At 46.3% G+C, this 128,158-nt stretch overlaps 2 protein-coding genes across 3 annotated transcripts; one reads left to right on the forward strand and one right to left on the reverse strand.

The window, feature by feature from the left end:
• Positions 1-2,176: 2,176 nt before the first annotated feature.
• On the reverse strand, positions 2,177-60,330 carry MAPKAPK3 (MAPK activated protein kinase 3). 2 transcript variants are annotated; one of them, XM_084269581.1, is made up of 11 exons: positions 60,195-60,330; positions 50,048-50,398; positions 16,272-16,411; positions 15,387-15,451; positions 13,221-13,300; positions 11,500-11,626; positions 9,967-10,042; positions 9,659-9,783; positions 7,581-7,666; positions 4,662-4,742; positions 2,177-3,188 (listed from the first exon to the last, which is right to left on the reverse strand). In XM_084269581.1, exons 2-11 carry the CDS (start codon positions 50,270-50,272, stop codon positions 3,030-3,032), a joined length of 1,164 nt encoding a protein of 387 aa, XP_084125707.1. In that variant the 5' UTR covers positions 50,273-50,398; positions 60,195-60,330; the 3' UTR covers positions 2,177-3,029. The 2 variants fall into 2 exon arrangements, with proteins under 2 accessions (XP_084125707.1, XP_084125708.1); XM_084269582.1 differs by lacking the exon at positions 60,195-60,330 and having other exon boundaries at positions 50,048-50,510.
• On the forward strand, positions 60,123-68,848 carry CISH (cytokine inducible SH2 containing protein). The gene is made up of 4 exons (XM_084269583.1): positions 60,123-60,278; positions 60,366-60,652; positions 65,054-65,280; positions 65,764-68,848. Exons 2-4 carry the CDS (start codon positions 60,606-60,608, stop codon positions 66,264-66,266), a joined length of 777 nt encoding a protein of 258 aa, XP_084125709.1. The 5' UTR covers positions 60,123-60,278; positions 60,366-60,605; the 3' UTR covers positions 66,267-68,848.
• The last annotated feature ends 59,310 nt before the right edge of the window (positions 68,849-128,158 follow it).

Raw genomic sequence — 128,158 nt, forward strand, 5'->3', positions numbered from 1 at the left:
GCTGCGGGAGCTGTCGGGAAAGCCGGCGGACGCGGGCCGATGGAGCCCGAGGGGGCCGGGCCCAGCGCCCCGGGCGCCCCCAGCGCCCCGCGGCTGCAGACGGGCGCCGCGGGCAGCAGGTGGCGGAGCGGAGCCGGGGCGGGGATGCGGCGCTGCCCGCGCAGGTGCCGGGCTGCGTGTGCGGGGGCGTTGGCAGGGCCGGACACAGGCCGCGGCCACCCTCAGGGTCTGCAGCCCCAGGCAGGGCCGGGGAGCAGCACCGCCCCGCAGCCTGTCCCTGCAGCCTCTCAGGGCAGGGTTAGAGCGGGAGCAGGCTCGGAGGCCCTGCTCCCATCACTACAGCAGACACCTGTCTTACAAGCACGGCAGCAGTTGGAGGGTCCGCACACCACACGTCAGATGCTTCCCAGCTCCCAAGGAGCTGTCTCCTTTCTTCTGTAAAACAAGCACAAACGCTCGAGTACTCGCACGGTTCTGTGCCTGCCATTTTGAGGCCCCCTCAGGTCCCCACCGGGCCCTACAGCACATCTGAACGTTGTCACTGCAGGGTAGAATGCAAGAACCGTTATTAGTCCAAACATAACGAGTTGGCATTGTCCTACAATACAGGGCCTGAAAGCTGAAGGTGCTGTGCCCATCACTCCAGCTTCTGAACAGGCGTGCGGTAAAGACTGGAACCCCATGGGAAAGGATGGGGCCCAGACATGCTTTCCCCAGGGAAACCTACTCCGGAACAGAGACATGACTTCAAGCTCCAGACTGAGCTGACATGCAAAAGAAGGCACCAGCTGGAAACCAAGAGCACCTGATCCAAACTCTGGGCCAGAGACAAGCAAGAAAGCGGGTTGCGACAGCTTCCATCCTGCCCGACCCAAGGCCGCGAGGACACGGCCACGTTTCACAAGGCCGCACTGTTAACTGGGGTAGCAGGAGCACCTATCACCCTGATGAGGCACAGAGATGAGAAGGCAGGAGTGATGTACACAGCACCCTCAGAAAATGTAGATAAAGGGACAGAAACTTTGATCTGGCTCTAATCCCAACAGTTGCACCCTGTACATCTCACAACTCTTCATTTGCTGTATTATCATTTACAGTGAGTGAACACTATTTGCATAATTCATAGGGGTTGTAGGATAAACATGAAATGCTGTAATCATAGAAATTCCTAAACAGGCACAACAGAATTTTAAAATACACTTTTGCAGATGCTGATAATTAAAACCAAACCTTTGTAAGGGTAAAACACTGCTCAAGGCTGGGGAGCCTTTGAATGTGAGCATCAGTGAACACTTTCCTTCTCCCATCACCTTCCACAAAGATGTACCTCACAAAGCAATACAAACTCTGCAACATCTCAACAAAACCAGGGATGACAGGAGGAAGGAATGTTGTAACATGATTTATTAAAATCTGTTTATAAAACCCCAGGACCAGCTCACAAAGAAGAATGGAAGTCTCATCCAACACTTTGAAGATGGGAACAGGGGTCCCCAGACAAGGTCCAAAGCCTCGAGTTGATCTTTGTTGGAGGTAACAAGATCTATGTGGCAGCCCAATTTGAGAGTTCAGATCCTCTCCAGAGCCTTGTTTTCCTCTTTGTCTTTAACATTCTTCTGAGCCTATTAACACACCAGTACTCTGTGCCTACCACAAAGTAGTTTTTGCCTGCATCACTGGAAGCACATCATTTTCACCCTAGACTCTGATAATACTTTCACAAATATTTGCTTCATCTCAACTAAAAAAAACCCCAAAACCAACCCAAAATCCAGCCAGAGGTAATATTTTGATCACAAAGTAAAAGAAACTAACAAACCAAGGCTAAGATCCCATAAAACAAGAATCAGAATATAAAAAAGAAAAAAAAAAAAAAGGCATGTACAGGGAATCTCCCTTAGGTGGCAAAAATCTTTGGATCCTGAAACACTGACAAAACACTGCAAATAAAGTAGCATCCTCCTCCTCCCTGACCTCAGGAAACAAACCACCCCCAGCACCCCAACATTTGCTATGATCAGCACATCTTAGGCATGGGTTCTGGAGATAATTACCAGAAGGGATGCTGGCAGACACCAGGGTCCATTCAGAGAACGTGCACTTGCCACTTCTTTCCCAATTTCAGAAGTCTCTCTCCTGGAGCAGTCTCTGGTACACAGCTGTGTGTCCAGTTGCATGCCCCAGAGGTTGTGGATCTAAGAGGAACAGCAATATTCTCTGCAGGATACTTTCAACTCTAAATCCTTATTAAAACTCTTTACAGAAAGTGTCATTTAAATGAAAAACATCACAAGAGAGGGATCTGACAGTGTCCTAGACATGACATAATGGTTAGTTTAGAAAACTTACATGTTACCAAATGAGAATCCATAACAAACTCAAATCTTCATGAGATGACATGAAGATTTTATGAAAATGGAAATGTATGGATGCTTCTTCTCACAGCAGGAATAATGGTTCTCTGCTTAGGTGATATTCTGTAACTATAGGAGGTAAGTTGGGAAATACTCTAACATGAGATGCTGTCCAGATGCACCTGTAACAGAATTGCACCTGCACAACTCGTGTAAGAGCAGCAACATTTTTCTCCTTTCTCAGTACTCACGTTTCAGCTACTAAAACACTCCTAGATGAACACTTGGCCTTTTTTCTGTTCCCAAGTTTAAAACAGTAGCAGAAGCCACTCTTGTAGATGGCTGGTAGAGCCTCAGTGCATTAGTATGCTGGGACTGCCTCCTGTTCTCTCCTCTCGTCTGATGCTGTTGAAGTCAAAACAAAAACCTGTAACATTTCTGGTATTACTGTACCTCCCCTAGCAATATGCAACAGAACTGTGTCTCATAATTAGCCTTTAAAAGCAAAGCCTTGATTCAAGTTACAAAAATGTGATCTTTCACACTGCTCCCTCTTTGCAGGATAGCTTCTTCACAGTCTCATTGCCTTTGTGGTACGGACTGAGTCAATCATACTGATTTTAAAATGTTCCTTTTAGCTTTTACCCTCCACCCACAGGTCCTTGGCTTCTCTTCTCATTGGTTATTGCAGCCTGGGGCTGCAGAAGAGGTGCCTGCCTGCTTCTGCTTCTTGCGGCGCTTGTTCAGGAGGCGGTTGTTCGACGTTTTCAAGTCTTTGATTTTCACCTGGTCATAGTCCACCCTCATGGTAGCCAAAGCGCTGGTCATCTCCTCCTGAAACCAAGGAAGTAATTTACTGAAAACCCTGAGGCAGAGAGTGCACAGCCACCCCACACCACTGCCAGGAGATGAGAGTACAGAAAGGAACCTCTGTTACACTACAACCAGAAATAGCTGAGCCCTTTCTGCTGCACTGGACTATGACTAAAGGCTTCACTCTCCTCATGGACTCATTCAGGAGGAACTATTCACACAGCGTTTCAGACATGAGCACGCAGGACCACACTCCACTGGCCTAAATTCCACCACGTCCCCATGCCCAGCATGTCTGCCTGGCTGGCTCTGGGCCTTCACCAGCCCCTATGCCTGGGCTCCTCAGACCAGACTCGGAGCGCAGCTTTCCTCGCTCTGTGACCAAACCAGGTTAGCAGGAGCTAGAAGAGCGAGCTCACACAAAGTTGTTTAAAAGTATGTGCTCCAAATGTACCAGCTTTCACAGTCTGAATTAATATTTAAGTGCAGGCAAATTTTAAACTCTTTAATAAGGCAGTGAGTAACAATCTGCTTAAGTGAATGAATGTCGAGGCATTTAGTTCAGGAAAGGAAAAATGATTAAATATTACAAGAATGCAGGTAGCCTGAGGAAATACCTCTGGAACCTATACAAAGCACAAGCATAAAAAGTTCTCAGAAACATGGAAATGAAGAATGCTAAGTGAAAATATCTGTTTCATGTCTAACTTGGGAGCCAAATGTTGCCTAGGTTCTACGAATTTTTCCTGATGCATAGTTCAACAACTGAGACTATACATCAGTCATTTAAATAAAGCTAGTAATCAGCAATGTTGCAATTATCAAAATGCCAAGCACTGTAAATGCAAAATAATCAGAATTAATTGTAAAAGCATGCCAACCTGATAAAGGCCAGCAGGAAAGAGTTAAAGCTTGCAAACAACTTTTAGTCTGCCCTATAGTTTCTCTTTGCAGGAAGCATTCAACTGCCATCTGTACAAAGAGTAGGTGAGGTACCTGGTTAGATTAAGGGAAAGACAGATATATTTTTATCTCCCCCCACCAAATGTCACAACAAGACAAGGCTAAGGTTATTTAATGCTGTTTTACATTAGAGGAATGGAGTAGAAAACCAGAATGCAGCTCAAGCCTCCCACCCTGTCCCCCTACATTTTCATCATACTCTTCACTTCACTACAATGAATGTCAAGCTCCCTCAGGCCTGTCCCTTTCTCCTCTGTGGTTACATACAGTGGCTCAGCATGGAGCATCATTAACAGCTTTCATCACAAGCACCATCTTTGTGGATATCTGGCACAGCTGTAAGGCTGCTGGATGAAGCTCAAGTACCATTCTTTTTTTTAAACAGTAATCATACACACCACTGTTCTAACTAGGACTGTTTATGCTTCATCTGTTTAACATGGATGTATTCAGAACAGCCATAATCCCCAAGGGAATAAGCATAAGCAGAGAAGACATGACTTCAAGAAATCTGAACTATGATTGACTCACTTTAACTTCATCCCAGTGGTCTTTATCCTCTTGCAGGACCCGTGCAGTGTGAAGTGGAGTTGGTGGCACTGCCATAGATTGCTAAGAAAAGGGAAAAAGGCCAAAATAAGTATTCTGCAAAATCACACTTGGGAAGTGCCTGCTTGCTCTTCTATGTGTATGGAGGGCATAACACTTTATCTAACGTCCTTTGGTGGCCCTCATTATTCATGTTTCCAATCACTAATTCAAGCTAATTCATGGGTGAGGTAGGAAAGGACTCACAGAACAGCATGTTTAAGGAAAAAAAGGAGAGAGAAATCAGTGCTGTTTCATTCACTCTGCTCTCTTCCAGTCCAATCAATAAGCCTACGTTGGCTAAATCTTTATGTACATTTTCGATTTGAACTCTCATTTCACTATTTGTTAGCCAAGGTTTCAAAGTGGTTAATCTGAGCTTTACCTGCAAGGATTTGCTGTAGGAGAAATGTTCTTGTACATATACATTGGCTGAGATTACTGGTTTATTGGATGGTAAGTGTGCCCCACAGAGGGAGCGATGCTGCTATTCAGAGTAAGCACAGTTCAGAAGACAGTGCATTGCTGGAGATGCTCTTCCACATAAAACTGAGATCTATGCTCACCTGTCATGAAATATCAGTAGGTGCTATAAATTCAAATAAGGTACAATTTCTAAGGCAGGAAGCACAAGTTCCCTAGCTAAATGCAACAAGAATAATGATATTTCTTGCCAGTCCATAACCCAAGCTAGACTTTCATTTGGATATCCTATTTTCCTTATGCTTTCTACCCAAACCTGCTATTGCTGTGGTGTCCCACACCAGATGCAGCTGCATTTCAACATCTAAGGAGATGCCTGTTCATGTCTTTGTAAAACAAGGATTACTTTGAAAGCAGTGCTTATACTGCACCGAGCTAACAGCAGCACTGCAGTACTTACAGAAGTGGAAATCATGTCTCATGCATCCTCTGGAAAAGGACCCTACCTGGCCAGTGTATAATTTCATCAAGTACAGTTGGGAGGTGGGAAATGGAAAACCAGCACACTGGCCTTAGTGCTGTCCCTGAGCAGGTGTTGAAGGGGCCTTCCTACCTGCTGTCAGCTACTTGAATAAATCTTATCTACAAGCTAACTAGCCAACTATGTGTTCCACCTAAACTCATGCTGTTCCCAGTCCACAGTAATATTTCTGCCATACATCTAACTAAAAAAAGAAAAAAAAAGAAAAAAAGAGGAGACCACCCTCCTCCTCTGCTATTTGAGCAAGGCAGCTCCCCAATACACATTCCCATTTAGGGATTTGGGAAAACAAAAGGAAGAACACAGGCATTCACTGTGTCGGTCTTTCCCTCTCTCTGCCTCATGGTAACAATAGGTTCAGCAGAAAAAAAAAATGACAAATCTGCAGCTCCATGAGCATTCTTGCAGGAAGGGTATTCTAGCACAGCTCCTTGGTGCAGCAGAGTCTATAGACCTTGTCTCTAATCTCCTCCTTATTAATTGGTTATATGCATATTCCAAGTAACATGTGTCGCTGTAGGTGGTAGCTTCCTTAGCTATTAGGCACTCATTCTGTGAAATTCATCGCCTGCTGACTTCTGGAACACCTCCTTCTTTGGTCTTCAAACACTTAAAGCTGGAGGTATTTATTCTGAACAGTGGTTACATTTTCATTTGGTTAAAAAAGAGGTAGAAACATTGTCTAGGTTCTGTTGAGTTCTACATTCTTTGTAACCTTATTTTCTCAGCTTTCACCACTCTCAATGGAGATACCTACTTCATCAGGATGTTATACAGCTACATTTCTGGAAGATCCTCAGGGCTTTGAGATCTTCAAATAGGCATTATGGAAATGCTGACTATTAGTCATATCTCTGTTCCTGCCCCTGTCTCTGAGGATCAGCACTGTGGGGAGAAGGGCAATCTATAGTACCAGGGATTCTGGTTGGGGAGGAGGGTTTTTTTGGGCAGCAAGACCACTGACCTAACAGCAATGCACAAATGTGAGAAGTATAATCTACTATTCTGAGTGACACCTACAGAGCAGACAGGATAACCTGAAATTCAGCTCTTGGGGATCTTGTCTCTTGTTTGAAATAGCTTTGCATTGTCAGAGTCTTTTTTCTTTATTTATTTTTTTTTCCCAAAAAAATACTTTTAAAGGAAAAGTAAACTGAACCAAGTCACAGAACGAAACCTGAACTGGGACCATTAATAGCTCTGTGTCCCACCCTAGCTGGCAGTCTCTTGCAGGCACCATCCGAGACCCTTGCTCCTCCCCCATGCCTTTCCAAACGCTGCCAAGGATGAGAATTCCCACTAAGCACAGGACTGTGTTCGCACTGACACAGCTATGCACAGTGGTGCCTGAGACCACTAATAATAGCTTGCTAAATCCTGCACTGATGAAGTCAGTACATACAGTTTATTTTTATACTTTTAAAGAGAGTAACACATGCATATGCTGCAGAGTCAACAGTGGCTGCCTGCTCACAGAAGATATAGATACATTCGGCTTTTGCTTCCAAGGACACTGCTGTGGGTGTCTCTGTGTCCTCTGGTAACACCAAGAAGAATCATGGTTTGCCCAGAGAGGGGGTGGATGCCCCATCCCTGGAGGTGTTTTCAAGGCCAAGTTGGATGGGGCCCTGGGCAACCTTGTGTAGCTCCAGGCCTGGAGGTTGATGGTCCTGCCTGTGGCAGGGGGGTTGGAGCTCTGTGATCCTTGGGCTCCCTTCCAACCCAGACCAGTCTGGGATTCTATGGTTCTACAGGAAAATGTCCCTCTGTGGAAGGACACAGTAGGTTAAGTGATTGATTGTAACCATCATTCTTTTGCTGTGCTATGTGGAGCTACATCTAAGGCCTGTGTGTAAGAATTCCCCCTGTTCCCTTGCAAGAAGAGATGGGAAACTCACGTTAATCCAAGGGTGGTTCATAAACTGAGACACTGTCATCCTCTCTGTCGGGTCAGTCTTCAGTAAGTGGCGAATCAGTTGTTTGGCTGAAAAACAAGACCAACAGAGCAGGCTGTAGTTTACTACTGTGTTTCCAGATAACCTTGAGAACACAAATACTTGAAAAATTATCTTTCTTCATTCAGCAGAACTCAAAATGCCTTCCTATTGCTGTTACCATGTTAAGAAACCATGTACAGTGTGATAGGTTATTATGGTTAAAAAGACAGAACAATAAAACATCCAGAACAATGGGTAGGAAGGAAAGACAAAGGACTGGGGATTCCATCTATGCTATCTGCACCACCAAACCACCTGCTTTGAGAGTAAGAACTTGAGAAAAAGAGAAACATAGAAACAGAAAGCTGCCAAGGTGCCTGTATGAAAGATGGTGAGCTTGGCACCATGGGCTGACTGAAGGTATAAGCTTAGAGAAATGACAAAAACCAGTACAGGTTGTGGGAAAAAAAGAAGATAATAAACTTCCCTTTGAAACTGAGAGGCCACTAAAAGGACAGAAATTCAAAGAAACGGATTGCATAAACAGGCTTTGCAGCAGCTTTCTGTGAACATGGTATCTGCCACAGCAAGAGTACTAAGTAACTGCAATTCATGATTATGAGACAACAGTCTCATTAATGCAGGCAGACAGACCGGGAACACTGCATCCAAGGGACAGTAGTTAGAAACACTTACACATAACTTCCTTGGGGGAAACTAGAAAAACTTCTGAATAAGAGTTCTCTTTCAGAAACATCAAATGCAAGATGACTACATGCTTGTAAGAAGCTGCCAGAGCCACAAGTTGAGATTTAAGTTTGTCAAGCGAGGGTGCAAAGGAGTTTTACAGAAGAGATTAACTCACAAGGAAGCAAAAGGAGGGAACCACAAACACAGCCTGTTAAGATGATTACAGGAAGCTAGAGAGGAATTTAGATGATGCAGTGACAGAATGATTAGATAAAGAAAACCATGACAAGAACAGTACAAAGGAGGGCAAAGAAAAGCAGTCTGCTGAAGGTGCCTATCAGCCTGAAAGAATACATGAATTAGCTGATCCTAATGGGCTGAAAGGTAGAGGGCACTTTCATTCAGGCCAGCATACAGAAACCCAACAAATTTTCCAAGCTTGTGTTCTCTCACCAGGCTCCCCATGCATTTTAATAACTGCTGTAATATGAACAAGACCCAAGGCAGACAAAACATTGAGAAAACCATCAGTAAAACCTCATTAATGTCCAGTAGTCTGTGCTGCACATGCAGCCATGAGATCCAACAAGGGGTTAAACTGCCACAGATCACAGTATCATCCAGTGATGATCTGTTACTGCTACACAGCAGATGACAACAGGATGCTAACACAGCAACAGAAAGGGAAAAAAAAAAAAAGAGATGTGCCAGAGGTTGCTGACCTTTCTCTCTAATACGATGGGCAGGTGAGACTTCCTGCTTATGAGACTGTCAGAATGAGAGGGAATAAAAACCATCTACTTTCAAGCCACTGGTTTGAGCCCATCCAGGTCACAGCTGAACAGCAGCAGCTTTTGGTCAACAACTTATTAAAAAAAAAAATTGTTGACCTTGATTTAAGTGGTGGCTGGCAAGTTTCCAGATCAGAAAAAGCTAGCATGAAAAGCTGCCATCCTTGCTGGCTCTATCACCAAGGAAGGCAAAGACTGAATGAGTTCTTAAGACAGAGTTTGCCTTTCTTCCAACTCAGCTTGCATTGCAGCTGCCCTGGCAGTCTGCTTTCTCAGGATTAAAGACTTTTGTTTTCAGCAGGTTTAATCTCAGCATTCACTAGCACTAGCTAGGATTTTACAGAAAGTTTTCAGTAGTCATTTACTTTCTGTAGCACTTAGGTTGCTGGCTTCTATCCATGTTCCCACTTGTTTTCTGTATCACCTTACAAAAAATTAAATTCTACAAAAAAGGGGGGAAAATACCCTAAGACAGGCTTTTAGAAATAGTCTCTTGTAAGCACTCCACCACTGCACAGCACCAAGCACACAGTCATTAGTAGTAGTGAGCACTGTTACCTTCCTCTGACACTTCAGCCCACTCTGGATTGGGAAACCCATACTGCCCCATCCGAATCCTTCTCTTCATCCCTGGAGAAATAGCTTGACCAGTGTTTGAGTAGAATGGAGGGAACCCACACAGGCTATAAAAGAGTGGAGAAAAAGAATGCTTACAACTAGGAAAGTCATGTAATCTCTTCAAAAGTCCCATACAAGCTTACACTCCTCGTGCAGCTTGCACGATCCTAGTGACTAATTACTTGGAAGTGCAGATTTAATAAGATGTGTCATTTTGCTGTTCATCAAGTCTCTTTCCAAATACTTACAGAATATATGTGATGACACCCAATGACCACATGTCACACGATTTGTCATACTTCTCAGGGCCGAGGACTTCTGGGGCTGGAGAAGATTAAAACCAGAAATTAACAGAGTACCAGATACTGCCTTTCATCTCCATCACCTTTTAAGAAGCAGCACGCTTGAACAACAAATATTGGAGTCATTAACAAAACAATGAAGCAGGATCTGGGCAGTGAAATTTATTGACAACTTCCTTAAGACATCTAATGTAGCTTTAAAAAGGAGGAATGGAGCTGGCAAAATGCCCTAGTCTTCACCTTAGTGTCTCTGCTCTAAGATTACAGAAAAGCAGAAGGAGCTAGAGCTAAATGTGTGCAGGGAGACACTGCATGGAGAGAGGCAGGAGCATATGTTCCCAAAATCAGAACAGAAAGGACCTACTTGAGCTGTGACAAGTTTCTGAACCGTACCCGGTCAGAGCAAGTTTAACTCCAGCAACTAGAGAGCAAAGGATTTTCCTTTGGCCTCCAGAGCATGATACTTTTTTTCCTAAGTAACAAAATTATAGAGATACACATTTACAGGGGATTTTCTTTTCCCCTGGGGCAGATAAACTGGCAGGGAGCTTGATTTTGTAAGGAAAATTGTTCCCTAAACATGTGAGCAATCATGCTGGTTTATAAAAAGTTGTTGAGAAGGGAAATGGCAGCTTGTTTATATACAAATATAAAGGCATAGAAATATAGCACACAAATTCCTTAACACTTTATCCCTAATCCCAATTTACAAAAATATAAAAGGAAGCATCAGAAAAAATATTGCTATTGCAATTCTCTGCTAACAATGAATAACAATACCTTTCAATGCAAAAAACTTATAAAAACTTACATCATAGAACTAATTCTTCCAAAAAATTAAGCCCTTCTTCCTGTGAAGAAATTGAAGTGCAGATGCCTCAGTCATACCACCCTGTGAATGGCCATTAGTTATTAGACCAGGAGGGATGTAGTCTAAAATGAGTGCGTAAAGGACAGACTACTATGGTGTTCGTCACACAGTGCTCTGTCTTTGGACAAAATGCAGCCAAAACTCAGCTGTGATTAAGTCACTTTGGTCTTTTATTACTAATTTCTCTCTTTGCCAGCCTTAAGAAGCTCTACAGCTGAGGAAATACTCTCCCTGGTCTCTTTTATTGCAGTACTTAAGCTAAGGGAAGTTTTGCAAGGAAATTTCCAAATAATCATCAAGTTGAGTTCAAATGACAGCGTTTATTGCATGATTCAGAGGAAACATTGGGATTACTTCAAGTGTAATCAGAAGCAACATGTTCTCTCTCCTTCATCCTCCTTTTCATTCCATGTTAAGGCTGTTTCCTTTGCCACCAAGGAAGAAAGCAGGAGCACTGAACTGTACTGGAACCAGACTAGGTTTGGGTTGGATGCCAGTCTTTGCATTAGACCCACAAGATTTCCCATCCATTCCTACAGTTCACAGGCTCTCCATAAGGGGAGGGATGACAGACTGTAACACAAAAGAAATGCATCTGGATAACTTACCCACATAATAAGGAGTGTAACAGGGGGTCTGCAGTGCATTTTGTACAGTGGTTTCTTTGGCAAAGCCGAAGTCTGTTAGCTTGAGTACAGTGTCCTTCTCTTTAGAGGTGTAAAGCAAGTTTTCAGGCTGAAAGGACACCAAGAGAAAGGATAAATTGGACAATGAAAGGATGTCTCTGAGGAGCTGAAAGGTCAAACCATTCCTGCTTGCCTGGATCACCACCAGCATCTGGGTCTTCTTACTTCCTTCACATCCCCACCATACCATGCAGTAAGTTCCCTCCCAGCCTGTAGCATTTTTACTCGGGCTAAGGGTCAACATCCTTCTCAACATGGTATTCAGGAGAACAAATCACAAGACTCAAGTAGCTGAGGTGGAAGACAAGGCAAACTCTAAGAACAACTGACATAACTGCATCAGAATTAACTGATACAGGCACAGTCCCCTTCCTGCTCCCCCCATCCTGTCTTCTGAAACCTCTGTTACTTCCACTCTCACTCCACACTCTACAAAGGCCCTCCAAAACCACAAGTGGCATGGGGGAAGTACAAGCTCTCGTGCACAAGAACAGGGAGAGCAGCACATATCCAGAATCTGCAACTGCCTGAACTTGTTTTCCAGTTTCTCATCCACAAGGAATGTCCTCTGTTGTGCTAGTATTTAGGAACATACAAAAGAACCAAGGGCTTGAAAGAAAATAGGATTTAAGATCTATTAAGTAATTTGAACCATTTTATATTATTTCACTGAGTGTGTAGGGATTGTGTAGGGCAAAGCACTTCAGTTTCTGTGCTGGTGACAAGCGATGGCACACAGCTCCACAGATCCGTAGTGTCCCAACTGTTAAGTCATTCTGAAGAACCCTCAAACATACCCCCAGTGACACCAAGCAACGGCTGTTCTCCCTCCAGCTTAACATACTGAAGCATCTGTAGAAAGTTCATAAAGATCATCTAGTTCACAAACTCCAAACTGCAGGGTCAGGTGCTTCAGTGCAGCGTTACGTGACCTTCTGCACATCCCATCACCTCACTGCACCGCTGTGCTGGCAACGTCTTGGTGCAGCTATCTTGTCTTTGCTTGTGCTGTCTGCTTTGCAGAATGAAAAGAAACTGCAACACTACAAACCCTACAGTCAAATCTCTACTACAGGGTCTGGGTACCAACTTTAGCTAGTAAACAGACTGTTCCACATGGCAGGAACTGAGATTTTTTCATTTTTCCAAATATTTACATATAAATTTACAGTGGGTTGGATGCATGGAATTGGTGTTATTCCTCCCAGATATGCAGTTTCTCCTGTTCCTGAAGGAGGGGGGGGTTGGGTTTTGTTTGGGGGTTCTGTTTGGTTTGTGGTAGCTTTTTTGTGGGGTTTTTTTTTAGGCAAGTATGAATGTGAAAACAACTAATAACTGGCAAAAACTGTGCACAGAGGTATCTAGTATAAATTAACTCCTGGCAGTGCTATTTCCTTGTTAATTAACTGGATTCCAAGCTGGGAGTACCACTTTGACTATCACCAGATTCCTCTGCATTCCTTACACAATATTCTGACCTTTGACTAGTTGCAAACTAGTTGTGAGCAACTTGTCACACTGGCAGAGGATTAGGAGCACTCTGACCACCTGATGGTACTCCTAGTTCTATGTAAACCACCACAGCCCATTTATTTTTCTGCCTTGTGCTCTTTTCTCCCTACCCACACACCTTCAGGCCTCACCTTGACGTCTCTGTGGGCAATGTTCATTGAATGCAGGTACTGGATGGCTGTTCCGATGTCTCTCATTATCTCAGAGGCCTCTATAAACAGAGTTTTAGAGAAAGGTCACATTAACATTCCCACTGTAACTCAGGGACATGCTTGGGAATGCTTATGACTTACAAACAGCTTGCTGGAATACAGGGCTAGCATCAAGACTGGAAAACCTAAAATTAGTCCTACCAGCTGTGTTTTGGTTTTGCAGGCAGCCATAGCCCCCAATTCCCTGGCTGCTCAGCCCTCCTCCTGAGCAGGCACAGAACTGAACTGCTGAGACTCCTGGGGGGGATTTTTTTTTAATTTGTGCTTTAATTTGCCCACCAGAAAAGCAGCAAAAGCAGAGCAGATACACAAGTACCACATAAGACTGGAGAAAGGGCCCCCAGCCAGGACATATCCCTGAATGTCCAGGACATGGCCTTGGTTGTCTGAGACAGAAGTTTAACTTTCAGCTTCTAACTCAGGGGTAACATGAGGATCTAACAGATTTCTAAAAATAGAGCAACATAATGTAGTAATTTTAAGACAGATCACATCTTCATTCCTCACTGTCTTTAGAAGCTTTTTCCTCAGAAGAAACAAAATCTATTCTGCAAAGCCCAAACTGCCACCTCTGAAATAATGTGTTCCTAAAATTTAACATAACCACAAGTGGGAAAGTCTAGTGGCTGGTGAGCTGCCTTGCAGCAGTGGGACCCCTAAGTCAGTTACACATGGGGAGGTTTCAGAGCAGGGAGCAGGAATGTTCCCACTGAACCAAGCAAGCAGCATATTACATCTCCATTCACAGGGAAACAGAATTAGCAGCTTCAACCTGATCCTCTGTTGTTTCTGGTTTTTCACAGGTAGAAACCTCAGCTGAGAAGGAAGGGAGAAATTCTGGTACTGTAACCTGGAATCCTTTGTCACATGGCTTGAGGTTGAAATTACACAATCTCAGTTGATGATAATCAAAAGGCAGAAACACTCAGTTGTCTTTGGGGAAAACCTTGCACAACCTCCTCCTTCCCAGCCCAGGCCAAACCCCTTGGCTCCTCATGGGATAGGTAAACAGCCTGGGAACCTGGGGAGTCCAGTGGGACACAGCTCATTTATCTCAGGAAAGAATGACGGTGGGGTTTTTGTTTAACACCTCCAGATGATTTCTAAGTATTTAGAATGTTGTAACAGTACTTAATTTAGAAAAAAAACATGGTTTTAGCAGAGTGGAGTCACTAATTATCACAGAACCAGTTGTCCTCCCCTGGAATCTTGTATTTTAGATGAAGTTCCTGAAAACATTTGTTTTCCCTTCATGAGTCTCATACAACTTACAGGATTCATCTAAGAGGATCAACAAAGGCCTGACCTCTATACCAGACTGGCAACACAGTCACAGTCATTTACAAGCTCAGGCATAAATTTTCAGTCTTCTAGTCACATTGTCACAATGCTAGTTCCAAACACCAACATTTTCACTCCCAAGCAGACACAAGCTCTTGTCTGCTGTGAATGGGCAAAGAGAACTGACTCAAGCACACCTGTGGTACTCTGCAAATAATAAACAGCAGAGACAGTCACAACAGCAAGACTACTGCAAGCTCTGTCACTGACTCATAGCAGGTCCCTATTATAGATAAGCAGGCTTGTTTACGGTGTGGCTAATAACACTTCCTTAGAAGTAGTACTTTAAAACCCTTGAATAAGAGATGTTTCATCAAATGTGATTTGCTTGTTATATTCATCACCTAACAGAATAGCTGTGCAGTGATACTGCTTGAGGGATGGCCAGAAGAGAAATCACAGTAGGAGCTGTGTTGTTGATCCTGGTCTGGCAGGAGACCAGGGACTAGAGTAAAAGAGGCTGCAGCGCTTCAAAAATTAAGCTGAGCAGGTTTGTATGAAGAATTTCCCTATAAACCTTCCACACTGTGCCTGAATTTGGCCAATTTGGTAATTCCTGATTTTCAGGAACTCTTAAAAATAACTGCTTCATACAGAGCTGGATAGAAACTTTTGAAAATCATTAAAAATTAGAAACAAAAACAAAATCAAAGAAAAAAATCCTGTAAGGGAACTAAGCAAGGGGACAGAGAAAGGGAGCAGATATCTTTCATAAACTTTAACTTTAAACTTGTGGTTTTTCACCTCTCTCAGTGAAAGCTTGGTCTCCTCTCTCCTGGATCCTGCTGAACAGCTCTCCTCCCTCCATGCTGAAACACAGAACACAAAAACCCCCCACCTTACATGAGCAGAAAAGATCAAATCAACACCTGACTGTGCATCCATATAGTTGCACATATTCATGGCAGGAACAGATCAGAAGGTATTACAGGCCTCCTAAACAGCAGACTCACTTAAATCAATGCACAAAGCCATTCTGATACGGAATTAACAGAACACAAAACAAGACCCAGGAGTTTTGACACTTTAAATGTCATGTTTCCTGTCATAAGGAACATGACACACATAGTTGGGAGTCAGATACACTGGCACTGGGAGGCTGACAGTAGCCTTGGTTTATGTATGGCCCAGAGATGAAATAAAAAAAGGAGGAAGCAAAATTATTGAAAAAGATAATTAATTTGTCCCCAGTGAACAAAACAGTAACTCTGGTATTACAGATCAAGGAGAGAACAGGAAAAGTCAGAGTCAAAACAGCAGGAACATGAGTCACGTCAGATGATAGGATTTACATCTGAGGTTGGAACCCAGTCACAATCAAAGTACATAATATTTGTAGAGACATGTCTTTCAAGATGGTATTAATTAGTCAGTGCTTTAAGGAGGGCAACTGTCATGAAGTACAAGAAAATTTATTTTCTGGTTAAGGTTCCTCATTCTTCCATCAGACAGGATGGCTGGAGCAGTTCTGCATTTCCCTACCAGCTCCCTAAAGACCACAAAAGGTTTGCAAGTTAAAATTGTGCTGGTGAGAAAGCTCACTGAACCCTCATCTAACCCAACAGATTCTCCCATTCCCTCCACCCCCCAAAGAGCACTGCTGGGTGAGGGGCTGCTGCTGGTCCATACCATTCCATGACAATGAGGAGGCATCTCTTTCCATGGTGTATATTCTCATAAACATCCAGGACATGGACAATGTGGGGACACCCTGATGCTCGCCAGTGATACTCTACCTCCTGACGGGCTTTTGGGTTGTCATAGAGGAGCTGTAAAGAAACAGGAGAGAGCAATGTCAGTGAGCCAGCAGCATTCTGCTTTAACCTGGTACCTACGTGCATTTGAGCCCAAAGATGGGGGCAAAGGCCACTCTTTGCATTTTCTCCAGGCAGAGGTCACCAACCCATCACAAGACTTTCACCATCTCTGGGCTGTCCACCTTCCTAGGTTGAGGTATATTAGAAACAACTGGTCCTTTGGAACTGGAAGGACCATGAGTGGTAGTGAGAGGAGAGATTTTGGGATGGGAAACAGCCTTTTTTTTTCCTATCTGCTGAAGACAATAACCCTCCCACTTGCTCCCCAGCTGCTGGGAGAAGTGACTCCTAGGTGCAATGCAAATCACTCAGATTTAAAACAACGAATTTCACACTGACTCTGAAAGTGTTTCTTACACACTACACAAATTCCTGACCCCAACAGGGTCACAAAGGGACCTCTGCCTATCTAGATGCCTAACCTTCCTTTGGTGTCACGTGCAAGGCCAGTTATTTTGAATGTGGTAATCTCTAGAAGGGACCTAAGAGAGCTCATCTTTCCTGATCCTGATTCTGCAGCCTCATACACAAATGTGTCCATGTGAAGACCTGCTCTGTACCAGACCCTGCAACTGAGCTTTTCTGCAATGGGGGCACACTGTGAATCAGGCCTTTTCTTCCCTCTCTAGACACCCCTCACACTTTGTGACAGAGACTCTCTCTACTGAATGGTTATACGACTCCTACACAACACAGCCATGATCTGAGTCTAGGACTCCATGCCCTACAGTAATAATCACTGTAAGGATGGAGCAGCAACAAAACTGATGCTATAAAAAGCAATGTTAAATGATTGAAAGAGAATAAAAAACAAGCAAAGAACAACCACTTCTGATCTATTTGCTTTAGAAAAGGTCTAACAACATCCTCTGGACAACTGTTTTCAAACAGGCAAGCAAAAGAGTATCGCTGCTGCACTCTCAGGCCTCAGCCTGATGCTCTCCTCACTCATGCTTTGCTATCAGGTCCCAGTCAAAACACAACTGCAGAGTAATTGGTGAAAACAAGTATTAACATGTGACCTGTCATCAGGGACCTATGAATCAGCCCAGGAAAGTGACATTGCTTTTCCATCCAGTTGCCAAGCTAAGGCACAAATGGTGTCACAGGCACCCCCCAATACTGGGAAACACATGATTTAAAGGTCACAGGAACTTGCAAATTCTGGTTGCTTTATTTACTCCAACACAGACCATTTGCATCACTGGGGAAAAAAAAAAAGCTTACTTCTTTACTGCTTCAGCATCCCTTTCAGCAAAGCAGGTGCAGTAACATGACAGGAGAGGCCTGCAACACTTCATGAAACACTGAGAAGCACTTGGGAACCACAGGGCAGAAGGTAAAAGGCTTCTCTTCCAGGCTGGAACAGGAACAGGGTGACGAGGCCTCTGCTGCTGAGGGCATGTTTTTGTATCTTTGTGAAGCACAGAGAGGTTGCAGGAAGGGATGAGTGGCCTCAGGAGGGCTGATGGCTCCTTAGATGGACAGGCAGGGAGCTTCACCTCCATGAACACCCTGCAGGCTCCCTCAGCTGCAGCATGACACGAGACTCCCAGCAGCGCAAGGAGCTGAAGAAGCTTTCTTGCCAAGCTCAGTGCCCCCGCAGCCAACCTACTTCCACCACAGCTGTCGTTCTGCACCCAGAGCACACCCCTTTGAGATCACTGGCTATCCGCCTCTTCCTTCCTGCTCCAGCCTGGCTGTGGCCTGATTTCCAACACAAAAACCTTCCTAAAGAAAGAGATGGCTCCAATTTGGACAAAAAGCCCATTAGTGAGTCCAAGTACAGTTGCTTTGCTCCTTTCAGCCATCAGCCCATTCAGCAGCTTTTCCTTCACAGCCACTGTGTTCTAGCTCAGCAGTACTGTCTATCAGCATTTTCCCCTCTGCCCTTCTGAGTTTGGGCTGTTGCCTAGAGGTCTCTTTAAAAGTTCATTAAATTATGTGTGCAAGCATAAAGCCCAAACACCCTCAGGACGAACCAGGCCCTTCAGAAAAGCTTTACAGGGTTTGCTGCTTGGATATTACTGGATTAGTGCCACTTCTGAGCAGGATGCTTCAAAAAACTTCTCACCTTTCTGTGCTACTAATTAGCCATAACCATCCTCTTTGCTAATGTTAAGTGCATGTTAATGTGTGTGTCTTGTGCTTGCACAGTGTGCAGTGATGTTGGTTTTATGTTTGTACCAAGTGGTTATGAAAACTGTTTCACAGAATTGAATTCTCACTCTCTAAAGAGCTTTTACAAGGCATTTTGATACACACAAGGATGCTGCAGTTTCTTTTCTCCACCCCTCCAAGCTAGTTTCATATACTCCTTAGTGCCAGGCTTGAATGTACTCATGTCAAGATGACACCTGGAGAAGCAGAGAAAAGGAAATACAAAAATAAAGAGCAGATATGCATAGCAAGCACAATCTCATATATCAACCAACTGTTAACCTTTGCATTTCTCCTTCTGAGCCTTAAAAACAAATTAAATCTTTTCCTTATGCCTAAAACTGGAAACCCTAACCATCCCTTTGAGGACATTTTAGAAATGCAAACACCTGTAAAATGAAAGCTAGGCAGGGTTGAAAGCACCAATTTCTACAAAATGTAGGTGATAATTTAGAAACACAGCCTGAAATTCCAGCCATCTGGCTGAATTTAACAAACTTGCAAGAGAAAAAAAAAAAATGGACAGTCTGCCATCTTCCTGAGACTGAAGGGAGACTCTGCCTCTCCTGCTGCAAGAGCTCTGGTAAGACTACAGCTGGGTTCCCCCCACCCCAACTCCAGAAAAGTTCAGTTTCAGAACAAGTTCAGAAACTTACTCCTGAGGTAAGTTTCCCAGCACTGCTGGTTCATGTTGGTCTGAGGAAAACACAGCTCTGTCAGCATCAGCTCAAGGAGCCCCCAGTCACCCCCGCAGAATTCCCACTCAGTTCAGCTGAGTCACAGCTCCTCACGATGGGCTGTGGGCAGGATCATGAACCAACCTAACTTGAAAACAAGACAAACCCAAGAAACATGCCCCATCTCCTCATTTGACATGAAGCCAGCTCAGCAGTCCAATGTACAATGCACAGCAGCCTCTGCAGAATGGCAAGGGGATGCCTGTCTGTGTGGTCAGGCTTTGGTTTGGAACAGGAGATGCAGAGTAGAAAACTGTACTGCTGCTGGAGCTCAGCAATACCCAACCACTGCCTAAAAGAAGCAGATGAAGCAAGTATTAACAGCTATTCACAGGACATCACCAAAAACAGAGGCGATGCAACACAAGCTCTAACCCCCTAGTGATGTACACAAACCTGGAAGAGCTGGAGAGGGAAGAGAGCTGCACCATGGGCTGGGCTCACACTGTTTCTGATGCCTGCAGACTCTCCAGGATGCTCTGATAATTCAGGGCCTGGGCAGTGGAGGGAGGCCTGAACTCCTTCAGTTCTGGGGTAATGGCCTAAATCAGGTTAGAGACCGCCTGCCAAACGAAGCCTAGGAGGACAGCTCTGTGAAACTCCTCCCTCTGCAGAATTTCTTGATTAAAAAAGGAAAAAAAAACAAAAGAGGAAAGAAAAAAAAAAAGACTAAAAAGTGACACTATCTTCTAATTGCTTTTCCATCGATTCAGAGCTATGGAAGCAAGGAAGGATAGCAGGAACCCTCATACCTTAATGGTCTGATCTATACATGAAATAACCTTTTAAGGACTCCAGGGAGCAGCACATGATTTTGTGGACTCTGAAATTCTAACAACAGGGAGAGAAGACATCCATGGGCAGAGTATGAACCAGGCTGAGGACTGGAAGCAATGGCTTTCTCTTTAATATGTGCTAGCAGATTACACTGATTACTGATGCACCTGCTGTCTGTTCCCTACACATGGGATTAACACCCCCACATACACTCTTTTATTTACGTTCAACTGCAGCAGCTCCAAACAAGTGAGGTGCTTGGATCAGACTTGGTACAGGCTCGGCTCTCATCTACTGCACATGCCATGTTAAAGCACCATCTGACACCACAAGCATCTTTTACTTACTTGCATCAACAGAAAACGAACTCTCCTTCAACAGACAACCAGACTTATAACCTCTCTGCTATTTTCACAGATATTTCACACACATTTTCCTCACAGGAGGGTTCCCATGATAAAAACAGAAATGGGACCAGCAGACACTTCCAGTGCTAGGGGTCCTCAACATGTACTATCAATGTATAGGCACTTAAAAACAGCTTTATTTTTCTAGCTGGGGAAAAAAAAAAAGTCTCTTCTCAGGCATAAGTGGGTAAATGTCTAACTTCTTTTGCTTTCTTTCCTCTTTGCATATAGCTGTTACAAAAATGTTAAATCATAGAAATATAAATATGCCTTGGGATCTAAATTCACGCTGAAGCAGAGAAACTAACACTATTTGCTGCAGAGCAGCTCTTCCAGTCGTTCTTTATTCAAGAGGGGTTGATGGCAAAAGAAGGTTTGGATAATGTTTCTTTCATCTCCTCCCTCCCCTACACTACAAAAAGGGGGGAAAAAAGAACTAGAATCATGGCTTTGGACATTTTGTCTTATAACATCCTGATTATTTGCACTACATCTATTAATTCCATGCTAACAATCTTTATCTGTTTCCAGATCTCCCATAGGGACAAAGCCATCCTTTGTGTTGGAACGCTAAAGGAATTGAAATTATCAAGGTTTTCTTCACGCATCAGCACTGCCAGTCAGTCAAGCTGCAGCAATAAGCATGTGTCTTTTTGCAATGGCAGCCCAGCAGGCAGGGAAATCCATGCATGCAAATCTCAAAGAAAGCATTGAATTTTTTCTTAAAATAAATAATAGAACACGCTTCTGCTGAAATTATTTAGCATTAAAGCATCACTCTATAGACAAGGGATAAAGCCAGGGTAGGCACAGGTAGTAAATCATCACTAAATCTTACATTTTTCCACTTCCATTTCAAATCCAGCTTAGGTTCTTAGAAATTAAATCTGCTTGGAGGCTTCATTGAAACAAATTGTCATCCTGATTCCTGCAGAGCTGTCCAAGCTGCTACCACAGTTGGCATTAACTGCCATCTCCACCAGTGCTCAGGTAGACAGCAGGTACCAGAGGTGGGCTTCTACAGGCTAATAATAGAGCACAGCCAGGTAGCACCATTTTGCAGCACTCCTGCCTCTGACACCTAATCCTTTCACTCGGCCCACTGGGTACCAGGGTTTTACTGTCCACACTGAGGGACCCTTCTCTATCCACCTCTTCTCTCCAGTCTTCCAAGATCTATTCAGCTTGTGCTTTGAAATGGCAAAAGCTACAGCAGATCTTTGGTACCCTGCCAGCATAGGCAAGAATGAAGAGGACTCAGAGAGGACTGTTTCCATGTGGTGTCAGAGTCACACTGGAAACCAATTTCCTGCTGACATGCAAGGCTTCAGATTTCTTCAGCAAACATTTTAAGGGGAAAACATAGGAATGGACAGTAGTAGAATGGACAAAGATAAAAAGAATAGGTAAACAGAGCAATGTGCTCTCTGTTTGTGTGCTAGGTGTGCAGCTGAAGTATTTAGCTCCCCCAGCACCCCTGCTTCTCCCTCCACAGGGAGCACACACCAACCACATCACTATTCCTTTGCTCTAAGCCTCACTCCTGCAGTGAATCAATGGGGGCTTTCAAAAACAACTTTGGTGTGGTTCTGTACTGTATTTATTGTAGCAGTAGTCAAATCACCACCAGGCACTCAATATGACTCCACAACCTGAGGTAAGTAAATGAGACATACCGCTATTAATTCTCTAATTACACATGCATCTGGCCATTCACTCTGCAAAGGTCAGCTGTCTTTATTCATAAATGTTAGTGGAGATAGGGCAAATACAACTGAAATGGCAAAGCCCTGGGCCACTACGCATTTCAAAGGTATCCCCTTGCACACACAAGGTTAGCTCAAAAGGCAGGCACAGAACCCAGCAAAAAAACCCCCTGGAGAAAAGCTACTGTCCTGGTAAATACTCTGATACTGCTACATGAATCTCTTCAAACTGCAGTGCCAGAAGTCTGTGCCTGTACATTCAACACTGTGGGGTCTATACAGATTTAAATTAAAAGCATGCTATTCATTTTGCTGCATCCCTAAGATTACTCTTCATTTTAATACTGTGCTTGCTCTGCTGTGTGGATGGAAAAATAATTCTTCCTGGCACCTTAAGATTCCAGCTACACTCAGCTGTGACAGCCCACAAACCATCTCCATGCGGCTTCTATTTTATTCAAAACTCTGCAACTGTATTTTAAAAGAAAAATAAATCACCACCTGCTACTAGCACGCTGTTACCAGACAGCAACATCCTCAAGTGCTTGTTGATACAAGAAGGCCTGGAGATCAGCTCTCCTCTCTATCTTATGCTTATCCCTATCAAAAACTGCTGCTGTTAGCCAGCACTGACAGCAGCATTCAGTACCTGTGGTCAGCAGTCAGCATCAGGGGAGACCTGCTGCAAAGCTCTTCTCAAAACCCAGGCACACTACGAAACATCCTTTCTTGCCTTGATTCCTTAATATACAAAATCACACAATCATTAAGGTTGGAAAAGGCCTCCAAGATCATCTAGTCCAACTGCCCCCTACCACCTATATTACTCACTAAACCATGTCCCTAAGCACCTCAGCCAACCTTTCCTTGAGCACCCTGAGGGATGGTGACTCCACCACCTCCCTGGGCAGCCTGTTCCAATGCCCAACTGCTCTTTTGGAGAAGAAATTTCTCCTCATTTCTAACCTGAACCTCCTCTGGTGCAACTTGCAGCCATTCCCTCTCATCCTATCACTACTTCTGTGAGAAGAGGCTGAGCCCCAGCTCATCACAACCTCCTTTCAGGTAGTTGTAGAGAGCAGTAAGGTCTCCCCTGAGCCTCCTCTTCTCTAGACTGAACAGTCCCAGCTCCCTCAGCCTCTCCTCCTCAGACTTGTGTTCCAGATACTTCAGCTTTATTGTCCTTCTCTGGACACGCTCCAGGGGCTTGATGTCTGTCTTATAGCGTGGGGCCCAAAACTGAACCCAGTAACATACATACTATGAGCATCTGTGATGAAACTGGGAAGTGCTCTAGAGGTGTTTCCACCCTCCTCTTTCTCCAGAAACAGCCAGAAAAGCAGGACAAACAGGCAAGCCACAGAATTTGTGTTTGCATGTAGGACCTTTGCTATGGCTTTGCTCAATGCTGAGATGCTCTGCATCACCAAAACCATGGTCTCCTTCCTCAGAGCAGGACCCTCACTGCAGCGCCCACAGCCATGCCACACAGGACACTGGAAAGCTGCAGCACCTGAAACACAGGATGCTCAGCCTGATGTGCCAACATTGCTCTGCCTGTAGCATGTTCAGGTTACCAGTGTAACACCAAATCTTTCAAAACCTCATATGGCATACACACACCTACAATAAACTGGGATTGTGATGAAAGTAGAACATTCTGTAGCTTTACCAGTATTTTTACTCTTCCTAAATCTCTGAGTTGAGGAAAAAGGAAATCTAAAATCCCAGCTGAAAAATATGACACTTTTTACTTTATAGTTTCAGTCTAGTGTCTGTTACAACATTTGCCTTTGAAATGGAAAAGAAAAAAAGAGGAAAAATCCCTCAACAAAAACTTCACTCCTGCCAGCTATGAGTTCATAAATTCTGATAACAAGGATTCAGGTGACTTAGCTGCAGTAATTCATATATCTCAACCCTTGGCTGATCAAAAGTAACAGAGCTTGCTTGTGAAACTTTGCTGTTTAAGAAAATTTGAGCAGTACAAAATACTGTGGCACTTCCTTAGATCATGAGCCCATCAAACTTCATTTCTGCTTTGACTTTAGCTACTTGTAGAACACTAAACCAAATTCAAGACTATAATCTTGATCTTCTATGTGACTAACATCTTTATATACTGGAATCAAAGAACATAAGTGATCACTTAAAACTCTGAGACATGCTACGGACAACAGTTTTGCTACCCTGACAGTGAAATTTGCCTGTACAGGAGCTGGAGATGTCTCGGGGGCCAAGACAGATTTCTGCAAGAACCATGGCCATCACAAAAAAATGCCCATTTGTTTTTTTAAGTGCCAGCTGTACTTCCTTACCTGTGCCTTTCTCCTGTGCAATGACTATGAAGCAGCAATACCTCCAAAAAACACACTAGCGCTTTTCACGGTTGTGAAGTGGGATGGAATGTGTGTCTGTCGGGGTGTGACCCTCCCATACACTTCACAGTATTGACAACCACAGTTACATTTACATTTTAACCACCCCTAACATCCTCCCTCCCAATAATGTGACGTTTTTGTTTATATATAGTCTAACACTTTTGTCTTTCTTAAAAGTAAACCCAAAAATACCCCAAAAAACACACACACACAAAACCCTACCAAAACCACACCTCATGACTCTAGTAGTAATAGCCAGTGCACTCTATGCATATTTTCCACAGGAAGAAGGGGCAAAAGCAAACATCACAAGTGTTGTTCAGAGCACTTAATGCTTATTTTCAGCAGTAACCACCATGAAACCTACCTGCATAGCTGTGTGGGACAGCAGGACAATGATAGCATGTTTACTGAGGCATGGCACAGCTCTGTTGGAGGAGGATGTGGCTGAAGGCACAGACCAGCAAACAGAACTATTGAGAAGTCTGGGGTTCCCTTTCCCAGTCTTCATGCTAACAAGTGGTATCAAAATTAACACAGAACTGATAACACTGAACAAGGTAGAAGCAAAAATTAGCAATATGTTTACTCTCACCACAGCTAACAGTAGCTCCAAGAGGAACCTGTGCTGCCCCCCAGTCTTTCTCTGCATTTCTTGCCTGTGTGACTACAGTCATGAAGATTAAATCACTCCTGCACTCCCAGGAACCATCTGACATCCTTCCTCAGTGCACAGCGGCGCTTTGGGGTGTATGCTGGCTTCATGCTGCAGGCACTCTCCATGCTCTCTTCTCACTCTGCTCTGCACCCAGCTCCAGCTTTTGACAGTTAAAACCTTCATGACCTAACCCCTGCATCTGCAGCTGGGTTCTCCTCTACGTTCCACCATACCAGAGCCCACACACCTAAACTCCCCTCTAGCTGACTTCCCCTCCCCTTCCACATGAATTTAAGACTGTCATCCACGCATGCAAAGCTTGGCAATACACTACCCCAGGCCAGTTCTTTCTTATGTATTGCTCCTCTTTCTCTTCTTTCACATTTCCTCTCTCTATACCCACATTTGTGCTTTCTGACACATAACCTTCCAGCCCAAGCAGTGTCTTCTCTCTTCTGCTGCACCATCTCAAGCATCCTAAATTATCCAAACACAAGAAGCCAGAAATAAAAACAGAACTTCCAAATCTTCCCTCTCCTGTTACACAGGGCTCATCTACTTATTTTATGCACTAGCTTAAAGGGAGACGTGCTAAATCCCAGACATCAGTGGCACTGCCAGCAACTGTACCTCATGTAGAAGAGATACTGAGATTTCAGCCAGTTCTTGGGAACCTAACTGGAGTGACTTTGGCTTGTGGAACGTCACTCACTCCTGAAAGCTGTCACTTGTGGGAACTGTCCTTGTCTCCAGAAATAAAACAAAGCCCTAAAACCCTCAGCAAGGACATCAGTAGGATTTCTCTAGTGTTTCACATCACTCCTATGCATGCTTTCCCAATCACATTGGTGCAAGCTCTGCTGTTGGCATTTAGCAAAGATCAGTATCTCTAAGTCACAACTCGCTAGATAGCTGAGTGGTTGATGGCTTAAAGGTCCATCAGGCATGAAGATCCCTGGAACTGCTTATTGTCTACAGCAAAGATATGAGGGAGAATGGTGTGACTGGGAATGGAAACAAAACTGTGCAGTATTCAGCAGAGGCTAGAAATGCAAAGGAAGCCATTAAGAGAAAGAGGAAAGCAAACTGCTCTCCCAAGACTTCTTGTGCTTATTTTGTCTGAATATATATTCTAAAGCCAAGTAAACTAAGAAAGGAAAGAAAGAAATAAACTGGGGGAAGAGGGAATTCAACAGATGGAGTCAACATAAGCAAGTGACAGTGCAGTAAAACTGTTATTTATGTTGCAGTTCTCATTGATTCATTTTGCTGGGTGCACTAGCTTAGCCACCCAGGGTTACAGTGCTGCTCTGTCAGAGCAGCAGAATCCAGCAATCAAAAACATTACTTTTCTCCTGAGCCCCAGAGCACACTCCTGGAGCAGCTAATGCCTTACAGCACTCATAACTTGATAAAGTGCTTCTGAATATCCAGGATGCTGAAAAACACACTTCCTAGAACACAACTGGGAGCTGCCAGTTCATACACAGTCTAATAGCCCATTCCAGTTCCATTCAGAAACCTTCAAGAAACACCATGCAAGCTGCCTTTAAGGAAGATCCCTTCACCACTTAAGTGCCCCATCCTTCTGAACACAACACATTCTGAGGCACAGCTCCCCTTCTCCATCCAAACCTGCTCAGCTACTTGTCCAGCCCATCCAGACTCCCACTCTGCCAGGTTGAGCACCAAACCCCAGGAGACAGCTGAGGACAGCTAGCCCCCAACAAGTTACTAGCCCCTACCAGCTACTCCGTGCAAGCAGGTTTTATTTCCCCTGAGCTCCAGAGGACAGGGAACATCTGCCCACTTGATTTCTGATTGTAGCCATTGAGCCTCCATGTTCCATTTCTTTGACAGATGTTAGAGAACTGCTTCACATTCCCTGCAACCAGCTGAGAGAAAGCAGTCAGACACCACAAAGGTAGGACAGAACAGCTAAAATGGAATAGGAGGGATTTTGCCAAAATCAAGAGTGTTTCCTTCAGTTTCCTGAATAGATTTCCTCCCTGCTCCCATGTTGTGTTGGATGCCTCATGACGACACAGGCAAAAGGAAGAAGAGGAGGATCCCAAGAATACCTGAAGTCTAATGTTTTGAGGTCTTGGCTAAAATGGCATCATGCTGAGGACTGCACAGTGGTCAGAAAGAAATGACATGTAGCAGAAGCACTGCTGAGCATAAATCATTCCAGGAATTTAAATCTTTTTTATCTTTTCAAGCAGAAACACACATCTGTTTCCCTTTCAAGACACTGTCCTTTCCCCCCTCCTCCCTCCCTGCAGCACTATCTGCTTGTGGTACACTGCAATGTTGGCACATTTCCACAAGTCAGCATGTCTGAGAGAGAGAAGTCTGGGCTTGAGGGAGGGGAGGAGGGAGTGAGAAAGCTGGGGCAGTGGAGAGAAGGGACACAAAAGATCTTTCTGGCTTAAAGTCACCTGCCTGATTCCATCTAGCATTAGTACCATAGAAGCAGCTGGCCCACGAAAGTGTTAATGACTTCTGAGGTGGTGATTTCACAGAAGCCACATGCCATCTGGTATCATTCTCCTAGACATGACACATCAGGGAATCAGGAAAAAATACCCGCACTAAAGCCATGTTAACAGAGAAACAGATTGTCTGAGCTGTGCAGCTGCGGGTCTCTCAACAGAGCTGATTCAACACTTCACAGCAGGCAGTGGCAAGGGGAGAAGGCACTCAGCCGTGATGCTCTTCCCATCACTCGGGAAGGCAGATCCCCAGAGTGGGGACAGGAAGGTTAAGGAAAATGTGCATGTTTTGAGCATCATGCAGCACTCCCAGATAATACCTGCTCCATACGTGGGACTTTGTCCAAGACCTGTCAGGTGGTGGCAATTTCAAGTTTCATGGGTCAATCCTTCTCCAAACACCAATGGTGCCTGTGTATTTACTTCTATACAGCCACATAAAAACCCCTTCCAAGCACTGAAAGCCTTCAGAAACCACCTTAGTTTATTGTTGCCATTTGATAACCACCTGTCATATGATGGAGGAGGTCATTTGTCCAAATACACAGGCACGCTTGTGACCCTCCTAAACCTGATGAGTTACTAATGGGAGTTACAAGGGCTGCTCACAACCAGCACGAGACCAGCTCTGGTGCCCCTCAGCACCCCTGCCTCTGCAAGCTTCTTGACTCTTGTTGCTGGTTTTGCTGAGGGTGGAGAATCCCTGAAGGTCCAGTGAAAGAACATCAAGACAGTGATACATTGCTCTCATCATACAACCATGCAGTACAAGCTCAGCCAGGTCAAACAGGATCACTTTCAAAACACTTCTTCATACTAAATTGTGATACCAACTATACCTGGAGACATTTTTCAAACCTTAGTGCATTAAAACTTAAGATTCCTGAAGTCCCAGTTTCTTCTTAGCAGCTGATTCTTCTAAACTAAGAGCTGTGATATTTTGAACATGGGGCAGTGCTTGGCCAGAATTCATAATTATCTATCACTAGCTGTATCTCCAACTGCAAGATTAGAACTATTTTAGCCAAAACTAAAAGTTTCCACATGAAAATACACAACAGGTTGGAAGAAAAGCATTCTTAGGTCCTGGAAAGAATTGCCTTTCAAAACCACCCAAAGACCCTGCATTTACATAGCAGATAATCAACAGCTAATTTCCCTATTTGCCTGAATTAGATCAGAGTCTTGCACTTCACTACCCAAGTCCTTACAGATCCTACACAGAACTCTTTGCTTGTGTACAGTATGCTGTATCTCCCAGTGCCCACCACTGAAACACGGGTTAGCAAAGCAGGGACACAGCCCTGAGCTTCTCATATCCCAGCTGAGTGGGAACCACCATCTACTTTGTGTTGGGTGTAGCTACTCTCGGTCCTCATGAGGAGTTCCTGGGTGTTTCTAAATATGGGGAATACAAAGGTTTGTATTTGGTAATATTTTCATGCAGTCAAAATACCACTTTCTGTTCAGATTTAAGGGAGAGATTTCTACAAACAGTTACCACAAAAGGTGAGTCTCAGCAAGAAAACCTCCGTGGGGTACACGTACTCCTTACGTGTGACTTGGGGGGGGTTCAGAACAAAGCCTGAGCAAACAAGACACCCTTAAGACAAGTTTGATGAAGGCTGGCAGAACTGGAGAGCTGCACACCAGGACGTGCAGGGGTCTCTGGGGGATGCTGTCTGACAGCTACGCTTAGTTTCTAGAACATACACTGACACAGCAAGCACTACTGGAAAAAATATCATTGTTCATTTCCCAAAGGGCTCTTACATAAATACCTATGCCTGCTTGGCTCATTTATCCCTCTGAGCCTTAAGTGAAAAGACCACAAGAACTGGGGACCTGGAATATGAAAGTGAAGCTTTTTCATAACTCTGCAACGTGCTTGCCACGGCAATTTCTAATAAAGGGTGTTTCAGCCTCTCTATCAGAAGAAAAATTCTCTTGTCTTTTGAGAAAGATGGAATAATGCTTAGCTGCAGAAACAACACTGAAGTCTGGGTGCTTACTCATGTGAGTAAGTATGCACTTTTCTCGACCCCAATTCTGGCTACACCATAACAGCACCAAAAAAACAACCCAACCAAAAAAACAACCCCACCCCCTAAAAAAACCCACCCAACCCAAAACCAAGCAACCAACCTTACTGACTGGTTTGGTATACCTGAAGAGAGAGACCCATGCTCACCCACAGCTTAGAAGTCTTTGGAAGCTTGTAAATAAATGGTACCCACTTTTGAGCTCTGTTCCCCTCGACAACCCTGCAGACCTTGGCCATGAATGCCCTGCTGTTTTACCATACATCAATAGCTTTGTTCTCTCATAGATACAGCCACCCAGTTGTCTTACATACTTTGCAAAAGGTATGAAAAGCTACAAATATCTAGTAGAAGCCAAAGAGAGAAAGCTATTAACATTCCAGCATGCAGCAGTGCTCTCTGGCACTTCAAAGGTGAACCTTAAAGGTCCCATTCTGCAAAGGCACTATCAGATTTAAAGATTACAGATTTACAGATTACAAATACTGTACAGTGGTGTAGATTCCTGCAGTACTCCTCAGCCCAGATTTCATCTGGGCCACATTTGATAACATCGTCTCCTTTGAACACACATAAAACACCCATTTGTTGTTGCCTGTCCCAAAATTCAGGACGCCCTGTCAATAATCACATTCCTCTATCTCTGCCCATCTCCATGCTGTTAGCCTGTAAATACCCTTGCCATAGATTTCCTTATCATCAGTGATCTGTTATGTTCAGTGCGTGTTTATTATTTACCGTACCTCAGACACCACCTCTCCAAGCTTTGCTTACTTGGGCAAAGCCAGCACAGCAGCTCACTGTGGTAGTTCTACCAGCTGAACACACAAAAGAAAGCAGACACCATGTGTGCAATCCTGAGTCTTCCCTCCCTCTGTCCTATCCCACGTGGAGCCTCTTGTCTCTCCTACAACACACAGGACTGTGGGTTCAAAAATTCCAAGTGACATTTGGATTTTTCAGATGCCTTAATATTCTTTCACACAGCCAATCTGTCAAAGCTGTATCACTAAAAATCAAAAGGGAAAACACAATCTAGATGGCTTATTTTCCCATGAGGACTGTTTACAGTGCTTGTTGTACCCACTACACACACTAGAAGCAACTGTTAAAGAAACTACTTGACAGTTCAAAAAACTGAGGGTCTGTTCTAGTCTAGGCAAGTGAGGCAACTTTTGTAAAGCAAAGCAAAGCAAAGGAAATGAAATGAAAGCTGAATCTTCTTTGCATATTCCTGACCAAAAAAAAAAAAATTAAAAATCTTAGCAGAAAAGCAGGCATGGGCCAGGTTGCAGTTTTCTTTGATAAGGCTTCAGTGAGGAGAGGAAGAACAGTGATGCTTTGTTGGACGTGATGGATAGCAGAAGTGAAAATAACCCTACCAGCTGAAACACTGAGAAGGGGTTATTGAGAGCTGCTGTGTGATACAGTCCTTGCATGTTGCATGGACTGCAAGTTTTCTGCAGCACGTGGCCCTGGAAAGTGCCTGTAAGGTTACACTGTGGATCCTTCTGGCAGAGCAGAGCAGCGCTGCCTGTATGTGCCGCTACGGCCGGCTAAGAGGCTGCGCTCTTGCCAGTAGGAGACTGGACTCAGGACTCTCAGATCCTTTCCTAGATCACAGACTTCTGGGACAAAAACTCTCTCTGGATATCACTTCCCTCATGTTTTACTGCAATGGGGTGCTTTTAGCAGAAATTGTTTGAGAAACCCCAACACTGAGCTGACAGAGGCTGTAATGAATCCTGGTAATACACAGTGTGTGCATGCAGTATAACTTAGCAATTTCAACATTCTGTTGTTTCTCCAAATTGTTTTCTCTGAACCATTTAATACCTCCTCAATAAATACATAATATTAAGACAATGAAGGTGAAAAAGCAAACATTAGTTTATATTGTTCTTGCCATCAACAGGCCTCTGTGATAATTAACAAAACCAAAATGCAGATTTCATAATATGATTAAAATTGCCCTTTTAAACCTTCTAACACTAATGGAGCCCAGGATTAAGGTGCCTGAGTACCCTGAACACTGCTCCCTTTGTATATATGTATTAAACACCATATTACATACACAATCCTTCCCTCTTCAGCTTCATCCTTACAACAGAGTACAACCTGAACCTGATGGGGATGCAAGTCAGGATGCAGAGCGACAGGAACTTCTGTCTGTAGCCTCTCCCACCTTCTCTTCATTTGACATGAAAACTGAAAAGCATCATATAAGAAAGAAAGGTCTTGTGGTTACCATAGCTGAACACTACTCTCAGAAATATGGATTGTACTTCTGTCACTTCTTGATGTCTTATGCAGTGCTCAGGAAGTCAACTGAGCCAAACAGGTAGTTACTTATTGCCTGTGCCTCACCTCTTACAAGCCTCTCATTTGCTAAAGTCCTGGGCAGTCCCATCAGTAAACAGAGCTCGGGTCTAAGCAGCTTGGCTTGAGTTAAAGTGCCATCTTTGAAGTACATCAAGGAGGATCCATCCAAAAAAACCAAGCCACCCTCATCCCAGATATTTCAAATGGAGCTCCTAAAATTCAGTGGATGCTTTTACTCTGAGAAGTCCAGGCTATTTTTCTCTCCCTGTATGTGAAGAAGGGACAATACAAACTTATCTTAATATTGTGAAAAGAACAGTAATCCAGGCATTATAGTGAGAACACCCCAAAGCACAACCAGGAGGAAATGGAAAGAAACCCCAAGGACAAAAACCAAACTGTTTTCAGAGAAGGTCCAGAATAACCTGAAGTAAAGAGGCCCCATGTGCTGAAAGATGACAATGAAAACAGCTATTGAAACCAACCATTTAACAATCTAATAATTTCATCTGTGTACTGAAAAAGGCCTAAGTGTGGTAGAAACTACAGCGTGCAAGATAGTGAAAGCATACACCTAGCATGGATCCTGGCATTTACTACATCTGAATGCTCAGCTTCCCAACCCAAATCTGCTAGGTTAGAAAGAAGGTTTGTGGGTATGTCAGAGATTGTCTAGTTACTGTGGAGTGGTCTGGCTTTTCAGCAACAGCAAAACAACCCTGAAAATAACAAATCCCCTTATGCATCTTCATACTGGTATTCCTCAGGAGTTAGCTGCAGGGCTAAAGCTCACATATGTACTGTACAGACCTCTGCCAGTCAGCTAAAACGTTAGCTAATAACAACAACATAGAATATAACAACTGTGGATAAACAGGAGAGTGTAAAACATTTTACACTATTGAGTTTTCCAGCTACTCAGTGACTGGAGAGAAACCTGGAAACAAGGAGGTTCTGGGATGCAGTCCTGCCTGCAGAGGTAATCAATTTGCTAGGAAGCTTTCTATTTATCTTCTGCAAAAAACCAATGCTGGTCCCATCTGCATCTCTGACCCCTTGCCTTAGTCCCATTACCCTTTCCTGCCAAGCCTCATCACCCAACGAGTGCTTTTCACACCCCTTGGAACTACTGCCAGAGCCCTTACTCAGTTCTTCCTTCGTTCCTACAGCCTGTTGCTCTACCTCCAAATCCCAAACTCCAGTTACTTCCCACTCCCCATTTTCCACCTCTCAGCCTCTTGTTGAGTGTCCACATCCAAACTCAGGTCTGACCATCCATCACTGTAATGCTCCTGTCTCTGTGTCCAGTCCACCCTGGCTGCTCCTTCAGCAATGCCTCCTCAACAGATTTCTACCACACCAAGGTCCCTCTTACCCTGCTGCCCATTCCCTCTGCCAGTACCCAGCAGATTGTTGTTCCTCTCTGCTTTTGGGGACAGTGGGACAGTCAAAGGCCAGACTAGAGACTGCTTCTCTTAGTACCTGTGTCCAGAGCCAGGACAGACTGCAGGAGCACAGGGATTCAATCCCTGGAAAATCCCACTGCAGCCTGCAGCATGCCCAGTGCAAATGACTTTAAGGGTGACAGGGCAAGACACTCCTAGGACCAAATTCACCCCTCAATAAACTTCAAATCCAAGTAACAGACCCATCACTAGGAACTTAATTTGTATTTTATGTAGGCAATTTGTATTTTACCTAGTCTTATTAGCAAAAATGGTTGAAAAATTTCTGCCAACACAACTCTTGCAAAACTATTTCTGTTCAGCACAGGAAATACCTGTCAGAGTATTATATGAGAGAAGCTATGGAGATCAAATCAGTCCCACCAGCAAGCTAAGCTATGAGCCCTGCTTACAGGCAATAGCTTTGTCCAGCCCAATTGTGTGTCTTTCCAGAGGCACAGCAGAGTTCCCTCATAAGAACACTCAGCATTGACCTCACAATATCATCATTTCCCCTGACCTCTATTTTTCTCTCTTTACATGAGATTTATCACATCAGTCATAGTCTTCATCAAGATAAAATGCTCTCTTAAGTTAGATATTCTGCCTGAGCAAGGACAGTGACTTTGGTGGTTATTTTTGTTTCTATCCACAATTAACTCTGATACTGGCTGAGAAGCTAATTACATCAGAAGAGTAGTCAGTATTTTATCTGAGATACCTTTGCTTGACACCATCTTCAAACCAAACATATTCAGCTTTCATCATTGCTCACCTTACAAACACCCATTACCCAGAGCAACCTCTCTTGGAACAATGCAGCCAGTTCCCCTTTCCCTGCCTTCCTTTGACACACAGGATCTGTCACTTGATGCTGTTTTGCAGGATGTGGATGGTAGTTCTGACCACACAGTAGTTCCAACACCAGCACTACTGGTAGCAAAGCCAATGAACCCTGATACACCAAATATAACTGAGGGTCTCCAGTGGCACTTGCATAGAAAGTTCTTTAACTTTTTAAATGCTGCTGTGCTGTCACTACTTAATCCCCCAAAGGAATAAATTTGTACTCATGTCTCAGTCTGTATTGGTCTCAATATTTTACTTCTGCCTGTTGCTCCCATCTTGAGGAGAGCTACCTATCTTCCACTTTGTCTTGATTTTGTAACATCATATTCGTTACTTAACTCTAGACTTTTTACTTCTACTTGAAAATCATTTACAAAAACAGAGGAACTGAAAACTTAAGACAACTCTCTGCATCTTTTACTGTAACTTTATATATGGCTTGTTCAAATTCAGCCTCATTTTTCTAGGAAGACTCTGTGCAGTAAAGAACAATAGATCTGAATAAAAGACTAATGCCTGCTCAATTAAATGATCAAAACTAGGCATTATCTTTATTTCATCCTTATAAAATTGTGCCACTCCATTGCTTTTAGAAAAGTAGTTTTCTACCACTGTGATTTTGGTTTATTTTAATTAAAATCATAAAATCAATAATTCTTAGAGTCATTTATAGGATTCCTCTCCTCTTTCAGCAACGCTCATTATCTCTAGGTCTTTCAATCCCAGTATACTGATGCAGTTGTTTCTATTTTCCTCAGTTCCACTGGGCACCCCTAGATCATTTGCATGCCTTATTTCTCTGTTGCACAAAGTCTGTGGATAAGTAATTTGCTGCCTCCTGCTCTCCCATTTCAAACTAAGGATAAAACGGGTGAAGTTACAAGATATTTATTTCACGCTTCCTTACTTTTGGGGCAATTAACAACAAATTACATTTGAAGAATAGAAGAGAATTTTAAATAAGCAGAGTCAAGCTAAGGAAGCCTGAGGGTCTGGCAAATTCTGCACTGGGCTTTTTCTAGTACTTAACGTGCCTTGCTCCAGCAGAGACACCCCAGTTCAACAGCAACAGCAAGAAAGGGGAAACAGGCTGATGTAGGATGCATAACAGCAGCTCTCAGACAAGCCAAGCTTGCTGGAAGGCAGCACTCACAGCTGGCTCCAGTTTTGGATCAGCTAGTGACAGCACTGAATCAGTTGTTACTGCCAGCACAGAATGGGATGCTGTAACTTCAGGTTACAGGAGACTACAGACCCAAGCACACCACCTTGGGTTACAGCCCTCATGCTAAGAGCCCGAGTTGGGCGCATCCTCCTGCAGCCCCGAGCAGCTCTGCAGAGAGCCAGCCACGCTGCACAGTGCGGCACACAAGCTCCTGACACAGCCTGGCGAGAAGCAGGCACAGGGGACACTTCCCTGGTACTCTCCCAGCTGTTTAAAGCCACATGTAACAGTGGCATGTAAAAAGGAGCCCGGCCAACAAGTAGAGCATGGGGTAAACAAGCATCATGGCTCCTCCAAGCCTGCCCCAGGAGCACTCAGAACACAGCAACCAGCTGAAGTTTGCTGTGTTCTGCTGAGGAAAATCCTCATGTAGTCAAATTCCTCTCCTTGGACTTCTGGCAGATTTTAAGATGTAAATTATAATTCTGTGTGGATAAATACAGGGAAATGTAAATGTTGAAGCTGGAACACTGACCTCATTGGCCCAGTGTTAAATCCCAGAAGCTTGGGTTACGGTGGGGTCACCAGGAGCACAACCACAGTACAGTTCTGTGGAGCTGCAGAAGTACCATGCCAGCATTTCTGGGGCTCCTTTTCCTAGATCCATGATTTTTTAACTGGCAATATTTACTGACTTACATTTTCAGAGACAGTGAGAAAACAAATAAAAGGCCAAAACTGAGTTCCTAATTCAAACCAAACTCCAACAGACTTTTCTGGGGAAAAAAAAAGCAGAAAGGAATCTAACATTTTTGGTTTAGTTACTCATCCTACAGGTTTGATTTTGTTATATATTTGTGGTTACTAACAAGCCTCTGGTGGGCTATAGTTCCCAGCAATTAATGTTTATTTGTTCCCCTTTTTCTAAACAATATAAATTTCAGCTCCTGTTCTCACACAAAGATATATTCAAATATGCAAAAAGGGCAAAACAATGTATTTTATTATGAGCTAAGAAGCTCTATGATTTCAGAAAACATGAGACATAGAAGTGTAAGCTCTAATAATCTGTATATAACTATTAAAAGATAAATATTAGTAATCCTTAAAAACTACTTAGAGACCAAAAAGTAGAGACACTTCTACCTGGCATCAGAAAAACTTAAAATGCATGTTTGTTTTATTTTAAAGCAATTTTACTTCTTGTCTTCTTCAGTGTATGCCTTATTAAATGAAAAATTAAGATACCAAACCGACAAAGTTTAGTAGCCTGTACAAAGATTAACAACCAATTTAATCAAACTTGGGAAGCACATTTTCTATTTATTGAATGCTAAATGGGTCTGAGAGAACAAGGGGAAAAACTGCAGAGTGATGTGTCTCAGATTACTTTCCCCTCATACAATTTTTAATAATAAAATGGAAGTTTTGAGGTGGAAGTAAAAAAATGACATTTACTGACATTTAGCAGTTAAAATGTATTCCTTCCAGAGAATGAATAGCAGAGAAAGGTGGGGGTGGAAGAAGGGAATCAACTTCTGCCCCGATTACACAGAAGAAAAAAGTTAAAAAGCGTGGAATAAGCTGAATGAAAGCACAGAACCATGAGTGTATGCAAATAACGCTCTCCCAAGCATGGAGGAGGATGTCAGAGGTCTCAGGAATACTGATTTTGGACTCCCTAGAAATACTGACTACAGAACAAGCTGTCAGCTACACACCATTAATGGCAATCAGTCACACTGAACTGGGAAAGAGAGCATTGCTCCTGATGTCTCAGTGGCAGGAATTAGTGACCGATACACACTAACACACAGCTCAGAATCTGCTTGTTTGTTAAAGAACATGATTTAGCAATTTAATTGACCCATTTAAAAGAAACAAATAGAAAAGAAGAAAATCCCCAGGAGGTTTGCAGTGGGGACACCAATCGCTCTATGTAGATACCAGCTGAAATGTGAAACATCAGCCATGATCTCTGTATGATGATGCAACAAAATGTGCATAGGAATCTAAAGACTGACTGCACTCCAAAGGTATATTTAGATGAGTAACTTGCAGGCTTAGATTAAATGTGGTATGAAAGTGTAAATTATCTCCATTAAAGTTAATTTATTTTTTAATTAAAGTTTAAGTATTATTTGAAGGCTTGAACAGACACCTTTAAGACAACTCAATGCAGCCTGATTTCTCAGTAGAGTCATCACATTACAGAAGTCATTCCTTCTTTGAATAGTTTCAAGTTAAACAGCTGAAATTAAGGGAGCTCTACTCTGGTGAACTCTTTTTTTATATAGAAACTGATACACTGGTGAGCTTTGAAAGATACTGTCCTTCAGAGAAGGTACAGAACCTTTGGGTAATAAGAAACCATCATAAAATAGAACTTTGACACATATGAATAATATTTTAACAGTGATAAAGTCAACACTTAATGAGGTGCAGTTGTCTACCAGTAATCCCCTATGCTGCAGGAAACCAAGTGAAGATGAAACCCAGTGCAACATTGCTCCCTGATGTAGGTGGTGTGCTGTGCACATGAGAAGTTGGTGACTGGCAGTGGTACTAACACCACCTTCCCCTACCAAGTCACCCCTATTTTAATTTGCTCAAATGCAGGTTAGTAGATCAGTTTTAAAAGACAGAACCGACCGTTTTGGCAGGCAGAGTCAGAGCATCCTCAAGATACAGGGATGAGGAAGTTGTGTCTGGAGCACACATCACTTGTGTTAGAAAAACCCATGTTCAGCACCCAGGACAAAGCCACAGCACACTGAATGGGCTCGGGTATTTGAGTTTAGAAGGTTTACAATAACAAAACCACACAACACCAGACTCCTTGTGACCTTTGATGTTTGGGATAGATGGGAAAGACGACATGCAAGAAACTCCACATTCACAGGTATCACACATGCTTCCCCATCCTGACTGTGACAGCTGCCATGCAGCCCTTTCTCACACTGACTCTCCCAAGGCTCCACGCTCAAACCTGTCTCCTCTTCCAGCACTGTCCTTCTGTAAAACATGCTCCTTTGCAGCAGGAGCCAAAAATCATTGCCAAAAATCAAGAGTGTCACAGATACCAAGAAGCAGTTTGGGGTATTTTGATTTAACAAAAAAATTATTATTGCTGTGTTGGATGTTTTATTGAACCAACACTTGTGAGAAGTTTCTCTGTTTCCCCCATGAGACTTTGCTTTTGTGCACAAACACACAACACTGCAGTCACTCACCCTCCCTCACACCTCCACAACAGTGATTCAGACAGCAGAGAGGTGGTAAAGACTCAGCATTAATTGCTTTTGTATAAAGTAGTTTATCAATAATGTATATTGCTGTTGTCTCCTCCTCCCTACCACATTATGAGGTTAGTTTTCATACATATTGAGTGTCATGTCCTACTTTTAATGGTAAGAGGCATGTAGCCCCAGTCTGAGTCAAGGCAGTCATGCTCACCTGCTGAGAGGTGTGCCTGGCAATCAGGGTTGCCAAAACACGACTGGAACTGGAAGTCACTCTCACACTCCCTCCACCTTCAAGAGGCCTTTAATCACAGCATCTCAGCAACAGGAAAAAGTTATTACAGAGCTGAGAGACTGGAGGAAAATTCCACTTGATACCAATCCACCAGAACTGAGACTCTCAATTAATTGACCTTTCCTCATCCACCACTCTCACTTTGTCAGTCTACTTCTCACTCCAGTGCCCGAAATCCTCTGAGATGTTACTTTGTAGGTTTCCAAACAAAGAAAGTAAACTGAAAAAGCACCCAGCTAAATCTGATAAACCTGACAAAATACCTAATTCCAGTAGACAAGACAGAGTTATCTAGAGACTTTGCTTGCATGCCACAATCTCCAGTGCAGAGCCAGATACTTGTAAAGGAAGTGACAGAAAAGAACAGTAAGAATACAACCAGCTACCAAAAGCAGGCTGCAAATCTATTCTCAATTGCAGATACAAAGCTTAGTTCTTAAAACCCACTAATAGGCATCCAAAAATTGAAATAAAACCAAATCTGCATTTGAGTACATGATTTCATCATGTATTTGAGCCAGTTTAAAGTATTAACTTCCCATTTCCCTCATGTTTCAGCTTCCTCTGTCTTCGGCAGTTGCTTTTTACCAGAACTTCTATTAAAGGTGAAAAAAGAGCCTGAAAAGAAGTTTTAACAACATGATATTGTTTGGATATCCAGGAGCCAAGCCTGGTAAGAGTGCTTTCCTGCCCTGCCCTTCGTAAGAGGGGAAAAAAAAAACCCAAAAAAGGATCTAAACATGAACAGCTATTGTGAAAAATCTATTTCACTTTATGTTTACACCCTAGTTTAGACAAGAACAACTTGCCCAGGAAGACACACCCTTACACGAAACTATTATGCAAGTGATGGGCATTACCCAGAGCTACAGCCCTCTGCAAAGCTGAGGCTGAAGCTCCACCTCCCTTTCCTTGGACAGGAGGGTATTTTACACCTGCAGCAGCAATACACTTAGGACAAGCAGTAAGATGCCTTCTGAAGCGCAGAGTTTCACTACTTATCCTGCCCATTTTGCAATTATAACTTGTAACAGCTGGATTCAGAAGAGCACAGCCAAAGTTGTACAGTATGTTGAAACCATGGGTGTTTTCCTCACCATTTGCAAAACTCACAGAGGCACTTTTTCCTCTCAAGATCTTCACAGCATCACTACCACTCTGCTCCTGAGGCAATGGATTTCACAGGTTAACCATGTATTAGAAAATACTTCTAAACAATGCAGTTTCCCAAGGTCAATATGAACAAGGGTTAGTTCCCAGCCTACGGGGATGGGAGCCTCAGAAAACCCATCCAAGCAGGTTTCATTGGAGCAGGTTTCACATTACTAGGCAAGGTAAAAAAAGACTGATCATTTTTCACGTGATCCTCAAGCAGACACTGAACACGGGTGGAAAAGAATAATGCTCTACTCTCCTTTATCACCCACTTACTGCTACAGGTTTTGCATGTATGCCAGTGCTGTTTCGTTCACAGGAAAACCTCTTTAAAAAGCAGACAACAGAACAGCGCCCTTCAGAGCAGAGGGCCTGAAAGAACAGGAAGCTTCAAAGCATCAAGGCACCATCAAGCCTCATCACCCTCCCAGTGTCAAATTTTGACTGTAAATTGATTGGAAAGGGAAGAGTAGAAGAAAATGAAAGGCTTTTACTCTTCACAAAGACAACGGAGACGTTGTACTGTAGCGTGGCTGCAGCAAGGGCCTGTACCGTGGCGAGGCAGCTGAGCCAGAAAATGCAGCCCCCTCCCCTCCCTACCTTGGAGCGCTGACATCTTTGGTGTTAACAACTCCGTTGCTGTGGAAACCAGAACTGCTTTTGACAAAGCCACATTGACTCAAAGCAACATGTGGGGAAATGGAATAAGGCCCCGAGAGAAATTAATCCTTTACAAGGAAAATAAATACTTTTTTTGGTTAAAAATGAAGCCAGCAAAGGGCAGTATTCCTTGCTGTTAGAACGCCTCTTGCAGCTATGGCAGTACCAAATGCCAGGCCTCATAGTGCTGGGAATGGGGTTTTATGGACTTTCCATCCCAGAAATACATGGCAGACTGGATGCTAAGGAGCCCCAGGAGAACACAGAACACAGGTGTGCGAGGCAGCTGCTCCCCACCCAGTTTGTAACCACTCTCCTTTGAAAGCAAAACCCACATCCACTCCACAGTAAACCAGAAACCAACTGCAGTTACAAATCATTACCCTGGTACTTCAGCAAGGGCTGACAGCTGATTCACACCTGGGCCAGCTCCTCACCCCAGCCAGAATTGCACCACACAAGAAAGTTCAGTGGATGAAGAGCATGAGTCACCCCACACCCTGTGGTTTCCAAAACAGTTTATGTTTTTTAAAACTGCTGTCCAAAAAAACAAACAAGAAGAAAGTCTGAGCTCTGCCTCTACAGTGGGCTTAATAAATCTATCCTCAGCCCTAGCTGACTCAGATCCCCGGAGCTGCCTTCAGGCCTGTTACTTGGAATGCCAACTTAAGGGAGGATTCAAGAAAAAAAAAAAAAAAAAGAGAAAGAAAGAAAAAAAAGCTGGGAAAATGCCCATGGAGAAGAGCCAGAGTTTGAACTGGCAAGACTTAAGATGTGTGAACAGTGCAACTTTAATAAGATTGGCTCCTTAGCCAGAACATCTGAAATTATTCTTAAAGATGGCACATTCAGGGTGGTTTGTTTGGGTTTTTTTTTTCTTTAATAAGTTCAGCAAGCAAACTTTTCTGGGGGGAAAATTAAGTTTAAAAAAATTTAATATCTGTTTTTCCTCTTAAAACAAGGAAGCTTCAATGCAAAATACCATATTTTACAAAGGTTCAGGAACTAGAAGGCCACACGTGATTTACATGCTGAGCAAGACTTCTCTCCCCCTCCACTCCTGAGGTATTAAAATTCTGGAGCGTTGTAGCTTAATCTCATTTACGGAGCTTTGAATCATCTTAAGTACTTAGGAAGCCTGTGTATAATACCAGGATCCATGCAGTTTATAAACTCTGATCCAGACAGACTGCACCACCAGCTCTCACTGGTGGCAGTGGAAGAAGTTCTCACGGTTCTCTGATTAAGTAAACAGGGCATCTTCTCTCCACCTCCAACACTGGTCACATCTTTGCCACTTTCCCTTTCACTGATACTGACACGTCCTCTTAGGGTATAACAGCCACAGTGCAAAGAGTTCAAACAATTCCACTGGACCCAGAGAAGTGAGGGCGGTGATGCAGACAGCTGTACTGTTGCTATATTACACATGATTGTCAAGCCTGGTGTTCTAAAGACACACTGAACATGGAAAAACTCTGTAATAAGGAAGCACAGTGCACATCACATGAGAAATGGGAACTTCTTCAGGGTCAAGCAGAGAGTAACTGCAAAACATCTGGGGAAGCAAAAAGTTGCATGTGAAATAAATCAATTATCATTTTCTTAAGGAAAAATAATCACTGTAGACAGAGTAACACAGTCTTTTCATGCAAAAGATTCATCTGTTAACCTTCTAAAGTTCACACTTGCTCCCAGTGACAGTGACATCTTCCTTCTCTACTGCTTTCCATGAATTTATCACAGATAATAGTTCGGGTTTTTTTCTGTTGAGACTTAACTAGCAATAAGCTATCACAAGAAGTCATTTATTCTCAGACCAGGCTGCTCCAAGACAAGGCGCTACCACAGGCAGAGAAAAATATACTAAGGAAAGAAAAATAAATAAAAAAACATATATATAAAGAGATGCATATGAGTTGTGACATTCAGGTGTGGCCCTGATGCTTCCCAAATTATATAAGATGTTATCAGGTTTTTCCAGTCTAGGCATCTCCCTAGATCATATTACTGTAGGTGAATGAGGCTCAAGCACACTTGTCTAATAAATGAACTTTAAAATTCTTGCTTATTGTTCCCTTCCACTAAAGCTGATTTGCAAAATCCAGTTATCTGTAATAAGACTTCCAGCTAGCATGAATCAGAGAGGGTTTGCTTCAGTTAAAAGGAATAGAAGGATTTCGATTCTAAAGGGAGGGGTGAGAAACAGAGAAGGGTCTTCCAGTCTAAGAAAGTAGCCGTGCCTGGCCAATACACAGGGGTGCTCTACCTTTGGCACCTTCCTCACAGCTGAAACAAGATCTGTAATATTCTTTCAGACCTTTGAACCTGGTGAAGGCAGGGCAACACAGCCTGACCTCCCCAAGCTTTGCTGCCACACAAGTTACACCCTAACTTCTGCCAGCCTGCGAGCAGATGGGAAGAGAACTCAGAAGGTCCAAACTACCACCACCAGAGTTTAGTTTTTTCAAGATTACTTAGTGTTTTTTATCATTTGCCTTTCTGATGGCACTTTTTAGGCTTAATGGACTGTCACTTGAACCTAGTAAGAATATGTGGTTTTATTATATCAGACCAAGCCCATCTTTTCTTTTTATTATTTATTATTTGCTGTATTTCACACAAGGAGGTGACCAGCCAAAAAATGTTGGATCTTCAAAGCAAATTGATAGAGAGTCCAACTGTTTTAAACTAGCTATCCCAAACTGACTCCCAGTAAGGTGCCATTCTGGCCCAAATGCACACAAAGTGCTCAAAGACTCGGGTCTTGAATGACTCACTAAAAACAATTCTTGTAGCAGTAGAAATGACCCACTTTTTAATCGACTGAATGTTATTTTAGGTATTTTATGCATCTTTATGTAATACTTCCCAAGATTGGCACTGAAGGATACAATTCAAGGACCAGTCTCAAGCTATCCATATTTTCAGTACTCCTCCATACACTGGGGGCTGCCATTTAAGCAGAACTTAGCTGAACTCTTATTCATTCTACACTATATCTGGTTTTGATCTACAACACATTGGTCCTGGAGTTTATTACTCATACTCAGCTGTGTTACTGACACAGGATTTACCACAGTGTGAGATAAACCAGTATAAACAGGCTGCAGGAAACATGGTAGGTGAGAGGGAACTACAGAATACTTCACTAAAAAGTGCTAATTTCTTCCAGAAACACACAATCACTCCTTCACCCTGCACAAAACCTACCCGACACTCTCCCTTGGCTGCCCTGAATTCCCCACCACAGTTCTAGCTCAGCACAACATTATTCTCCTGCATTCTAAAAATGTTGAAGTGTTTCATTCCTAATCTGGCATAATTTTCTCCTCTTCTGAAAATGCAATCTGTAGCATCTAAGATGATTGTTAACATTTCCTATTCTACAATCAGTCATCAGCCTAAAATAACCTTTACTTTCACTGCACACACCTCCTTCTCCACTGCTGCATTCTTCTCCTTGATCTTATTTCAGGCAATAAACAGGGTATTTTACAGGTACCAGCTATTTAGATAACATGCAAAACAAATACTTTGGACCCTACAGTCTCACCTTTGTGAGCAATCATGACCTGACTGAAAACAGACTATCCAGCAATTAGCTTACTACTTGATGTAGTATTATTTAAGGTAATCAGAAACATGAAAATTGAATGAGAGGCAGAAACACAGCTCAAGACTAAATGGAATTAAGGTGACACAGAATTACTATCTTTCTCCACAGCAACTCCACACTAGAAGCCAAACAACCTTCTCTCTATAGTCGTGTGTGGTTTCCCAGAATCCTCTTGAGAATCACTCTTCCTGCATGATTTCTCTCAGTGTTATCTGCTTTCCTTCCTCCTGAGCACAAAGCTATGCTAATACCTTTACAAATAACAAGTATAGCCTCCTGATTGTTATTCACACCATTCACCAAACATTCCTTTGACCAGAAAGACAAGGAGCCTGTTCATTTTTGTATTTGCTCTTTTGCTTTATTTAACATTTGGGCTTCACCTATTTGTCTTCAAACCTGCAAGTCATGTATACTGTATTGTTGGCACTTGCCAACAGAGAGTATTTTCCATGAGGCAGGCCATGGCTTAACTCACTATTTATTCTAGAGGATAAGGCCCATGTATGGATGTGGCACTTTGGAACACAGCTTAGAGGTGGACCTAGCACTTTGAACAGCGTTGGGTTAACAGCTGGACTCAATTTTAAAGGCCTTTTCCAACAAATGATTCTATGGACTGGCAGGGCCATTCATGTCTACTCCCTGCCTTAAGCTAGAACTCTCACATGACCGAAGGCAGCTGCAGCACAGGACACACATACACAGTGCTCAAAAGACCAGCACTTTCCAACTGCTATACTATTACCAAGGAGTTTTCATACCAGAAGTACCAGTACACTGAGAACCAGTGTATTTTGTTTGCCTGAAGTTCCAAGGGTCTTTTTTTGCTGCTATGGCTGTACTGTCCTTCTTTCACTTGGAACCACAGAATCATCAAGGTTAAAAAGACCTTCAAAAGATCATCAAGCCCAACCATTAGCCCTGCACCACCATAACTACTAAACCATCTCCCAAAGCACCTGGTCTACCCATTTTTTAAACAACCCCAGTGATGGTGACACAACCACTTCCCTGGGCAGCCTGTTCCAGTGCTTGACAATCCTTTCAGTGAAGAAATTTTTCCTAATATCCAATCTGAACCTCTCCTGGCACAACTTGAGCCCATTTCCTCCTGTCTTATCACTAGTCACTAGGGAGAAGAAGCCAACACCCACCTCACTACAACCTCCTTTCAAGTAGCTGTAGAGCACTATAAGGTCTCCCCTGAGCCTCCTCTTCTCCAGGCTGAACAGCCCCCTCAGTCTCTCCTCACAAGACCTGCTCTCCAGACCCCTAATCAGCCTAGCTGCCTTTCTCTGCACCCTCTCCATCACCTTGACATCCTTTCTGTACTGCAGCACCCAAAACTGCACACAGTATTTGAGGTGTGGCCTCACCAAGTCTGAGAACAGAGGCAAGGTCACTTCTCCTAGAAGAAGCAGCATCTGTTTACTGAAGGTGAACAGCATGCCAACAACATAGCACTGTTTTTATATCCTGAAATATCCACCAAAATCCTGAAAATGCAAAGAAATCCCAACATCCCAGCAGGACATTCTTTACTCTTGACCCCAAGTCTCTCTGAGCCCTTTCTACCTTCTTTCACAAAAACAAAGTAGGTCATAAAATGCATTGAAATATTATTTTGTCACCACTTACCAGGAATTTGTTCACTAAAACAATGAAGGAAAAAGAAACAAAGAACAGGGAACTGTAGGTTGGGTTTTGGTTCAGGTTTTTTTTTTTTTTTTTGAGGATACAGGTTCCAGGAGTTCACATTTATCTGCACAGGTAGTCTGCTATTTTGCTCTTCTCAAAAACAGGAACAAGTATGAAAGGCAGCAGAGAATACTCAGGTTGATGGCAGTGCTGAAGGAGTTGAGATTAAATTTTTAGGTAAAGTCAACAGAAGGGGGCAGGCTAGCAAGAAGATAAAAATAGTAGAGTGACTAGACTTCACTTGACTGCTATTCCTGGATCCACTATGGAAAGAGAGCTGGGAAGGTTTGCTATTTGAAGGGGGGGGGGGAGGGGGAAGAGAGAGAGAGCAAAACATAGTTGCCTTCTAGAAGGCCACAGCCCTGCACAGCAGTTTTGTTTATGCTTCTACTTTTCTAAATCCCTGTGTTCTCACTATTTGGAAACAGTGCTGTTCAGCCAAAATGCCATTATGTGCCTAAATCAGTAACCAGATTAGGTTTTCTGGAGCAGGACAGCAATGTGTGTGGCATTTCAATCTAACAGAAACAAAGCTGACAGCACACTGTAAATGTGCAAATCACAATGCCAAGCAGAGTAAACTAAGCCCCATAATACTTCAGGAAAACAACCAAAGTCCTGCAGTATCTCTGAGAGGGCATCTCATACTTTCCCACTCTGAAGTGATTTGTGACATGCAAACTAGTTCCAACTCTGGACACAGAGTAACCCCCAGCTACAGCATGTAGAGCTGGACTGACACATGGCTCTAGGGATGAATGTTTCTGCCCGTTTCAGTCCTTTCCTCTTGAGTACCTCAGTTAAAATTCCTTCCATTGAGTAATTTCTAGCCAGAACCTGGCTGTGCTGGCTTTGTTCCCATATAAAAGAAAACCTGCAGGAAGAAAGCAGTGCCATCTGCCAAGCCAGAAGCTGCTTTAACGGGCAAGTTTGGTGTGCAGGGGAACAGGCCACTGCGCTTTCTCTTCAGCAGCAGGAGCGATGTTTTTCCTTTCCCAGGAGCAGGTTACAGTGAGCACACTCATGCCTGAAGTATTTGTCCATAAATATACATAGACCTCAATGGATATTGCACAAGCAACCTCCAGGGGGGAAAAAAAATGTAAAAAAAAAAATGATCCAGCATCTCTCTTTCCCTGTTCAACCTGCAATTCAGTCTTGACATTTCTCTTTACCTGCCAGACCAGTTGGGGGTTGTTTCTGCGACAGATTCAGCAGCCTCCACTTTCTATTCCTGTCAGTAAGTGATAACCCCGCCACCACACCTAGGAAGTACAAACAGTGGCAAGGCAGAAACACGAAGGCCCTGTTGTCCCTACACAGAGAATTCTGCTCTGAAGCTGTTCCTGAACATTTTTTCCCCAACAAGTTTCTCGTCCCTTTTCCATAACAGTTTTGACTGATGGGTTTGCTCTGAAGTCTCATCTGAAGCAGGTTTGGGACTTGCGTGTCCCAGTTCAGGTTTCACATGAAACAATGGAAAAATTTCCTCTGGATAGTTTTCATCCTTGCAAATATCTGCAGGGCTAGAAAAGTCTCTATTCTTGCAAATTAACCAAGCAGAGTTTTTATCCTTCCTTGTTGGGTAATCTTCTCATTAGACCTTCTTTGGAGAGAATAGTGGATTCTCTCTGGGCTGCTGGCAGTTTTACTTAATTGCATATTTAACTTTTTATCCAGCACTTAAACTCATAATGATGAGAAATACATACACACAAGAAGCAAACTATTATCTGCCATTTAAAGTCCCCAGAGAACTCATAAACATTTTAATATTTCTGTCCCTTTGAGAAAAGTGCACATATCCCACAGCTGGGGGACGAGGAGAGGATGACAAGGATGACAGACACACACACACACACACACCAGTTTCAGTGATCCTAGAATCACAGAACATTGGGAGTTGGAAGGGACCTTGAAAGATCATCTAGTCCACCCCTCCTGCCGGAGCAGGATCACCCAGACTAGATCACACAGGAACGCATCCAGGTGGGTTTGAATGTCTCCAGAGAAGGAGATTCCACAACCTCTCTGGGCAGCCTGTAATTATATTAGCCATTACTGACAAAACTCCAGTTTGGTAAGTGGGGTGGTGCTTTGGTCCTTATTTTAAAAGTTCTGGGGAAAAAAAAAAAAGTCAGCCAAGCCAACCAGTGCTAAACAGAAACTGGTGTTAGAGGATCTGCTCTGTGTTCCTCCTCCCCATTAGGCAGAGATCATTCTCTCAGGGCACAGCAACTTCACCTCTCTTCTCCCCTTCCTCAACTCTTGAGTGATGAATTTTAAAAGTTAACACAATTTACAGTTGTTGGTATCCATAGGCATGTATTTCCTCTTTGATTCCAGTCCTATGGAATTTGCCCTGGAACACACTTGTTGCCACTGAGTGGTGCTCTGCAATGGCAACTTCTATTTTAAAATGCTTCCAGCCCTTTTGAATGCAAGAGCTTTCAAGTATGAATGGTATACAATCGGCAACAAAGCCACCAAACTCTTCAGAAACAGCAGGGCAGCTTCGGTATTAATTATTACCCTTCATAACAGTCTGCTAAGCATATAAATTAGTGTTGATAGCACTTCAGAAGGATCTGATTAATGGATCACCTTAGAATTGTAAAAACCTGACACGCCCCTGTGCAGGCACAAAACCCCAGTGCTTCCATCCATTTGCCAAAGCCTCCAGTTTCCAGATGATAAACTTCTGTGAGTCAGCTATGTGAAACCAGTACAAGAAACAGCGCGCTGGGGAAGATGAAAGTGTTGGAAACACATGGATTAATCAGTGTGTTATCGTACTGTAAGCTTTTCTAGTTCCTCTATTAAAAAAAAAGTCTTTTCAAAACACAAAGTCTGCTCTACCAAAGTACAAAGGCTTTGCTGGGGATAGCTCCAGCTTGGTAAGACCACAACCAGACCTTGGCTGACCCCACTAGCAGGTCTGCCCTGCTGTCAGCAAACACAGAGCGTGAGGTTTGAGTAGAGGAAGGGTACCTGAAAGCTTTCTAGACATTCCAACTCACCAGCAAGGATTCAGTAACATTCTTAAGCAATTCTCAGGACAATTACTTCAGCTGGTTTTTGGTCTTACCAGACAGAACTATCTTGGTTCTCATTTGAGCTGCTTTTCTCTAATGATGTGGTTTAAAAGCATCTGGGAATCCTCAAGTTTAAATGCTGCAGAGCAAAAGGCAGGTAAGCTTTATGTTCTTCAATGAATGGTTATTGCTCCACTTAAATAAGTGGTACTTAACACCGTAAATATCTACTAAACTTCCTTGCCAGTACCAGCATAATCAGTGCTTTTCCAGGTAATATCCTTCTCTAAGTGGATCGCAAAAATAAAGAGGAGAATAGCTGAACAAACATTTGTAATTAGAAATGCCCCTTCAGAGAAGGCCTTACTTCACTGCACAAGATCCAAAATAGTTTCCTTCTCAAGTATTGCATAATATGTTCATTCAAAATCTAGCAAGCTTTCCCAAAGAATGCATCAAGACACTGTTCTCTCCCCCGCTTTTTGTCTGTTAAATATGAACATGAGAATTTCACAGCTGATAACATTCCTCTGGAAACTCATGCAGAATATTCTGGAGAAGACTCAAGTCTGGACTACAATGTTGTAAGCAATAGTAAATGCCTCCACATACTCAAATTCTTCACGCAGCACTCTGTGAAGCGTAAGCAACAGAACAAGTAGCTTTTACAGAGCTTTGGAAGTGAACTCTGACCTCCAAACCATAAATAAGGAAAGAAAAAGCAAAAGCCTACATACCTTCAAAGCACACTTCTGGCCTGTCTCCTTGTTGAAACACTCCAGTACTTTGCCATTGATTCCTAACCCTAGCACCCGTTTGGAGAGTTTGTAGTCATCTGTAACTGCATGCTTTTTTATCTCTAGTTTGACATGGGCTTCTCCCCCAGGCAAGGATTTTACAGTGCTCTTGCCATCCACGTGACTCTCTGGCTGTGATTCCTGTTCACCCTCACTTTGTTCCATATCAGGGAAGAGTCTGAGATGACAGAGATACCCAGCAGATTCCCTGTGGGTTATCCTCAGCGCAGTCCCTCCTCTTGGGTGATCAAACCCAGTGCTTCAAACAGTCCATTTGCTCGCCATTTAGTCCTGAGTAAAAATGTAAATGAGTGTTAGTAACTGATGCAAACTAACTGTCCTCCCACATAATTACTTTTCTCTCTTCCTTTCTTAACAAGATTAGGAGGCACCAGGGAGACCAAAAGTAGAGGTTCACCTCGGAAGCACTCTTTGTTTAGCTCTACAGACATCCCAGTTCCAACACACATAGTTACCAGTCCACAGTCCTAAGTTCCTGCTTTTGCTGCAACAAGTGCTTGCACCAAGTCTCGGACTGAAGCTCAGCTTGACTCAGCCAAGCTCTGTGTAACAGAACAGAAATACCCTCTATTTCCAGGACCCTTTAAACACGCATCAACAACTTGTTGCCTCAACATGAGATCTCCAAAACGCTTCCCTGCCTCACACCGACACTCCAGGTTATGCAAGAGAACGATAAGTACCTGGATTGAACCCCAGAGGGGCACTGCCTGGGCAAGCATCACACCTTATGCCCAACCAGCGGGCCTGCAGAGCGAGGGGCAGGTGTGGCATTGCTCAGGGGACCATCAAACCACCCGAAAATTCGGGTACACAGAGCTGAAACGGCACGGCTCCCAAAGCCCAGCAGCTGCCGGACCCCGCTGGGGAGCAGAGGGCCGCTGGCCTCTCAAGGAGCGCAGCCCCGGGGCAGGTACCGGTGCCAAGGCCTCCGAGCGCCGTTAACACGGCTGAGCCACGAGCAGGCGAAGCGCCGCGGGGAGCCTGAGGGCCGTTCCCCAACGCCGCGGGGAGCCGCCGGCCCGAGGCCTGCCCTGCCACCAGCCGCCCCGGGCGAGGAGCGCAGCCCTCAGAGAGGGCCGGCGGCGCGGCAGCTCCCTCGACCCCCCGCACTGCGAGGGGGGGAGGAGGGAGGGCGGGAAAGCCCCGAGGCGGGAAAGCCTGAGGTGAGGCGAGGTGAAGCGAGGCGAGGCCGGCTCCACGGCACGCAGAGGGGAGCTGGAAGCAGCAGGGGGGTGCCGCTGGGGTAGAAGCGGAGGGGCTCCGCCGCCGGACCCCGCCGGAGGACGGTTACCTGCCTGTGGCGGCGCGGCGCGGCCCCAGCCGAGGCTTCCCGGTGCGGAGTCCCGGAAGGCGGGGTCTGCCTGGGCCCGCCCCGACGCCCTGGGCAGGTGCGCGCCGCCTCCCCCCCCCCCCCCCCTCCCCGCCGCGCTGAGGGGAGGCTGCCCGCGGCGAGGCCCGGTCCGGCCCGACCCCGGGGGATTCCCGTGTTCACCAGCGCCGGGCCGGGCAGGGCCCCGCACAGGCCGATAGGGGTGAGCGGGAGCCCCCAGCCAGAGCTGCCTCATTTCCCCACCACCCCCGCCCGGCTGCGTGGGGCAGAGCGGGCGGTGCCCGACGGCAGGTTCCCCGTGAAAGGACGAGCGGGTGGCGGGGCTGCCCCTGCGCTGGGGCGGTGTTTTTAAGGCACCGTGCACGGTATTCATTTTACTGGGGTGAACGGCCCCGCTGGGAGCGGGGAGAGCTGCCTCAGCGGCGCCGGGCTGGTGCCGCAGCGCGCCCGCGCGGTGACGGGGCGGCCAGGCACGGCCCGGCCCGGCCCGGCCCGGCCAGGCACGGCCCAGCCCAAAGCACCGCCGGCCCCTTCCCCGATCGCGCCTTTTAGGAAAGGGAAAGCACTGGGACGTCCGCTCTCAACCCCCCTTTTAAACATTAAGGCTGCTGCTGTGGCGCAAAGCACTGAGACTCCACACTGGACAACGATCCCGCCGGCACGATGGCTACCGAAATAATGTTATTAAAGGCGACCTTTTCTGCCAAATAAGCAGCCGGGATTTGCTTTGGGCTTCTGTACGCGGAGTCAGGATATTAAAAGTGATGGTTCCCACAGCAACTGCCGCTCATCGCTGCTGCACAGGGTGTAGTTACAGGGATGCGAAATGCTGAGTTTCCCCTACATGTGAAGATGAGTCATGCATTGAAATGGAGCTGCATTTGTATCGCTGGAAAGCGCTTAAAGTTCACATGCTTTACGAGTTAAAAATACATTTGTCATTTTACATAACATAATGGCATCTGGAGTTCTGGCGGTTAGGAAAATAATTAAAAGGGCTAATGAATCCTTTCTCCAAGGGATAGAAAGTAGTTCAACTTCGCAGGATGCAGAGCTGCAGTGTATCGCCATGTGATGTGACGCTATAGCTATTCTGCCTCAGGTTTCCCTTCCAGGCTTTCCGCAGCTCAGCTGCTGGAGGGCCTGGTCCCCTGATTCAGTTCACCTATTCTGGGCTAATCAAGTCCCAGAGGAACGCAGCTATTTCCAACCTTTCCTTCTTCAAGGTTTGGCTTGCAGCCTTCTTAGGCTTTGCATCACCTCCCACTGTGCCAATCTCAGGGAAACGGCTACGTAACTGTAAGCTCCCAGGTTGCAAACCCTCAGTAACACCGTTCTGCAGTCAGCAGCTTGCTCCTATTCTCCTTCCCACAGTCCTCTGCCTGTATTTGCTGTTTTATTTGCCCTGGATAGCAATTTCCTTCTCTCTGCAGCCAGTAACTCTTCCCAGCTCACAGTCACTGGGGGCCAGACCCTTCAGAAAATGTCTAAATCTCTCAGCTCTCTTCTGTATTTTATAATTGGAGAAATATCCTTGCTCACACCAATCTGTAGCTCCCACTCCCAGCCCTGCTGCTGATCTTTCCATGTAACTCTTGCACACAGGTCTACGGCTGACCAAAGCGAGCAGAAGCTACAATGGCTAGCACATTAAAGCTAGCAGAAGGCAATTTATGCCCCTGTTCAGGGAAATATTGAAATTTGCAAAAATTCCCAACAGATGTCTACTTAAGGAGTTGCTATTTTTTACAGAGTGTGTCAGAAGCAAGGAATTTCATTAAGAAATCATGACTCTATTACAAGAATGAGCTTCTATAAAATAAGCTCTGCACGGAGGATAGACGAGGGAGGAAGCCAGGATTCTTCTGCTGAAGTTGCCACATCTACTGTTCACTTTCTGAACAGTCCCCACTGAGGAGAGCTCAGCAGAACACACTTTTCAAGTCAGTGCTAGCAATGACATCTTACTGAAAGCTATGCCTGTTGGGAGTTCACCACTCCATAGTGTCTTATTCTGTGCTCATAGCAAAGTTCACCGTTTTAGCAGCAACCAGGTACAACTTTAAACAGGGCAAAGACCTTAAAAATCCAGTGTGGATCATGGTTAATAAAGCCTTACACCAACCCTCTGCTAATTTCACCCTCCATAAACTCTGAAAAAGCCTTTCCAGCACCAGCTCAAGTATCAAACAGCCTCACTCTACAGAAGGATGGCCACAGTTGAGTAACAACAAACATATCTTTTGCTCTTTGTGTTCATTTTTTGTCTTAGATAGGCTGTCTGAGCACAAAGCATTATCTCCACCCCAGGCACAACACCACTATTCTGTGCAGAAATTCTGTAAAACCAGTGACAAAGTATTTCTCGATATCTAAAAGTCTTCTCAGTGGTGTTTTCACAAATATCAAGGTGGTGATCTGACACTGTAACAGCCAAAAGTATCCTCTCATGCTACCTTTTAAATCACTGGGCATCTCTCCTGATTTTGCTTAGCTGATGCTTTTTATTCAGGGTTGCTCTGACCACGCTGGGCAGCCCCACAGCTGTCTGGCTTGAGTGCTGCACTACTGGGACACAATCATCTGCCACAGTGACCTGGTGCGGTGTCTTAGGGGACTGTACCTGCAAACCTGTGCTGGGTACCGGCCCCGAAGCCCCTGAGCTTGCAAATCCCAGCCTGTGCATTCACTTCTGCAATATCCTTCTCTTAAGCTGCTTAAGGTTTTCTAATTTCTCTGACGAGCTCTGGGGGAGGGACCAGCATGCTGGGTCCAGGCACCCACCTTTGGAGCTAACAGTTGGGTCGGCTATTTAACCCCCACCCCTCTGACATCCCAAAGGCACGCGAGCGCGGTGCAGTCACCCTGGCTGCAGCTGTCCCCCTGTCTGGCTCAGGGAACATTCCCCCAGCGTCTGCCTTCACCTGCCAGGTTTGGATCTCCTGGGGAATTATATCTCCTGTGATCAAACACTTTCACAGCTGATCCTGCGGCTTCTCTTTGAGCTGTAGCAGGTCGAGCCGCGCTGACGTCCTTTGGAGATGCTGATGGAGGACACGCTGACAGGCCCGCTGCAGCTTATTGTGCTGGGGGACATTTCTCATTGAAAAAAGGTATTTTATTTATTTATTGATGTTTGCTTTTTGAAGTTTTTGAAAAAAAAAAAAAACCCAGTACTATTACAGGGTAAGAGCCCACTAAGGCAAAAGTTCTTTCATCCTCACAAAAATCCCTAAAACTGTAAATTAAATATTAATCCTGTTTTTACCAAAAATTCCCGACAGTGACAAGACAAAACAACTTCAAGAGCTCAGCTGTGCCTGCCTTCACCCAAAATACAGGACTAGCTTAAAGGAATAAAAATATCCAAACAGTAAGGCCCCAATCTTGCACTAAGCTTTGGGGCAGCAGCCCCGTTTCTCTATGCTTAGCATGTTAACCCTGTGAAGCTTCATAATTTAGCCAGCTTGCAGTTTGGATATGCTGTTCCTGACTTCAATCATGTCTGGGGTACCACAGACACCCACTTCACACTCACAGAGCACTACTGGTTAAATACAAGGGGTTAATTTTGCCTACCCCACAGGGTATTTTCACCGCCTTTTTGCCAGGCTGTAGCAATTCAGCAGCAGTAATATCTGGGCTCAAGGACATTTCAGACTTTCAAACATCTCATTTCTTAACAGAAAATGAAATTAAAATATCTGAGTTTGCTGTCATCTGGAGAGCTAGGAAAGCTGATGTCATCAAATGCTCTTGGAAGGATGGTGTATTTTGGAGGAGTGATACTTACCTGAATGCTACAGTTACCAGAGTTTTATATATTTTATATACAACAGTGATGTGCAGAGAGGTTAGCCCTTTAATAGCAACGCACTGTGGAAATCAATATCAGCTACAATAAAGAAAATATCACCATCAGCTGAAAATACAGGGACTTGTTTTTCTGAAACATTGCTTCCTCTGAGTAACAGCTATAAATTTTTCCTGGTGTTATGAGAAATCCACTCTCTGGGATGCATGATACAGATGTCACCAAAGAGAAAATTCTCTATATTGTCAGGTGGAAGTGAGGACACGGCTTTGTCTGACTGGGTGGTTGCAACAACCTTATTAAATCTCTCAGAAAGTTCTTCAGAAACTGTGATATTGAAAGAAAGGGCAGCTCTACAGAATAATATTGTGATATGAAAAAGAAAAGAAGCTTCTTGAAGGATCTTTAGTTTACTCTGTCATGGACACAGTTGTCTGAAACAGAGACTGTCTACATGTTTTTCACCTGTTTTTCAGTTCTGCTCTGGAGGTGTCTGTCTCAGACTTCTCAAGAAAAGAAAAAGAAGAAAGAAAAGCCCAACAATAAGCCGAAGACTGCAATAGTTCCTATTCCCCATACAGCTAGAAAAGCTCATCAGCAAACACCCTAGCCCTCTCCTCACCATTGCTGAGGTGAAATCAGGTTCACAGAGCTCTTTCACAAGCAATGATGTTTACGTGATGTATCATGATCACTCAGCTAGAACAACTTCTCTTTTATTCTCAACACCCTCTGCCCTGACCTGGGATTATAACACCATTTCTTGGAGGAGTTGCAAATTCTAGCTAAGAACCAGCTGCTGTGAAGGAAAGGGAACTCTCAAGAGCACCAGTCTCATAATCTGGAGAATGTGTCCCAATACCTGACTTGGTTCCTCAAGATTACTTCCTCCTTGTTAGCACACCCTCAGAAGGATTTTTTTCTATAGAAATACAGACAGATTGGTTTTATAATGCTGGTTTGGGACACTTTGTTACACGCACCTTGTCCTGGTCATCCAGAAGGTCTGGGTAGGCCCCATGCCTAAGAGTTGCTGCCTGGGGATCTCAGAGCAGAAGGAGCTCTAGGCCATGGCTTATTTACAGGGGGAGTCACAGACAGACCAATTGGACATTTCCATTTCATCAGAGAGAAAAAAGAAAAAAAAGAAAACCCAGGGTTTTTCACAGAAATATCATAAATCAAAAGCATTATAAATCTTCCAGTCTGTCTACAGAAGATGGTGCTTCATTTTATGCTGCAGTGAAGCACAAGACATTAATCTGTCCCTCTCCCTGAAAGACACCCTGCAACTAATGGGTAAGGCAACACTGTCTGACAGTCCCCGGGTGCCCTTCCAGCCCACCCAGGAACACAGCATCTGATACAAGCAGAAAAAGTTCCTCACAGATGCCACACTGCAGTCATCTTCTGGGTCACCACATGCCAGCAAGCCTGGGGACAACGAATAGGATGAGTTCCTTACAGGAGCATCAAGGCTTTTGGTTGGGTTTTTTTTTGGGGGGGATGGGGTTGAGCCTGAAATGAAGCCCGTTGCTGTTCTGCACATCCTACTTCTGCATGGAGACAGCTCAGGTGCCCCTGCACCCATGGCACAGCCCACCCACACCCCAGGGACCTTTCCATTGCTCCACACCAGGTTGGGAAATCAAAACCGCAGCAGTAAGTTCATCACCCTCTTGTGAGGTGTTGACCACAGAAATGGGTGTCCCCTACTCAAATAACCAGCTGGCCGACCTAAACAAGGTGTGATGCCTGCTACTGGTAATGTTCACTCATGTCGTTCCTTACGTCACAGGGCAAGGGTCAGAGGTGGCTTTATGGCCACGCAGCAGCCAGAGGGGCAACTTTCTTTCAGCCTTTCACACACAAGCTCGCAGGGAAGGCAAATCTAATCTCTAGGCACGTGGGGCTCTTGAGATAGACAGCGCTGTGGATGTCATTTCACCTTTACACCAGCTCGACACGGTAGCAGAAATGCCCACAGCACAGCTGGAGCGGTGTAACTTGCCCTCACAGGAAAGGAAGGGGACTCTGTCCTGTCTTCTACAACACACAGTTATCAGCAGATGGTGCTGTTGTGTCGGTGAACTAAGGGACTGGCTGCTTCCTCCGTGCGCTTTCTTTGAAACCTTTGATAACTAAACTCCTATCACTCGACTCTCCTCAACAATATTGCTTGTTGCTGCCTCTGCAGTGTCCCAGTTCTCCCACAGTGAACCATGGAGGGGCGGTTATATCAGTATAAACTGGGTTTCAGCAGCTCGTTCGTTGGCACAGCAGCGATTTGCATTGACTGTGCCCTGCTCACCCAACCGTGCGAGGCCCGGGCACCTCAGGCCCGCTGCTGTTTCCTACTTAGGACGTGTGAGGAACGCTTGAGGGGGAGCAAAACCTTCAGGTACAGTGCTCAAGTCCTACTGAGTGTCGGGAACACTCCTGAGTTAAAACTGATCACTAATTGTGTATGTAAAATAGCTCAGGTGTTGGCATCGGTTTTTTGGGAGTGGGCCCCTACAAAAGTTGCCAGTGAAGATGAAAAGGCCTCTCATTAATTCTCATGTGCATTAGCTACTTGGATTTAACAGGCATCTTTTGAGGTCCTGTAGGACCCATGAAAAGAGCAGCACGCATCAACGACTGCAGGTGGAAGACCACTGCCTCCGAATACAACACAGACTGACTAACAGTGTCTGCACTGCCCTGGACCTCTGCTGCTTCCAGAGAGCAGAAATACGGAGCTGCCAGCCAAAGCCCATTTCCACATGTGATGTTTCCACTTCTTAGCACTGCTTTCCTGCCCAGAGATACCCATGGCTACTCCAACAGCAGCACAGAGCCTGCACACACACACACACACACACACACACACACACACTTTCCCAGAAGAAGATCACTAGGTGGAGCCCAATTCTAAGTAAAATAAAAATAATGCAGATAGCTTCTCAGTGTCTGCACGGCTGCAGCACTCCTTCCTTAGGGCACACCACTCCTATGATCTCAGAGTCCCTCCAAGGCTGAGTAAGAAATACCTGTGCAGGATAACTACAGTTCGCAAGAGACAGCTGCCACTTCCTAGACTCTGTGGTCTAGCTCTGTTCAAATCCACTGTGCTGCTGCACCACCAACAAAAGCCTTTAAATAGACAAATTTAGATCTGGAGGAGCACATGGATGCAGGTGTCCCCCCTGGAACCCCATGCCAGAACTGTGAAGGTGAGACTTCAAATGATCTTTCACCTGTTGTGCTTGCTGTGCATTGAAAGGGTGAGGACTCAAATTCCTCTCTCTGCTGTCCCCTCACCTCTCCTGTGGATTTACTCCTATTCAGATGAAGTGTCAGCTGAAGTCCGCCTTAGGACCAGAAGCAAACTGGTCAAGGGATGCATGGCAATGACATTACAGTCCCTATAGATACTTAGCTGCCCCCCACACCTCTCCGAATGGCTCAGCATTACCAGTAGCAGTCCTTACTGCGCTGTCCCTGCCGAAAAGATGAGGAATAGAAACATGCAGAAGGCTCACCAGCTGCTGAACAAAACAGCAAGGGGTCACAGGCTGAGTCAGGAGCTGAGCATAGGCTTCCTGCTCTCAGGCTCCAGTCCTCCCCATGAGAACGTCCATCTAACCTTATCCTTATCACCATCATCATCATCATCTTCCCCTCACGGCCCCATCCCGCGTGGTTCTGACCGGCACAACGCTCACTGATATTTCTAAATACTCCAGCTGCTTCCACAGAGGCGACAGCCAGCTCACCCGCACATTCCCTTACCGAGAGGTGGCAGCCCCTGGCAGCCAAACAACAATCGAGCTTCTGTCATAAATAAAAGCGGTTTGTTAAAGATAAAAGGGTCGATAGACCTGAAAGCATCTCAAGTATTTTCTCGGGGTCGCCCAACCTTAATTTGGCCACGATCTACAGGCGCAGGGCAAGGCGGTGGTGGTGGCTCGACCCCTTCCCGCGGGCCTGGCGGGCTGAAGGGCAGATCCCCACGGCATTCCTACGGGGCCGCTCTCGCTGGGCAGCCCCCCGCGGCCCGCGCCCTGCCAGGGCGGGCGGCACCCCAGGCTAGGGGTGGGGGGGAAGGGGCAGGTGAGGCGGCGGCGGCACCCCCGCGCCTTGGCCCCCCGGCAGCCACCTCCCCGGCCCCACACGGGAGCTCTCCCGCCGCCCGGCCAGACACCACCGGCTCGGGGAGCAGGCGGGCAGGGCGCTAGAGCTACGTTAAACCGCGCTCGCGGATGGACGGAACCCTGCGCGGCTGCGAACGGGCGGGAGCGCGCTGGAGCAACAGCGACGGAACGCGGGAGCACGCGTGGGGCTCAGCGTGCCCCCGGCCCGGCCCCTCCCCGGCACCGCTCCCTCCGCACTCCGCCCGGGGCGGGCGGCCCGACGCATGCGGTGGGCGGGGGCTGCGCCCATTGGTTGCCGGGCTACGGCGGCGGCGGAGCCTATTGGCGGGCGGGCTCCGACGGCAGCGCCCATTGGCGGCGCTCATTGGCAGCGCCCGCCGCGGCGGCCCCGTGTTCCTGGAAAGTTCTTGGAAATGGATCAAAGGCCTTTCCGCGAACACGCGGCGGCTGCCGGGGCCGGGCCCGGCCTCCCGGGAGGGCTCCGCTCCGCTCCCCTCCCCCGGCGAGCGGCGGCGCCGCGCCCGTTGCGCACAGAGCTATTTATACCTGCGCCCCTCGCCTCCCCCCGCGGCTGCCGTCGGAAGAGTGATGCGAGCACAATACGATTCCAGGAATCCCGCACTTCCTGGAACAGATTAAAAGGGGCAAACAAAAGATTACCGAGTAGGCTGCGGGGTTTTTTCCCCCCCCCGCCTCGGAGCTTCATTCCTTCCGCAGCCGGGGCCGCGGCAGGTTGCGCTCCGCGCCCTCCCCGCGCTGTGCGGACGCGGTGGTCATTGGTACCTGTCCGCCGGCACCTCCGAGCGCTCCGCCTGGGTCTTTCTACACGATCGCTCCGAAGGGAGAGAACTTCCTCCTTAAATAGATGTAATTTCCATTTTAATCTGGTTATTTTTAAAGCTTTTTTTTTTCTTTTCCCTCCTTACAATTTTCCCGTTCCTTTCTGAAAAGCAGAACAAGGACACGTTGTTTTGTAAAGCGCCGCTTTCCCGGCCAAAGTTGCCGGACGATCCCCAAAGCCTCTCGGACAGCCGGACTCGCCGCCCGCCCCCAGCCCTGCGGAGCGGGGCTCGCCGGGCCCCCCCAGCCTCCCCGAGCCCCTCACTAGGAGGCTGGAACTAGCCTGCTGCTTCTGGGAGCGAAGAAGAAGAGAAGAGAAGAGGAGCGAGCATTTCCCTCCTTTTTCAAGACTTAATGCTTTTCCCTTGGTCCAGGAGTGACATGATCCTCTGTGTTCAGGGGTAAGGTACTCTGCAGCTTTCCTTCATAAGCCGGGGCTTGGTATTTGGGATCAGTAGGGATCTTTGGGACGGTTTTCCAGCCCCTCTGAGTTGCCATGTGTGGTTGTGTTGGAATGGGACTGAGTTAGGCTGGCTGAGCGCTAAGTTCTGCCTGTGTGTCCTGTGTGACTGCTTTGTAGATCCTCTTGCCGAAATCATGGGGCCACCGAGCCACCCTGATTTCTGTGCGTTCAGAGCCTTGGAGGGAGTGAAAATGAGTAAAAACTTGGGAGCATGGTGTGGGGTTCGCTGGTGTGTGCAGCACCAGGGGGATGCGAGCCCGGCATTGTAGGTGTTCACAGCGCAACACTTCCCAGGGGAAAAAAAATCCTGGAGTCCGGCTGGTTTTGTCTATTTCTAAGCAAATATTTCTGCTAAACGCATCATTTTATGTTTCTGTGGCTTCTATGGGTGAAATGAAATGCCGGTACATGTATGGGGACCTAGCCATGCCCTGCATTGGGTGGCACGAAGGGTGGGGAGGCACATACCCAGTCACACCACCTTTGTTCCCTGTGATGGGTGCCATCCAAGCCCCTTCTCCGGCACCCGTGTCTGATACCGGTGTGATGGCATCTCAGCGTCTGCATGATCAGCTCAGGTCCCCAACATGCAGAAATCATCCAGCATTTTTGGGAAGCGTTGGTGTTTGTTTCAGCCTGAGCTGTAATGTCAGTACCACCTCTCCCTCCTGCGCTCGGCGGGCTGCCCTTACGGGCAACGCGTTTTGCCTTGCCTGCTTTAGATGACTAAAGCACGGGGATTTTTCTGCTGGTTTTCCCCCAAAATTTGTTCCACAGACAAGCGGAGCTCTCGTGCTTACCAATTCTTTCCTACTACTCAGGTGGGTTTGTTTTCTCTCTCGTTTTCAGTCTTTTGCTGCAGTTCCTATAGCCACAGCAAAGGGAATTTATTTTTCATCTCAGGCTTTGTGAAACCCTTGTGTGAAGCTTTTCTCCAGGGTTAGCAAACCAGAGCTACCACCTCCCTTCACCTACTGAGAACTTGCTATGTAGCCTGATGTGTATGTAGATGGAAGTCTCTTGGTATCTTTTTTAATGACCGTGTACTGCCCAGCTTTTATTATCCTCTGGGATTTCATACATCCTGGATTCCATACTCTCCCTCTCACTCAGACCAAGCTCCCATGGGGTGTAGGGACGTGGCTGATGGCTGGGAGAGCAGCCCAACACACTTTTTCTTGTACTATTTGCACCATGGTGTAGCGTTTAGCTTACCAGCGAAGTGACTGCAAAGCTACACTAACATCAAATGATACCAGCCTCATCTGGTTCTCCTGATCTTTCTTGGCTTTCCAAGGCTTGTTGAAGCACTAGTTGACAAACACAGAAGTCCATTTGCTGTTTCTCTCAATACTCTACAGACAACCAGTTTGACACAGCAAGTCTTCTGTATTTGTTTTCTTCCTCATGGCAGCTGTTGTACTACTAACACTTTGTTCAGTCCTGATCCTCGCATGTCTCTTCCTCTAGTTTCTTTCTTATAAGCACTTATTACTTTCAAGTACTTACTTCACCCCATTAAAGGGCTGACTTTTCCACATCAGAGTACCTTTTTCAACATGTTCCTGTCCCAGCAAACTCTCCTTACCCCTCTTCCAAATGTACTTGTGTGAAACGCTGCGGTCTGCTGTTGCCCGCTGATCCCTCAGCTCTCCCTTCCCTGAGCTCAGAGCTGCTCCATTTGGTGACAGCAGCAGCTCTTGTTTCTTCAACCTATGCACAAAATCGTTTAGGACACCAGCACCTCTCAGTCTGCAAGAACTTCTAATCCCCCTCCTCCCTTCCTCCGTGCTCATTTGAGATTAGGGCTGCACCAGGAATTTTTGCAGAGGCAGAGCAGGTTAGAAGGCAGTTATCTAGAAGAGAAATAGGTAGAGTACAAGCCTTTGGCAGCAGGGGAAGGAGCTCCACAGTGGCTGCGTGGGGTTTGGGCTCCTTCGGGTGGCAGAAAGCGTGAGGCAGCAGAGAGTGAGCACAGCGGGCTCACCTCAAGCCCTTGGGTTCTGCTTCAGGGACACCCAGATGGGCTCTAGAAAAGAAACCTACTGACTAATTCACACCATTGGGGTGTCTTCTGGAGGGCCCTCCAGAACCACCGAACTGTGAACGGGTACAGCCCTCAAACGTCACAGCTTTCTGCAATGGAACAGGAGTACATTTCCCCATGCAGCTTTGCCATCTCTCCCTTCCCACTCTCTAAGCCAACTCTGAATTTCCTCTCCAAGACAGATATATCAAGATAAAAAAAAAATAAAGTAGTTCCATGCTAGGGACAGAAAAAGTTTTCTCTGTGTTCAAAGCCCTTCCCAGAAAGCAGACCAGAGAAATTTTCCAGGAGGAAATAAGCTGAGAGCGCTGTGAAATTTGGACCTGTGGTTTTCGAGTTCTGGGGAACGAGTGGGCTGGTTTTACTTCACAGTAACTGTCAGCTCGGTGAGCAGTTGGTGTAAGAACATAACCCAGGAGAGAAAGCTCAGCCAACAGCCCTGTGTTACACACTTTTTGCTCAGCACAAACTATTACAGTCAGTGCAGTGCAGGAAAGGAACTGGTTTCTGTCTCTCCTTGCTTAAAAAGGGGGGGGGGGGAATGGAGAATCGGGAACCTTCTTTCCCCAAGGAGTCAGGTAGTTAGACCTTTGTGAAGACAAGGGCATTAAGAGGGAGATGTCCAAATATCTTTAAAAATTTAACCCTTGAGAGCTACAAATGGAGCTCAGGGGGTGGGGGGAGCTTAAGGAGAAGTCAGAGGTTTCCCCACAGCCCTCAGGACTAAGAGTGTATTCAGATCTATCTGCTGTTTGATGAAAGCCACTGGAAAGGCTGTGATGAAGGATGTCTAGAGAAGACAGGGGTCAGCAATCAGTTTCAGTAGCTTTGGCTTCCTACCCATCAATAGAAATTAAGAAATGACGATCATTTGCCATAAATGCCAAGTAGATTTTCTGCTTCTGAAATGTGATTAGACACATGGAAAAAGGAAGAATGTTCCTTTCTAAATACCAAGAGAGTGGTGGAGCTCTGCTACGTATTGCACGGGCAAAAAGTGTCTCTGGATTGAATTTTACCAGTGGTTTTACAACAGCCATACTTCAAACCTATGTGGTTTGTTTAGAAACGCAGAGTCATGGAACTGATTGTGGTTCTCACAGATCGTTGTGAAGTCACTTTCAGGTTCTCCCTAACCCACTTTTCCCCCAAACTTCTCCCTGCTCCCTGTCCCATAGCTGGGACTCAGCAGTTTGAGCAGGTGGAGTGTGACTATGATCACGTGCCAAGCAGTTTGTAACACATTAAACTCTAAGGCGTTGCTGTTCACATAAAGCCCAGAGAAGGAGGAAGATGGGGAGGGAAATACTTATGACTTCAGAGTCTCCTTCTGCTTCTCCAGTGACCTGGCAGGAGGTGGCTGTTGCCTTTGTAATCACCATCGGCTCCCATGGTGCTGTGGCAGCCCTACATTGAGGGCTGTGCTGCTGCATTCCGTGGGAAATTCACAGTGGGGGATACAACACAGGGCGTGCAGCAGTACAGGGCACACAACCCCAAAGAGCCCAGAAGAGACAGAAACAAAAGCTTTTGCTCAAGAGCTTGCCTGGGAATGAAGCTTCCCTGGCCCCCAACATCCCCCCTCCCCCTGGGGCTCTGCCTTCCTGTAGGAATCTCCATGTAGCAGAGCAGGAGCACCCACGGCCCATGAGAGCTCCAGGCTTTAGGAAACAGCTCTTCAGTACCGAATGGCTACACCAGTGTTCTCCTTCAGCCACAGAAGGCTTAATGATCACAGCAGAACCCCCACTGCTGTAGCCTGGCCGAAAGAGGAGCCCCCGTTACTCTGCTCAAGGCTCAGCTCACCCCGACTTGTAACACGTTTAGGATCAGGCCAACCTTGAGCACACAGCACAGAGGACAAACCCCAAGCTATTCCCTGTCCCACTTCTAATTCTGTTACAGTAAATGACTAACAAAAGTCTTTTTGGCAGAAAAAGAAATGCTCCGATGTTGTAATGATGCAAGTGAAGCTGCAATGCTGCTGGGAACCGTACTGCCTTTGAAACCACGTATTAAAAAGCAGCCTCTAAAAATACCAGGTTTCAAATCGACCTAAATTGCAAGACAGACCACCTTTTGCAAGGCAAAAGAGGCTGACTCCCTGTTTCTAAGGGCTCATCTTTAGCTGTGTGGTTTTTCCCCCTCTTGCCTCTCTCTGTTTGACACACAATCCTACTGAGGATCCGTTTGTAAACGTAACATGTTGTAGTTCAATGCAGCATGTGCTGAACAGACACTGCAACCTATTTCAAGGCAAGGGAAAATAGCAGAGTGTTCCTTCCCTTTCAGACCTCATCCTTTGCTGGCGGAGGAGAAGATCAGGAGACTGTCACTCAGGGGCATCGCGGTGGATTTGTCGGAGCCGATCATGCAGCCTCTCCCGGTTACGGCTTTCCAGGAGGAGTCCACGCCTGCCTTTGCGGCACCAGTTCCAGACAGCAAGCCACCTCAGACACGAGACCCTGAAGAAGACCTCCTGTGCATTGCAAAAACCTTCTCCTATCTGCGAGAATCTGGTAAGGCTCAGCTCCCAAGGTCAAGGGGTCAGAAGGCTACGGGGGCGGGGGGACAGGGAGCCAGCTCTGTGGTCTGAGCTCCAGGAAGAATCACCTGATCCCACTTCAGATAGGAACCCGGTTCTGTCACAGCCACTGCTGATGCTCGTGGATACAGCAAGTCATTTATTACTAGTGCAAGCAAAAGCTTTGTCTTATAATCGAATCAGGAGAAAGAACTGCAAAAAGGCCCCCCTTTCTCTGTGAACTGTTAGTACCTGCAAAAGTAGTCATCCTCATCCCAAGCCCCAGCACAACAATGACTAGCGTAGGTGGGAAGCTCTTAGAACTTGACATGGTCTTAATTTCTGAAGGTCTTACGAAGCCTGGGCTTGGTTACTTCCCAGGCCCTGAACTCGGCAGGCTCTGAGGCTTCTCTGAATGCACTGCCAGTCCTTTAATACACGCTTTCCCTAAGGAGTTCTTTCTGGGATGCTTTTCCAGGTTGGTACTGGGGATCTATCACTGCCAGTGAGGCCAAGCAGCATCTCCAAAAGATGCCTGAGGGCACCTTCCTGGTACGGGACAGCACCCACCCCAGCTACCTGTTCACACTCTCTGTGAAGACCAACCGAGGTCCCACCAACGTGCGCATCGAATACACAGACGGCAGGTTCCGGCTGGACTCTAACTACTTGTCCAAACCTCGCATCCTGGCCTTCCCAGACGTGGTCAGCCTTATCCAGCATTACGTCATGTCCTGCACAATGGAAAGCAAGAGCGAGGCTCCTTACCCGCCTCCCTCCCCTCTACCTCCCATGCAAAAAGAGATGGCAGCAGCTGCGGTACACTTGAAACTCATCCGGCCGCTCAGCCGCAAGGACAACATCCCCAGCCTACAGCACCTCTGCCGGCTGCGGATTAACAAGTCGACAGCCGACGTGGACCAGCTCCCTCTGCCCAGGCGGATGGGGGACTATTTGAAGCAATACCCTTTCCAGCTCTGAAGCGTGCTCGTTACATCTCAGGCAAGACAGACAGGGACAGAATTAAGAGAACTTTTGTGTCTCTGTCCCGCTAGAGCGCGGCATCAGGTGGGCACAGTAAAGACCTGATCATCAGCAGAGACTGTATCCACCCTTCCTCTCCCCTTCTCTCTAAATCCATTCCAGCGCCAGGGAGGAGTTGGTTGTTTCAGTGAGCAATGGGACACAATGTGAGCTCTGAACCTCAGGCTGCGCTGATAGTGGCTGTGAGAAAGTGCTGTAGGCATGTGCACACTACTTGAATTTCAGAGCTGCTGTGACACCAGAAATGTTAACGTTGTTATTTTTGCTATTTATTTCCATGGCAGTTTCTCCCCTTGTATTTTTAAAAGCACCTTTTACTTTATTATTTTTTATTTCTTTTTTTCTTTTATGGAATTAGAATAAAGGCTCCCAGCCAACTGGCAGCCAAAAATCTGTGGGAGTTTGGATTTGGATTCACATCCAGGTAGCACCTCTTTGAGCCTGTCCCTCTAATGGGTCACTGGAGTCCACATCCACGCTCCCACAGACTTCTGGGGTACGTGACGCTCAGACGATGTAACAGACCCACCTGTACAGAGGTAAAGAATCTTACTTTTCTTCCTTAGCTACAGGGGGCTGGGGATCGTAACCTCAAAGCCCGTTGGTAGCAGCTTGTGCCCCTCCCAGAGATGCATGCTGCATCACAGGTCATAGACAGGAGACCTCTCAGGAAGCCCTTCCTCCTTGAGAGCTCTAAGCAGAGATTTGAGATATTAAGCTGGAGACCAAGCTCAGCCAATTATTTTTTTTCCTTCTCTCCACCTCAAAAGGAAGTTTATGACAAAAGCAATTGAGACCTCAGCTTTCTCCTTTTGCAGGTAGAGAGAACTGGTCTCAGAGCACTCTGCATTTGGCTTGCATGTTGGAAGTGCTGTTCCCTGACATCGCCCTTGCCTCACAAGACGTGGGGCCAGAATGGCGTCTCCTCGGCCAGGGGTCAGAGACAGCTCTGCTGAGCTGCACCACAGACACACACAGTGTCAGGATATTTATTTATTTATTTCTGGAGGGTAACATGTTAGAAGCACCTCAGTAGAAAGCTGTCTTTCCTTTCTGCTAACACAATGCCAAACTGCTGGTTGCTCTGCTTCTGCCAGCGTTATTCACAAGCCACGCGGCTCCCGCCAGAGCCAGGCTCTAGCACACACTGGAAACCACAGTTCTTTTCTGTTTGCCAAGGTCCACACCTCTCCTCTCCCTTTCTCCGACTTACAGGTTTGTTATCCTTAATGAAGAGGTTTTTTGCTCTGGGTTTACTTCTCACACCCCATCCCTTCCACACCCCTGCAAATGAAGCACAACAGCACAACTCCCTTGCTCTTTTGTGCATATGAGGGATAAACAGCACATGGGATCTGCCCAAAACCAAGTACAGACAGAGGGTTTGCCCCTTCCTCTTTAGTCACATGATCCCATCGCCTTCCCAGCCTGTAGGAGCCAGTCAACGCCACCAAGTGAGAGAAGGGAACAGATGGGTCTAGAGAAATCATCATCTGGTTCCTTCTGTCCCTAAGATCCCACAACTTGATCAAGCACGACCAATATTAAGGATTCCTCATTCATCCCTCCCTGGGCCCATCTCTCTGAGGCTCAGCTACACCTGAGGGCTGAAACAGGAGGTGGAAAAGGATGGGATAGTGACCCAGAGACAAGCTCAAAAAATGGGTGGCATTTCTTCCACCCTAACTTAAAGCTGCCCAAAGGGACAAGATGGCCTCATGTGTTTAATCAGTGTCCTCCCCTCCCTCCTCCTGCCCCCCCATTTATACAAGTTTGTGCTCTTGCAAGCTTTGTTTTTGATACTTTGATGATTGACAGCGTGCATGTGTGATGTCAGGTTTGCTTTTTATTCTCTTCTTCCCCCTTGCCCCACAGGGCAGCCACCGTGGGAAGGTTCTGAGTGAAAACTTAGAAGGCAAAACATAAAAAAAAATAAACCTTCTTTTTTTAATAATATAAACCACTGAAAAGGCTTCCTTTAATCCAAACACCTCTCTCTGCCTGAGGACACTGGGAACAAGGAAACCACAGCTCTTGACAGAGCAGCAGTGATCTCAGGAAGCTCACATGGCTTGGCCACAGGCTTGGTATCTACAGCATGGGAAAAAGCAGCTGGAGAAATGTACAGCGGGAAAGGGCAAGTTCAGCTCCCTGAAACTCGCCTCCTCCTTTACCTTTACTCTTTTGGGGCTGGTGAGGAAGTCAAGCTTGCAGGTTTGACCTCACTGCCCCAAGAGAGCCCAGCTGAAAGGGCAGGAGCTTGTAACATGAGCGAACACTGGTTCGTGCCCCAGCAGGGCGACGCAGAGGCTAAGCTGAAGGCTGTAAGCTCATATGGGCAGGGACCACCTCTGCTGTATGTTTGTTCCGCATCTAGCACAAGGGGGTTCTCTAGGTGCTACTGCAATACAAAGAATAAACAATACAGTTACTCCAAAAAGTCCGTTTCTCCTGTCTTGAGACAGTTTGTTAAAAATCATTTGACTTGGATTTTAAATAAACATTTGAAATATATTTTAAAGCCACTCGATGTAGGAGTCTTTGGTTAAATCCAAATGGATTCACTTATTTGCTTTTCAGAGAAAGCCTCCTCGAGACGATCAAACTCTTGACCTTTGTTTCTTCCCCAAACAGGACAAAAAAAAACCTTTAACAAAAAGAAAAGCCTCTTAGATTCTGAGAGAGTTAACAGCAAAATCATCATCAGTGTGGGCCTGGTTTCTACTGCACGCACACAAGCAGCGTCAGACTTCTAGTCCCAAGTTACCAAGGGCTTAAGGAACGTTATTTAACGATGTAGAAAAACACAGGAATGAGGTTTGTATTGCTTCTGTGTGCCATAGAAGCCATTACAATCTAGGGGAAAGGAGATCCAAGTGGAAGTTCGGCAACTTGTTTACTGCAGGCTTCAAGTCGGCCCTAAAGAAAATTCTGCTGATGGTAGAGTTGAAAAACAAGTTCATGAAAGACAGACCATGTTTGGGCTGGGAGACTCACAGTATCAGCTTCTTCCCCATGTTCAGCTGCCCTTGGGCCTTGCTGTCCCCACAGTCCGGCCCAGCGCCCTTTCCCCTTCTCATCACCTCACACCAGACACGGCAGGTGGGGAAACCACCGGGCAGCTGGATCTGCCCTACGGTGCTGGGGGGGACAGCGGCCACTCCCTGGCCTGCCTCTGAAATGGGTACAGGGAAGACACTGAGAGACACCCACTGCTGGCACACAGCTCCACTGTGGCTCCTCTGCCCTCGCTTCCCAGGAGAGATGCTCATGCCAGTCAGGCATGAAGTCGCCCTGCCCGAAGCAAGGCATGGCGTGCTCTCGACTGCTGGAAACAATAAAATACACCCAGAAGAAACCCATAAACTCAACTAGTTCCTCTCCATCATTCACCCGTCCCGAATCCACAGGCTTCAAAGTTCAAAATACTGCCCTGAAGTGTTCCCAAAGCACGTGCTGGCCTTTCTATGCCAGTGTGAGGTTGGCATTCGCCAGCAAACATTGTTTCCACAGCCTCATCAATGCGAGTCCCCGAATAGATTTCCATTGCACACCGACCAGGAAACGCTGGCAATGGAATAATCTGCTGGGGTTTAAGCTGTTAAACAAAAGCAATCACATCCCTCTTGGTTTTATGGGAAACGTGGAAAATGAGCTGGTTGGGGTAGGAACAAAACACAATCAAATTAACTGGAAAAATGAAAACAAGAGCAAGGAAAATCTGCATCTTTAAAGGGGAACTTCAAAAACCCCAAAGAGAGAGATGCAGCATTTCTGACACGTTTGTAAGTAATTTCTTAATTTCTTAGCTGGATGAAGCGCTTCTCCCAGCCACCTGTATGAAACCCCACAGCTCACTCTCTGCAGACTGAAGGCAGTAATGACTGGCACCAGCCCCGCCAACATGTAACTGCAGCCACACATGGTTTTACTGCATCGGCTGTTATCTTAACAACTCCCACTCCTGCATCTTCAGCACATTTTGTTAACGCAAACAGGTTCATGTTCTGAGAAGCCCTGGGCCAAACCTCTGTGCAGACCAAACAGAGTTTTTACAACTTAGTTCCACATTGCTGGGAACAGGAGCATTCGTGGAAACGCAGGCTGACCTTTATCAGCACTGGTGTGCAGCTGCGACACCTCTCCCAGCAACAGCCCATATAGCTTGCTGAGCCAATGCAGGACAAGTTGGTTGGATTCTCTCTTGCTCTGCAGTTTCTGTCTACGGACAGAAAGATGGATGCAGAGCTCTCACTGAGTTGGAAGAGCAGGCTGATAGGATCGGGATTAGAAATCCCAGTCCATGACTGAAACCATGCTACCATGGCTCTCTGCCACAGCAGTTTGTCAGGCACATATGGTATCGTTTTCTGTCTTTAATCAGCCTTCTGACACAGCAGCACATGCAAGGGAGAAAGAACCCATTTATGCGCTCATGCTCCCATCCTCTCAAGCTTACTCAAATCTCACTCCTTTTCCCCAAGCCCTCTTGAGTGCACAACTTCCCTTAGCCCAAGCCAGATGAACCAGCAAGAAATTAAGTGAATCAGCAGTGTATTTAATTCTCTTAGGACAGACATGGTCTGGAGTTTCCAGCTATCAACCTATTACATCGTGTTTCCAGCCCAAATTCCATTGCCAGCCTTACCTGCTATCTATGAAATTGAGAAAATTAAACCCAGAATTAACTGGACAGGTCATGTTCTCCACCCAATCGTGTTTTCAAATCTGTCAGAAGCCAACTATCAGGGTCCTTTCCTGTCTGTCCCTAATTGTCATTAGTGCTGAAGCACTTGCAACCCTCATGGAAGCACACAATCCTCTTCCACACCCCTGAACTCATCAGCAGTCCAAAGGTCTGGGTAAAGCAACATCCGGTGAGGATGTGCCAGAGCAACTTTGGATGCCAAGTAACATCTTCCAAACTCACTCAGTTCCTAGCAGCATTGTCACAACAGCTATGTCCCATTTTCAGTGAACCCCACCTATCATTCCCAGGAGAAAGTGAAAGAAAACACCACCAGACCAGGCAGCTCCTTATAAAACAATGAGACACCACGTAAAGAGATATTCCCCATCCTTGGGCAGAAACATTCATCCTTTTTGCCTCCTTCTGACCTCCACAGCAACCCAGTTTCAAGGAGGAGTACAAGGGGACCCAGTCCTGCCAGCGTTGCCTAACGGCACGATAGCAAAGGAGGGCTATGCAGTTGCTAAGCGAGCTGATAACAGGCTCAGGCTCAGACTAGGTTCTTTCTAGACATGCCTGCTTTCTGCCCACACCCAGTCCTGCCTGGTTCTCTCTTATTTTTTTCTATAATCACAGGTGCCAGAGCGTCAGGGAACAGGAACGTGCGGAGGCAGGGTTTTATCTGGAGGCTAACGCTGCCTCGTGTGAACCCCCTTTTGATCTTCTACTTGCGCTTCTTGAGAAACACAAGGACCGCGCGGGTTCTGCTGCGCGCTGTGCAAAGGGGTAAGGCAAGTGGCCTTTGGGAGCAGGCAGAGCGCTGCCACATCAACCAGCCAGCCATCATCACCTCTGCTGCACATTAAAAAACAGGTTTAAGGGAAAACGACCACGCAGGCCTAGGAATTAGATTGGAGGATTTCAGTACTCACATCATGTAGGCTGGTCAGCTTGTTAAAAGGGTAGATAATGACAGAACAAGGGGGAATGGATTAAAGCTAAATGAAGGAATGATTAAATTGGATATTAGGGGGAAGTTCTTTACAGAGACAGTGGTGAGGGGCTGGAACAGGCTGCCCAGAGAGGTGGTAGATGCCTCGTCCCTGGGGGTGTTCAGGGCCAGCTTGGACGGGGCTCTGAGCAACCTTGTCTAGCTCCAGGCCTGGAGGTTGGTGTCCCTGCCTGTGGCAGGGGGGTTGGAGCTCTGTGATCCTTGGGGTCCCTTCCAACCCATGCCACTCTATGATTCTATGAGTGCACACAAACATGCTCTTCCACATTTTAGCAAGAGCATTTGGGGGGTTTTACTTGAAAAAAAGGTTATATTGCTCAAAGAAAAGGCTTCCGGTAGGCAAAATATAGATCAGACAGACAAAAAGTAATTCTATCAACTTCGCTGGTAGCCTGGGCAATAAACTTCAAGAGGAAACTATGAAAAGGCTTCCTGTAAGTAAAATACAATTTGGGTTTAACTTAATAACGTAACAGTCTTAACATAATAATTTAGAGGGCTTTTGGATAGGGAAGGCAGAGGTGGGGGGATGCAACAAAGCTTCAGAAGTTTAGCTGATTATTCATTAAAGATGAGATTCAACTATAAAGGAAATGTTGCTGCAAATCATCCATGGTTTAGTCCTGGCAATTTCCTTTCAGCCAGCTGTGGTGGCAGTCAGAGCTGGAGCCTCGTCATTGGGCTGGACAGCCGACTGGTCAGCTCCACGAAGAGCTGCTCTTGCATTCTTGCAAAAACATCATTTGAGTAATTTAAATATAGAAAAGACCAGACTCCAGAGAAAGCAGCCTGCCCTGGGGATCCCAGCAGGCCTGCACCCAGGTGACATGCCATCCTGGATCCGCAGAAAAGGGTTTCCTTTTCCCAGCAGGAACTACTCTCACCCCTTTACTCCTCTTTCTCCCTTATAGCAAGAGTTTTCTCCTGAATGTCATCACCTCCTAAATGCAGTGTGACTGCACTTTGCACCAGCTCAGATTGAATTCCAACAATTAGTACAATGTCAGGTTTTTGGAAAAATCGCTGTCCTAAGGGAAGGCTCCATCTCTGCAGGAAAGGCCTGTGCTCTAACACACCACTCTGCAACTACAGCTACAACAAAGGCTTCAGATAACACTGGCTACTGCAGCATTAGATGGCCAAAACATATAATCAGAGACGTGGTATTTCTCAAAACCCTGTGATATAAATATGCCAGATGGAAGGACAAAGGAAGAGCTGGTCAACCAAAAAATCAGTGGCAGAGCCCAGCCAGGACTCAAGTTTCTTGGAGTCCAGCCTGGCAGCCTGCGTAACTCCATCATGTGATTGCCTTGATCTAGAAGATACGCTGCAACTTTTCCATTTGTGGCTGTCAGGGAAGTGCAGCTCTTGCTGAAACAGCCCAGTCTGTGAAACCTGTGGAACAGAATGGGCTAAATCCAGCTTCGCTTCCATCCAGTGCGATGGGAACTCGCTTCAGGGCTGAATTTGGTCCACTTGATATTCCTGCTTTTACAGCTAAGGATTTTACCCCTGGGGTAATTCTGACGTGAATTTGGCTTTAGAGAAAGCCATAAAGCACTGAAGTACAGATTACTTAACACAAGAGGAACCTTCCTTCCCCAGCATGCAAAAAGCCAAACCCAGGCCAAATCAAAAGCTCATGATGCAGTGTGCAGTGTGCAGCTCTGGCTTCAGCTGAATTCACCTACAAACACTCCAGTCAGAACATCAGCAATGCCCCTTTGGGATGTAAACAACAGTCCGTGGTGAACTGAGACACAAATCTGCATTGATCTCAGCAAACTCATTTCATGTTGGCTAAAACAGAGCTTTCAGGGACGACAACTCAAACCAGCAGGTCTGGGTTGTACGTGTGACAAAGCAGCAGCAAGACGCAGTGCTGAGCTCCTGGCATGGCCATCCCATCCGACTGTCCCTTGCTGCTTGGTCTTTCCAGGCTCGCTCAGTGCGAGCCGCCTGATCAGCAAGACTGGATATCCTTTCATGTCAGGGCTCTCTCTCTCCCCCAGAACAGCAGCATGGTTTGAAATTTAGTTTACAGAAGGCAGAGCTGTGTTTATACTTGTCAGAAGTTACCCAACTTGGCAACGATTCTTCCCATCATGCAAGTGTCATCGCAGCCATTGCCAAACACTGCAGAGGCAGAGTTCAAAACACTACCTCCCAGCCTGTAAATACGTTGAAGAAACATGTTGCACAGCGCACATGCTATGTGTTTGCACATGTCTGAAAGCGTTAAGTAGTAGTACAAGGGGTTGCTATGCTCCAAATGTAACTCTGAAAAAGCCTAAAACATGACCTGGTATTATTTCCAGGGAACCTTTTGGAAAAATCTCTGTAACTCTTTTTGAAAACACCTCCTCTTCTTCTAAGGCTTCGGTTTTGGAATACTCCTTACATTCTTCCAAGACTCTTTGCAGTTCACCCCTCTAATTCCCTTCCCTCCAGTCCTGTGCTACTGAAAGCCAGCTCGGCTGAGAGGTGCTGGGCAACATTTTGGAAAGAACACGTATGAAATAGCTCTGCCAGACTGCTGGAACCAGGTGGATCAGCTGAGTGCTGAACCATCCCCATATGAGGCCAACATGAGGACCCCATATCACGTTTTTCTTTCCAAGAATATAGGTGATTGAAGGCTTCCCTGTGCATGCAAAACCTTCTCTTGCTGGTCAGATGTCTAAGAGTGGGGAGCGGGGTTGGTGTGACCTGCCAGGCTGCTGACTCAGGGGTGTTCACAAACAGCAGTTCCAAGCAAGAGTGTGCAAATGTCGTAATAACCTCAGTGCCTGGGGATACTGAAAACCAGCGTTGAGGAAGAGCTTGGTCATTTAGGTAGTGGGGAAACACTTTGCTGCAGAAGTTGTTGATTCAGTTACCAAGTGAGTAGCTTCACTGTTAATGGAGACCACGTGGGCGGCACAAACCACACCGGTACAGGACCCCCAGAGCTGCCTGTTCCTCAGGTCAGTCCATCTCCATCCACACCATTTTCCACACCACACACTCAGGCACCCCCAGGCTGCATATAACCTTCTAGCTTGGTTCTGGGCTAAGGGAAGGATTTCATCATAGCTTTTCAACCAGCATTTCAGGCAGGGATGAGGCCAGATCCACACCCCCCTTGTACGTGGGTCCCTCTTGTTTGGATGTGCTGCATGAAGAATGTCCCTGAAGGGTATTCCTTTTTATGTCCCTTAGCTCTCCACTGCCTGGCTGTGTAACACTGCCTGTATTACCTGAAAAGATGGCCTTTTATTTCACAAAACAGTACAAATGAGGCACATAGCCCAAACCAAAGTAACTCACACTAGTGTCAAGTCACAGAGTGACACAGAAGTGTGCAGCAAATGAAAGTCTCACATGCTGGCTTCTGTCCTTTCCAAACATAGTAGTAGCTGATTTTGACAGAAAATAGTCATTGACCAGCATGTTGGTATTCACATAAATCACAGATGCAAAGAGAGGGTCCATCACCACTCCTGGAAGGGGAAATACTCCCCTCAGTTTTGGATGAGAGGTGAGTTCAGAAAGAGATGATCCACTCTATAACACAAGCAGATAACCCCTGCCACACGTTACCAGTCCAGCCCAACTTGAGTAGTAAACAATAAAAATAAATGTATTGTCTTGCTGGTGCTTTCCCCCCGTTTGCAGGAGGCAACGAGCAAAAGATTTTCTGTTAGTTTTGCAGTTTACTTTGTATTTCTAATAAACACCTCCTTTGTCTCAGCTCTTAGAGGAATCAGCTGATGGAAGAGCAATACTCCTGACAAAGAGCTTCTGAAACCAAGGGCAATCCTTTTCCTGTGAGCCAAAAGAAACATTCTCTTCTTAGCTTGGGTTAAGGGAGATAAGTAACTGTCAAAGATGCTGTTTCTTAATTATCTCTTCCGGTTGCCCCAGCAGCAGCAGCCAGCATCCCTCTTCAGCCTATTACTGAGGTGGAATTAAAACCACAAAGGCTTACAGCAAATGCTGTGTGCCTTACAGTGATCCCTATACCTTGCATAAGCTCTCAAAATTCTCTCTGCACTTATGGACAAAACAAATGACTGAAGGAAAGGGGAATATGTTACAGGCACTGGTGGATTCTAGGTAGCCAGCTATCTCATGTGATGACCCAACAAATACCAGATGACATAGCTAGCTGAGGTCAACACTCCTCATAGGGTTTATCCTGACCAGTACAGAGATACAAATATTCCCTGTGCCTTACTGTTCCAGTATGTTTGCTTTCCAAGACGGGCACTTCAAAAGACAGTATCTCTGGAAACCAAAGGATAAAGGAATTAGTTTTTTACCCTCGCCCTCCAGCCTTCCCATGGCTGATACCATCAGTACAGCAGAGCTCTTCTGGAGGCAAGTGATGATTAAAGCCTACCAACAGGAAGCACTTCAAATCATGTCATGGAACACTGATGTTTCACACATCTTTTGCCTCTCAGAGATGGCTCTTTGGTACAAAGAAGAGGAAGTCAAGTGACATCTATGCGTTACCGTATCAACCTAAGGACAAGGGGAAAAACCAGGCCCTTTACCATCTCTGGCATAAAGATATTCATTCCAGTTGGAACCAATGCCAAAGAGAGCCCAGTTCATTACTGTGGAAGACACCCCCAAAAGTATACATGTGTGTTTGTGCATGTGAGTGATCAAATACTGTTCATGTAGACTAGCTTTAGCCTCCAGCCCGTTCCTAAACTTCAGGATCAGTATGTATGCCAGGATGATTCTGTTAAAAATCAACAAGGAACATGTCCTGAAGTCTTACTCCATGGATACGAACCTCCTAACTTGCCCTCTGTCCTGAGAGGATTGTGGCTCGATACTTTCTAACAGGAAGAAGGACAGGGAGGTGGTACACAGGTACTAGCTGTATGTAGGGACAGCAAAACGGCAAAGGCAACAGCAATCTGCACAGGAAAGTCTGCAGATTACTGGGGTTTTTAATTGTTTATTTAAATCTGTGAACCTCAGCAACTCTTCCTTTCCTTGTGCACACTCAGGAACATAAGGAAAAGTGGCATCTAAAGGAAGCTCCCTCTTTGGTTCCTGAGGCAGAGAGACCTTGGGGCTTTGTGTGTCAACCCCACGGCCCCCGGTGAGGCAGCAGGAGCCAAAGGGCTGGGGACACAAGAACTGCATGTACATCTCCTACGTGGCACTTGACAGAAGCGCCTGGACGAGCCCAGTTTTCATGTCATTCCTCCTTTCTGTTCCCTGCAGTGGTGATCTGCTTCCACATCATCAGGAAACATCTGAGTGATACAAAATTATCAGTGGTGACCAGCCTGACCTTGAGACACACAAAGGCAGCCACAAAATCCAGCAGCTGAGGACATATTGGGACTATTAAAGGTACTTCAGACCCTACACAGTTACCAAGTAACAATTTAACGTCTCTTTTAAAATGACAGCTCTCCCTGCAGAAAGTAGGTCATTTCTTCAACGCCAAATTCAAAACAGACAGCCCATAGCTGTGTTCACTTAGGCCAGTTCTCCCAGCTATTCGACAGTTCCTGTTGCTATGTTAAGCTAAAAATAAGCCTTTGCACCCTACTCAAAACCCTTTGAGCAATCCAAGAACAAAGGGTGTGTTCAAATCGTTCCTTTAACTCGAGGATGGATGACACAGGACCACATCAACACTTCACGTTTGGTCAGCTCATTTAGGTACCGTGGAGCAGAGGCAAGGGCTGCCCATGGGGGGCCTGGGGAGGGGCGTGGGGGACCAAGGAGAGCTCAAGTCCCCCAGACTTCCTTCTCCGACCGAAAGCCTCGGCTCAAGCCCTCGCGCAGAGCGCCGGGCTGCGCACCCGGCTGGGAGCCGCCGCAGTGGGAATGCCCTTTACGAGCAGTGGGCAAGGAGCCCGTCACCAAAATTAATGTGGCTCTACCCATGCCTGAAGAGCCTCCTGCAACCTCAAAAACAATTCTGGGAGAAATGATTACGGCTGGCGCGTGAAGGGGTTGGTTCTCTGCGCTGCCGCCTCCGCCGAGGTCAAACCAATACGAGTAACCTTAACAAAAAGAAAGTCAGGCCCAAAGCTATTCTGTACAAAGGTGACTTTTTCTTGCCCTCTGCAATGCTGCCTCAAATCCTAGGGAGAGCTATTTGCAAGCGGTCCAACCTCCCTTCTCCCCAGCACTGCCAGAGAAGAGGCAAGTCCATGGCACTGGTGGGGCAATAAAGCAAAGCACAAGTGACTTAACTAACCTTTTTCTCTTCTCCCTGGGGCAATCAGCCACGTATCCCCATGCAGATTCAAACCCCCTGTGTTTCTAAGCCTGGCTTTATGAGCTCAGGAACTAAAGCTGTCCCTTGGGCTCCTAAACCACATGCGGTCTTCCCTTGGTCCTTTCCCTCTCAAATGAAAACCACCCCGACCTGACCTCTCGTCCGGCAGCTCGCACCCTGTGTTTTTCCTGCTCTTGCACAAACGCCGCTTGCCGGAGCGGTGGGTAGCTCGCTGCTGCCGGGGCTGAATCACAGTTGCTCTTTGGAAACTGGCTCAGATTTAGCAGGAGCAGTGCAACATTAGAGTACCTGAGCAGGTCTGACTCCTCATGTCAGCTAATAAGCTTTTCTTGGAAAGTTGGATTCGGTTACTAATTACATCTAGCTTCACGCTTCTTATGACAAACACCTATTCCACCCTGTGTTTGCTTGACAGAAGATGACTAAGATGATTTGCTTGGAAAGAAACCAACTACAAAAGAGCATTTGCCTCCTGCTGTCTTCATGCACCATATCTGATTAGTTTCATTTCCCTCTGCTGTTAAATGTCAAGTACTTTTGTTATATGTACTCTTATTTTTTTGTTTCCAAAGTAGACCAAAGGAGCTTGGAAAGATGATTTTTTAATTGTACTCAACCTCCCCTGCTTGGAAAAGTACTTTTTGCCTCCCCCATATGGTGCAGTAGTATGGTGCAACGTATGCACAATACTTTGGACTCTATTTTCCTCCCAAATTGTGGTAATTCTGGTGCAGCTCCCACAGTTAGGTCACCCAAGCTATGGAAATGTGCAGGAAAGGGGTGTCACAGCCACTATGTGCAGCAGTGACTGCAGCCAGCCCAGGAAAAGTCTTTGATGTGGGAACAGAGGAGCCAGTGAGGGAAAGTCATGTTACCAGGCTGCTCATGTGTCCTAGGATGGGAAATGAAAGCAGAGCCATTTCTGACTTTTCACTAGCCAAGAAGCAGAGGTGTATTTGCTGCTGGTTCAGCAGGATCCAGAGATCAAGCGTAACATCAATAGCAACACACCTCTTTCTTCTGCTTCAACTTTGCAGAAGGCCCTGTGCAGGCAGGACAACACTCCAACTCTTGGTGCTACCAGAGCCCACAGTCTGAGGCGTTGCTCGCCCTCACTAGAGGGGTGGGAGGAGGTCCTGAGCAGGTTACTTTTCAGGGCAGCAGCCTGTCATGCTCAGAGGCAGGCAGAACCTGCAGGAGGATGGCACAGCTCGGCCCTGTCACAGCACCCCAAGTCCCCCACAGCTCTTAGTTTCAGGTGCAAGGTCATTAAATGATCTCAGTCAGTCAGCAAGCTACACAAACTCAGCCTCCTGTACACTGCGAGTCCCAGGTCGAGCAGCGAGCACACTGCACATCCACGCACGGCCTTAGTGCACTCTGATGTCTGTGATCAAGACAAGCTCCTGAGCTGCGGGCAGCTGAAGGCGCCGGCTCCCCAGGGCTGCGTCCTTGTGCTGTGCAGCGCGCAGCCACAGCTGCTCTCATGCAAAGCAGGTGCACTCATTTTCCTACCCAGCACTTTCGGTCTGACAGCACCGAAACAGGAACACCTTCCCCTGCTCGCTCACCTCCCGGCCTGCACGCAGAGGAGGCTGCCCTGTGCACTCAAAGGCAAGCACGCTGCGGGGAGAAAGCAGCTTCCAGATCTTTCCTTTCCGCTGCGGCCTTACTGCCAGGCTGCAGCACAGGCAGGTTGCTCCTTCAGTGTGAGTTCCCTTCGGCCTCTGCTCTAAGGACTGAGGTGGTATTTTTTTCCCTCCAATGCCCTCAGACACCAGGCAAGAGGCATTTGGTCCGGCTAAAAGGAGATACACGCTTGAAGTGACTCTGTGGGGTGACAGCGATCCAAAAATATGAATACGGACAGGCCCTAACGCCCGATCAGCACAGAAGGACAAGCCAAGGGACAGACCGAGCCACAGTAGGAAATCTGCAATTCCTCTGTGTGTCTTGAAAGCAGAGAGGCAAGCACAGCGCCGGCACGGTGGTGACAGGTGAGAGAAAGCACCATGCAAATGGGAATGGCACCTAAATATAACGTTTATAGTGTAAATAAAGAGTGGATGAGTTATCTGCTGAGCTCTTGGGTCTCCAGAAATAAGGAGGATGCTGATGGCACCCACAGGGTGCCCTGCAGCACACAGGACCACCACAGAAGGATGGCCCAGTGCCTTTATGCCATCCACAGAGAAGCATTAAGACCCTACTGACTGAAGCTGTATGCAATGCTATCCCTCCCTCAGTTTCTCTGTCAGGCTGCAGAAAAGAAACTAAATGAGCTCTTAAAACCATCCAGTCTCCATCAGCCCTCCCCCCAGACTGTCGGGTTTCTGTGGAAAGCCCATTGCTCCCTGGGGTCATTTTCATTGCACTTCAGCTCTTCCAGGAACTCAGACATGCTGACAGCAGTCCCTCCTCTGCCAGGCGCCCAATCAGAGCACCAAGGGAGGTTTTTCTAAGGAAGCTAATTGAACATGGTTTATTAAAAAGAAAAAAAGAAAGAAAGAAAAAAAAAACCCCAACCAACAAACCAAAACCCAACCAACAAGCACCGCTTTGCTCTATGGGTGAATTCTATGAAACACAGAAAACCCAGAGGACAAGATGTTAGGTGCAGATTCAGCTGGAAATCTCATGTACAGATCAGGACAAAGATGATGATGAACTTTCCCCGGTGCCTGGGAGGGCCATCAAGATCCACACCTGGCTTGCACCTAACACCTTGTCAAAGGGGTGTCTCAGGTTGGGGATCAATGCCTGGAAGAGGGGTAAGGTGGAAGTTTTATGCATGCTTTTCAGGGTCAGCTATAGGGCAAAAAAAATGCCAGAATTCATCATGTGACAGGAATTGCTATTCACTACACAAACCCTTTAGAGGCGATTATCAGCATGCTAAAGTAGTGGTAGCAAGGCCAAGGACAATGAGCACAATTTGTAGAGCTCCAGCTGCCCTTTCTCTACTGCAATAACCCATAAAGCATCCTATCTTCCTGCTGCACCAAGGCTCTGAAATTATCCCCAACGTTACAAGGCCACACAGCACTGCAAGGCTGGGAGAGTCATCCCTGGATTACCTAAAAATTATGAGGGAATATACCTCTGGGAAACATACAATGATCCCTTTCTACCCCACCTATACCCTTCACAATCCCACTCATCAGCGGAAGGCCATCTCAGAAGGACCAGAGCATGCAGAGAGCTGGACAGGAAGATGCTCATCAGGTACCAGCCGTGATCCTACAAGCCTGGGGATGTAGGGTCCCACAGAGAGCTACACCACACTTGGGACCCAAGTTGGTACCACCATGGTCCTATACTGCAAGAAACTCAGATTAGCTCTGGTTTGAGCATCTCTGCAACAGAACTTGTTGCAGCACGTAAACATTTCATCCGACATTAAAAAGAGAATAGGTCGCTCACTGTTGTAGGTCACAGGTATGGACATAAAGATGGAGTGGATAGGAACCAGGAGAAGTAAGCAGAATGGGGAAGATCAGAAACAAGCTTTGAAACCTCATACACACCATGGCTCTCACTGCAATGGCACAATACATGGAAATACAGTGACATACCACAGTTAATTAGAGCAAATGGCTTGCTAAAGATTTTTCATCTTAAGTTTTTCTAATGGCTTTATGAAAATGTGCCAAAGCAGCACAGATGTAATTTTATCACAGCTAGAATTTACCCTCAATCCACGTATCAATGCACAAGTCACTAAAGGATATATAGGAAGTACTCCATACATCTCCCTCCCACAAAACAAAGATGGCAATTCATTACCAGGCAGCACCTAGAAGCACCAAGCAAGACAACTGCTAACACGTTACTCCAGGATACTGCATTGCTCTTAAACCTTTCACATGCCTCTGTTCTTCCAACCTTCTCCCCAGATATCTCATGCAACAGGAGAATAAACTAGCAAGGCAAACAAATAAGGAGAGATACACAATATCAGGAGGGAGTTAATACATTGGCACTAGATCATGTTGCAACCATATGGTGCTGTGCATACCTTTGGAAGCTTCCCATCCACTGCTGAGCAAGTCATCTGCACAGGCTTTCCTCAAACCCCACCTGAGAGGCAGCTCGCAGGGAAAAGCCTCTTCATTGGCAGCACCAATGTCAGGTTGGCTCTGGCTAAGGAAGGAGGGGGTCCCATGCCTTCTGCACCTTCCTTGGGTCTCCACAGAGAGATGGGGACAGGTTTTCAAACATTATGCTGCAACTACTCCCACTTCTTTCCACTGGCTCTTAGTCACCACCGTGCCAGCCCCTGCTGCCAGCCTGCAGGTTCATGGGCTCCAGCGAGCAGGGCTTTCCCCGTAACTCCTGGCATGATGACGTGGCACCGAGAACACGCTGGAGGAGGAAGGGCAAAAGCTGCTTTATTGTAGGATCCAAACCAGGATATGGCACGGTTTGGTTAGCCAGAGTGGCATGGACAGCCAGCCCAAGTTGCAGAAGACACTGCCATCCTCAGATTCTCAATCCCAGGCACCACTCATCACTTGCAAGGAAACATGCTCAGGCAGGACAGTGCTAGTGTTTGGAAGAGAGGGGTTTCTCTGACAGGACAAAGGAAGTCTTACAGTGATGTATCTGTGTGTTTAGGGAGGGGTAGGACGTGTTTGCTTTGGAACACCGGTTTCCCATAGGAAAAGGCAAGTAGATCATCCTCCTTATCCTTCAGGTTAGGTAACAAATTCATAAAAAGTTAACTCATTGAAAGCTACTTTGAGGAATGATTGCACAGCTTCTTTGAAAGCTCACAGATGGAAAAGCTGAGACTTGTTTCACCTGTCAGAGACCCACATAATAAACAAGTTACGTGCCAACTTCAAACCATACCTTCCCCAGAAGGAAAGTAAATAGAAAAATGTAACAGTAAGTGGATCAAAAATCACCCAAGACTTTGCCAACAAAAAACTGTAATTGCTTTGCCACTCTACCACTGATCTGGGAGGGCAACAAGAAGTTTCTGTCATCAAAAACCCCTCTGTCTTGGCCGCAAGTACCATCTGAAATGCAGCTTCTATCCACATAAGCTGTGGCTGCTGACATTGTATATGACTGAATAATAACCTGTGGCACCTGCACCTATTTATGCAAGCTGCAGCAATAGGAAGAGAGAAACAATACAGATTGATTTTTTTTAAAGTGGGTACAAAATTTCTTGGCTTCCCTCAGCTCCTTCCTGCTCTCTGCTGCAGCAAAGCAGCAAGTCACAAAACCCAGGAGTCATCCTGTGTATCTTAAACACGTTCCTGCATTCAACCAAGAGTATCTGGTGAAAGAAGGAAGGAAAAGCAGAGACATGAAAGAAAAAAGCTACTAATGCCACTCTAGCTACATTCAGGAACAGTGAAGACACCCTCAAAGAGCTGGAAATGACTCCATTAAAGCAGAGAACAGTCTGAATGTGTTGCTCTCCCAGTCCCTCAAGGCCCTAGCACAGAAAGGTAACCAGAAAGAAACCGAACCTATTAGGAGAAGAAAGATTCCAGATGAAGTGTCTCCAAGTCAACTTTGAGAGATGCTGTGAAGCATGTGCACTGTCATTCATCAGAGCCTGCATCAACTACACACCAGCAAAAACACAGGGGAAGAAGCTGTGACAAGGAGCAACCCTGCAGCAAGCGTTCACCTGTGTCATAATAAAGCACAACGGGGAGGCAGGAGCATGTATGGGGAGACAGGCTGCAGGAGAGTGGACTCTGGAGGGCCTGAATTCAGGACTTCAGGTGCTTCCAGGTGAGACAGAACAGTGCAGGACCCCCTCCATGCCAGGGCAGGAAGGATGCTCTAGGTGCAGCTGGCAGGGCTGCTCCTGCTGGTAGCACCAGGAGATTCCCATGTCAGGGTCTGGCCATGGGGCACACATCCCCGCCGTGCTCCCTCTCACGTGCCCCTGATGGCAGGGGTCTCTGCCCATATCTTCGCGGAGCACATGAAGTTATTAGAGGGAGATTATCCTAGCACAGCACTGCAACCCTTTTGTTATCTTTCTAGGAAAGAGCTAAGCCTTTTGATCTCCTACCAAAAAACTAAAAAGCAAATTAAATGTTAATAAAGCCTTAATAAAGAGCCACTCTTCTGCATTTTAATTAGCTGTTCATAGAAACCAAATACCTCTAACAGACGAAGAAAATAAAAGGCAGCAAGGAAGTTGCTATGGCTTTGATGGAACAGCTACTGCAGCAGCATAATCCTGTGAATCCATTAAGGTCTTTTACATGAAGAGCAAGAACAGCTGCCCCTCTTCCCCCAAATACAAGCATATGCTTCTTCCCAAACCAAGGTCATATGTGAGCTGAAAACATGTTGCTAGCTCTGTTTTATGGAAGTGTCTCCACAGTGGAAAAATACACAGCAAAAAAACCACCCAAAAACTGGAGAAGAGGAAAGGCTCAAAGGCAGCATCAGAAAGTCTGATCAAACAGACAGAATTGCAAGAAATACGTGGGAAGAAAGAGGTTTGGGAGCTGACTGATACCTGAGGAAGGCATTAAATGTAAAAGCAAAGAAAAAATCTGGTATGATGTCTGGAGGAATGCTGATGGCAGTCAGTGAACAGCCCCAGAAGACAACGCGGTTGCTGGCTGGGGCACAACGTGCCAGAGCTGTGGTTATCAGCTCAAGTCAAGAAAGAGCAGGAAAACTCAGGGTCAGAGTTGGAACAGAGTTCACAGGACTTTTCAATGAGCAGGACTAGACTCGACCTAGTGTGCAGAATGATAATATCCCAATGCAATTCGTGGCACTGATGATGTCAAGGCCTAAGGGACCCATCTGGCCTGGCCTAGGAGGAGGCCAGAAAATGTGACTTCTCGCCTCCTCTGTCTGAACAGCTCGCAGCGGGTGAGAACACCTCTTCCAGGAAAGCAACCCTTCCATGTGTGCACTACCCAACACCAGAAAAAGCAGGCACTATCTTCAGCCTGCAGCATTGCTCCAGTGACTTCTAAAAGTATCTTGAAGGCCAGCATCCAGCTTCAATGTTTCCTCTCTTCAAATCTCTGCTGATTTGAAGCCGGTCCAGAGCAACTCACTAACCACATGTAAATGCATTCAAAGTCTGGGGCTGTGAGAAATTCACTGCTCCCAGGCTGCCAGCAGCACGTGAAATGATTTTATCTGGGAAATGGGCAGCATGGAGAACACTAATTTTTCAGTGTCATGCTGAGTGTTTCCTCAGAAGCTCTGCAGTGCTTTGGAGGAAAGCTCCCACCATCTCCTGTGGAAGGAGGGAGCGTGCGGCGGATCTGAACCCTGAACAGGCGAACACCTGATGGGAGCCACAGCACTGGGAAGCGGAGAGTGGGGGACAGCAGCACACACCGAGCTCAACCTCAATTTACTGCTCCTTATTTTATTTTATTTATTCAAGGTCATGTGGTTGTAGGAGGTTCCAGGATCTTGAAATCTCTGTCTGAGCTTCTGGCACCCTCCCTGACTCCTACCAAGGAGACGATGACTGATGGCAGGAAATTTTGACCTTTTAACTCCATATCCCTTTTCTAAATTCCTGTGGTCACTACTGGTATCTCCTGTGTGGCAAATTCTCCCTCTCTCTCCCCCAAGAAGCCAAACAAATTACTGTAGTACAGTTCTGAGCGGGGCATAAATCTCCAGGCCCTTGTGCCTCTGGTAATCTTCCCAGTGCCGTGGCGTGACTCCAAGCTTTTGCCCCCTGCTGCTGGGGAGCCCCAGGTCACTGGACGAGCTCTTTTGCCATCCTTGGAATGGCAGCGAGAATTCCCTGAAGCGTCCCGCGGGGCCCGGCTGCGGTTCCCAGAACTGGCAGCTGCTGACTCGGCTCAAGCTCTTCCTAGAACTGCTGGGCCTTCGCTCAGCCCTCGGGACTGGGGAGGGAGGGACTGGGAGAAGAGGGGCAGAGGAGGGGGAGGAAGGATGGCAGGAAAGAAGCCGCATTGCGCAGACCCTTCAGCACTCCAGACATTCCCCTCTCCTTTTTCATGTGAATCCCAGGCGGGTAATTTAAGCTTATTTTTAAGTGCTGGGAAGTGTGGGGATGAGCCCAGCTGCAGCCTGTCTGGACTGGCAGCTGGCAGCAGCAGCTCCCACCTCTCCCCCAGCTCCCCTGCCCAGCGCTGCCTCCCTGCTCCTGCCATACCCTGGCTTTGCCATCAGCGATCTCAGCTCCTGGATTTGAAAATGATTCTGCAAAAGGCAGCAGCCATGCCTAGATATCACCCTGAAACTCTTTTCCATCACACATCAGACCAGGGAACAAATAGCACTAAGGAGGAGTGAGGTTTAACCACGCTGAGCACAGGCAACCTATGCTGGGAATGATCTCCATCACCAGCTCCCTGCATGGTGGCTGCATACACAAGCTGGGTGCTAGTGGTGTCATGACATCACACTTCTGGCAGTGCACTCATTTTATAGACCAGCTTTTCTACGTCATGGCTTTCTCGAGCCACCCCAGCTGCTAACTCTGCTCTAAGCAGCTGTGTGTACAGCCCATCACACATCTAGCTATAAAATCTATTTCTAGGGAATAGATGGCTATAGTGGGAGCCAGGCATGTCTGGGACCAAATTCTTTTCTTAGCTAATCACATGCAATTTCTCTTGCTTCAAGAAAACTGTGCCAAGGTGATGGAGAAAGAATCTGGCTCACAGTCTAGCTTCTCCCCAGCACAGTGTTTAGCTGCAGCCAGACTCCAGGTTTTTGGGAAGGAAGATCTTTGAGCACCTGGCTGGAAAGGAACAGCCAGAAAAACCCAGAACACAGTGAATGAAAGTTAGGAGCTGAAAGAGAGAAGATAAACTAACTGGGTTTCCCCACTCTGACAGCACCCGTCCTTCCTTCGATCATCTGCACTGCAATGAAAGGTGATGATATTGCTCCATTTACAGAGTTTTTCCTGGCCTGCCCCCAAGGCCACAATACAGTGTGTTTATTTGGTTTTCATAAGGTCAAAGCAGCATATTTGGGTAACACAGAGAGTTTACTATGGACTTTCACCTTCGTGATCTTAAACCAAGTGTGACAGTTGCAGTGAAAAAAGTCTTCTGCTGTTTCCATGCATTACAGGAGGGGCCTTTGCAAGGGAGGAGGCTTCAGTCTCATCCCACATCCTCAACAGACTTTTAAAAAAATCAGTTATTATGCACAAGAGGAGAAAGAAGAAAATGTCAAGACACAGACTTTACATTGTTCCCAACACATCCTGCCGACCCTTCTGAGCCGCTGATCATAGACAAGTTGGGCACAAGCTGGAGTTACTCATGCTGATCTGTGCAGAGAATTCTAGCAATAAGTACTATTATTACAGATCCCGTACCTGGGGCTACTGTGCTCGTGTACTGCTTTAAATAGGTGGGCAGAAGCTGTGGTTAGCAAGTCATGTGCAACGGTGCCTTTTCCATGGGAGCCAAAAAAAAGCTGGCATGGCTTATCAGCTTACTTTATCTGGAAACCTCAACAGGCTGGAACTTCGTGTACTCACACACCCTGCGCCCTGGTTTGTAAAAACAGCCCATCAAGCACGCCCGCTACCCTAAAGGCGGTCGGTCCTACTCTACACACCCCCGGGCTCCACGGTCTATTTGGTGACAGTCCTTTCTCTGTTTGTAGTGGTGACAGAGCCAGAAATCAAGAGGATTGGGAGCCTGGCACTGGTCCACAACCAGCTTGGTCTCACTCTGCCAGAAGGAACAACTGTAGAGAAAACCATCCCTCCCTACCCAAGCAGAGAACAACCGGCACAGTTCTACACTCCTGAGACACCTCCAGAGGTCAGAACATGCCAGATGGGGAAGGACATGAGCTGATCCTTAAGCCCCACCAACACTCTCTGGCCAAACCCACATTGGCTTTGACCCAGTGGTGACTACAGTGACCACATGGGAATGCAGATTCCCACTTCCCTCAGATCTGAGTCCCCTTCTGATGCAGAAAGGGAAGAAGACATAATAAAATACACACCGATGTCATGAGAGACATCATCAAGCTGTCTTACACCAGTGGTTCTCAAGCTGCAGTCCTCAAAACCTGGGGGGATTTCCATGGATTACTGCTGACATCCATGAAAGATGACTAATTAGATGAAGCCTACTGTCAGGAGGACTTTCTGATGGAAAGTTTTGAGTTACTCATGTCGAAAGTGTTGACAACCAGTACTCTAGGTGATGAGTTGCAAACAGTTTCTCTGAGTCTCTGAATGCCCTGGGTGGGGGATGACAGGTGATGCATTTCCTCCTCCCACCTATGTACTGAATTATATTCACTCTTTCCTAATTTTGCTCCTCCTGCTAAATTTCAAGCATCTTCTTTTGAGTAATCATCTCTAAAACCGAGACTAGAATACAACAGATCCTGAACTCTCCCTGGATGGCAGAGAGCAAAAAGGTTACACTTGTTCTTCACCCCCCTCTGACTGCACCATTTTATGTCAGCAGAAATCCCTTTTCAAGTGACAGGAGCACAGCATCAAATGAGCTGGGCAACAGCCTTAAGGAGAATTCTCTGCAGAAGGTGGCAGCTGCTCTGCTACAACGAGCTAAGGAGAAACCTACATATTGTTAATGTATATGAGGTATAAATACCTAATACTTGTAATATGCATATAGTTACACAGAAAATGCCTTAAATCTGCTTTGTAAGCCCCAGCTGCCCTAACTCCAATGCCATTAAGTTACAGACAGTACAGCTGAATTAACTCTCACTCAGGCAGTTAGCTGATTTTACTGATAAGACAGGAAAGATCCAGGAAGCACTCCAAGAAAACCACTTTTTCTTTCTAGTTAGAAAACCAGCTATTTTTTAATCTTCACTCCAACTCCCTGTTTTGCCCAGTGGAAAGTTCTGAATGCCAGAAGCAAAATAGAAGAAAACCAGAACAGCTAAGAGTCCACCCCTCCAGGCAACGTGAAACTGCACAAAGCCAGTACATAACCCCCCCTTCACGTCTTGACTTCTTAACACAGGCTGTACCCTGTGTTTGCACCCACAGCCACGCTCGAGCCTGGGAAACAGTTGCCCTGAGTTCCTTCTCCACAGCTTTAATTGTGCTGCTGCTCTGTCTTGCCCAGGACAGGACTGCAGAGCTCCCACCTCTTCTCAGAGAGCAGTGATGAGCTGAACAAGGCATTCCTTTCTTCCCCCTTCTGGAGGTACTGCTGCTGCAGCCGTCGAGGCCTAGGTGGGTAAACTATAAATAATCCCTAATCCTGAAGATGGTGATTAAACCTGCTCATTAGACACCTGCCTCCTACACTGTGCCCCACGTGACGGAGGTGTAAGAAAGGAAGCATCTAGGAGAGAAGAGCAGGTTTGCAATAGGCTTTATAAACTACCCCCTGAATTCCTGGTGAGCCAGTGAAAGGATTCAGCCCCAGCACAGAGGATGGAGCTGCTTGCATCCAGCCCAGCCCTCCGTAGCCCTGCCTAGGATGGGAAGGTGCTGTGAATATTCACTGAAGCCAAAGCGACCCCAGTCGTACCGTTTGCCCAGCAGTTTTCAAAAAACCTCTGGCACATTTACACACAAGGTAAAGCACAGAAGGAGTAAGCCATCTGACATCAGCTGGTGCCATGGAAATCCAGGAAAATACAGAACCAAATGTAAAAACCACACGGATTCACCCCCTTCTGCTGCTTTCTTTCCCCCGGTTTTATTCAAGCAACATTCCACTCGCTCTCTTCCTTCACAGTCGCTGTTTTCACCCTTTTCACTCCCTGCATTGTTTCCACTCTTCCTTTTTAAAATAAAGCAGCTCCTCAGTTGATTTCCAGCCTTCACAGATTCCCTCTGCTTCTCAATTCTTTTGCCACACATTCCCTCCCCCACCTTACCCATTTTCTACACAGGACTTCCAATATTCTTTATTTCCTCCAATTATTTACCCCTCTTTTCTTCTGGTCCAACCTAAACACACAAACACGTTCTAAACTAAAAGGAACAGCCGCTCCAGATGCAGCCAGTCATTTGCCTGACCTCATACCACTGCATAGTTTAAAAAGAAAAAGCCAAACAAACAAAAAAATAAACAAACCCCACAACAAAAAAAGCATTTTCCCCTTTCTTTCTGGTCTCTGTGCCCCTCCCTGTTTCTCCTGGGTTCTCAGTTTGAGCATGAAACCAACTGAAAGTCTGTCCAAACAGACATTGCCCATTTCTCAATCAACTTCTTCAGCCACTGCTAAGGTAACTGCCACGGTTTTCCAGCAAACTGCTCGTGCCACAGCTCACCTCTCAGTTATTAATTCTACACACGTTACCAGTGAGTATTCCTGCCAGCTAGCTTCAAATGCAAAGCCATTCCCCGCAGAGCTGGTTTCCAAACAGGGGCTTGGCTGCCAGGATTTGCGTTTATCAATACCCAGAAATTCCCTGTGTGCCTGTTTTCACCCCCCAGCTGCTGGGGGATTTATCACACCAACTTCCCCTCTACTGCGACAAACCACAGGTCACCACTGGGGCTGCTGGAACCAGGGCTGGGGCAAGAAAACCTTGAAAGCCCTATCCAAGCAATTTGCATCAATACTCAGTGCTGGCAGCGTGCCAGCACCAATTACTTCCCTGCCAATCAGTTTATCAGAAGCACCCAGCCACTGTGCTCATCTTTCAAGTCCTCTCTGTATCTCCAAGCACCCCACCTTGCTTTCCTCCACTGTGGAAACATCTGGGTGGCCCCTTCTCTCCTCAAACTGCAGTCTAAAGAGGGCCCAAGGTATAATTTTAAGTGTTAGGATGCTTTAGGTCCAGACTGAATCATCTTCCTTGCTGCTCTGTATGGAAGCATTGAGCCAGTGCCTATCTGGAAGGGCAAAAGGGAGCTGGAACAGAGCAGTGTTGGAGAGCTGCATTCATTCTCCTCCCTTTCTTAGGAAGGCTGGGGAAATCAAACCAGATCCAAGAACTTTTTCTTCTCTGTTAGCAGTCATCTGCCACCAGCTTTTTTGCAAGGCAGTTCCTCCCACCCTCCTTCTTGTGGTCAGTCCAGCCAGCAGCCAGGCTCTTCCAGGGAATCAGACAGGGCAAGAGCAGAAGCTCTCATCTGCCAACCACCTGAACAGGCAGCAGGGGCAAGAGACTGCAAGAGGAAACTAGTTTTGGGTTGTTTTTTTTTAACTAAGCTTTTTAGTGTTTCTTAGGATCTGGCTTCTGTGTAGAATGACACACAAAGAAATTCTTACAACACATACACAGTGAGGAATTCAGATTGGGGAAGTACAGAGAGAAGTAGAAACAGCTCAGAACCGAGCTTGAAAACTTGCAGATACTCAAGCACATGTTGTAAGATGAGGGCTCATACTAGGAACTAGGAGGAAAAAAAGAATCCCTTTTAAATCTTCCTACGTGAGGAGCTGCTGAACAGAGTTTAAACCTTTTTTTCCTTGGATATAGATAATCTCCATGATTGTAAGAGTCAAATTTGAGGTGGGAGGGGGATGCAAATGATCACCAACATAGTAAAGCAACTCAGATCTCACCAGGGACAATCTGGAGTAGCTCACTGCAAATGGAAAAAAGGAACCCGTGTTTTAAAGGGGTGAATTTGACTCAAAAATATCCAACTCAAAAATATCAACCCCCAAAAGAGCTATAAACTGTTACACCATTAATACCTCACAGACCTGATTTCGATAGTTCTCATTTATGCTATGTAAAAGGAGTGGCACCACATTTCCATGATCTTCAACCTCAGAGGGGTTAAACAAGAGCTGATAAAAAGAGTCTGTAACTGTAACTGCCTGAGGAGCAGCACTGCCTGCACCAGTGTGGGGATGCTTATTTACAGCCTGCTCTGGGCAGCCACCCTGAAGAGCCAGTGATCAGGGATTATAACTCACAGGACTCAGACAAATTTGCATTTGATTTACTGAGTGAAGCTTTCCAAAGCTGTCATAAAGTTTCCCTTCATCTCCCCTGGCTCGTATGTGGCCAAATACAGCTACACCTGAGAGTGCTTTTGCCACCCTGCCCAGAGGCTGGGATTCAGCTCCTAAACTCTCAAAGGCTGCACAGCATTCCCAAGTGCACAGGGGGCAAATATGCACTGACCTGACCTGCAGAGCTAGGAAAGATTAATAAAACAGAGAATACGGGAGAGTTTACTCAAGGTTTGTTCCATGACTCAACAGTTTGCAGAGTCTGCCCAGGAAAGGCTGGCAACCTGAATCTGATGTAAAAATAGTGCCTTTTTTTTAACAAATCCAGAGCCAATCAGAACCACGTAACAAATCCACTGAACTTCAGGTTGTTACCACACTGCGTTGCAACACTTTGAAACTTCCCAGAACAAAGCTGAGGTCCACAGGACAGAGCCATTTGCGCAAACCAGAGACACTCGCTGCTGGTAACGCCGGGAGTCCTGTGTACCTACGGCCGCGGAGACCGGTCCTCAGTCCTGGGCAGGAACAATGAGCACCTACACCTCCTCCTGCAGCCACACACAAACACAGCAAACTGCATGTGTACGTCTCTTCAATCCTACCAGCAAAGGCTTCAGCAAGGGAAAGTGGTGGTCACAAACTCGTCAAAGCAAAGAAACAACAGAGTTACTCAGCGTAGCTCTCCGGGGAAGAGGGGATGCAGAACGGGGAGTCTGTGCATTAGATTTTTCCTGCAGTCTGATGAATTTATGGTAGAGACAGGTGAAGTGAAACCTGACTATGGTAACTTTAGCCAGAGAGAGTGAGATAGAAATAAACAATATTATTCCTGGAAAGAAGGGGTAGCAGCTGTCCCTCTGCCAAAGTGCACTCCAGTCCAGAGCCTATTAGCTGCGGATTCCTTTCTGTGCTCCACCTCCCAGTGTCAGGGCAACGGTCCCAGGTCTTGACGTCAAAGCTGCCTTTTGTTTGCTGCACAGACTTTCCTCTTCTGCAGGTCTAGCAGACCCAGGCGTGGAAGGAGCTGGGCTAAGGGCCGGATCTGCGAACTCAACGCAAGCTTCCAAGGAAAAGTCCTCTCCCTGCATTACTAATTCCAACCTTTCCAGTGGAAAAAAATAATTAGTTCAGTATGTCTAAATTGGTTTGTGTCTAAATTGCCCTCTTGCTAACCTCTCCTTGAATTCATGCCCTGTGTTTTATGTTGCGGTTTTATCTTGCATTATTTAGATTGCAAGAGCTGCCAAGCAAGGACTCTTTCCACAAGCATAAGACAAGACTGGAAAACCACTACTTTGACTATCAGATCTATTTGGAGAAAATCCTTGTAGATACAGGGGAATAATCTCCCAGGGCTCTAGGATAGTGCTCAAGGATTTTGGATGGGGAAGGAAGAATGAGACCAGGTGCTATTACGAAATCCTTCCTCCTCTCTCAACAGCTAGAGCCAAACTGTTTGTTTTCCAAAGTTAACAGAGGAGTTTCTCCTCCACTAGTGACGATGACCACATCTGAGCCATCCCTTGGCTTTTCACATCCCCGGGACTGCCTGCCCCAAAAGCGAAGCTACGCTGTGGGCGTACAGGGGACGAGGGGCTGGCGGTGGAGCTAGCTGCGGTGGGTCAGGCGTCTCCTCCTAAAGAGGTCCTTTAAGATACAGTTACAGCGGTCACAGCAAGGTTATGGCACTCCTAAGGTAAATTCAACACTCTATTATATCCCAGAGACTTTTTTGGTCAAAGTCAAAGATTGCAGGTCAATATAACAGGGGCAGAGAGACATGGAAAAAACGCAGTCATACAATACACACAAAAATGGGCACAATAATCAGCTGCTCTGTATTTCCAAGAGGCGATGCCAGTCCTCTCACATGCTCACAGCTACGTTCTGAGCACATTTATAATCCCTCCTTGTGACAGCACTAAACCTGACACTCGCTGGGATGTTCCACTACAGGGCCCTCCTACTCCCCAGCCGCTGGGACTACCAAGCCCACCTCCCTTGGCCAAAGCAGAGGCCAATGCCCTTACTCCTGTTCTCCAAACACAGCCATGCCACAGGCTTTCCTTTCCCCCCACTGCTGAAAGCTTGAAGCTGGGGAACTGTTGGGATCTTTCCTTCTTGTCAGACTCAAACTAACACTGGGCTGCGTGATTCCTGCTGGCTCAGTAAGCCTATTACCGAGTGGAAAAACCATGACTATTATCTCCTTGTTAAGGCACAGGGTCGCCACTGCTGGGATGCAGCATTCCTTCCAGTAGCTAATAAGATGAGCAATGTATAGTCCTCCTAGGGGTCTCAAGGGAGGAGGGGGGATGAAAGGACAGGGGAGAAAGAAGAAAAAAGACCTTTCTATCATCTCTGCTGTCAGAGCAAAAGAAAACTATCCACTCAACCCAGGCCCAAGTGTTTCACACCTTGCAAAGCATTAATTTGTGAGACAGGATGCAAACTGCCTGCATCTCAGCAGAGCCTGGCCATCTCCTGCCCTGCTGACAGCACAGAAAGGCAAACTCCCCAAAGGAGCAACCCACACCCCGCTCCTGGGATACCTTACTCACTATCCAGCCCAAGTGCATCTTCATTCAACCCCATGCACCCTGGGTAGGAGCACACAGTCCCCATTGAAGTCCCATACAGCCCACTTCCCTCTTCTCTTCCAGCCAAATGCCAAGCACACACATACACAGGGGAATGGGGTGTCACATTTACTCTTCTTTCAGCTCCTTCCAGTGTTTTCAGAGAAGTCACACTAAACAAAATGAAAAGCTCTGTTCCTTTTCACTCGCTCTCTAACAGCAAGGTGACACCAGCTAGTGGGCTGGGAGGGTGACTCTGTATTACTGACTTCAAAGCGCACATGGGTGGTATCAGGGGCAGATGTCAGGAAGTTCACCAGCTGCTACAGTCTGATCTAGAGCTCTGCATGGGAGTGCTTCACCAACCCGGGCTCTGACTTCCTATCAATGCGTCCTGGAAAAGCACACTGCCGGTCAGGTCACTGCAGAGATAAGCAGGACCTTTTAGGCCTCATACAGATCTTTTCTCTAATATAAAGCTTGACAGAAGCGAGCCCCGGGGATGACTAGCAACTTGAACTTAATTAAAGTCACACAGCATGCTCTAAAACTAGGCTGTGATGCAGAGAAAGAGTATTTCCAGGTATTGAAGAGGCAGCTATTCCAGTAACTCGGCACTCTCCTCCCACTCCACCAGAGCAGGTGAGTGACAGGAGGCTTATACCAAGCGCTCCGAACCCAGGAGTCGGGTCTCAAGAAATCAATAGACTAAAATGCTTGTAGTAGGGTTGTCAGGTTGTGGAACAGTTGCATGTAGCTGATTATTGGCCTTCAGGCTGTTGACTCTTTAAAGAGTCATATTTTCCTATCTCCCTGTGACTACAAGAGCTGAGAATCTTACTTTAAAAAACCCACAGAACAACAAACATTAAAAATATCATAGACTATGTTATCACAAGTGAGAATTATGAATCCAGAGCCAGAGGGTTGAAGAAAATCAGTAAGTATGCAGAGAGCTAACACCACCAGAGCAGTCCCCGATGCTGGGGTGGCTGAGGCTGGTGCCAGCTCTCAAAGAGCCAGGCAAAGCAAGCCCACCATCATCGCCTCACAGACCTGCCTGAGCAGCCAGCTGGTTCCTGGGCAGGATGTGTGCTGGGGCAGCTCTGCCCACTCCCAGTTATGCCCCTTCTCTCCATCCCAGACATGCCCCTTCTCTCCATCCCAGACTCTGGTGATACAGGAACAAGCTGCCTAACACAAGAGGGTGACGACTTGTGTGTATTTCATGTCTAGATATATGACGGGGTCTTTTCTGAGTTAAAAACCACAATCCACCCACATAGCTGAAAATGTTCAGCTAGGTCTTAGCTGTCTCAGCAGGCCAAATAAAACTCCAACCACCTTTCCAGCACTGAGCTGAGTGGCTTTGTGCACTGTGTGCTGAGCAGTGCCGGCTTCCCACCCAAAGTCAGAATGGACATGAGCACGGGGCAGGCGCGACAGTGGCTCAGGGGCCATGGCTGCCTTGACTTCCCTGTCTCTGTCATTTTTATTCGTTTTATAGCTTGTGATGTTGGTGCAGAGACCTAAGGAAACAGAAGTCCTGGGAGGAAGTGAGTCAGGAAACCTGTACCTCATCACAGGGGCAAGTGTGACTCAGAGCACACGGTGCTCGCCGCTCCCCAGTGCCCTGGAGGAGGTGATAAGATTGTGTAATCCCCAAGATAACTTGCTGCACATCCTAATTCTGCTGATCCTCCCAGGGGAGGGGTGCCTCTGCTGAGTACTGTACATTAGCAGATTTCTTAGAATAAGCCGTGACAGCTCCCCATGAGCTCATCGCGTGGGAGGGGGGATGCTGGGCTCCCGCCTGCGCTGTCAGAAGAACAAGGAGCTACAGAAGCACTGCATTTATCAAGAGCACAGCAAAGACCTGGCAAACTTCTTGTTTAGTCTGTTTATTCTCCTTTCATAGACAGAGTGTAGGGACGTAAGTACTTGAGAGCTGCAAAGGGGAGGGTTTAAGAAAGAAGTCGGGGGGGAGGACAAACGTGGTGGCAATAGGAGAGGAAGAGACAGTTGGGCAGAGAGGTAGGTGAGGTAAGGGGAGGAAAGAAGCCAAGAGAAAGGGCCAAGGAAGGGAGGTGAGGAGGGCAGAGAGGATGGAGAAAAATTCGTAGGGAGGGTCATTTAGGCATGATGAGGAAGGCACAGTGAAAACAAAATGCCCCTGGGACTGAGAAAGCAAAGAAACGTTAGACTGAGGGAAAGAGTCCACCATCCACTGTGAGTTCTCAGCACACACCAGAGCCAGAGCTTGAATTTCTGGGTCTCTGTTCATCTGCGTAAGTGCCAGTCCTGAAAAATGGCAGAGCCCTAAAGCAGGGGGCAGAACGAGATACAATCCCCCATACCCCCTCTCCTCTTTCAGCTAAAGGGGTTTCCTCACCATGAATGCAGGCACAAGCTGCATTAGCACCCACAAGCTCAGCCCCTTCCCTGTGTCAGTACAGCACCTGGTCTTGGGGACACAAGCAGGCTTCTGGAAATTTCTGCTTCACACATAAAGCTCCCAGACATCCCGGGTAACTTGATGCCAGCTGAACTTCCAAACTTCAACCCTGGGCTCCCCAGGGACAAAACCATGGCTACGAAATTGCTTTTGCAAACACAATACTGAGCATGAATGAAGGAATCACTGCCTGTCCCAGCACAGGCACGGCTGCACACCGAGCTCACACTGCTGCTACACGTGGGCTTTCACTAAAGCTTGTCACAGAGTCAGGAAGACCCCATTCCATCCCAGTCAAAACCCACTAAACAATCATGGAAACAGCACGGGAGGGGAAATCCAGGCCCAGTTATACAGAAAATTCACTCTCAAGAAGTACCCCTGACTGAAGGGCATCAGGAACGCTGGCTGAGACCTGGAAAGCCTATTTCCATTTCTGCCCGGACCTGCCAGCTATCCTCAGACAAAGCTCTGTGCATCTTTGGGCTCCAGGTTCCTGTTCTCCCTTTTTTTGCCTCACTGGTATGAAATGGAATCTCCCTGGGCGCTGGCTGCTGGGCAGTATGTGGCTGTAACACAAAATGCATCCCAGACTGCAAAATGATTCGGTAATGGAAATCACAACCAGCACTTGAAGGTCCAAGCCTGGTATTTCCAGGATAGATGTCACAACTCCTATGACCTAAAGACCCAGGGCTCCTGAGCCTGAGAAGAGGAGCTGCATGTCAGAACTGAGCACAGGAGGAGCAGGCTACTGACCCTATGACTTCTGGTAACAAAAAAAGGTCACATTTGTATCATAAAACCCAAATCACAGGAAATTCTTATTCCTCCCCCGTGAAAACTCAAGGCACCTGGAAAACCAATTTGCTGGAAATTTGTGATCGTTACCACAGGTTCAGTGAGACCTTGTACTGTAATTCCCTATTTTACTGTGATCAGCCTGTTACTCAGAAGCAGGACAGCCAGAGTTTGTTCTGTGGGCGGTAACTGTCAGGTCACAGCGCAAGGACTGAAACTATCGGCATCACGATTTCTAAGTGTGTGTTGGTTCACTCTACCCCCAGCAAACACCCACCCATCTTGTGGTCACACTACAGGGATGAAGCTGTGTCCAGCTGAGCAGGTACTCAGAGATTTTTATTTAAATGATGCTTTGTGAGCCTGACTCAGCTGCTGACACCTCCTCACCACACAGGATGCCTGCACTCTTGCAGTGCCTCTGTTTTTCCCTTTGAATCTGTGCTAATAGGAAAGCATCAGGTAGGGGAGTTTATTTTTCTAGTTACTGTTTTTCAAGATGCTGCCTGGCCTAGATCAATTCCAAGAACTGAGGCAGTGGAACAAAGAAACTTTTACAGGCTCATCAGCAGCATGAACATCGCTGCTCTGGCAGCTTCCCACGCTGCAGCAAGAATCTGCACAAACCAAAATGAGACCACACGCAACAGAAGGGCTGAGCAGCACACACAGGGAGCCACCAGCCACAGCACCTTCAGCACCTCCACACACCCCCCAGGTGGTGGGCAGCCTCCAGCACCGTGCCATCACCCTTCCCCAGAATCCAAGTAGTAAAACCTCCCCCGACGCTGTTTATCCAGGCGACTAACCAAACCACAGCGCTTCCAGGGCAGTGGCAGGGGGAAGGCAGAGACAGGGCTGCTCCCTCAGTTCCCCCCCCAAGAGGCCACCACGCTCTAGGAGAGGATTTACACACTGCAGCTTCTCCTCTGCCTTGCAGTACTACAGGTTGCTGACTTTGAAAGCCTGAAACTTGAACAGCAGTAAATTCCTTCAGGGGACAGGATGGGGCGAAGCAGAGAGACTCTTAAGACCCCAGTGCTTCAGCCCTTCTTTCTTCACCCTCCATACAACAAAACAAATCAGTCACTTCCACGAGCCCTGCACAGGCACAAAAACCATCTCAGAACTTCATCTCATTACATACAACTAACAGTGCCAGTTAGAAAGTGGTGGGTTACCCCAACCCTTCTCATTCTCTCCTTGGTGTGCACTTTGACAGACGCCTGTGCTGGTGTTCAGGTTCAGGTTGGGGTGGTTTTTTCCCTGGATTGATGCACTGAGGAGCTGAAACTCCTCAGGGCAAGGCCTGATCAGAGCTCAAATGAGAAAGTAAAGTCTCCAGGCTGACCAAAACCAACCTCATGACCTGCATCCAGTGAGAAGCCTAAGCCAAATTTAGGCACAAAGGGAAAAGAAGGGATTTTCTTTCTCCCCTAAATAAAGAAATCAAAAAACACTGAAAGAGAAAAACCTCTGGACTACTTGTCTTCATCTAACTGCACCCATGGAAGTAGCAATAGAAATGCCTCCATCTGGTGTGTTCTGGTCACCTTCAGCTGTTTTCTGGGTCCCAGATTCATCGCAGTCATCAGACCCAGATAAATTTGGCACCGGGGCTATGCCTGTGACAGTCACAGCTGTGGAGCAGCATGCTTTGAGTCAGCCTTGAGAAAGAAGCAGATGAGCCAGTGCATTTCCAGTGACCCAGTAATAGTTTGTGTTCCCAGAGATATCTCTGCCTGGGGACACCAGAGGCATTAATAAACCCTCACGATCCCACATTGAACCACAATATCAGTACATCCTATACTACACAGAAGGGAAACTGAGGCACTGGAGAACAGCACTCAGCCTTAATCATGCAGCAAGAAACAGAATCCAGATTACAAGATTATAAACTAAAAACTCCTCCTCCCCATGTCTAACACAGATGCAGACCCTCAGACAAGTCAGTCCATTTAACTGCTGGGGATTTACTCTACAGCATGTGCATTCTTTCTGTGCCTGTAAAAGCATGCTGTCAAACACTCTGTGCACCAGTGCACAGCACCACGCTGCAATGCCCCTCTCGAGGTACACCTTAACCAGGACACTTCTAGGGGAGTCTGTGGCTGGGAAGTTCTTTGCACGTTCCTTCCTGAAGTGCACAGCCCAGGGCAGACAGAGACATCTGAGCAGCCTGCCTGGTCACACAGCTGCCCACGCTCCCATTCTGGTAGGCGAGATAAAAACAGAAATGGTGCTCTCAGCACAAACCTAGCCACTGTGAGTTACAGCAGGGATATGCTGGCCCGATGATGTGACACTGCATTTCAGAGTGGCTTCAGACATCGGGCCCCAGTGGATGAATAAAGCCTCTGTCCCTTTCAAAAAGAGCACATTAAAGGTCTTTGTAGCCTCCTTTGGTGCAATGAGAGTTAATTCAGGCTAGCGAACAAGACGGATGAGGATCAGCTCATCTTTTCCATTCAAACAGAGCCTGCTACAGAAAATGCTGGTTTCTGGATGCTCAGTGTCTCAGTGACTTCCAGGAACAGTGAGCTAAACTCAGCTGCTCTTCCCAGCACCAGCTGAGGGGGCGGCAGGGGATGGAACACAGCCCTGTTCTTGGAAGGCAGGAAAAAAATAAGGCTCTGGCAGAGTTGTGCAAACTCTCCTCTCTCCCTCCTCCCTTCCCCAAAAGCTTCTTTCAGCATCTCTAATTCCTCACGGTACAGCTGGGTTGGTTTTTCCTTTTATCAAATAAACATAAGAGCAACGCAAGAAAACTGCAGGCAATTCTCAAGTGGAGAGAGGTTAAGTTAATCAAATAAATAAATGATAAGCTCATCCCTGTGAGCTCCCACATGTCCCATCATTTTGCTCAGTTTAGTGCATGACCTACTGTACTTCTTAACATTTTCCTGTTAGATAAACACAGAAAGCTATAGAACCATCCAGCTCATGGAAACTATTTTTGGCTGCTTTATCTTCATGCAATATGAATTCCAAGGGATGATTGGATATTTGGACTTCTCCCAGCCTGGCTGACTGCGAAGGGAGCAGACAGTAACCTCATTGCTATTCTTCTGTGGAAACAAACATCTTTTAGAGATGACAAGTAGCTGGCTTGTAGGTACAGTGCTCTGAATGAGATTCAGGGAAACAGAGCAGTCACCAGCTGTGAGGAGTGTGAGGATAGCCGCCAGGCACATGGAAAACGAGAACAGGAATCAGGAGGAGTTTGTTTCACAGTCCCCCACAAGCCGCCCTTGAAATACCAGGCAGCAGCAGTGAGCTGCAAAGGGAGGGAGAAACCCCACAGCAAAGCTTGTGGTCAGCAGCCCAGCTGGGTGACAGTCTGCACCATCCTTTATCTGGGCCGGAGCCTGGCCCTGCCCTGAAATAAAAGCAGGCCGGTGACATCCGCACTGGTAGGCCTCAGCTGAGCACCAGGCAAACTGGCTCCCTCATCGGGTGCTTCAGGGATGAATGGGCCAAGCAGCGGCTCAGGCTGACAACTGGTCAGCCCAGGACAGGGCTGTGGCGTGCTGCCATGGGGGCATTGCAGAAGAAGCTGTTCTCTGAGCTGTACAGTAGCTGTTCAGCAGATAAGACGTCTGTCTCCGGCGCAATCAGTCTCTCACCTATTACAAGTGGCCCATGCACTTAAAATGCTGTGGTTTTCCATACCTCAGGTGCTTTTTTTTCCACCTGTTGCACAGAAATAAAGTGCAGCTCTGTCTGGTTGCACAGGACTCTCAGGTTCCCTGCAATGCCAAGGTCATATGCACATGTTCAGGAGACAAGCAGACTTCATGGTTATCTTTCATAGATTCCAGGGCTATAAAAAAGTATCACCCAGGGAACAGGACAGAAAACAATGTAGAGTCAGCAACAAAGTACACACCAGTTTACAGGTTGCTGACCGTTTTCCACTTGCTGATTTCTAGGTTCTCAGCACTCTGCTGTCCCTCCAGGACCTCCAAACTCCCTCAGCATGACACACCATTTATCCCTGCTATCCTTCATTTAGAAACAGGAAGCAAAGAGTTGGGCAGTAGGCTCATTTTTAGCTGTGATGACCCAGCTACTTGCCAATAAATCAATGTGGATCGGCTGATTTACACGCCGTGAGGAACCAGTTCATTAGCTAGAATTAAACACGGGCCCGAGCCACACCATTTAAATTTGAACAACGCTCTTGAACACCCTGTTCAGTCCAGGAACTGGGATTTGCTTGGTGCCTTCCTATATTTAGCATACAGTAATGCAATTGAAGCAACAAAATGAGACCTCCAAATAGACTGGTTTCTCAGTACTTAATCAAGGGCCTTTTCCTAGAACTGCAGAGGGCTGAAATTAAAAGAAAGGAATGTGTGGTAATCAGCCCCATGGAGGCAGAAGGAAACCACCACAACTTTAAACTCCAAACATACATTCTGGCCAGCTGAATGTGTGGTTGTTTAAATTAAATGTGGCTTCACAGTGACCTAGGCCAGGGATTGCACGAAGCACTTCAGGGCAGCCCACGTACAAGGAAATACTGAGCAGATACAGCTCTTGCAGTCTGGCAGTTCACTTTAGTAAGACTGTCCTTGGATCCCTATCCTTAATGGATGAGGGAAATAACAGGTCTGAGGCACTTCTGCAATAATGCTAGCCTGTTTCTGGTGAACGGCAACAGGTACAGGAAGGAATGTTCCAAAGACCAACCCAGTGTACAAGCTACAAAATGCATACACTGGGCAGCAGTCACACTGCAGCAGCACTTCACAACAAAGGGAGGAAAGAAGGCATGAGCTCACAGCACTGCAATCATTCAAATTCACTGCTAATAGGTTTTACAAGATAAACTAGAAGACTCCATTTTCTGTCCTTCTCTTCTTAACCTTCTAATTGTTTTTGGGAAGCTGAATAGGAGAATTAAATTTAAAAAAAAAAATATCTCTGTCACTGTTTTTCACATCATGATTAGGAAAATCCCCTCTTCTCATACTAACCTAACAACTGCCAGAAGAAGAGACAAAGAAAATTTCCTGCAAGCAGAAACACAGTCAGACATTTAAGAAGTGCTGGAATGCTTCAGAAACCGTCACAGCTTGCAGCTGACAGAGAATGAAAGGGAGCTCCATTTGTACAGACTTCTGTAATATCGGCATCAGAAGCCTCACAGTGCCAGTCTGGAATGCAAAGACATGGATGCAGGGCTAACTCAGAGGAAGGTCTTTTTAAATACATCTTTGAGCTGTATTTTCTAGCTTTGGCAAGACCCCTGTAGATGTCAGTTGTACCTCCCCATCTCTAGCTGTCACTGTGCAACGGCTCTGCGAACAGGCAGAGCAGCCTGGCATGCACAGACTATGCCCCTAGAAACGTCCTCCAAACAGCTTTTGCCAGTGAAGTTTTAGGATTTAATTTACTTCCCAAATATAGAAGCTACTGACTTCTCTTGGCAATTTTTTCTGCCTACTGTGGGATCTCTAGTGGAGCTGGACCGACGAGGTAGAAAGGCTGTGCATCCCTGCACTGGTTTCTGCATTCCCATTCCCTGCTATTGCAGGAGGTGGAAGCTGAGGACAGAGCAGGGAAAGTGAGAAAGCAAGGAGAGAAATAGGATATGGGAACCAGACAACAGTGGCATAAATGTAAGTCAACCATTATGCCTTTGATTCACACTGAAGCAAGACAGCTGAGAGGTGAGGGCACAGCTGGCTACCCCTCCCTGCAGTCACCAGGCAGTGGGAAAGCAGGGCTGGGCTCTAGAGCCACATCTAAACATCACTCATTTGAAGCTCTAGATACTAAGAGCTGATTACATAAGGCTGTATCAGGGAAAGTGTTTCTTCTTGTACGGTGCAGATCTTTTTCAATGCAGGGTACAAAACAGTATAGCATAATTAAGCTGCCATAAATATTAATAATTCCATTTGTAATTCAATTTCAAGTTCCATTTCTTCCATTCATCTAATCATTCATATTGATTTCACATCATCGTTAAAGTCACCAGCTTGATAGTAGGAACAAAAGATTAGCCCAAGGATCTTATTCACAGCGAATGGTGATGAATAATAATACCAGGTGCAAACTGTGAAGAGTGAGAGTACAGAAACTGACTGTCCTAACCTCCCAGTTAACCCAACACCACAAAAAGCTTCTCTGATATTCACAGATTCTAGCATTTCCTAGAAGAAAAACAAGAATAAATCATTACTGTTGCATTACCAAATGCTCACTGGAGACAGAAGCACATGTGAAAACTACATGTCGACTGCAATTCAGGGGAACACATCCCAGTGTTTTAAGAGAAGCCACGTTACCTTCCTGTCAAGGCACCATGAAGGGTACAGAGCTGGAACTGTCACCTCTGCCATTCTGGTGAACCCATTCAAGCTGAGGACAGCAGAGCTGTAACGGGGGGTAAATGAGAAGCTGGGAGGCAAAGCTGATGGGGAGGTGGGGGACTGACAAGACACAGACAAATGTCTTTATCATACAACTCAAAGCAGAATCAGCATGTGAACTAGTTCAGTGCTTCACCCTTGGCCTCACCTTTTTCTCCCCAAAGGCACACTGCTCCTTTGAACAGGCTTTCCCTTGTTGCTGCACGCTTGTGCAGCGAGGAGCTCAGGCACCCAGGCACATTTTCCCTGGAGCTTTGAAGAGCTTCCTGCTGCTTTTATGCTCCAAGTCGCTATGTAGGAGCAGTCTGGGCTTTTGCATCTCATCCAGGCATTGAGCCATAGTGGACAAGTCCCTGTTGGTGCCCCAGAGGAGACACAGCCTGCATGTCCAAAGACTTCCCTATAGTTAATCTTATATGTCCTCCTTTCTCGGAGTGGGAGCAAAGGTGGGAAGATTCCATCAGCCTACAGAGCACCTGAGCCCTGCAGCTGGACAGTGCCACTGCAAGCATGCCAGCAGCAGACCTTTTCTTCAGCTCGAAGCTGTACAGACTCCATGCTCCACTCCTAGCCCATCGAAAGAGGAATGACCTTGGGACCGCCAGTGGGTACACGAAGGGATCATCTCCCCCAGAGCCGTCCCTCAGCTCTCAGAAAAAAGGAGGAGCTGGGGAAGAAGTCCTTTCCCCAAAACTCCCTACATGATGGTGTTGCTTGAATAACCCAGTTTCCCTTTTACCATACTGAAACCCCAGCAGCCTGGATTTCTCCAGTATTAAAAGCAAACCACCTAACCCTCTTATCACCTCTGCTGGGGCTCTTGTCTGCAAGTTATCTGAACAAGTACTTTCTAAAATGCTTATTACTAGGCAGTGTTTTATAATACTTTTTTCTTGAGGCCTAATAATTTAGAAATTAATTCATTATCACCCTGTGATTCTAGCATATTATTCTGCTGTCATCCAAACATAGATCAGAAATACTTACTAAATGCTTCAACTTATTTTCATCATCATTAACAATTGCACCATTTCCATTTCAAAGAGGCTTTACACAATTCTTTTTCTGTTTCAAGCAGGATGTTTAAATTCTTTATCGTCCTTGAAGATAGCAGCCAAGGGTAATTTCACATTTTCCTTTTCATTTCCACTTTTCTACACTTCATTTCTAATTTATATTAACTGTGCCCCACTCTCCCTCCCCTTCCACACTGCTCTGACTTTTTTGTTACTAATGCTGTCTTCACTGCTGAACAACGATCAGCTCCTGCAAAGATGCCTCTTTCCTGAGGGCAGAACCACAGCTCTTTGTCATCTAATGTTCTTAAGGAATACCTAATTCTAATATTGTTTTTTTCCTCTAAAACACTCCCCAAGTTTAACTCAGGAAGTTTTTTAACTCTGAGTGCATGGTTACATTATTAGTTGGGAGAGTCATCTTTTTATTTAGATTTAGCTGTCCTGAGTTCACAGTTGTACAGATACCACCAGCTTCCACTCCAGCTCTGAAATCCTCTGCTCCCCAGTGTGCTAGGTTTGTTAAAAACACTATTCAGTGATTTCTTGAAGGCCACCCAGGACATAAATCCTTCCACTGAGAGAGGCTGCACCTGCTGATTTGTGTAACCACCGTGCACTTCTCTTCCCTGGATGCAGGTTCCTGGAGTCTGGTTGCACAACAGCCACTGAGTCAATGTGGGAGCAGGGACTAACACCCACCTCTGCCCCCACCACCAAGTGAGAAGGTCCTTGGCATGCACAGCATCCTCCTGGTGCTTTGACTGGCTGCTGGGCTTCCAGTGAGACCTTAAAAAGGTGCTCCCAAAATGGTGTGAGAGAGAGGGAAGCCAAAATATCATGGATGGGAAATACCAGAGAGGGACAAAGAGCCAGCACAAATCCTGCACTGTGCTGATCAAGATGCAGGCTGCCAGGTAGGGACTGAGGCCCCACTGCCCTTGGGGACTTCAGCAAGGACAAAAGGAGAGGTGGGGAGGAGATCCTCAGTGAAAGGAGCAGCAATATCTTACTGTGTCTCTCTTTTGGGGCAGAACCCTCCAAGATGGAACCCAGAGGAGAAACATCAAAATAGAAAAGGGTCAGATGAACAACTGCATTTAAGGAAAAGCTTTTAACTTCCAGACTACATGCCACCTAACAAGGAATCACTGCTTTCAGAATTCAATTGTGTTTGGTCAAACTGCTCCCTCCTCACACCTTCACTGAACTGTCCTGTGCAAAGCCAAAGGCAAAGCTCAGACTGGACAGCCCCAACTCTGTGAGATACCCCTGAAGTCAGCCCCACCAGCCCTTCTGCCCGGGAAAATGGGGTTGTCTCTAGATCTCACTGTGGAAACACCTCTGGCCCCAACTCAAACAGGTGTTTTCCTACACCTCTTGCTCCAGACCAGTTCTTTTCAGAGGCATGAGGTATTCTCAGAAACTCTAGAATTCCCAGGTCAGAGCATGACATGTTTCTTCAACGTTCTCCTTTGAAGAACCTAACTTTCTGGTCTTGGAGAAGGGTAGTGTTGTGGTTTAACCCAGCCAGCAGCTAAAGCAGCCATGTGGCCTTTTGCTCACTGCCCCCACCTCAGAGGAGATGCGTTTCCTCTTGGGTGTGGAGGGAGAACAGCCAAGGGCTCCATGATGACCTTTCAGCTTCCTTAAGTGGTTTCTAAATGGTACACTACACTCACAGGCAATCCCTCAATAATACAGCATCACATACAACTAGAAGTTTCTCTTTGCAGTGTTAGATACATTTGAGTTACAGAAGCAGCACAAAGTTATTAAAGAATTACCTCAGATTAACAAATTACACAATCACATTTCTTTTCAAGCCTCTTCAGCTCCATCCTATACTACACAAATGGAGAACTGTTCTGAGCTCTGAGTAAATCCCCTTCATCCCCATATGACTGGCCTTTAACTGTTTTTTACTGAAGAACCAAAAGAAGAAATAAATCCAGGCTTGTTGACACCATAGCCTGACTCTAAAGTATCAAAACCACGAATGCCAAGAGGTAAGACCTTCTTTTGAGATTTTAATTCCCTGCACTAAGCACAGCAGAACGATAAAGCACCCAGTTCCCTCTACACAGTTCACCCAGGTGTGTGTTGTGGATGCTGTACACTCACACACTTGCAAAGCACATCCTACAGCATGTCCACCCTGCAGTCATTACCCATTAGCTTCCTAACACTGCTTCTCTTCAGATCTTCCAGTTCTTTTCTCCAGGATGTCATTTAGCCTCACAAGTTATTAGAACATCACTTTTCTCTGGCTTGCCTACATTGCTTACATTATCAAAGGGAACCTCAAAAGGCGAAAAAAAAAAAGAAAATGGGAAAAAAATATTGCACTATTCTATCTTTGGAAGCAAGGATCTACCAAGAATAGTACCCCATGAGTAACTTTATGAAGACTAAACATGATTTACTTTACCATTAAACACCTGAGGTGTTCACCCTGTGGTATTTTATGTTCCTTTGATGAGCCTGCTTTGCAACACATGGTTCTTGACTCAAACACTGTCCTTGAGACTTTCCATTTATGCAGCAGAGGCTGCTAAGAAGTCCAAGACCTGAGGAAAGTTGAAGTCTTGCCCTGTGATGGGAGAGATGGACTTCCCTGCCTTATCTTCTGAAATTCTTTCACGCTTTACTAAATGTCGTTGCTTGTCTGTATTTTAGGAAGATATCTAAGCTGCCTTCATAAGTTAGTTGAACACAAGCAAACTCAAAAAGCTGTTAGGACCTTTGCATTAGTGCCTCTCCACTGGTTTTGTTTCTGTTCTGTGCTGGAGGCAGCTCAGCTGTATAGACCTAAAAATACTGTTAAAGAAGAAAACAGCCCTGGAAAATTAGGAAAGGGCAATGTGGCTTGATTAATTTTGAATATTTTCTTTCACTTGCCATTGCCTTTTCCACTTCAACTGAATGCTATTTCACACAAACCTGCACCAACTTGATACTTCAGTAATTAATTTAATTCACTACTAAGACAATGCACTGCACAAGGGGTGCTTTTCTGGCACTCAGAGCTTAGTCCCTCAGCAATGGTCTGGCCTCCCAAGTCAATCTTATCCCTAGGGCTCTGTGTAAAACCCACAGAGAAACATCTCTCAGCTGGATCCACCCATTGCAGGGAAAGAAATAGTCTCCCAAAATGAGAGAGGTCATCTGAATGTGCTTCTGAACAGGCTGCCCAGAGAGGGGGTGGGTGCCCTGTCCCTGGGGGTTCAAGACTAGGTTGGATGGGACCCTGGGACCCTGAGCAACCTTGTGTAGCTCCAGGCCTGGAGGTTGGTGTCCCTGCCTGTGGCAGAGGGGTTGGAGCTCTGTGATCCTTGGGGTCCCTTCCAACCCAGACCAGTCTGGGATTCTATGATTCTATGAGCACAAACACCAGGGATTCCTATGCCCTGGTACTGGAATCACTGGAGGAGGAACTACCCAGGTCACAGCACAAACATCTCCACGAGCACAGTCAGAACGGGTTTGGTAAGTGAAAGTGTACAGAGTGGGTCTTGACCCAGGACAGGGAGGATGGCTCCTTCTGGGAAGAAATATGGTTGCTGAAGGATTAGAAAAGCATATGATGGGAGGATGCAAACAGGAACCAGAGGTACACCTTCCTGTACACATCAAACAGCATGTTCCCAGCAGCCACCGTCGCACGGTCTGCCTTCGACTCCAGCACCACTAATGATGGGTGTTGCTAATACCTATGGTTCCTCTTGCTGCTGCCTGTGCATTAGAGCACCACAGATCTGGGAACCTCTGGCACAGGTTACAACCACAGCCTGAATTCCTCTTTGATACCACTTAAGCCAATGTGAGTTCTGAGAAACCCTTGCCACATGTTCCCTCCGTGACGCGCTGCCCAACAAGCAGCTCTTATTTTCTGCTGGCTTCAGTTTCAGAGGGATTTCTGTGTACTGTCCCCTACCCAGTGCTTTGCAGCTCAGTGACTTAGAGCTGAGTGACTGCAGCAATGCCAGTGCCTATGAAGAGAGCTATATGCTCTTCTAGCTACCTATGAACACAAACATTAGCACCCAGGGCTGTTTCTACCTACCAGCAACAGCACCTACACAACAGAGGCACCCCAAGGAATGCTTATGGCATCTGAGTCTCATCTGAAACAAGACAAGTCTGTCCCAAAGCCCTAAAACAACCCATCTATGGCAAAAGCCTGTGTTTAGCAAGCAACCACCAAACATTCCCTGCTGTATGTCCTTACTTCCAGTGCCATCACTCTGTAAGACATGAAGAGCTGTTTTCATCACTGGTCAGAGTCACCACAGAATCACAAGGCATCTTCCCTTCTTCCCCCACCAGCCATGGCTTAGTTCTAGGCCATGGAGTTCTCCATCAACAAACACCAACAGCAATCACAGGATTCTGTGCTCCTGCCCAGAGTAAAAACCAATCTTTGTGGATAAGTTTTTCTAGATCCTCCATGCAGGAGAAAGGCCATAAAGCTTCAAGCCTTCCTTAGGTTCCCTTCAGTGCAGAGGGAACTCAGAGGAGGAGGTGGTGTGAGAATGCTTGCTGTAACAGGAAATCTCTGGGGGGAAACCAAAGAACTTGTGCCCTTTTCTCTGGACCCTGTCTTGTTCTCCTCTGAGTCTGAGGAGCTCTGAGATGGCCTGCATAGTCTCTTATTACTCAAGCTTTTGGGAAGGATCAGTCAGGCAAGAAAAAGCCATTTATGAGGAAAGATGGGTTTTGTGGGAACTTACTGAGCCGCAGTACGTAGCCTTTAGGCTATGTGACTATTTACTTCTGCTCTAGATGTACTTTCAGCTTTCAGCAATGACAGCTACAGTCTTTTTTTTTTTTTTCATTTAAAAGTACTTGGTGCTAACAGAAAGAAGTTTTAACTTGAAATGCTAACTGACTTCCAAGAGGAGGAAGATTCATTAAGCAGTACCCACTAACCAACCCATAGAATTCAGGCTAAAGCCAGAAGACCCACTGTTTGAGCTTGTCACACAGTGATCCATCCAAAACACAAGGAGCTCTGGAGTCCTGAGAGCTGCAGCTACTTCTAAAAGTACTTCTCATGAACTTCTGTTCATGGGATATTTACATCACCACTTAACAGATACCCAAGGGTATTAAAGCTTAAATATACAAACTCCATCCCCAAAGGACCATTATGCTTTCTTTTTTTACCTATATCTGTACACACAGAATCTGTTGAAAATTAAGAGCTTTTTAAGAAACTAGGAGAGAAAACAGATTTATTGAATGTAAATTGATATTTTTTCCAGCCAACAAAATCCCAGCCAAACACATACATGTGCTCTGAATGAAATTATTTTTAAAAACAATTAACCTTTGGTCAGATTGGTTTTTACCACTTATTGGTAAGTCCTGGCTCCTCAGCCAACTAAACACAACCAACAACTGCTGTTCAGCTGGTACTGCAAGAAGGCACCAGCATCTTGTGGGGTTCCTGATGCTTTGCTATTGCCTTGAATTCTCCTGCACACAGACATTGTGCTTTGGAAGCAACATCTGTGTTTTATGCACATCTATTTACTTTCCTGTCATATCAACAGGAAAAAACCTCTGAGGGAAGTGTGTTCACTGAACCCATTATGAAAACCACAGACACCAAAGCAAGAGACAACCGTCAAAGACAACTCCTCTGGCACACAGGCAAAACCTTGGGCATCCCCTTCCTCTGTTCCTTCTGTGCCATTCCCTTATTTTTAAGACATTTCTAGGAGCCCCCCTCCAGGAAGGTCCAACTCAGAGGGCAGGAGCTGTGTACCCAGCACACATCACATGAGAATTACCCTCAGCAATGCCTACCTGCCAGAGCCCACCCCAGGCACTGTGCTCCTTTCAGTTAGTACCCCACAGTATCTCAGGCCTGCTGGGCCCACCTGAGTAGGAGATGCAGGAGTGTCATTCTCTCCCCCAGCACTGCAGGTTTTACACCACCACTGAAGGGTACAACACATGACACAGAACAATCTTAAAGCAGTGCCTTACCTTGAGTGAAGTTCTCTGTTGGGAGAGGATGCTGCCCAGGCTTCTGCACCACTTCAGCTCCATGCTCACCATTGAAACTGGCTTAAAGAAAGCAAAAAAAAAAAAAAAAAATAGGCAATTTCAGTCTTTGGGAATATCTCCTTCCAGGAAAAACTCAGTCACTAAACAAGATTATTTCTGTTTGTTAACAAATCTAATTCAGCACAAGACTAATCTAGACCCTCACTGCCTATAATGACCTCAGTAAATGTGGAAAACAAAGTGAAATTCTTAGGACAGGAGCTTCTTTGAGGGCTAATAGGGACAGTAAGATAGATTCCACCTGGACCTTACACTCACTTTCCAGTGCCCAGATTGCTCTGCTGGAGGATCCAGCATTTCTTTGGTTTGTAGGCTTCTGTTCTATGACTCCACCAAATTTCCTCTGCTGCCTTTTCAACAATCAGAAGCCAAGGGCTTGATCTACTTGTTAGTTTAAAAAAAACCCAAGCCAACTTCTTATCTTTTAACCCTCTTTCTGCTTCCTTCTCCACAGCAGCTGAGCCCACTTTCAGCAGCTCCTTGTTCACTGATGGCTGCTGTGTTTCTCAGAACTCATAAGCCCCCCTCAGCCAGAAGATAGGGAGGACCTGACAGCAGTTTTACTGTATGTATGACATGGCCAATGGCTATTGCCCATTTTGAAGTCCAGCACCCTCTCCTCTGGCTTCTTCCTCAAAGTGGAAAGAACAAAATGTTTGTTCCTGGGGAAGCAGCAGCTCCTGACTTTGCAGGAACTCAATGAGAAGCAGGAACTCCTGCCTCTCCAAAGGTGGGAATGCGCTGACACACCATGAAGGAGCTGCAAAGACTCTGGAACCATACTGAGTGTAAAATTCTCCTGGTTTTACATCTCAGTGCATCTTTCGAGTAACAAAATGTAAACCCACATCCCAGCACTGCTCACTTAGCACAAGACTGAGCTTGCCCATGTTTTGGGAGCCACAGTATTTAATCTGAATTAAGCCAGGGAAAAAATCAGCTCTGAGGTCCTTACTCTATCACAGATGTCTGAGATACTACTTGAAACTTGGGACTACCCTTCCAAACACAACTCGCTCCTCTGTTAACACCCAGCAACATATTTCAAAGAGAAGAAGTGGCTGTTTATGTTGTTGTTGCACTGCTACAGAAGTGAAACTGGTAACTTTGGCTTACAACCCTGTTAAGTGTTGACTTTCTCCTGCAGACACTTTTCCTTGCCCAAAGCTTTCAGAACAGCCCCAATTTCATGCTCTAAACTGGATCACCGTGTCCCTTGCACAATTTTTGTTATATAAAACTGCACTGAGCATATTATTATTTTACACATTACCCTTCCTCTTCTGTATCTCTTCTAAGATCACAAAGAACAATGAGTTGATGCCTGCTGCAAGTCTGAGCCAGGTTGAGGTGCAGATATTACAGACAGATAAGCAGAGCTCTCAGGGATCTGAGCTGCAATAACCACCTTACAGTTCAGCTTAATGCACAAAGTGCTGTTCGAGCCACAAATTAGCAAGACTATGGAATCAATTCAAGTAAAAAAAATAAGAACTTTGCTTTAAAGAATACCCTTTCAAATAAAATAAAATAAAATTAAATAAAATCTTTACAATTCTGTGAACAGTAATTTTCTCTCCCAGCATTTCTAAGGACAATCTTTCCATTTCTTGTGCAGATTTCCATACCAGCTTTTCTTTTTCACATGTATTAAACCCCAAACGTTTCCTTTTTCAAAGGTCATCAGGGTTGCTTTGACTCTCCTTTGTGAAGAAAGAAGTGAGAACTATATTTAAGCCTCATCTTTCAAGCCCACAAGTAAGGCTGGGCTTGTTTCCTTTTTAATAGAGGCAACCCAAAAATGACCTTGTGCTGCTCTAGCTGTCTTTGGAAGCCAAGGCTTCCAACTATGCTAAATCTGATAGAGGGGGGAACACCAAGAAAGGGAGTTTATTCACTTTTCAGAGAAATCCACGGTTAACTGCAACACTGAAAACAAGCATTAAGCACAACACTTCCTTCCTGGCTTGCGTGGGAACAAGCAGTGCTAGTGTTTGGAATAAAGGAACACCAGTTTCATCCAGTGCCATTTCGTCAGCATGCTGGTGCAGCCTCAGCACCACTGTGCTGAGTTTGCGTCATCCTCGCGACACACAGCCCCTCTACTGCTCTCTCAGGGAGTAGAGGAGGTCAAACTGATGGAAAATTAACCCATAGACACCTTCACTCTGCCAGAGAGATACAAAGAACACCACTGCAAACCAGGGTTGTGCCCAAGCAGTGCCACCTGCTCTCAGGAGGAGACGGAGTCCTGCTTTACACCCAGTGCCTGCCTGGTTCTGAGCAATGCCTGCAGGAAGGGCAAGCATTCAGCAGCCCTCACCAGCCAGCTGAAAAGGCTGTTTGTTTATCACAGGTGTCCTCCAGCTACCAATCCTGCCACTTAAATACTTCACAGAGGTTATGGCTCCCCACCATAAGAAGGACATTGAGGTCCTGGAGCAAGTCCAGAGAAGGGCAACCAGGCTGGGGAAGGGGCTGGAGGGCAAATCCTCTGAGGAGCAGCTGAGGGAGCTGGGGGTGTTCAGCCTGGAGAAGAGGAGGCTGAGGGGAGACCTTATCACCACCTGCAACTATCTGAAGGGAGGTTGTAGAGAGGTGGGTGATGGTCTCTTCAGCCAGGGGACAGGAGATGGGACAAGGGGCAATGGGCTCAAGCTGTGCCAGGGCAGGGTCAGAGCAGATGGGAGGGAAAAGCTCTTCCCTGAAGGAGCTGTGGGGCTGTGGCACAGGCTGCCCAGGGAGGGGCTGAGTCCCCTTCCCTGGGTGTGTTTAAAAAAAAGGATTGATGAGGTACTTAGGGATATGGTCTAGCATAGGATGGGAATGGTTGGACTTGATCTTCAAAGGTCTCTTCCAACCTTGTGATTCTGTGATAGGTCCCCAGCATGGACCACACTCCACACAGAGCGCGACAGAACCCAACAGGCTCAGGAACCAGAATATTTTCTACTAGCCTGGTCATTGTTTTTATTGCCACTTCAAAGAAAAGGATAAAATATCCCAATTTGATGCTCCTCAACCTATGCCATAATGTTACATCATAAATACAGCTCTTGGACAGCCTTCTGCTAACGTCCCTGAAGAGCCCACGAGCTCAGTATGAGCCACCAACTTCAAATCTTGAAGTAAGGTGCCTGCCAGCAGAGACAGGAGCTGGAGACAAGCACCCACATGAGCCAGTATGATCAGAGCAAGTGATCCTCCAAACCCTCTTTGAAGAGATTTTATCAGAGCTGGGCAGGCAACAGGCAGGTCATGAGTCACTTGCCATGAGTCACACTGCCACTAACCCCTCCCAGCAGTATTAGGATTTAAGGTGGAAAATTACAGGTGTGTTGTGGACCAGGGTTGTGTAACAGGTCAGTCTGCATGGCTGCACTTCAGATCCTTCCAACAGGTGTCAAGGAGAATGGCTCCAGCACGATGAAGGTGTAAGAGTGGTTACACCTCTGTAGCAACAGGTTAGGAGAGAAGCACCTCACCCAGATATCACTGTGATACACAATATTTGCAGCTAAATGTAACTTTAGAGTAGATGATGTCCTGTCTCTATACAAAATCCTTTAACCCAGTGAAACAAAAGGCAGATGCCTCATCACATGCTGAGTATTTAGGATTGCTTCTCCTGGTCAACAGCACCACAGAAGAGACCAAAAGGCGGAACACTGAGGCTAGTGTAGTTCCTGATTTGTAGAGGTTTTTCTCAGAGTATTACATCACATTAGCTCGCTTCCTCAAGCAGATTTCCTCTCCAGAGTCTGGCACTACTGGCTTGAACAGACTTCAGCATCACACAAACATTCCTTCCTCCTCCTCCCGAATGTGCAGTTAGATTTACCTCTAACCCTTGGGCAGCTTACAGCACAGGATGCTGACTCCCTTGCATTCAGATGTTAAGAAGTGTCATTATCCATAACCCCAGATAGAGGGGTGGACATTAGAAACTACATCCACCTCAACAGCCAGACCACACTTCTCAGCTAGGCACTGAGCTCTGCGTTACAAAGACTGTAGGAGACCATGCCTAGGCTGGAGAAGATGGGAGTAGTCCTTCTTCCCATTTTATTAATGCATCTTCTAATGCCATTGGCTCCTTCTTTTGATCTGTTGCATCCACAAAGTAAGACTACAAGCAGTGGTTGAGCTAAGCATGAGAGGCCCTCCACATCCAAAATGCTCAAGGTTTGTCTCCTTGGATATCTCTAGACAAAGTGGTACAAAATATGAAGCCATGACAGTGGTTACAATTGACACCATTCAAGAACATGCTCACATTGCTTGAATCTGAACCCATCTTGAATCTGATGTGCTGAGTTCAGCTCTGCCACACTCCCTGTGTCCATATGGAAGGGTATTTATAAACCACCCATAGCCAGCTTGTCTTTCAGAGAAGGCAGCAAGGCCCTGTCCATTGGGTGCTGGAATCCTGCAGAGCCTAATGCCTTAGGGATGATGGCAGAGCTCCTTTTAGGTCTGAACCTTTTCCTTCACAGCAGCAAGAAACCATCTCCGTGCGAACGAACACGCTGCACCAGCACGAAGAACCACCCCAGCTGCCAAGCTAACTGTGGAGACAGGAACTGCTGGTAGGAGGACAGGACAGGAGACAAGGTGCCTTTTATATCAGAGGTGCACTGAAGTGAGCCACAGGTGGAGAATGTAACTTCCAGGATAAAGACTTCCCAGTATTCCGTGCAGTGATTTTATCCTTCAAACGTTTTGACAATCATGACGCCGAATTAGCATTCGGATTGCAGGGAAACTGTGGCTGGGATTTTCAATGCCTTGTGCAACACACTGAAGTCAACCAGTTTCCCACTCTGAATGTATGAACACACTCTGGGATTCCTGTGCTCCACCCTTCATTGCTTATTATCAGACTGAAGCTAATGCAACAAGAGCTGAATGGGTTCAAGAAGAACTTCTTTGCAATGACCCTCACTGCTGGCACAAGTATGTGGAAAGACTGAAACTCAACTTGAGGGAGGTGCTGAGCGTGTGATTCTGACAGGATAAGCAGGGCTGCTTTTGTCTGTGGAAGAAGGACTGCTGATTAGAAGAAATGCCTGAAAATGTCTTTCAACTCTTCTCTGCTGACTGGAGAATACCTTTCAACGTTCTTTTCTTATTGGAGAAGTCAGCTTTGGTTGCTTCACGGACAGAGGATGGGGTTTGACACCTACTGTTTGCTTCTACAAGCTCCCAAGTCTGTAGATCACCCCTCATGGTTACATAAACTGGGCTAAATATGATTTCGTGACTAACTCGTACAGGCAGCAGACAGGAGATGTGTCAGTGACACAGGGAAAAGAGATAGAGCAAACACTTTCCAAATATTCCCTTATTCTGAGGGCACTGCCACTCTGGAGTACTCATGGCTGAGGCAGATTCTCAATACGATTTACAGGAACACACAAACTCTCAGGTACCTACTGTTTAGGCTCAAGCATCTTGAAAATGGAAGTTTCAAAACTGAGCATGCACTCAGGGCAAAACTCACAAGTTTATTGTTACTCACTTCTCAGAACCCTTTCAGTCCTCTTTCACATCCACTGCTCTGGCCTGGAGTAAGCAATAACATAAAAGGGGGGCAAATGAGACTTTGAGGCCTTTGTTTCTGTTACTGCTCTTTTATTGGGACCAATATAATAAATTTCTACTCAATGTGCAAAGGTTTCTCACATGAGTTACATAGATAAAGAATTCAGGCAGCACTTGGTTTCATTTAAGCTGTGAGGGAAAGAAGAGGAAGAATGAAGTGGCAGAGGAAGAAAGGAAAATGGGAAGAAATGCAGCAATTTGATTTGACTATCCCCTGTACAGACTATGTTAAACTGGCAGCACAAGAGAATTTGAAGAAGATCTCAGAAGGAGCTAAATTCACCTTAGTTACAGTTTCTTAAAGCTTTCAAGTTCTTAGTGATCAGTATTTGTTGTATTCACCTCTTCTATTTGCCAGGAGAGAAGACTGTGAGCATGAACTCCACGTGTAGGTAGGCTTCTTCCAAATGCCTCTATGCTTTAAGACAGCTTGGGACAGACATATTCTTGTCATACTGGAACAGGCATCGTTTGGACAACTGAAGACAAAACCTTTGTCTCTAGGGAATAGTAAGTTTCTAACTCAGCATTTCAGGCTCTGCAGAAGAACCCTAGACTACAGATCCAGGTCTCAGAGAATTCAACCCCAGCTTTTAACTGCTGGAAATCAGACAGCAATTCAGACTTAGCACAATGGTATCTGGGCTATTTAACACCCCAGATATTCAGAAGAGTGAGGTAATGCCATAGGAATTATTCCATTAACAAATCCAGATCACTTAAATGTAATAACCTTCAGCTGATGAAACACTCTTTGCCTATTGTGCCAGTCTACCAGTAACTTCTTCTGACCAGCAGTTTAGAATTTTTTGCGGTAAGGCTGAAAGACTCTGCTGGGAAGAGTATGGTAAGATTGCACTCCTTTCAAGACAGGACAGAGAATACATGCAACTTTTGGTCTTCATTTCTAGTAGGTAAGACCAGGATTCGATCTGGACTGTCTTTGACCCTGTCAGGTCAAATGGGGCAAAACATCCCCCAGAGACAATAGCAACTATGGGTCAGGCATCCCTGAAGCCTGGCTTTAACCATGCTATTTCTATAAAACCAAGGTACCAAATCAGCACATGCACAGGACAGTTAATGTCTCTGCAAGTGAGCCAAATGGTCCAAAGACACTGGAAAGGAGTGAGCTAAGAGCTCAGGCCTCTGTGTAAGGACTGTAGGTGTCAAGCTACATGGTCTGCAAAGGAGGATGAAGCTTGTTATCATGGCCAACTGTGAGATCCCATTGGTTTCAGCCCCTCAGGATTTTCCCTCTCCCTATCAAAATTCTCTGCTGGTTCCACAAGCACTTGAAAATGCAAGGGCAGCATGCTTTGATGAGCTGGTGGCAGGAGAGATGGGCCACTTCTGAGAGACCTGGGACCTCTCCCATCCCCGGGTAAGAGCGTCCTCTGGGAAGTGCCGTTTTTATATTCACTGTATCCCTCCAATGCCCTGGCTCCATTAATTAATGGCAGCTTTCCAGTGCTCTGCTTAGTTTTACTGCCAAGTCAGGATCATGCTGGGGGACAAATAAGTAAAGTCTATTAAAGGAAAATACTGCAAAGAAAACCCAAGTCAGCAGTTACACTATGGATATTGTGGCAAAATTCAAAGCAGCAGCAGATTTTTTTGCTTCAGATGAGCAATAATGCTTCCCCAGTGTACTTTCCTATAACTCTGATGCTGTCCAGGTCTGCAGCCAGAGGGAATGAGAAGTAAACTCTCTCTTTTCCCTGAATGCTGATGTCTGATTAGAAAAAAGATACTTGCTCTGCCCGCCCTACTACTCCTCCTTTCATTCCTCGTGTGTCTGTCCAGACACATCATCTATTTATTGCTTCCTTCTTGCATTCTTTATCCCAGTTCCAAAGAATTGCCATTTCTGGGAATTCCTTTCTATGTTCCACCATTAAGGGCTGAAGCTCTTGTTCTAGCTGGTTGATTTTTGGTTATCTGTTTGCATTGTCCTCTCATTTTCTAGCCTGAAAAGCTCAGCTTGCCTTATGGGTGAGCATTCCTCAGTTCTGACCTTGGCTAACACTCAAAACACTTTCCAAAAATTGCTTTATTTTCTCTTAATACAAAAAAGCACCAACACAATTTGAGCTGGTTTGTAAAATGATTCTCTGCTAAACTTTGCTAACCCTTCTTCTATCCTTTCATGCCAAAGGGCTCTCTCAGGAAGTCTCCAGCAGAATTAGAGGGATTCTCAAAGTATAGCCTAAGATATATGCTAATCTTTTGAGGAATGAGGAATTAGAGGCAGAGAGACAAAGCCACCCTACTACAGCACAGTGGAGCCAGAATATGGCAGAACAGAGCAGAAGGTGGCACCAAATGGGAAACAGAGAGACAGCATTTTTTACCAGAGTCCTACTGTACAAGTTTTGCTTCTAAAGGATGTTGTGAAAAGGCACTAAACTTAGTGTGGCAAAGTCTTTGTTCCTAAGCACTAGACACAGCCAAAGCTGGGTTATCTGCACAGCTCAGCTACCCTGACACTCCCCACCTCCTGCAGCTGACTTGTAACTATTGATTCCTAATTACAGCTGCTGACTGCTCCTTCCACCTCCTACTGCAACTTGCTGTCCTGCCTAGACTACTGGCTCAGGCTTTCTACAGCACCAACATGCATAAAATGAAAGGAGACTGGCAGAGATTTCATTTGCTCTCCCTTTGCTACTGCAGGCTCCTCCGGCTTCTTTACAAAGCTCCTCCAGAATCTCACTCCTCTAGTGGTTGAAAATCTAATTTCCAGGCTAATTTGTACCAATTTGTCCTCGTGCTAGCATTGATTTTTATGATAAAGACCTTTTCTTCCCTTCTAGGATTTACTTTGCAGTGAAGTGTTCGCAGTGAGACCCCACATTTCCCTCTGAGTCTTTGCTTTGCTAGGCAAAACAAACTCATCTCTCTTAGTTTTCTCTCATCTGCTGGCTTTCTGTCCCTTACTCATCCTCCCAGCCCCGTTCTGCACCTGCTCCTGCGTGAGTACATTTTTCTGACAGAACTGTACACAGTGTTCTTGGCACACTCTTGCATCTTGGTTTTAAACCTCCCTATTTGTAGCAGGACTGTCTCCTTGAAACTATCCTACAACCCTATCAGCCCCGACACTTCTCCACCATATGTTCCTATTGCTATCGAAGTTCCTCTGCTGCCACCAGCAGCCTCCTCAGCACTCAGCTCGTTCCCTCTGCTACTCCCACCTGCCAGCACCTCGCACACATCATTCCCATGCCGGCTGAGGAGCAGCTCAAAGCTGGTGCCAGTGCTCAGTCCCATGCTCTCTGCACTTCCCTGGGGACCTACTCTGTAGGTACCAGTCACACTGCCCCGCTCCCCAGCTTTAAAACAAGCAACCCCCCCCCCCCCCCAAGAAGAGACCCCTGATCCTGTGTCTCCTTCCCTTGTTGGTAGACTCTTCTAAATGCCCCTGACTCTGGCTTTCAACCCTGGACCTTACTGTGGCTCAGTCAGTGGTGACTGGAGGGCAGAACCTCCCTTAGGCCCTCAAATCTAAGGCCTCTGACCTATTCAGAGTTACACAGCCCTTCCCTAGACTCTACAAGCTCCAAAATGCAGCCAAACAGCCTCTTCACAATGGCCAGATACATACACCAAACCATCCCTGCTGCCAGGAACACCCTTGTCTTAACATGAGGCAGTTCTCCTCAGGCTTCCCTGCTAATGCAACACCGCTTCCCTGCTCATGGGCAAAAATACCACAGGCCTCATTGCTCTGGGGTTTCCCTGTAGCTTCTAGTGTTGCACACAGTTATGATGCTTCCCAGATTACAGCCTTTCAAAGATCCCCTTTCAGTATAAACCCAGACAGGGAATAAGTGGCATACGAAATATCATTTAAGAACAAGCAAAGGCTTCTTCATACTTGCCTAGAGAATCAGCTTGGACGTAGCTGAACCCAGATCTCAGCCTAGGGAATAAAGAATTCTTCCCTTTTCCAGCCCTCAATCCAATTCTGTGAATTGGGGTAAGTGGGGACATCTGTTGTCTTGTGGAAACAAAATTCCAAGGAGCACACCCATGGGAACACATCCAGGGCTGTTTCAGTGGCACGGTGCCAGCCACTGCCCTCATACCCTTCACTCACTCACTGCTCAGATCCTGGCCGTAATAACAGTGTTAAGGTCACACAGCATAAACCAGTTCATGAAATCTGCTTGGTCTACAGGAACTCAAGAGCTGTCACTCATCCTCTTATCACTGCATTTGTAGCAAAGCCATCTGCATCTTTATTTCTGACTTCTGGAGAGTTTAGCCCTCCCTGGAAGGTAAGAGTTTCTTTCACTGCACTGTTAAGAAAGCCTTTAAACCCGTGGAGTGGGGTGAACATGGCAGCTATGTTGTGCTAAGGGCAGACCAGTTTTAGCACCACACTGCTGACCCAGGCTTTTCTGCTGGGATACGTTATATCTTGAAACTACTGATGCCTGGATTGTGTACCAACTGTAATTAAAATACCCTACTTACAAACTCAACTGCCACTGCAGTCCTGCTCTTCCACTGTGGATCCTATTCCCAAACTGGACTTGATTTTATAAGTCTTTTCCAACCACAACAAGTCTTTGATTCTAGGATTACTTAAAACAAACAAGCTGTTTCTATGGCATCAGTTTGTTTTCTTTTAACTATGTGGTGTAATAGCTGCATGGAATTAATTTAAGACATAAACTCTTCACCTGTGCTGTGAGTCACGCTGGAATTTGGTTCCCTGAACTGTAGCTTCCCACCAGTGTCTGCAGGGCTGACTGCTGAGGTACCACAGAAACACCTTCCTCAAGAGCAGCAAAGGCCCACCCTCCACTCAGGGAATCTCAGTGCAAAGCAGGACAGGAAAGAAAACTTCAGCTCTATTAGCTCTGCAGTGCCCCAGTCACACATGCTATCCCTGAATCACAGAATCATTAAGGTTGGATAAGACCTCCAAGATCATCTAGTCCAACCTCCCCCTACCACCTATATTACTCACTAAACCATGTCCCAAGGCTCCTCATCCAACCTTTCCTTGAACGCCCAGAGGGCCGGTGACTCCACCACCTCTCCAGGCAACCAGTTCCAATGCCCAGCCACCACTTTGGAGAAGAAATTTCTCCTAATTTATAACCTGAATCTCCCCTGGTGCCTCTTGCAGCCATTCCCTCTCATCCTATAGCTAATTCTCTGTGAGAAGAGGCTGACCCCCAGCTCACCACAACCCCCCTTCAGGTAGTTGTAGAAAGCTATCTTCCCTACTTAGGCCATCCTGGGTATTTTGCAACACATTTGTGTTGTTTGCTTGGGCAACACCTTGGAGAAGAGAAGCAGGCATGACAACACTTGCCATTTCCTCCACACGCAGGGTGATGGCCTCTGTGGAAGAGGTCCAATGATGACAGCACGCTGACCTTTCATAGAATCATAGACTGGTCTGGGTTGGAAGGGACCCCAAGGATCACAGAGCTCCAACCCCCTGCCACAGGCAGGGACACCAACCTCCAGGCCTGGAGCTACACAAGGTTGCCCAGGGCCCCATCCAACCTGCCCTTGAACACCTCCAGGGATGGGGCACCCACCCCTTCTCTGGGCAGCCTGTTCCAGCCCCTCACCACTCTCTCTGGAAAGAACTTCCCCCTAATATCTAATTTAAACCTTCCTTCCTTCAGCTTTAATCCATTTCCCCTTGTCTGCAATGTCTGCCCTTTGAACAAGCTGATTCCCCTCCTGTTTCTCTGCTCCCTTCAGGGACTGGAAGGCTGCAATGAGGTCCCCCTGCAGCCTTCTCTTCTCTAGGCTCTTCTCTAGGCTTTCCCTGTGAGAGGGACAGGAGAGGCAGCAGCTGTTTGAACAGCATGCTCCTGCTCAGGATAAGAATTATTTCACACCTGACATGATGTGCTACAAGCAGCACAGGAGGACAACCATAGGAGGGCAGCTTGTGCAATGAAGGAATTTTTAGGACGTTCACTACAGAGAGTTGGGTTTAAATCCCAGTGAGAAACATCTAGGACTTGTCTCCTCACAGTGCTAAGGAGTGGAACAAAAAGCACCTTTGTTGGGACAGGAGGACTAGTAGAAAAGCCCCATCAAAACACCCTCTTGGGAAGAGCCTCTTTTCAGAACAGATAGTTCTTAACAGAGTCCAGCAGCTCTATTTCAGAACTTCCAAATTACAAGCAGTTTATCTTAGGGGCTTTTATCCCACATGCACTGGTATTACTTTGCCCCAACATGACAGGAGGAGTGAAATATTTTATTACTTTTTAGGTCATTACAATAAATTGCTACTTATTACAGAAGAAGATGTTACCTGCTTTGCTAGATAAAGGCGTTCCTGAGGGTTGCAATGGCACTGCCAGACTTCCATTCCACTGCAAACAAGGGACTTTGTGTTCTAGAGAATAAGATAAGGTTTGTCAGTCATATTAAGCAGCAGCTGTTCTTATCAATTAAAAAAAAACAACAAACACCAAAAAAACCCAGTAACCACTGTTTTTTGTTTTCTTACATACTATGCATACTGTGACCTATTCTGTTACAAGTCTTTACTTAGCAAACAAGCAGTAAACATTAGCAGCACAACAATTCTAAATGGATATAACTCAACCAAAAATTCAGAAATCCAGAGCAAAACATTTCTGAAACTCAATCTCTGGGACACAGTGTCCTCACAGGAAATTTAATTCTGATTAAAGAAGGGGGAAAACAACTTCACAAGCTTTAACAGTGTCAGAACTTCCCAGGAAAGGGTAATTCTGAGTTAGGCTAATGCATGTTAATTCTGAGAAGCCTGAGCAGGATTTTTTGCTAGGGCCAAAGTCCAAGAGGATGAGGACGGAGGAATTCTGCAGGGATCCCCGGCACAAACAGTGAGGTTACAGGAGGTCAGGCACGCTGGGTGGAGAGCGCTCCAGGGCTGAGCAGAGCTTTGGTGGAGGAGTAAGGCGCTGCCAGATTAGAAGAGCAAGGAGCAAGGGGGCTGCTTTCACTCCTCTGCCCACTGCGGGTAGAAAAGCAGCAGGTCAGACCTCGGGAGGGAGAAGTGTCACACTCCTGGGTGGGACAGACCCCTCTGCCCACAAATGGGCACTTCAGGCGCCTCCGGCAAGCGCCCACACCTTCCAGAGGGGTGCTCAGGAGCGGGATGGTGCCTCCCTTCTTGCTTTGCCAGACTGCATGAGCAGGGGAAAACATTAACAAGTGCCAACTGCTGCAGAGGCAGGAGTTAAAGCAGCATTTCCTTGTGATCAGGACAAGCAGCAGGCTACAGGGTATCCATCCAGAGGCATTCTACTTTGAATTTCGGTGCTCATGACTCATGAACTATTGTGCTCGTGACCTACCCTGGCCTTAATCCTGGGCCTACTTAGTAACACAATTACTTTATTACAAAATGAAACGCTTGTTTAATACTTGACTAATTTCATTAAATTATCCAGCTTTCACAAATTACAAATGCCACCTTTCCAAAGACACTGTTTCCACTCTCTAAGTATTTATGCCCCTTTTCCGTCCCACACAGGCAAGGACAGCATGGAAAAGCCAAAATGAAAAGAGTAACTAGTTCCACACTCTTGGCTTTACTGCTGGTCAGTAGGGCACACACAATGAAGACCTGAAGCAGAACAGGTGACACCTTTGCTGGGCTCACAGAACCCGGTGTGGAGTTTATTGCACAATTCTGCCTCACGTGTGTGTGCACACGTGTGGGGTGCTGCAGAGCAGCAAGTTGTGATGCTGAACAAAGGGCTCCTGTCTGCTGACACAAACAAGACAAAAAACTCACTGACCTGGAAGCTAAAGTACAAACTCTACTTTCAGCACGAGCGCTCGCTGCCCACAGCCAGTGAATGAAGAAGCCCTGTTCGAGCCAAGTGTGATCTTAATCTGCTCTTCTCGAGCAAAGGCAGCACGTGCCAGGACCGTGACTCCCACCCAGCAGCAGCAAAACCACATGAAGGACAATGCAAGGCAAAACTACCTTTTCAATTTGGATTTTGCTGTCACCAGCTTCCTCCGAATTATCTAGCATCAAGAAACGTACCCAGGCAAGCCAACAGTGTTGGCAGGGGAAGAATTACACAACGAGATACTGGCAGGGGAATAGAGTACTGAAAGCTAGAGAGAGATGAAGCAACCTGTGAGAAAAGCTTCTAAGCACTGCAGCAACAGAAACACACCATGAACCTGAGCAAAGGCTCAGGGATGGACTCCAGAAAAGCAGCAAGCTCAAAGTCAGAAGGGACAGTGACAAGGTCTCTCGCAGGTAAGTGGCAGAGCAATTTGAAAGGAGAACAGATTTATCAGCTTAGCAGCCTCTAGTCCCTGGCAAGGCTTAAATCAATGGCTGGATGCTTCTTTCACAAAATAGAAGTACTAGATATCACCAGGTGAGCCAACTTCAACCCAGCTGGAGTGAGCAGGGTGACTCCACTGAGGTCACTGGAGTTGTAATTGCTTACTCTGGATTCAGAGCTGCAACATCAAAGCAGTATGCAAACCTAAGTAATTAATCATAAGCCAAATGCCAGGCCAGGAGTTTTGCAACAATTCATGACTTTTTCAATAACCCAAGCAACTGTGTTCACCTTACAGACAGTCTTGGATGGAATTTTGATGGCAGAAGCCAGCTCTGCTCCCTAAGGACGGACTTCACTGCAGCAGGCACCATGCTATCGAGCTGCTGGGCTTGCCCCACTCTATGCATGCTGTAGCACATACACCAAACACAGGAGACAAACTAGCCATCAACAAAGGAAGAGGCTGGTGGGGACCCAAAATGACAGACAGCAGCTAGCATGAAGTGGGAACCAAAATGTCCCATGTAAGAACTGCTGAAGACATCCCACTAGAAGCAGAGCTCTGCCCCCCATGCACTGGGGCAAGTGGTACTTTGTGACAGCCCTTGAGTAGAGGGCTGCTCTCCATGGAACAAGGCTCCTCAGAGTGCTGTGCTTGGTCCACTGTTGCTCACCCACTGCCTGTGGTCCACCAGAAAGCCATCCACACTAGAGAAGGGGCTCTGTTCACTCTCTTAAGTACAGACATTAAGGAGAGATGTTCAGAGTTTACCCCCCATATACAACTTGTACCTTATGAAGACTCAGCTCCACACTTGTACTTGTTTCAGAGTGGCAAAGCAGGAAAGTGGCAGCACAAGCCACCCCTCCTAAAGCCTCAGCTTCATTTTAACTCACCACTTCTCAAGAATCTCACCTTCTCTAGATGAACTTCATGTAATCATTTCTTCACCACTCCTGTCCTTCTCCATCTCACCTGTCATTTGTGTACACCCAGGTCCTGCAGTGTTTAGCTCTACCAGAAGCAGCTGTGAAAACTACCCTCATGCTATAGCTCAAGACTGAGTTTCTCCAAACTGAACTCTTCCCTGGCCACACTCTCCCAACCTTTCTTCACACAAACAGGAAGGAGTAACAATAACTACTTCCTACTCTCCAGGCACTACCATCCCCCCAGGGAACAGCTGGGATGGATATACCATTTAAAGAACCTGCAAAGGGAGAAACAAGTACAGCTGCAGCTAGGCTGCCAGAATGATTGAGCTCTTCCTGTGACTCTGCTGAGTTCTTCCTTTCTCTGGGTTTCTCACCACACCTGTGAGTCCCAGATATTTAGATAGCAAACTCTTTGCCACGCTGCAAATTCCACCCCAGAAGCTGAGAACCTCTGCAATGTCTCCTGATGCTCCTTGCCATGGCAGGATGACCTCAGAACATCCCAGCTGTCAGAAAAGATGAAGCTTGAGACTACTTATGTAGCCCTTTGAGGCAAGCTGAACTCAGAGCAAATGTTCACATACTCACTGGGGACCAGGCCCCTTCCTCCCCAGGCAGCAGCTTGCTCACACACCACTGTTCTAAGGCCTTCTGTCCTGGGGCCACCTTGCTGACATAAGCATGGTTGTCACCACAACGCTGACAGGGTAGCTACAACTGAAATGATGTGGTGATGCCTGCTCTGCTCAAAATGCTAGGATGCAAGGCACAGCAGAGTGCCCCTTCAGGTCTGCAGGTGAGAGGAGAAGGTGGAGCAGATTTTTAGAGTTAGAAGCTGCCACTTAAAGCTGCAGTTCTGCCATCAACCACATAAAGGAGACAAACCATGGAGACCACAACATGTGGCAGCACTTTTCTCCCTGCCTGCAGATGTTCATGCACTCTGAAAGCTACCCTTGCTTTTGTGAACAGGATGCACCTCTCAGCACTCTGAGTTTCTGGTTTCTCTGTGCGTCACACTCTCCTCAGGCTGAGATGTGCCTGCTACAGAAACACTAGTGCTGGTACTTTGGCTTTACTCCCACATCCTTTGGTTTGATATTGGCAGTGCTGGAAACCAGCAAAGCAAATCTGATTTTATGCTGCAGCAGGGTGGTGTGTCCTGGTACTGAGAAGCAGATGAGATGGATCTCATCAAAGTTGGCTCATTCTTTGCTCTCTGTGGATACAACTGAAGAAGAGGTTGCCATAGGACAGTCATAGACCCTTCTTAAATAACTGAGTACCCCACAGCATCTGTAGAAGGTATTCTTACAATAAGCCAGCAGAGGGGTATTATTGCAACTGCAGAGGGAGCAATAATGCACCCAAGGTCAGGCCTGCAGATCATCACGCAGCAGGATCTGAATCCAGCTTTGGTGAATCCCAGGATAAGATGGAACCACTGGCAAGTTTCCAAGAGCAGCATTAAACTACCCAAAAGTAGCAAAGTGCAATGGCAGCTTATTCGCCTCTGACATCACAATAGCAGATGGAGAAGAGATGGAAGTCACATCTGCTTTGGGTGCAGCTGGAATTCCTCAGGCCTTGCTCGTGGGCAGGAACTGCTGCAAACAGGTTCCTCCTCCTTTGTCATCCCTGCCCACTCTGTCCCCACAGTGAATCCAGAGGCAGATGGATTTTCTTTCCTCGGGCATGAGAGGAAGATGCCTGATGCAGTTTGCTCAAGAGCATGCCTCTTGAAAAACAGCTCATCTTGCAAAAACTCCAGTGCATCTGCATGCACCCCATTCCCCAAAGGCCTGATCCCAGGATCCAGCCCAGAAGGAAACTTAGCATGGCAT

This window comes from Gallinula chloropus (genome assembly GCF_964237585.1).
Source record: "Gallinula chloropus genome assembly, chromosome: 12".
Classification (NCBI taxonomy): Eukaryota; Metazoa; Chordata; class Aves; order Gruiformes; family Rallidae; genus Gallinula; species Gallinula chloropus.

Excerpts from the sequence above, each read along its gene's own strand:
- CISH (XM_084269583.1), top strand. The coding sequence starts at position 60,606 with ATGCTTTTCCCTTGGTCCAGGAGTGACATGATCCTCTGTGTTCAGGG. Across the intron at positions 60,653-65,053 it reads ATGATCCTCTGTGTTCAGGG|ACCTCATCCTTTGCTGGCGG; the intron begins GTAAGGTACTCT and ends CTTCCCTTTCAG. Across the intron at positions 65,281-65,763 it reads CTCCTATCTGCGAGAATCTG|GTTGGTACTGGGGATCTATC; the intron begins GTAAGGCTCAGC and ends ATGCTTTTCCAG.
- MAPKAPK3 (XM_084269581.1), bottom strand. The coding sequence starts at position 50,272 with ATGGAACAAAGTGAGGGTGAACAGGAATCACAGCCAGAGAGTCACGTG. Across the intron at positions 16,412-50,047 it reads GCCAGAAGTGTGCTTTGAAG|CTCCTCTATGACAACCCAAA; the intron begins GTATGTAGGCTT and ends GTTTCTTTACAG. Across the intron at positions 7,667-9,658 it reads GGCTGAAGTGTCAGAGGAAG|CCAAACAACTGATTCGCCAC; the intron begins GTAACAGTGCTC and ends CTTGTTTTTCAG.